This window comes from Cygnus atratus, chromosome 4 (genome assembly GCF_013377495.2).
Source record: "Cygnus atratus isolate AKBS03 ecotype Queensland, Australia chromosome 4, CAtr_DNAZoo_HiC_assembly, whole genome shotgun sequence".
Lineage (NCBI taxonomy): Eukaryota > Metazoa > Chordata > Aves > Anseriformes > Anatidae > Cygnus > Cygnus atratus.
The window spans coordinates 15,131,285-15,274,596 of NC_066365.1; the positions used below are offsets into that span (position 1 = coordinate 15,131,285).

General features: G+C 43.0%; 5 protein-coding genes across 18 annotated transcripts in view; 2 read left to right on the plus strand and 3 right to left on the minus strand.

Moving 5' to 3' along the window:
* The first annotated feature begins 19,758 nt into the window (after positions 1-19,758).
* On the plus strand, positions 19,759-62,662 carry YTHDC1 (YTH N6-methyladenosine RNA binding protein C1). Of its 10 annotated transcripts, none has more exons than XM_035546033.2 (19): positions 19,765-19,895; positions 21,472-21,606; positions 23,770-23,871; positions 24,504-24,832; positions 24,964-25,312; positions 26,679-26,768; positions 27,278-27,331; positions 27,944-28,038; positions 30,558-30,666; positions 30,766-30,883; positions 31,945-32,029; positions 33,901-34,067; positions 36,611-36,693; positions 38,180-38,216; positions 38,309-38,348; positions 38,453-38,515; positions 40,157-40,291; positions 41,012-41,219; positions 62,438-62,662. In XM_035546033.2, exons 1-19 carry the CDS (start codon positions 19,868-19,870, stop codon positions 62,455-62,457), a joined length of 2,247 nt encoding a protein of 748 aa, XP_035401926.1. In that variant the 5' UTR covers positions 19,765-19,867; the 3' UTR covers positions 62,458-62,662. The 10 variants fall into 10 exon arrangements, with proteins under 10 accessions (XP_035401986.1, XP_035401926.1, XP_035401948.1 ...); XM_035546047.2 differs by lacking the exon at positions 19,765-19,895 and adding an exon at positions 20,650-20,668; XM_035546055.2 differs by lacking the exon at positions 27,278-27,331.
* On the minus strand, positions 43,398-54,612 carry LOC118247811 (UDP-glucuronosyltransferase 2A2-like). The gene is made up of 6 exons (XM_035546118.2): positions 53,609-54,612; positions 48,370-48,518; positions 46,962-47,093; positions 46,460-46,547; positions 45,497-45,716; positions 43,398-44,831 (listed from the first exon to the last, which is right to left on the minus strand). The coding sequence occupies exons 1-6, from the start codon at positions 54,516-54,518 to the stop codon at positions 44,555-44,557; spliced, it is 1,776 nt and encodes a 591-aa protein (XP_035402011.1). The 5' UTR covers positions 54,519-54,612; the 3' UTR covers positions 43,398-44,554.
* A 1,889-nt stretch (positions 62,663-64,551) lies between the features above and the next one.
* On the minus strand, positions 64,552-66,993 carry LOC118247837 (sulfotransferase 1B1). Of its 5 annotated transcripts, none has more exons than XM_035546173.2 (8): positions 66,723-66,993; positions 65,997-66,145; positions 65,701-65,829; positions 65,485-65,582; positions 65,247-65,373; positions 65,068-65,162; positions 64,814-64,994; positions 64,552-64,740 (listed from the first exon to the last, which is right to left on the minus strand). In XM_035546173.2, exons 2-8 carry the CDS (start codon positions 66,142-66,144, stop codon positions 64,628-64,630), a joined length of 891 nt encoding a protein of 296 aa, XP_035402066.1. In that variant the 5' UTR covers position 66,145; positions 66,723-66,993; the 3' UTR covers positions 64,552-64,627. The 5 variants fall into 5 exon arrangements, with proteins under 5 accessions (XP_035402066.1, XP_035402050.1, XP_035402082.1 ...); XM_035546157.2 differs by having other exon boundaries at positions 65,701-65,871; positions 66,723-66,859; XM_035546189.2 differs by lacking the exon at positions 65,701-65,829 and having other exon boundaries at positions 66,723-66,859.
* Positions 66,994-68,016: 1,023 nt separating this feature from the next.
* Positions 68,017-69,512, minus strand: LOC118247857 (sulfotransferase 1 family member D1-like). Its single transcript, XM_035546202.1, has 7 exons — positions 69,368-69,512; positions 69,169-69,294; positions 68,974-69,071; positions 68,750-68,876; positions 68,560-68,654; positions 68,275-68,455; positions 68,017-68,145 (listed from the first exon to the last, which is right to left on the minus strand). Exons 1-7 carry the CDS (start codon positions 69,510-69,512, stop codon positions 68,033-68,035), a joined length of 885 nt encoding a protein of 294 aa, XP_035402095.1. The 3' UTR covers positions 68,017-68,032.
* Positions 69,513-141,707: 72,195 nt separating this feature from the next.
* The window catches only part of GC (GC vitamin D binding protein), a 6,103-nt gene continuing 4,498 nt past the window's right edge, over positions 141,708-143,312 (plus strand). Inside the window, exon 1 of the mRNA XM_035541376.1 lies at positions 141,708-141,768. Within this exon, the coding sequence (XP_035397269.1) occupies positions 141,708-141,768 (61 nt within the window). The remainder of the gene's footprint in view (positions 141,769-143,312) is intronic.

Here is a 143,312-nt window from a genome sequence, read left to right on the forward strand (position 1 = left end):
AAAATCAGATTTAAATCAGAAAAATCAATACAATAGTACGCAACATGGTGAAGCATAAGATCAAAGACTTGTTGATTAAACAAGAATTTATAACAAATTCTGAAAGATCATCCACTGGAAAAGGCGAAATACTTAACCATGCTCTAGGCAACCCAGAAATGGCTTAAAGCCAGAACTGAGATTCAAACAATGAAAAGGAAAATGCCAACCTAGTCAGTGTTACAGATGAGCTACTCAGAGTCTGAAGTGGTACACCACACACAGCAACAGAGACTCCATCTGGAGCACTATGTACAATCCCAGTGCCACAGATGAGCTACACCTGGATCAGACATACAGAGGTGTGCCAGGAGAATAAAAGCAAAGAAAAGCTGTTCTTACGAGAGGAAGGTAACAATGGGACAGAGATTAACAACGAAAAAGGGAAGATAGATTAAAGTCCACTTTAAGAGTACATGCAGGACAAGAGCTAGACAACATCATAATCTTTGGCTGCTTTTCTACTATGAGGCTTGGCTGAAATTAGAAGCTGCTGCAGTGTTGTAAAACTAGAAGCTACACAGTGGAATAACAGCCATGAAGTACATGGCTCATTGTGTATTTTTCCTGAAAACAACCGTACTTCAACACTGACGTTGCATCTGATGCAATCATTCTGTTTATGACACTCATTAAGTCCTCTTTTGTGTGGCATTACTCACTTTCTGAAAGATACAAGTCTTCCATGGCAGGGAAAAAACACCTCCTTTGCTGGTTTCAGGGGATTAGAGGGAGGAGGTTCTCATGGATGGGAGCTCATCCTTAAGTAGTCAGCTAGCTCCCACTTGACTAGTCCTTTTACTCAACTTTTGGGTTTGAGTGGAGGGGATAGATGAAAACACAATTATATTTGGGAGGAAACAGAAATGAATACACCATGTTTCAGGAAAACTGACTGCATTGTTTCTAATTATGCAGACTATCTTTCAGCACACAGCTGATAGCCTGAAGTCACAGGGCAGGAAGAAATCATGTCGTATAAGCTCATCTCAACTCTTCCTGCAGTTTTCATTGCTGAGCCATGAGAGCAGTGCTCTGAGCTCTGGCAGACTAACCAGGGTGCTTTCAGAAGAAGAAGGCATGCACAAAGGGTGACTTTTTGCCTTCTGTTGTTAGGGTGCCTCTCCAAAAGACTGGCTTCCCTGCAGGATGGCACCCAAGGCAGTTTGGCTGCAATAGAAGCTCAGGCCAGCACATCCCCTCACAGTCAGCCGATCAGTTGGGATATTTGGGAAGTCCTTTCTCAGTAGCTTCTCAGACACTGAACTAGAGTCTCAAGGCAAATAAAGTGCTTACCAGTTAGTGTGTGATTCATTCAGAAGTGCTCTTGAACCCATTTTAGAAAAGATGCGTTGTAAGAACAAGTATTGCCAGGCATGTCCAAGCCAAGTGCATTTCCAACTATGACTTAGTTGCTAACAATCAAGAAATCTTTCCCTCCACACTGGAGGATGCTTAGAAAAGATAGCTGATAGTTATAGCTTTAAGGTATGCAGATGCCCTTCCTCTTTGCAATTCATCCAAAGCTCATCTAAAACAGGCGTTAGCCATTGCAGAGTACAAAAATCTAGAAGTCTACATGAATTTTAATATAGCAAGACCATAACACACACACACCCCAACAGTCTTTTGCAACAACTGTGATTATCTTCTACAAGGGTTTGGCTTGGTGTGCACCAGCCCTCATCCATTATAATCAGTGTTTTAGTTCATATATTCAAGATCTTTCCCAGGACAAACCCTTGGGAAGTACTTGACAACCCTAATCTTGCACAGTTAGTGAAGAATGTGTTGGCGAAGATTTTCAGCCATACATGACATTGAGCCACACATGACATTCCCACAGGAGACAGGAAGACATGGATTTTGGGGAACGGAAAGTCTGCAAATAAAAAAGTCAGTTAAAAAAATACCACTTTTCAGAGACGTTTTAGCTCAAGTTTTCTCTGCCACCTGCAAGGCCAGTGTCAATCCTAATGCTTTTGAAAATGCAAACTGGAATTTCCAATATCTGTGGACAGAAAGGGACGCAGAAACCCTCTTACTATTAGCCATACTTCTAACATTGACACATTCACGGCAAAATTATCAGCAGTATACACAAGCATCAACCTCCCAGTCCCCTTATCCTAGCAGTTAGGTGTTGCTGGGCTGGCTCTTCTGCATCTTTCTTCAAGCTGAAGGCACCAACGGCATGCAGCTTTAGGCTTATGCTGACACCTGTGTCCTGCACAGCCTTCAATTGCTGCTAAAGGTGTAGGACTGCCAAATGCAACGTGACAGACCCACCAAGAGGACATCTTGGATAGCCCAGTATGTCTCAGACACATTAGATACCAATATGAGGACATACGTATCAAACCTGAAGGGACACTGCTCTTCCCAATGCAGGGACAGGAACCTCCATTACACTGGCAGGGTAACACGCTTCAAGTATTCTCCCTGAAACCTGAGCACAGCTGGAAGAAAATTGATTTCCAGGCATGATCAGGTAGGAAAATGCTGTTTATACCCTAAATAATCTGGGATTCTTACACAGAGAGTAGCCTGTGGGGTGCAAAGTTTTTTATTTGCAACAAAACCAAAAGCTTTCGCCTAGCACTTACAGCACTCATTTCTATTTACCTATCTGACCAACTCCACTGGTTTTTGAAAGAAACAGCCCTACACCAAGCACCTTTGAGAATCCTATCTTTGAGCACACCTGTTTGCCTTTCAAAGACTACCCATCTTCACCCTGTATGTTGACAGTTAGCTTCACAAGGGACAAGTGTTGTGAGGTGGTCTTAACAAGAATCTGAGGCTAGGGAGAGATGACAGCTAACAGTCAAGCCACCACACATCAGCAAGCCATCATTTATCCGCTAAACTGTATTAACTTGCGAACTGCCAGTTGTAGGGTAACCTGAACTTGCTTCCATCCGATTTGTAATACGTTAAGCTAATATAATTTTTGCTTTTCACTGTGATGGGACAGAAGCAGGCATGCAGTCAACATGACTCAGACGAGCTGGTACTGTGTTGAACAACAGTGAACCAAAGGTCACCCCTTTTTCTGGCATTCTCAACAATCCTTCCTGTAACACTGGGGTGTGGCACCTTTGCAGCATTACCAATATTTCAATCTCATCCCCTTTCCTTATCTTGGAAGAAAACTCACTAAGAAAAGGTCAGAAAAGAACCTAGGAAACATGTTAACCATGTACCTTTCCTTTGCTCTCCCCTCCACATCCTTTATCTCAGTGGTCATCCTTACAAATAGCCTCAGGACTAGTTTACCTAAATTGCATGCAACTTCTCCTAATTGATGTTGGAAAGAGTAAAGAGGTGGAGCTGCTGTTGTAACACCAAGAGGCAGTCTGTCACTAGCCACAAGATTCAAGATAAAAACCCAACAGGCAGAATTCTCCCACATACTGCCAAGGCCAAACAAAAACCTAAGTATAATCAGTTAGAGGAAATATACACTAATGTTACTACACTCCAATTGTAAATTTCGCCAATTGCACGGAAAACTTAGTTGTGTGAGGAGTAAAGACATTTATAGCACTTAAGCTGATAGATCTTCACCAGACATTCTTAACAGTTTAGTAAAACAGAGCAGGCTGCTTGAACCAAAACCTGGAGGACGGACCCCATGGTACAGACCGTCGACTGACCTCGACCCCCATTCTCCTGTGCTGTCTGGGGAGCCACAGAAAATGGGGGATGGAGAGAAGGTGTTTTATAGCTTGCTTTTAGTTCCTCACTGCTCTAGTCTGTTAATAATAGGCAATAAATTACATTAATAGTATCACAGAATGGTTTGGATTGGAAGGGACCTTAAGGACCATCTGCTTCCAAGAATTCATCATGGGCAGGGACACCTCCCACCAGACCAGGTTGCTCAAAGACCCATCCAGCCTGGCCTTGAGCACCTCCAGGGATGGGGCATCCGCAGCTTCTCAGAGCAGCCTGTGCCAGTGCCTCACCACCCTCATGGTAAAGAATGTCTTCCTAATGTCTAACTTAAAACTACCCTCTTTTCATTAATATCGCTTTGTCTTGAGTTAATCTCCCTGCACTGCGTCTGTTTTGCTGGTAATTGGTGAGTGATCTCCCTGTCCTTATCTCAACCCTTGAGCCCTTTTCCTCATATTTTCTCCCTGCGTTCCTTTGAGGATAGGGAGTGAAAGAGTGGTCTGGTAGAGTTTAGTTAGCCATCAGTGTGAAAACATCACAGTCTTTCAAATGGTAGATACAAGCATACTTTGGTTGGAAAGTGCTTCACGGGAACCTAGATTCAGACCACCAAAAACCTTAATCAGCTTCTTCTATATGAAAGGGAAAAACCAGAAAGAGTTTGCTGCTTGCAGTGACATGCTACTGAGGCGTGATATATATACTTAATAACAAAGGCCATCTTCTTCCTTTTCAGTTCTCCATTCTCTTTCAAGAAAGCCAAGTCAAACAAGGCAAATCTTCCCAGCTCTGCAGGAAGCAGGACAGCAAAACACAGCTAGAGGGACACCTGAGTCCCCTTCTTTACCCTGCAGTCCCAGTTCCACCACTTACATGTTCAGTGACCTACCTCTTTCCCCAGCTCGCAAAAGAACTCAGAAATGGAGAGGCCCGGCATGGAAACCCAGCCAAGATTTGCTTATTTTCTCTGGTTTCCATGTATCTTTATCTTTCCTCAGCCACTCAAGCTTGGTATTAAACCCTGAACGCACACACACACACGTACATGCCCTGCTAAGTACTGAGAGGTTACATTTGCTACTGACAGCTCAGCCTTAATGTTGATCAGCAATAGCTTATAGCAGGAAGGAGAATTTTTCTTCCTCCTTGCTCTGAGCGTCTTACACATAAGGTAGAAGATGCTTTCACAAGAGCAAAAAGCAGTTCAGACATATTGTCAAGCTCATCTGCACCTAAATGAAGATACGAACATTTTGCTTCCTGACACAATAGACATCGGGCAGTTTCCTTGCTCAAATTCTCCAGCGCCACACCAGCCACATTCTTCCTGTTTCCTTCAAGAGTCACCCCTGCCTCTGGCACACAGGTTATCACCAGAAACTCCCTCCACACCCTTATGAAGCAACCAAGGTTGTCCATGGCTAATTTTTACACTAGTTTTCCACAGCAAGGATGCTGCAAAACTGCCTGAAAGGCTAAGTCAATTTTTGATTACTCCTACTAAAGAAGGAAACAGGAAAGAAGCGACAAAAAGTGCTGGAGGCAGCCCCCTATCCCTACGAACACTTTTCCACACTTGACACTGGGACTGTACAAGACAGAGCACGTCCCCGTGAGCGTGCAGAAGTCTCTGTAGGCAGCTACTTGTACCTAAAACAAACCAGCTTAAAACACAGCACAGCGGCTCAAGAAAAGAAGCAGATACTTGCAGCTTCTCAAGTTAACAGCTTACTCCCTCCGCCTCTTGGGCAGCTCTGTGAGCCTCTACCGAGCTTAAGCTGGTCAGACATCTTCCAGGATGCAGCTCAGCCGATTTAAAGCTGCCTGCAGAACATCTGCCACACATCAGCTCCTGTGAGAGACAACAGCATGGGCCCACTGGGTCTCCCTATACCTGCTGGGAGAGGCTAGGAATAACAGCTGAAAGTCCTAAACACTTGGAAGAAACATGAAAGTTGTTTAAGGTTCCCATGCTGGAAGCCTGGAACAAGTTTATTCTCCTTGACAAAAACAGACTTCAGAAACAAGGGGGAAAGAGCACACAAAGAGCAGAAGAAGGGAGGCTGTTCGGACAACGCCCTTCAAGAAGCTGGAGACGTATCCATACGTAGATGACAAAGAACAAACTCTGGTCCATAAAAAGCAAACACAACAAAGGCTCAGGTAAAGTGCCAAAGAAAAAATATAATCAAGACAAGCTGAATAATACATCCTCTTCCAGCATGTCAGAACAGGAAGCCCATAGGACCAACTGACGATCAGACTATTGAGGTATTCACAGGAGATGCACTCTGAACAAAAAATTAAGTTATTCATGCCAGCCTGGGAAAGTTCCTACTCTGGAACATCCATTACTAATTGCTACGGTCAGAAAATTTTTGTGCAAACATTCAAACAGAACTTCAAAGGGGATCGGCAGGGAGGAGAGGACAGAAGCTTCTTCTCCTGAAGACTGAGGCTTGCGAAGGCAGCTAGGAGGGAACATTACTAGATTAAAACTTCAGCTGGTTCTCAAGATGCTACTTCTGCTCATGCAAGGCAGCTGGCCACTTAAACAGAGACCATTATCACAACGGGAGCAGGAGTGCGACCGGCATTAAGAGTTCTGCCAGCATTCTTTGCTAAACTCAAGGAGAAAGGGGATGAAAAACCAAAGGCCTGGAAACATTTCTAAGCACCTATAGTCAGAACAAGCTGAACCTTACTCTTCCCCACCTTCTCGAAAAAAAGGGAAGCACCTTCTCTCAAATTTTTCCTCTAAAATCATGTGACACACAGTTATCACACTGGAGAAGAGCTGCGGGGAAAACCATATTCATTCCACTAGGTTGGAAACTGCACTGATCTAGACAATTCTTTGGCATCTGGCCTTTCCCCAGACCACTGAAGAGGCTCAACCTATTGCAGTATGTGCAGCTACAGTCCTGCCAGGTCCGGAGCGGGGCTGGGATTCCCACCTGAATCTTAGAGGTCAGCATGAAAACAGCGTTAACCATGTACGCAGCCTGAAAGTCTCATTCCTAGCATCATTCAGAAGAGCTAGTAACAACCAAAGGATTACTTGTCTCATTTGTATTTTCAACTTGTGCCCCAAAATGAACAAAACAAACATGAATGCTCACTGTAACGCTAGCTGTGTTGAAAAATCAAAACCAGGTTACCTGTTTATTTCCTCGAATCTTTCTAGTGGGCAATTACAGAGCTGCAGTGTGAGAGAATCACTCTCTCTGGTTTAAAACGACTGAACCATTTAGACTGAGTTTACCTCAAACCTATCCCTCTTTGTATTAAGAGAAGACATGAAAAGAAATCACGTCCGGGTCCAGAAAGCAAGCAACTGAATACAGGGGGTTACAACATGAAACTAAAATACCTTTATCTGAAATACCTAACATTCCCCTTTGTATCCATGTACAAGTGAGAACTATTACTTGATCATCTGCAGACCAGGGTTAATTTCCAGCACTTGGAAAATTATTAGACTATGGAAATACTACAAGCTTTTGGTGAAATGAAAAATAATGAGTGGATTTTTCCATTTTATACAATTACTACCTTCCTGTAGGATATGAAGGTGACAAACAACTTTTTAGTATTTGCAAAAAATAACAGGGCGATTCTGAGCTGCCACTAGACCTCTTGTAACAGGAGGGAACTTGCCTCAAGCTGTGGTCACACTGCAGAAGCTCTCAGCATGTTCCAGAGGAATCAGCAAACGTATCATAAAAAGAAGGATCTCCCAGGGAATGACATAACCCCCTACACAATGGAACTGGCTGCTAAAACAAAAACTACAAACCACAAGAATTAAATATGGACCACCGTAACACAACCAGCTTGCACCCAGATGATTGCATTACAAGCTGTAGAGGAAAAGTGGAAGAACAAGCAACAAGCATGTCCTTATAGTATCTCCCACAGGGAGACTTCATCACTTCAGAAATGACCTGATCATTAGACTGTATCTACTTCTAGTATTTCCATTTTAATTTTGAACTAGGATTGAGGTAGCAGATCTGGTTTTGGCTCAGATATTGTATCATCCTATATGGGATGGTAAAAAAATATCACAGCCTGGTTTCTTTCTATGGGCAGGAGACTTAGACAATTGCAATTTCTTTGTATGTATTCTCAATAGCTTGAGCCCAGCACACAGCATTAAAAAATTAATAAAAGGGAGATGACATTTACATCTGAACCGAGAGAAAGGCTAGAGTTTGAGCTCAACTTTTGTAGGCACCAGGGAACCCTCATGAGTGAGCTGATCATTGGCACAGCCAGCACCACTAACCAAAAGCCAGCCAGATGAAGATCCACACACTCAGCTCCCTCAGTCTCACTGTGCACAGATGGTGTTTTGAGAAAGCAGCAAAGATGCTGCCCTTGTCTCTCTGTGAGCAGTGCTAGCCATCTGGACACACAGACAGCAGGAGCTAGGACAGAGAAGGCAGGTGAGCTATCCCATATCAGCTAAAGCCTCCGATCCAAGAATTAAGCAAAAAAAAGCACTAGCTTGCTAATCCACTAAGTATCCAGTACCTAGCTTCTGATTAGGACGAAAGCCAAGTCTGACTCCTCCACACATGAGCAGAAGGGAAGGCCGTCATAGAGCACCACTCCTTGCCAGCAGGTTCTCAAGAAGCCAGCCTCTATGCACCCCGGGCTAGCTGGGCAGCCAAGCATCATGCCCACGCGCTGTCTGCTGCCATCTGTAACAGGGCTCACCTAAAGAGACGGCCTCCCTAGCTGCCTCTGGCAAGACAGCTCTCATGTAATGAGCTCCCCAGAAACCAAAGAGACTTTTGAATTCAAAAAGACAGGTTTTATTAGAACTTAAATTCACTTTTTAGGCAGGAAAAAAATAATTAAACTGTCTATGCAAAACAACAGAATCTGCTTGGTAACACAGGAACTGGAATCAGTACCTTTCACAAACAATCCCATAAGCACTGCTACACAGCTGAGCGGTAAAATAAGGTCCACGTTCTCCCAGGAAAGGGGCAGCTGAGAACCAATGGGTCCCCAAAAGCCATGAACGCCCACTCCAAGGGGGAACAGCCACGATCTAACCTTCCAAGGTGAGGTGACAACACGGATCAGCAAGCAACTCTGAGGGCTCCTGGCTTCATCAGTGTCACTGCCTCCTCTGGCCTTGAGACCAGGACATAGTTATAAGCAAAACATCTTGTGGCCACATCTTAAAATTATAGACGTTACAAGCTAAACAAGTGGAACCAATACAGTTGAACTGAGCAGCTCAGACACTTGTGATGACGTTTTCTGATAATGCTCATGTCTTTAACAGCAGCTTAAAAAAAAACAAACAAAACACTACTGAATTTAAGTAAAACTATAGAAGCCTTAAAATTGAAGGGATCTAGCATTGTCAGAATGACCTCAAGGAAGAACATTTTTCTCCCAGTTTATTTTTGCAGTTCTTTGTCAAGATACATATTCAAGATTTTATCTAACACATTTGAAGCAACTTTAATATTCAAGGAGGCCATAATTAAAGTAATTAACCTATCATATACACATAATTAATATATCAACTTCAAAACTCTGCAGAAGAACCTAAAACTAACATGTTGTTACACGATGTTACACGATGCAAGTTTAAAGAACTTCAAAAGCAGCAGTTAGCGGCCTATAAAATAAAATGAGGCAATTAAAACAATTTAACTCATTGTTGGTACTACTACCATGAAGAGCATACTTGGTATGGCATTTATTTTCTTCATAGCAGCCCGTATGGTGCCATGGTTTTGATCTGTTACCAAAACAGAGTTGATAATACTTTATCAACATTTATTTTAGCTATTGCTGAACAGTATTTGAACAGCATCAAGGCCTCCTGCGTCCCACTCTCCTCTTCCACCTCTCCAAGAGCAGGTAGGCTGGGGTGGGGAAAAAGGCCATGAGGGATGCCAACCAGGAGAGCTGATCTGAATTTTGGAGTACTTCTGGAGCGCTGTGTGCAGCACCCAGCACAAGGCCATGGACCTGATGGAGTGAGTCCAGAGGAGGGCCAAGAGGATGCTCAGAGGGCTGGAGCACCTCTCCTATGAAGGCACCTCTCAGAGGGCTGGAGCACCTCTCCCTGATACCACTTTGGGGGAGCAAGACAGCAGCTGGCAGGTGATTAGTTGCTGGCCAGAGTCATCATCTCCCACAAGACAAAATTACCCCTCACAAAAAAAGGAAGTGGTGATCATGCAGGTCAATTCAGAACACAATGTTAGTACAACTTATGGCACCAAAAAGAAAAACTACAGTGAATCAAAAATTTGTTATAATAGCTAAGGATTGCAAGAGCTGACAGAGAACAAAAAGAACATGTGTTTCTTCTACTTCATCAGAATGCAGCTAGATGAAAAGTTTCTAAACTACTGGGAAAAGGATAAAGCAAATAAAGTGAGTGCAGTGACGCTACACATTTTTGCAACTGCTTTCTGAGCTTAGGAACAGAAGATCCTCATGCTTTTGTTAATTGCTTTCAGGAAAAGGAAGAAAGTATTTCTGAAGAAAGGAGACAAAACTGGAAGCACCACAAAAAAATCGTGTTCATGTGGGTCCCACGGTCCATGTCTGAGGGGTCCAAGACCCGCAAAAGCATCCTAAAAAAATGAAACATTAAGCTCCATTTGTCTGCTTGTTTCTGACAGGATCTGTGACCCAACAGTGCTGACAAATTTAAAGAAAACCCTGCAGATTACATTAGGACTATGTATTATGAGTCACCTGAATAATTGCACATCAAGCTGTGCCTGGAAAAAAAACAACTCAGCATGCAAGAATTTCTACACCTGGGTCAGGGAAGGTGAACTCGCTTTGCTGACTTGCTTTGCAGCAGAGCTTGTCAGTGCCTCACAGGGAACCAGGCGGCAAAGGAAGAGCAGAAAGGGGAGAGAGGACAAATGACAGTTCATGACGCAACTACAGTGAGCTGCAGAAGCAGCCTAGTCTAAAAACCAAGGCTGCGAGGAAAGGACAAGCAATTCATCAAATGCATTCATAGGGACCTGTATGAAGGTGTTTAATGAGTAAACGCTCCCAGAAAGCTACAGAGACAAGTTCTTAAACTTTCCTGGAGTGAATCCTCCATTGCCTCCATCTCCAACCTCTTCTGTTCTGTTTCACTATGGGCTTCCACAATACCTCCTTTCCAAGACAAGCCCAAGGAGTTACAGAGAGACATTTGCTGCTCCTATTTGCTGCTCAAATAGGAGAGACCTTTCTTGAATCCAATTCATGGACAGTTTCCCCAAGATAAACAATTTCTTAGTTTCACCTCTGTCAATGCTCTACTGAAACCTTCTACACAAGATCGAAGCTTCAAACACAGTCTTGTCAATACTCCAATCCTGATCATTAATTCAGAGTCTAATGCTTTCCTTCCACCATTCTACCACTTCATTTACTGTAGACAAATTACTCCCTGGTAATTTTTGCCTAACCATAGATGTTAAAGAAAATAGACTAAGCACTAAAATGTGAACCCCATACATTCTAAAACTTGAAGGCAATGAAATGCCCACCCTCATGGTATCTAGGCACTTAAAATAATTGTCTAACACGTTCTTTGAAGCTTTAGTTGCAGATATTCTATAACTTCTGTAAACTAACTATAAGGAATACTTGAACTGTTGCTGATCACACCTGTGGTGGGGGAGTAATCAGATGACCCATCAACATCCTCTCAGCCCTGCTTTATATACCTCTACTATTCATCTAGGCAACACCATAGCTTTGCTACTGACTCAAGATTCTGAGGATCTGATGAAGGTGACACTGATAAGTGCTTGATAAGCGAACTTGCTCAGGAAAAAATAAACAGAACAGAACAATCGAAATAGGACACATTGAGCAAATTTAAACTCCAGTCCAATGAAGCACCAGTATTTCATTGGCCCTCAAAACAGAAAAGCATTGTGGTTTAAAAATAGGGTGTGATACCAGATAACTGCAGTGATTCACCTGGAAGTCAAGGAGAGTACAAAAGCAAGAGACAAGCTAAAACCTGCACTGAAATCAGAACACACAGTGTCACGGCCTCAACAACTCTTCTGGTACTGGAATGAAAGGTTAAGAAGAGGGCAACCTGGCTTTCATGGGAACAGATCATGGGAAAAGCTATGTCCATCACAGAAGCAAAACCCACCACAAACACAAATGGCCATTACCAGTTCATCTACCGATGATGCACACTGTAGCCATTTGCAAACAAACACAGTAAGCCCGTGTAAATCAGCACGGCTTTAGTAATGTGAATTGACACTTTAATTCACACCAGTCTGACCACAGAGACTGCAAAGGCACAAGGGAACAACAGTGGGACCAAAGGAATTTCCTGCCACGGTAGGACACAGATATGACCCAACTTAGTCTGTTGTCTACATGCTTATACGCACAGAATGAGATAGTAAATGTTTATGGAACTGCTCGTGTCTGTTAGCTCTTTCAGTTGTGCCCCTTTTTCAGGAACTACACAGAACTTTGCTCATTCTGCTGGGGTTCACATTTTGGTGGTCAAGAAATGGATGCATTACAACCTCTAACTAGAACTGTTTAGTATGCTTGTATTTGGTTTTACAGTTCCCAGATGAATTGCATTTTTTTTTAAGCTGTGTCATGCCCATTTGATTCATCTCAGATACTCTCCCTACCAGTCAAGACCTCTGAGCAGCTGCTACTTTGAACCTGCTTTCTTAAGAGAAAGAGCATTGATACGGTCAGTGTCTGCCAATAAAGCCAGCAAGCTCTGAAGTTTTAAGAATTTAAATTTAAATGGGGAGGGAGAGGGGGGGAGGAGGAGGCAGAGAGGAAAAGAGGCTACCACCACCCCTACTGAGAGAGACCTTTATGCTCCCACCTTGTTAGAAACCAGAAGTTCCCTACAAAACAGAGAGAAAACTGGGTTTCACTTTGGTTAGGCTTGCCAGAGAACTACTTATTAACAGGAAAAAAAAAAAAAAGAAAAAAAAACACCAAAAAAACTACAGACTTGCTACACACAAGCTTCCTTCATTCTCTAAATATGACTTTTCAGTAACATTATCCCAATGATTATATTCAGTTCTAAATCACACTTTCAACCCCAGACAACTCACGGCCAGAAACTAATCAGGAGATGCTCAGAACCATCAGCACGCAGAAGCCCTTGCTGTACTTAGCTCCAACAGCAAGAGCTGAGCCTTCTGGAAAAGGTGACCTTTACAATCTGGCACCTAAGCAGCACACAGCGCTGCCTCTCTTGTAATTCTAGTCTGAAAGCCTGCACTGCCAGAAAGGAAAACTCTGCATTTTGTCCTCAGACAGGACACAAGGGAGGAAAAATACACTGGCATAAGACAGCAAAACTTGACATGACTTCTCTCCATTGGATGTTCTTGAAAGGTATCTGCCCATCACGTACAGTTTTAAAGCGTGCTGCTGCCAATGGGTGTGAATACTTTCTGTGCAGAGCGCAGGATACTATTTTTGTGACCAAAAATTCCACCAGGATGCTATTCATCTATTTTGGGCTAAGTTAAGGCAGGGCTATCTAGCTAATGATAGGGTCTATCGCAGTACCATGAAGAAAACTGGTCTTGTCAAGCCTGTTCTTTAACCCTGTCTAATTGGGCTAGACAGTTTGTACCACACAAAATAATTGTTCACACACTTCCAGCGAGGTGACAACTAAGAAGAGAACTGTACTTTTCAGCAACTGTAAGTCATGGCAGACAGAGGGGAGTGAGTAGAGAATACCAAATACATTCCTCACCCCTTCAGTGCAGCATAGCATATAAATTGAGCTCCTAGTACAGAGCTCACAGGCAATAAAAAGCTAACTGTAACATGATTCAGCAAGAAGGACAAGGCCATGCTTAATTTCAAGTATCTGATAAGGACCTCATGGCTTCCATAATACGTGATCAGGAGCTATAATAGCTCTGTAAATACACTGCTGAACTCAGGCCAAGCAAGGGCAAACGTCATAATCACATCTGAGAAATACATCTGAGGGATGACCTTAACTGCAGCCTTACACTCTTCTCCTGTTGCCCAGGGAAACAGACACAGCACAAGAAGCAAAACCTTACCACTAGCAAATATCACGCAGAACAAATCCTGCCATCTCCAGACATGGTCTAGGCTAGGCCAAGAAACACTTCCATGCCACATTTCCAGAGCAAGTCCCGCATTTCCTTTCCTCTAACCATAATCACTGTGGACCACATCCCTGCAACAAAAAATAATTCACGTTGGTCTGGAACCAAAACACGCACCAAACATGACACGCTGCCACCTTCTGATTCAGGAGGGGATTGACCCAGAAAACCCACAAAGCTGTACCAAGCTGCAGATGGACTGAGTGCATCTAAGCACTTGCTGCTGCAAGAAGGGAACGGTCACCAGTGTTCATCTCACATTCTGAAAAAGTCACCCAGGAAAGAGAAATAAAACTGTGTTTGTTTTTTTTTTTTGTTGTTTTGGTTTTTTTTTTAACCCCAATTAGCAATTTGAATCAGGTCAGTGAGGACTCTTGGAAAGCTGGGGGCAGCACAACTGAACACAAGGGATGGAAGAGAGAAGAGGGGGTTACCCCATGCCAAAACAGAAGAGCACTGAATGGCCTCAGCTGTATCACCTAAACCTACTTTAAGGGATGTGAAAAGGCAAATGATGGAAAAAAAGAGTCCACTCTTCACAGTGGAAGTGCTCAAACAAGGGAAAATTGCAGCGATGACTACGAAATGCAAATTCTTAGCAACACTCCACAAAGCCATAGTGAACACACTCAGCTTTTGCCTATGACTTACATATCATTAAAGGGACTATTCAACTCTCCAGCATCTCGCTGTCCCACAAGTGCCTCCCAAAGCATAAAGCGTATTTAATCAGAAAAAAGTGCACCCTCTTCGAAACCCAGTGCAAACAAGTATCACCCTTACCACTATCAGCCTGAGAATCACACTATCCATGGGGGAGGGTGGGAGAAGGAGGAAGAGGAAGCCTGAGGGGAAGAAAACAGCACTGAATGAGGAACAAACACACAAATATGAGCAACAATGGGGAAAAGCAGCCAAAGGCATATAATTCGAGAGACAGGAAAAAACTTCTTGGCTTCTAAGAACTTTAGTTTCCCTTTTTGCCCCTTCCCCCCTCCATCTTCTGTCATTATCTTACTAATTAAAAACGTTTTTGGAGTAATACTTTCAGGGAGTTTCCTGTTTACCAGCAATAGCACAGTGAGCCAATAAACTCAGTGGCCTGAAGTACTTGGCCTTGGCATACAGTCAGGCCAGCATACAGTAATTACCTCGTAAACAGGAAGCATGCCACTTACTGCCAGTGCACCCAGGCGCAGGAACAAAAGGCACACAGAAACTGTACTTCTGCACTAGCAACTCCTGCAGCCTACGTAAGGTGCAAATCAGAAGTTAAAACAAGTACAAATAACATTTCACGGTTATGTATACCGACAAGTGTTTGCCAGCACTCTCTGAAGCTTTCTTTAAAAATCACAACTTTCTTTTTATTGAAAACATCTTCCATGGGCTGACACAGCCAAAATAGTTTCAAGCATTGCCTAAAATCCTTTCTAAAGTTACTCTGCATAACCGGATTAGAGCAAGGTAGAGGAAATTTTTGTTATAACCTACATCTTACTGCTGCAGAGCTGCAGGCAGATCACAAGGGTTAGCATGCACACAATCTGAAAGGTATCAGACTTTACACTAATGACATACGTGGTAACGTTATCCAAATGTATGGGTATGTCAGAAAACATACGTACCATGATCCAGCTACACGAATGGCTCCCCGCTGACTGGTGTCATATCTGCATGAGTATGCCTTTTGAAAAGAGCAGGAGTCACAACACGTCTTGTCCTGCAATCTGGAAAACAAATTCTTAATCAATGGATTTTAACCCAGCTCAGATAAACTAACCTACTTTAAAAAATCCCACCCTCGTCTTGCTTCTCTACAGTTTCAAGTTATACAGGCTATGACAGGCCTGCGAACAAATCATTCTCAAAAAACATACTTCTTGAACAGTCGGCAACAATCCCTACTCAATCCCCTGAAAGACAGCAAAAGGCCTGCACACAAAAGCAGGCCCAGATCTCATCTCTGACCTAGGACATGGATTATTCTTAGTCACCATAGCTGCTCCTCAAACGTGGCCCATCTCTGATGAATAGTCTTCAGAGAAAGCCTACCAGCAGTCGCTTGCAAAAAGACATGGACAGACACATCAGCACTGAGAAGGGAGTTTAAAAGGAGAATTGCAGTGTCTTAACCTGGTTCTGTAGGGCTCTCTGCAGACACCAAGGGAATTCTTCTACATTCCTGTTAGAACAGGTTTGGGCAACGCAAAGCAATTATCTGTTCCTCAGAATAAAAGGATATCTACAAATCTCCATCACAGCAAGAACTCTTTTAGTCTTAGAAACCCACCACCAAGCTCAGTACCGCTTTTTTCCTCCCTTTTCTGTTGGGATTTGGTATATTCTAAGCTATATGGGAAGCCACAGCTACAAGCTGCTTCAGTGCACCACGGAGTCTTTCTTGCCATATTAATTCTCAACCAAGTGCTCATTGATAACAGAACTGCAAGGTGGCTGAGGCTGGAAGGAATCTCTGGATACAGTTTAGTTTTGTCCTCCTAATTCAAATTATTATCATGGTGAGAGATGGCCAAAGCCATTACACCCTCAAGAAATATTTCAGCAGCTATCCTCACTTGCAGACTTCTATTTTGCTTCAAAAACGCACTACAGAAAAGGTGCTAGACTTACGCCACCAGTATTTGAACTTCACGCCACACTGAAAGGATGAAACCCACCAACAGGGCTATGCCTGGATAAAAGCACAGCCTTCTCCAAGGCTAGCCAGGTACTTGTGCAAGATTCAAAGGGAAGGATGCAAACCACAGTTCCTTCTGACTAAGCACCCTTCCAGTTAACCCACTTCAATGGTACCATCTAGTGGATTACACACAGCCTGACAGTTTTTTGGTCAGTTATCTCTCACATTAGCTTTCATAGACAGAAATTAAAACAAAAACCGCTAATGCAATACCATGTGGTAATTTCTAGTAAAATGAGAGAAAGCAGGTACTGCTCAGGAATACGGCATGCTAAGCAAACCTGTCGTGTGCATTCCAGCTGCTGAAAGGCACTCCACAAGCTGCTTACCTAACTGATGAGATAGATACAAGCGCACACAAGAACTGCTCTGCATTCTTTGACTACGGAATCAGGAAGTAAGTGTCAGCAAAACTGCTAGGGTCAAGTCCTGCATATTTCACAAGATGCAATTCCAGAGAAAAGATGAAGATTCACAGATGAGTAAATGTTGAATCAGTTAGAGCACTACAGAAGTAAAAACCTCCATTCAGATCAGGAAGCCACGACAAATCTGAAGAACACATACCTTTCTATCTCCTGTAGCAGCACAGTCACCTCAGCAATTTCTTTCTTTTCACCTAATTCTAGCTTCTATCATCTCACTGAAGAAGTACTGTAGTTTTTCAGTGGATGTTTTTATCCTCTATTTGGGATTTGCATTGACAGCTTTGAAGCAAGATGGACAATCCTGACCAATGTCAGAGGACACATTTTGTACTCTAGCCTTCATCATAGAAAAGGAAACGTGTTCTTTCCTGACATTTTAGGCAGACTAACCAACGGGCAGGGGGCTGACCAGACATTTTTACTAACCTGCCCACCCTGCAAGAGCAGGCAAACGCACCAAAGATCACAAAAGAAACACCCTGGAACTACATTGCTCTGGCAGTCGAGGCATTGAGTAGACTGGCTGCACCCATCAGACTGTACTAGCAAAGACCTGCAGCCTGAAAAACAAAAACTGTCACTCAGTCTACAGCAGGCATCACCATGCAACACAACCTCCCTGAGCACATAGAATAATCTGGTTGAGCTTTTATAATACTAATGAGCTCTCTGTTAATTGTGAGTTACACACAGCTGTAATAAAATACTGTAGTGCACTCAAGTAACCAGGCTGCCTGAAAAGGTAACTAAAACAGGGGCACTTACAGTTTTCCCCTGGGTTATGGTAGGGAAGTATACACTAATCCCGCATTTCTTTAAAAAATAATTTGGCTTGATAAAGCACACTTGGTTTATGTTTAAACACAGATGTTACAAAACAAGCTGAACATTGCCAGGTGAAAAACAATATAACAACAATAATAAAAAAATGGAAACCAAAACATAAAAAAATATATATGCTTGTGAAAAAATATGGGACAGCAGCAGACACATCTGATGTAGACCCATAAACCATTCACACAGGTGAGGAAAACCATGTTGTGCAGCAATTGCTAACCAAGGGGAAAGCCACGACTGTTCTGCCCTTCTCAGGAACCACGACGAGAGCTCTAGCACCTCAGGCAGCCATCACAGCAGTATAGAAACACCATGCAACATGGGCTTTCCCTCAGCCTCCCTCACGTTGAGGGGACAGAAACTTCTTTTTTTCATAGAATCACAGAATCATTAAGATTGGAAAACACCTCCAAGGTCATCTGGTCCAACCATCACCCTACCACCAAGGTCACCCACTTAAAACATGTCCCTAAGCACCATGTCCAACCTTTCCTTAAACACGCCCAGGGACAGTGACGCCACCACCTCCCTGGGCAACCTGTTCCAATGCCTGACTGCTCTTTCTGAGAAGAAATGTCTCCTCATTTCCAACCTGAACCTCCCCTGACACAACTTGAGGCCATTCCCTCTAGTCCTATCACTAGTTACCTGTGAGAAGAGGCCGACCCCCAGCTCCCCACACCTTCCTTTCAGGTAGTTGGAGAGAGCAATGAGGTCTCCCCTGAGCCTCCTCTTCTCCAGACTAAACAACCCCAGCTCCCCCAGCCGCTCCTCACAGGACTTGTGCTCCAGGCCCTTCACCAGCTTCGTAGCCCTTCTCTGGACACGCTCCAGGGCCTCGATGACCTTCTTGTAGTGAGGGGCCCAAAGCTGAACACAGCGCTCAAGGTGCGGCCTCACCAGAGCAGAGCACAGGGGGACGATCACCTCCCTGGTCCTGCTGGCTGCACTATTCCTGATACAAGCCAGGATGCTGTTGGCCTTCTTGGCCACCTGGGCACACTGCCAGCTCATGTTCAGGTGAGTGTCAATCAACACCCCCAGATCCTTTTCCTCTGCACAGCTTTCCAGCCACTCTGCCCCAAGCCTGTAGGGCTGCATGGGGTTGTTGTGGCCAAAGTGCAGGACCCGGCACTTAGCCCTGTTGAACCTCATCCCATTGGCCTCTGCCCATTGATCCAACCTGTCCAGGTCCCTCTGCAGGCCTTCCTACCCTCCAGCAGATCGACATTTCCCCCCAACTTGGCATCCTCTGCAAACTTTCCTCCTCTATACTTTTTTTTCCTCCTTCCCTACACCTGATCCCCCAGCACAGAGGGCAGCCCCAAACCCTGCTTCAATACAACGCCAGCGAGCCCCCACTAACAGCAGGCAGTAATGGCATCACCCTCCACACACTCTTTTCTTTTCCCTTCCCTTCCTTTCCCTTTTTTCCCCCTTCCCTTCCCTTCCTTTCCCTTTTCCCCCCTTCCCTTTTCTTCCCTCCCTTTCCTTTCCCTTTTCCCCTTCCTTTCCCTTTTCTTCTCTTCCTTTCCATTTTTCCCCTTCTTTTCCCTTCCCTTTTCCCCTTCCTTTCCCCCTTTCCCCTTCCTTTCCCTGTTTTTCCCTTCCCTTTTTTCCCTTCCCTCTTTTTCCCTTCCTTTCCCTCTTTTCTTTTCCCTTCCTTTTTTTCCCTCTTTTTCCCTTCCCTTTTTTCCCCTTCCCTTTATTTTCCCTTTCCCCCCTTCCTTTTCCCTTTCCCCCCTTTTTTTCCCCTTTTCCCCTTCCTTTCCCTTCGCTCCTTCCCTCCCCCCCCAACTACGCATGCGCACACCGCGCAGCGCGGCCAGACCTTTGCGCACACCCCCCCCCAACCGCCCCTTACCACCGCGCATGCGCTGCCGGGCGCCATTTCCCCCCCCCCCCCCCTTCCTCCGCCGGTGACGCGCTGCGCGTAAACAGCGCGGTGCCCGGTGGGAGGGGAGGCGTTGGGTGCAGGAAGAGGGCGCCGCCATCTTAGGCGTTCGGCGCGTCGCGGCGGCGGGATGGCGGCGGACAGCCGGGAGGAGAAAGGTAGCCCCGGGGGACGGGCTGGGGGCGGGAGCCGGGGCCCGGGGCGAGCGGGCGGGGCGGGCGGGCGGGGAGGTTTGGTGCCCCTCGGCGGAGCCGTCTGTCCCCAGCCGGGCCTGCTCGGTCGCTGACGCCGGGCCTTCGTCCTGTGAGGCGCCCGTGAGGAAAGCGGCGGGCACCAGAGGCTCGCTCCGGGGGCGGTTTTTGCGGCTTTGGGATGTGGTGCGTGGGGGCAGGACTTTCGTGAGGGGATGGGGACCTGGTACCCTAACAGCGGGCTCGGGGCAAGGTGACTGCAGTAGCGGGAGCGAGGCAGAGGGCGGCGAGGTTCGTTGTGCTGCAGGCGGGTTGCTGCTGGTTATCTTCATGCAGAACTATCTGATTTTCGTTAGTTTTTTCCTTAATTTCCTATATTTTTTCTTAAGTTTTTCCATTAAGAGATGTAGTTACTTTGTCAAGCAGAAGCTGGCAGTGCAGTATTCGTTGAGTGCTTTCTGCTCACTCTTCCTGTCTTCCCTGCAGTCCCTTAAGCTTACCGGGCACTGTGGGTAAATAAGTTTGAAATAAAAGAATTGAACGTTTCCAGGGCAACGTATATTCTGAATGCTCAGAACAGGCTGTCACTCTGTGCGGAAGCTGAAGTGATCCACGTGTTGTCTGTGAGGTTATACGAGTCAGTCCTCGCTAAATTGACGTTAAAGATATGAAAACATACGTCAGATGTTGCGGGTTGCTGTCTGGTGGTTAGCACAGATTATAGTCATCTTATTAAAAAGGTAAAGGATGCTGGTAGTGATGTTCGTTGGTTTGCATCATTCTGGATTTCTGTGGAATGCATTTCATCTAAAACTTCTTGCTGGGTAGCTGGCTGTGAATTGTCATTCACCATTTGTGAGAACGGTGAAAGTCTGCTGTGTTTAGTATTTATTGAGAAACTGGAAAATTCCCACTAGGTTTTGTTAGAGCTGATGAGTAAAATTATCTCTGATATTTGATTCTTAGCTTTATTATTGTAATACTGGTGGGGTAGGATATGTTTGGGATGTTCTGGAATAGATTTTAGCAGCCATTCTAGGAAAACAGTAAAATTGAAATATGTACTGTTGGATTCTTAAACTTTTTCTCATATAACCATTTATCCAGATGGGCTTGATTTTTTTGTGTGTATTTAGGATGTGTGTTGGGGTTTTCTGTTTAATCATTGACAGTGGTCAGGTCATGAGTAGCAAACAAGAAATGTTTCTATGTTTTGTATTTTAATTTGCTCTTAACTTGCTGCTCTGTGAAAGGATGGATTCTGATTGGATAGCAGATGTTAATAAACGTTTGTTTGTAACTGAATTTATTTTTACTGAAAATGCAATGTTATTTCTGTACTCCATCTAAAAGAGAACTGCTGTTTCACTGCTTAGGGAAAGTGGAAATAAATCTCACTGACCCTTTCAGTTTTAAATTGCGTGGTCTTATCCCCTCTGTTTGCCAACTCAGATTCTTGTTTGGACCCTTCCTTGAATAGATCTAACTCTTTTGGCCAGCAAAGGAAAAACACCCTCCCCAGGTTACTTTCCTGCTGTTTCAGGTGAGTTAAATTTGTTCATGGAGGGATCCAACACACCCCGGAGTCAACATAAGATGAGTTGCAGGAGAGCCCAGTTGGGAGTGTCTGTAGTGAAATGGACCCATGTGGACCTTCCCCCTTCAGCAGTGATGAACTGTAAGAAATCTGTCCCTCTACTGTTTTTCTGTTTCTTTTTTTTTGTGCTTTTCCTGATGCTTATCTTGATCTCTCTGAGATAATTTAGCTGATCAGGTTGAATGCTTAACAGTGACAGCTCAGCGAGTGGAATCATTTTATGGAGGTCAGTTGAGCAGTATACCTGATGCAGGCAGCAGATGGGAACTCTGTGGTCAGATTGCCATTTTTGCATCAGCAGGCTGCTAAATAATTCTGGAAATTTCTTGGGAGTCAGATGCATCACAGAAAGGGGGGAAGACCAGTTCCTGCATCTGTCCTTTGAATACTTTTTTAGGGTTCTGACTACAAATCAGGCCCGCCTAACCCTGAAAGGGGTTGTCAGTCTATGTCAGACGTGGTTATTCCATAAAAATTTTATTTTCTCATTTATTTTTGAACCAGCTCATACCTGAGTATTTTAACACCTCTGAATGCTACTGCAGTAGCTAGGTTAAATATAGTTTACTGGAGCATGTTGTTGCCTCACTAAAACAGAGTGAAGGCTGAGGCTCAGTATTTGTGGTCTGAGGTGGGTTCTAATCCCAGGAGGCCTTTTTTAAATTGGTCTCCAGTAACAAAATTTTGTGTTGAGAACTTGCCTAGCCCTTTGTGGGGAAACATGATGCAAGCCAGGAAACTGCAACCCATGTTTAGCAGTTGCACAGCCATCAGCCTGGCTCTTACATTTCTCATCATTAAAAGCAAAAATATTTGCTGTGGGTATATATGTATCTACAAGCATCAAGGTCTGCTCCCAAATGAATTACAGTGTAGCTTTGTGATATTTGAATGTCCTCTGACTGTAAACTGCCAGGGAAAAGCTTGATCCACCTCTCTCTGCACCACTTCCTTTGCATCATTTACAGCAGCCATGCAGTTCAGTGACCACTTGTACATTCCCCTGCCACAGAAAAAGTGAAGAAGTGCCAGCAGGGAGGCTAGCACACATAGTGACTTCAGATTCAGGTGTTTATAGTAGAGATAAAAATTATAATATTAACTTTTTTTTAGTACTAAGCTGTAAAACTCATCTTGTGGCACAGCTCAAGAATTTGAGATAAACAAATTACCATACTCCGGACGGCTTTGTTTACTGCTTTACCACGATTTTGTCCAGCATAAGAATACTGACCTGCTGCTTTTTAATGTGCTGCATAGTACCTTCTGCAGATACTGTCAGTAGCTGAATCCCTGGAATTTGCTCTGCTTTCCTTTTCTGAAACAGAAAATAGAATCACGGACAGTAATATAGAGTGAAAGAACTCAGAATTCCAGAGTTTAGGAGAAGTAACATGGGATTCTAAATTAATACTTTCTCTATTATATTTCCATTTGCATACTTACACTTAGTCCAGTCTTACTTTGAAAGTGATTGGAATATTGATCTGCTGTCTTACATCTGATGAATCTTTTTACTAGAATTGCCACACATTCCCATTGGTTTCACTCAAAGTGAAGCAGAGCTGGAAGCAGTGACAAGTTTTAAAAGTTGTGTGACCAAGTGTGGTCATTTACTATCTCTAGCATGAATTTCCTTAACTTTTTGCCCTGGTGATTAAAATGAATTAGTTATTTTTTTTTCAGAGCAACTCAGAATTATGTAGCAAATAAGTATTTCTTTCCACTTCTTCAGTGGATTGACCTAGTTTATGCTCTTGTTAGCTTATCTTGCCCTTCTGTGGCTTTTTCCTTGGAGGTGAACCACAAAATTCCCCTCCTAACACAGCAGTGAGAACAAAAATAGCAGGGCAGAATTTGCAAGTTCTTCAGGATTTGAAGTAGGAAGATCCCTCCTCTTTTCTTATGGCACTTAGGCTATCGCCCACTCTCCTTTTTCTCTGTTTTTGAACAGGCTTTTTTGTTAGGCTTGCATTTTTAGGTCAGCTTTGTAAAGCTTATGTGATGTGAGGAACCAAGCTGGACCTTATTTAGAGGCCTAAATGCATTCTGTGACATCTTAATTGTTTTATTGGGTTTGCTCAATCCATCCAACTGAAGTTGTGGACAAAATCAAGACATTAATTTTTGCCACGTGACAGATCTGTAACCCTAAAGGAAATGTTCTGGTTTATAAATAACTAGTTCTACTGTAGTTGGCATCTTCAGACTCATTATGGTTGTTTTTAACTCTTCTGCTTCCAGATGGTGAACTGAATGTCCTGGATGACATTTTGACTGATGCTCCTGACCAAGATGATGAGTTATATAACCCCGATAGTGAGCAAGATAAAAGCGAAAAAAAGGGTAGGTGACTATAGTAGTGGATGTTCTATACAAAAGTAAATGACTAAAAAAAATAAGTCTGTCTTAACAGGGTTAAAGTCTTTGAATAAGCAGTTTTTATAACTAGCTTCAAAGAGTGAAAGAGTCCAAAAAAGCCTTTATTTCACAGGGATCTACTTTTTCACCAAACCTTCCAGACAAACGTTTAACTAGGTCTCCTTTAATCATAGAAGCAGTTGTGGAGTCTGCCTTGTCATGAGTGTATTTGCCATTAGGAAAAGACTGTACCATTTGCTTTAATGGAGTGAAATGGAGCAAGGCAGTCCCAAAGTCCCTTTCGGGCTCAGTTGCTAGTTTGGCTTTAGACCAATCCCGTAAGAATTTAATTTAGTGTTCCCATACATAAAATTTAGAAGACGCCTACCAAAGCCTAAAGGATTAGTTGGATATCCTAAAGGATAGTAATATGCCCTTTTTAGAGCGTTAGCTGTTCCGAACAGGCAGTATTGAGTGTTGTTGCAAAGCTTACACCTGGAAGATGGTACCTGTGACAGCAACAGGGGATTTACCGAAGTAGAGAAAGTGGGAGTCTCTGCAGAGTTTTTGGTATTACATGCAAAATAACGTTGAGCTTGGTATCTCTTTTGTTTAAGGATCAAAAAGAAAAAGTGACAGGCTGGAAAATGCTGAAAGCAAGAGACAAAAACCTTCTCTGCATTCATCAAGGCAGATGATGCCAAAGCCTCCTAGTTCATCAGTTAGCAATAACAAGAGAATAGTGAGTACGAAAGGAAAGCCAATATCAGAATACAAGAATGAGGAGTATCAGAGGTCTGACAGAAACAAGCGCCCAGATGGTGATCGAAAGACGCGCATGTCAAGCAGTTCCAGGGATCCTTATAAAGGACAGCCAGAAAAGACTTGCATGAGGAAGAGGGATCTTGACAGAAGGGCAAAGTCTTCCACACCAGATGGTTCAGAGGTATTAAATGTTCTTGCTGCCTTATAAGTAAAACAATTATAAGACCTTTTATAAGGCACATTTTCTTAGGACTGTGTGTGCATCGTGACAGTCTTATATGTCCACTGATTCACTTTTTCTTTAAACATCAGAGAATCAGACATGATGTGGATAGAAGACCAAGCAGATCCAGCCATTCTTCTAAAGAAGAGGTGAACTCTGAGGAATATTGTTCAGATCATGAGACTGGCAGTAGTGGCTCCTCTGAACAAGGCAATACAGAAAATGAGGGAATGGAAGAAGAGGAAGATGATGAAGGGGAGGAGGATGAAGAGGTGGAGGAAGATGGGGAAGAGGATGAAGAAGAGTATGAACAGGATGAGAGAGATCAGAAGGAAGGAAATGACTATGACACACGGAGTGAAGCCAGTGATTCTGATTCTGAATCTGCCTCGTTCACAGATGGATCAGTCAGATCTGCGTCTGGTTCAGATGCGTCAGGTAGGTGACATTTAGCATGCTAGTCTGAAACACCTTGCCATGGAAAATTTGGCTACTTTTAAAAATACCACTTCCTGACCATGCCAAAAGTAGATCTTAACAGCACAAGTCATTAAGATCTTAATTTTGAAACATCATAAGGAAGGAAGAATCTTACTGGAAAGTGGTCTTTCATTACAGGAAAACTTGTGGAAATCAGGATTTCTTTGATGAAGATTTGTGTTGTTCTTGATTGCTTTGGCCTTACTGCTAAGTGCTTTGAAATCTTAGAGATAATATTTTCTTAGTTCATCGTTTCTTAGTTAATATTTTCCTTGTGACTTAACTTCCCATGCAACTTATTTTAAGCTGGTGATGAGCTATTCTGTATTCATGTAGAGAAGTTACAAGGTAGACTGATGCAGGCAGAGCACTGTCTTCTCCACAGAAGGTACTATGTTAGACAGATGAGCTTAAATAGTGGCTGCCTTCAGCATAACAAGTCTAAGTTGAAATGATTAGCTATTAAGACAAACTTTGCTTAAAACTTTTCTCTTATTCTAAAACTAGAAAAAAATGCTTCACAGCTGTGTAGTGTAACCAGTGCTGACATACAGATAAGAGTTTTTAATGACATAAATACTGCATGGTTTGGAAGATTTCAAGTTCATGCAGACCTATCTTCCAAGTAAAGCTGAACATTATTCCCCTTAGTTGTCTTTATACAAGCAGACGTAAAGGGTTTGGATCGAGTAAGCCTTGGAAAAGGTGATCTCTGTATTGTAATTTCTGCACAGTGGAGAAACTGGTACTGTTCTGTGTTTTCTTGTTTTGTTTTTCAAATAAGAAAGAGGCTTACAGTCTCCTGTTGAGATTCCTCTAATATAACTTCCTGGTCTAAAGTCTCCATAGGTGGCCTTTCTCTTTAACATCTGTCTTTGATTTGGTTTTATGGAGGACTGTAAGGTGTAATGAAAAGACAAAGATGTAATAGTTTTTCAGAAAATGCCCACAATATAACATAACTCTCTTTAGAGTGGAAAAAACTGCCTGTGTGCCACAGTGCTTTGTTTTCCTATCTCTTTTCCTTTTGTTGAGCTCTGAGAAAGCAAGCCCATGTCACTATCAGAGCTTGTGCTCTGTGTTGCAAATTTGGCTGAAGGCAGGAGAGAACTAAACTTCCCTTACTAGAACACCCAGGAGATTAATTCTGTCTCAAAACTTCACATGCAATTCCTAGATTTGTGGCATTTTTCGTCTTTTTGTGAATTGAAGGCTTGGCTACTTAGCATTTGCTTGTTCTGTGCGTGCTACTTATTTGAATTTGCCTGCCGCTTGATGTTTAAAATATTGCTGTTATTTGTTATATTTTTTTCTTTTTTTTTAGATGAGAAAAAGAAGGAAAGGAAGAGAGCTAGAGGTATCTCTCCAATTGTTTTTGATAGAAGTGGAAGTTCTGCATCAGAATCCTATGCAGGTATTTTTTCCTTTTATTGCTTGTTGTCCTGACTTGCATCAAATCTTAATGTGTAATCTAAAATAAATGTAACTGGCTGTAGAGATTTATGGGGTATGTAGCTTTGTATAATTTGGTATTGACTTCTGGCATGTTGTGTGTGGATACCTTTGGGGGGGAAGTAGGCTTTCTTGTTACTTTAATGCTATTCTGTTGCTTAAGTGGAATTTTCACTTTTTTTTAAACTTGGAAGATGATGATTCAGTGACTAGTTTTCTGAGTAGGAAACTGTTCAAATACTACTTAAAAAAAACAAACCCAAACCAAACAACCCAAAACCAAACAATAAAAACAAACAAATCAAAACAAAACACTCGTGCACATTGAACAGTATTTTTTTTGTGTGTGTGGGTGCGCGCCAGAAAGCATAATTTGTCATGAATGAAAATTGTATGTGACAAGGCTGTAGAAATTGTATATTATCTCTATTAAGGCTCAATCTGAACAAAATGTACTTTGGCTAAACACAGGTTCAGAAAAGAAGCATGAGAAATTATCATCTTCCGTTCGTGCTGTCCAAAAAGGTATCATTTAAATTTGAATTTTTTAATGCATGCCCCATAGCAAGCCATTGTCTGTGTTCATTAAATTACGTGTAAGTAGTAATGTTCCGATATAAATCAATTTGAGCACATAATTATTGTGAGCATAAATAAATTTTAAGCTACTTTTGCATGTGTTGAGACCGAAATACAAAAAATTCAGCTGATTTACTCGTAGCAGAAACAGAAAAGCAAGAAATGATGTGCTTTCATTTGAAAAGAACGTTTCAGTAGTCTCTATTGAAGGATTAATGTTGATACAAATGTTTCCTACTGTTCATTCAAAGATTCTTAACAAAATACAAGTAAGTCCTATATATCGGAACATCACTGAATTGTGCTGATCTTATTTTTATTTTTTCTTTACCTGAATATCTGAGTTTTAGTTTTGGTTTGACTTTCCCTTTGCATTTTGTACTCTACAGCTTAGACTTCAAGTTTTGAGTTGGGTGGTTGACTGTCTTGATACATAGGTAGGAACGGGGTGGGATCCGGTGTATTTTGAAGGAAGCAAACAATTATCTACACTGACAGCAACACTTTTGAAAACTGTCAATATTTACAGTTCTGCTTATTTGACACTTTGTTTTTCAGACCAAACAAGTAAACTTAAATACATTCTCCAGGATGCAAGATTCTTTCTCATCAAGAGTAATAACCATGAAAACGTATCGCTTGCTAAAGCAAAGGTAAGTTAAATTTTCTTCAAACTGATCACCTTGAGTATTTTGAAACACAGCTTACTATAGAAAAATATACTGATTTATGCATTCTTTTCTCTGTTGCACAGATCTTGGTAGAGACGAGAATGAAATGTTCCTTGATTCTTTAAGGGTAGCTACTCTGCTTCCACTGTAGTCTAGAGAAGTTTCTGAACCATCAGTTATTTATCTTGATGGAGTACTCTTAAAAAGGGGCCTTAAGCCATGGGAGAGTTAAGACTGGAGTTTAATGTGCTTCTGAAAACGTTGAGGGAGCAGCAGGCAGTGGATAGCTGTTTCAAGAAACTTTCTGCTTTTTGAAAGGCATTTTCCTCCTCTGCCCAACAAATCTGAGGTGCTGTAGCCTGATGCTATGTTTGGAATGTGACTCTTCACGATACTTTTCTGAAAAACTGATCGTTTTTAAGGTCAACAGTTGCAAAATACAATGAATGTATGCAGTGTTGGTATTTTTCCAATGTGCGCAAAGTTGAATATTAAAATTCAAAAAGTAAAGTAATAATGTAAAAATAATAATAAATATTTAATATCATACTTAAAAAATAAAAATAATAGTTTTTGTAGTCAGCTGATTGCATTTTTGTTCAGAATTTATAGAAAATGATTTTGTGCCTTTTTTTAAGTTGTTTACAGCTTTTCAAAAGTTATTGTAACAATTGTGTTATCAGGTTATGAGTTAGGGACAGTGGCATTCTTTGAATAAATTCAGCACTATGGGTCTCCCGCTTCTTATGATTTGGGGGAGCTTTCCATTTCAGTGCTATGGTTTTTTTCTTTGGAATTTGCTCTGTGCATTACATCTTCCTCTGCGATCAGACAGGTTTCATGACAGGTAAGGGATAAGCAGTGATAATATGGGATGGATCATCTTTCTCTGCTTGGTGATGCTGAGCTGTTGGCCTCTGTAGCGAGCAGATTTGAGCCCTTTGTCTGGGTCACAACATTGTTTGGATGGGTGATCTGCTATCCTGGTTACTGTTCCCTTAAGGACAGAAATTCTGTGGGTAGGATCTTATATGCATGTTCCTTACTGGAGCATGAAGTTTCTTTCTCTGGGCTTCCTCCATTAGATCTTGGCGATGTAGTATTACGTACTGATCTGTCAGTACCTGTCAGCTGCAATAGAGGCCAAATTCTGTCATGTTACAGAAGCAGAATAGAAAGGATGCACAGTTACTTAATGCTCTGTGGTCCACCAGTGCTTGAGAGGCAGCAAGGATGTTGTGGCCCTGGCCATTTGCTAGGCTTTAAAGGGATGTCCTGGGTGGACAGTAGCTCTGTTGGAGGTATTTGAGCCATCTTCCCAATGCCTTCTGAAGGTTGCAACAGTTTTCTAGTTCCTAAAGTTCTTGGAGTAGATATTTTGTCTCTTCATATATTGACACCAGCACTTTGCAACTGCATTGGCTTTGCAAGTGCACTGGCTTTTGTGCAGCCAGTGTAAGAGGTTGTTCTAACTCACAGCGTGCTTTCATGAACAGCCTAAAGCATATACATCTAACTAAAAGCTAGTAACAGGTTAAAACGAAATAGTTCTCTGGTGACTGTATTCTAATGAATTTAGTTGTCACAGAGTCAGATGACCAGTAATTGAGCACAGAGTAGGACATGAAAGCATGTCTTCAATGGAAAAAAAAAAAGGACAGAAAAGAATGTTTTCTTCAGCCTCAGAATATATTCCAGTAGGTGCTGAAGTTTGAGCATATTAAACCAGCATAAGCGTCTCCTCTGTTCTGGTCCCAAGAAATGGGCTGGGGAGCGGATGTTGATGAAAAGTAGTGCAAGAAACTGGTTATTTTACAGCTTAGCTTGGTTGATAGCCTAAAGCAGGTGGGTTTTTTTTTGTTGTTTTGTATGGCTGGACGAATGGCTTATGAAAGATAAAAGTCAGGAATTAGCCAGTGGTGATGTGTGAGGCTGAACATACTGCTTTGAGTTGTATTGCCAATTTAAAATGTTTGTATGGTGTCTTTCATGTCTGGCCATTCGCTAAAAGAGTTTCAAAGTCTGCAAGCTGCCCTCTACTAATCTGTCAGGCTAACAAGGTTACTGGAATCTAGCTGCCCACCTTTTATATAGATGTTGCTGGTTTTTCCTAATACGTGTGTATTCTTAAAAATACACGAGCTTCTAAAGTGACTTGAAACACAACTTAAAAATACTAAATGCAAACATTCTTATGTTATCTGTCCATCGTAATTACAAACAACACCTTTATAAGTGGTCTAAATACATCTGCAGTGTTCATAAAAGATTGAAAAGCCATTTTTAAAAACTTTTTTCTAAAAGTTTTATCCTAGGGCAGGCTAAAAATATTTTCTGAAAGAATGATTTTAGCAGTACCATTGTCTTTCCATTATGTTTTATCTCAAAGCACTAGTTCAGTCTTGTTTTTCTCACCTGAACTACATACTTGAAATCTTTCAGCTAAATCACTTGAGATGAACTCATGTTTTGGTGTTGGGGTGGGGATTGTTTTGTTTTAGGGAGTATGGTCAACACTTCCAGTGAATGAAAAGAAGCTTAATGCTGCATTTAGATCAGCGAGGAGTGTTATTTTGATATTTTCTGTAAGAGAGAGTGGCAAATTCCAAGGTAAGGGAAAGTTAGCTTTTATCACGGTAAGTGGAAGTGAGATTTTATGTGCAGTAGCTTTCCTGTTGTCTTTGTTACAATTCATGTGAAATCCTTCAGGATTTGCAAGACTTTCTTCAGAATCCCATCATGGAGGATCACCTATACACTGGGTGCTGCCTGCAGGAATGAACGCAAAAATGTTGGGAGGTGTCTTTAAAATTGACTGGATTTGTAGGTAAATAACTGTTCATTTGTTTCTGCTTAGTAACAAGACCTAATATCATTTTTGTGTATTACTCAGTTGAGTGCTGACAGCATCCTTTTGAAAATTCATTTCAATTAGAGAACTGTCCTCCATCCCCCACATACTCATGGCCACATGTTACTGAACTTGGGATTCAGGTCTGTACCTGATGTGCACTACAGCAAATAATTTTTCTTTCTGTAGACCATTGATTAGTTTAGAGATTTTTAACATTTGAGTGTTTTCCTTCACTCATCATCTCTTGCCCTGAAACTAGAAAACGAAACTAGAAAATTATTGTGAAATTTTGGAGTAAAATCAACTGCTCACTCGTTAGACAGCTGTGGAGAAAGTGGGGAGGAATCCTGTAAGGATGGTTCTGTTTTACTGACATGGTGGCATCCGGCTGAACAAAGAAAATGCTACTGCTCTGAAATAATATATGTAATAGATTACATTATGAAGTAGTCTCTACTTGCATAATACGTAGGATGTTTGTTGATATAACTGAGTGTGTTGTAAAGAAGTCGTCTATCAGTCCAGTGAGATGCAGTGCACAAGCACTTGTGCTGACGAAGAATAAATACAGGGGAGGTGACACTTCAATTTATAGGAAAACTGAAGCTGGAAAGGACTGTAGGAAGTTATCTACTCCAACCTCCATCTCAAAGAGGGTCTAGCTTCAGAATAAGATTAGATGCTCCAGGCCTTATTTCAGTGACATTGCTATAAACAGTACATGTAGATACCACCTCACATAGAGACTGGTCAGCATATTCAGATTGTGACTGCTTATGGTACAACCTCAATATTATACAAAGACAAATTTCTTTAGTGACACAGTGTAGACTTCAATAGTTAATACTGGAATAAGACACAGTGAAATCTTCAATTCTTCAGGTATTAATATGTGCTAATACGTCCATTTAGAGACCCACCGGTACATAGGGTAACAGGATTATTCTTTTTGTAAGGTCCTATTGTATGCATTATTATTATTTTTAAGTAAAATACGAAGGCAAAGCTATAAATGATACCACTTGCATATTTAGGCGTGAATTGCCGTTCACTAAGTCTGCTCACCTGACCAATCCTTGGAACGAACATAAGCCAGTAAAGATTGGACGCGATGGACAGGTTTGTTTGTTTTCTGTTTTGTTTTTTCCTTAATAATTCATGTCTTTAGTGCTTGCTAAGTTTGTGTGTACAGAAGATTTTAAATCTCTTCAGATCAGTTACTCATTGTAGAGTACTGTGATGAGGGCAAGAAGCTTATTTTTAGTACTGTTGGGGGAGAAGGAAACAAGACAATATAATGCCAATGTTGTTGTCTTTGTGATGAAACAGTGTTCAGTGCTTCCAAACTGTGATATTTTGGGATTGAAATGTAATGTCTTGCATTGTATGGTGTGCAAACCTGTATAACATCAGTTCTTAAGAACTGGTGTTTGCAGCTGTGTTCTGCATTGCATTTTTCTTTTCTACTGTATTGCTTGGGGGTGTAGGCTCTACCATTATAAATTATATACTAGTAAATTGTAAGTGGGATGGCTCTTTGTCTTGTCAGATGTACCAGAGCGCAGGTATGTTGCTGCTGTAATCAAGTAACCCAGCCTTGATTTAAAATAATGGGTTCTGCTTTCTGAAGGCAAGATGGGAGTTGCATAATCCCTATACTGTATGGAAAATGTTAGACTCCATGCATTATTTTTCCCATAGACACATTCACTTTGTTAGGTAGCAAAAGTAAAGTGGTATTTTCTGTCATGTTCAAGTGCAGTGCGATCTCTGAAAAATGATTTCATTTAACTTTGGTTCTGTTAAATGGTCAAGGAAACAGAGTTATTTTTAATGTTTTGTCCCCTTCACTATAGAGTTGTAGATGTGGGTTTTCCATTTTTCATAAAATTACTGTACTGCTAGGTACTGGGCAAGCATGCTTGTTTTCCCAGCTTTTCCTCAGGTTATTTCATGAAGTGGTTGTTATTTATCTGTTTATATTTTGTGTAATCTCCAATGGATGTTTCTTCTGATGATGCATACACTTTCCCTCAGAACTCAAGTGAGCATCTACAATATCCTTCACTAGGGTGTTTCACAGGCCTGCTAGTCACCAGGTTGAAGAAGCCCTTTCTTGGGTTGTTTAGCACCTGTCTCCTCCTAGTTTAATTTGATGGCCCCAAGTTTCTTGCTCCAGAAAAGGGAGTCAAGTTGATTTTTGTTCGATGTTGAGTTGTTTGGAGGAGAGGGTTGCTCCCATTGTGGCTCTTGTTCTCCACACCTCACAAATTCCTCCCTTTTTTTTCCAAGGCTGAAAAATCCCCACCCATTTGGTCTTTGCATACAGGAGTTGTTCCACACATGCAGTTATCCACGTCACCTCCTTTGAAGCTTTTCCAGTTCTACTGTCCTTGTCCCTGTCCCCTCTGCCTTTTTTTCCCTTCAGAACTGCACCCAGTATTCCAGGTATGGGTGGAACATGGAATTCCAGAGTGGTATAATGATTTTCTCATTCTGTGTTCCTGTCCTAACAATCCTGAACACATGATTTGCTTGTTTTGACCACTGCCAAGTGCTAACCTAGTGTTTCATGGATCTATCATCAACTGAAGAACTCGTCTTTTTGAGTGGTAATAGTGAACTTCATCAGGCCATGGCTCTGTATGTGAAGCTAGGATGGATTTTTCTCCTACGTGTGTCACTTTTCTTTCTGTAATAGGTGATTATTTTCTTTGTGATGAAAAACAGTCCTCTGGTTTTGTAGCAAAACAGTGATGTGGCCTGTATGTCTCATGGGAAGATATGGTTGCCCCAAGTGTTGGACTAATTCATGAAAATTCTAAGTAGTCCCTAAAGAGTGGAAGGTAATGTAAGTGAATTTTGCTATGTCTCGAGTCATACTGAAATATCTTCAGTGTCTTTTTTTTAAGTGTATTTTGCTAATGTAATTGAGGAGAGTGTCTTTTCTTCGGTTTATAAACCACTACTGAACTTCTAACTAATTGTAGGAGATTGAGCCGGAATGTGGAACCCAGCTTTGTCTTCTGTTCCCTCCTGATGAAAGTATTGACTTGTATCAAGTCATTCATAAAATGAGGCACAAGAGAAGAATGCACTCACAGCCCCGATCAAGAGGACGCCCATCCCGTCGTGACCCCGTTCGGGACGTGGGAAGGTTAGAAACGTTCTTTGGACTGATAATAGGCACATGTATCAGAATAACGTGATGGAGGAATGTGATTCGTCAAAGCTTTCCCTGCGATAAAGAAGAGAGAAAATCCTCAAATCAAGCTGCATGGACAAGTTTGTGGCTTCATTGAGGATTTCACATGGTTCCCCGGTCTGTCATTTTTCAAGAGGAAAATGGGGATCTTTGCTTTTGCAGAAAAAAAAAAAAGCTCTTAAAGTGCTCTCTAGTTTAGACTAGATCATTTATTGAGATAATGCAACATGTAACACTAGCTGTAGGTAAGCTTGGATTTATTATGAGCAGGCTAGATGGAGAGAAGGAAATATTTATGTGCCAAAAATGTGTTAATATCTTGTAAAAGCCTTTTCTTTCAGGTGTGTCTCTGGATAAGCCTTATCAAATATGGGACTTTAATAAGGATCACTTAAAATTTTGCAGAAGATGCCGCCTCATTTTGAGGATAAAATATTTAAGTTATTTTGATATTCAAGAGGAGCATTATTGGGACTGTTTCAAATTGTGTCACCGTGATGTTTTAACCCCATTGCCAAATATTCTCTAACATGTAACCACTGAATTCACACATCTTGCTGAGCTTCTGAAAACAGTAGGTTCTTTCCAAAAGGGATCGAGTGGCCCTTGGAGACCCGGCAACAAACCAAACAGAATGGCTGTTGCTGTGTCTGTATATACAACCTTTCCAGATGCTGGCAGTACCTGTGGACTTAAAGTATTTTTAGAGGATCGACATGGTTATTGATCACTGCTATATGAACTTAACATCATTTTCCAGAAAAAAGGGGGTATAACTTGTTACAGAATTGGAGAAGTCTTTGCAAAGAACTGATATTAGCCCTTCTGCCAAACACCTTTTCCCTGTGTAGCCATTTTGCATACAGACTGATGTATGGTTTGGGCTGAAACCTTTGGTTGTTTCCTCTTTGTGGAAACGTCCTGTGGTAGGTACAGATACCCAACGAGAGTCCCCTTTTCCTTGAGCTTAAAAAAAGGACACTATAACGAGTAGGTAGGAGGAAACCTGGCAGCGCCCCCCTATTTTTGGCTTTAAAGGACTGAACACCAAGATGGCTTGTGAAGTTAAGCTAAGAGGTTTCCAGTGCAATAAAGTATATACAAGTGAAGGTTTTGCAATGGACTGCAAACTATACATATAACACCACCACACCTTCTCAAGCCTGCCAGGGCCTCCATTTATGTATGTGGCTTACAGCTTAAAGTCAGTAGTTGGACTACTATATGAACTGTTTCTATCATAATTTATACCGGTCGTAAATGCACTCTCAAAACTACAAGAAAGCGGTATGTTTATTCTTTACACCAGCTTCTATTTTTCTTGATCTGATTTTGCTGTAGATGCAACTGCTTTGTTTTTTGGGCTTTTTGCTCATAGTAAAGAATCTGCTTTCGTTTTAAAGAGCTTAGTAACTGGGTATGGTGGGCTTTAAAAACTGAACTTGGGAAGGGGGAGGAGAAACTACTACTCATAAAACTAAGAGAAAGCTGTGTGAGCTCATTACTCAGCAAGCAAGTTGCACAGTAATTAAGCATTATAAGAAAGTGTCAATTTCATGTCTTTGTCATAAGGAATTATATTGCTGATGGGGGATTGGATTGTAGCTGATTTGTGTTTAGAAACAGCTTTATGTTAGCATTGAAGTCTCCCATTAATGTTCATGTACCTTGATGGAGCAACATTAGCAGCCAGTTTTCAGTTCTTTCTTAAGCATAATTCTTTATTAAACATAACAGCAATGGGAATGTACGTGTTTTATAAACAGACTGCCTTCCCGAGAATGAGATTCTTAAAGAGATACCATCTCTTCCATAAGAGAACTATTCTGTATTTAAAAAAAAAGCCTTAATTATCAGGAAGTTTAAACATTCTTAAACTTTCTGTAAAAGGCACTGATACATTACTGGTAAATTGCTTAGAATAGAATTTGTTAGAAATAATATTATTGGACTATGAAGCTAGCCAAGCTGCAGTGAAAAGCAATTTCCCAATAGCATGCACAGTTTTATTTATAAATGTTATGCAAATAGACCTCTTATAGAATTCTTTACCCCATAGCTAGCAAAGTAATGTCCGTGCCTTTTGACTGTAATGGTATATTTTACCGTTTATTTTAACTGTATGCAGTAATGTAAATTCTGTTGTCCAATAGGTTGGTTCAAAATGTAATGTGAAAGTATAATGCTAAAGCCTAAGTCTGAATTTGTTTCAGACAATTCTGTTACCTTTTGTTCGTTACAAAGGTACCGTTGGTAGAGTTTCTTCCATAACTACCAAAGCACCTGTAACCAAAAGCTAACAGGAAGGTATTTAATCAGACTGTTGTATGTAATTATTTGAGGTCAAACTTAAAGCTTTAGAATAATTTGAAGCAGATGAAGTTCAGAATGGATAAATGGAGAACCTGGGCAGCTCAAGCGATTCCTTTGCGGTATTCTGCTGTGCCGAATGCTCCAAGCAACCTTGTTTAATTTCTGATATCTAATTTGTATAGGCGTCGACCAGAAGATTATGATATTCATAACAGCAGAAAGAAACCAAGGATTGACTATCCCCCTGAGTTTCACCAAAGACCAGGTTAATATCTTACCATGAAGATTTGTGTGCACCAATTCACAAGTGTTTTCTCTAGTGCATCCTCATGAATTCTAAAAGTAAACTTTTGATATGGTTGGGGTATAAAAATGGAACGTGTCCTGAGTGCTGCCTGCTGGTTTAAACCACTTCTTGCCAAAGTCTAGTGGCACTAAGCTTCACTGCTTTGAGAGAAATGAGTTAATCTAGACCGAGCCCTTCTAAGAATCTCAGAATTGTGGAAATTGTTGTGCGTGGTCCTCTCAAAAACTTTGATGTGGTTAGTTGAAATGCCTGCCAGTCACTAGGATTTGCTTGACCTACTTGCAAGTGCAGTAATAATCACATTAAAATGTTTATAAGAAATTTTCTACTGGGAAAGTTAGCTAAGATAGCCTGAGTAGTAGGCTGTATTTAGAGACAGTGGTAGACATTCAGTTGTTTTTTCAGAAATTTTTTTTACAAGTTTGATATGAGGAAGGGAGTGGGAACATTGTATTTTGCAAGAGGCTCTAATGATGGGTTTGGGAAAATAATTTTGCTGTTTTCTAGAAAGAAATGTTCACAATTGTAATGCAACAGCAATGCTCGTAATGTTGGAGATTTTTTTCGGAAAGCAAATATTACAAAATGGTTGGTTGTAATCTACAGAGACTTGCTTCACTAGTGTTAGAAATATAAATTCCGTTATTTCAGTAGTAGATTTCTAAATCTTTCTTAAGAATGTGCCTTTATCTGTCCAGCTTGATGCAAAGTTAGCATTCTTTGACACAAAAAGTATGTTTTTTGCTGCTCCCTGTCTTTCCAAGACTATTATTTAGAGTACAGAACAAAATTTTAAGAACTAATGAAGTTCAAAACCATAATTTTATTAGCAGCATAGGCATGCCTGGTGTTTTGCACCATTTTGCTGAGCTGTGAAAAGTTTACTTCCTGGAATTTACTAAAGCTGTAATAATTCTTTGTCCTGGACAGCTTTTCCAGATGGTTTTACCTTGTTTTTAAGTTTCTGTTTAGCTTTGTATTCAAAACCTAGGAAATCAGCTTTGAATCGTGGTACTCTGGGCATCTCTGTACTGAATGCATGGTTAATAAGTAGCAGCGGCCATGGGTTGACTGTCAGGGCACAGTAGCCTTCAAGCCTGTGGGCAGTTCCAATTAATTTGAAAGAAATTTCTTTGCACAGATTTCCCCTTCCATATTTGTACTGTGTGCAAGCTTCTGTGAGTGTGTATGAATATATATAAACGCACACATTTTATCTATATGTATAATTTTTTGTTACTATACTATTTTTCTTTACTGTCTACAAGAAATTTTAAGTTTGAGATTATTTTGAAACTGAATACAACAGGCATTACACTGTGTGCCAGCTACCAAATTGTAACAAGTATTACAAAATGGAAGGATAGATTCTAATAAGTATATTTTTTTAAGACTGTTATAATGAGATGGTAAATTAAATTAACACTGCTTGATGTTCGAACAGGGTATATAAAGGATCCCAGGTATCCTGAAGTAGACAGGTAAGGTGTGTTCATGCTGTTCACTTTATGTCCTGGTAACTTGTCTGTGTGGATAACTTGGATTTAGTTCTGCAAATTTTTATTCCCAACAGACGATTTTCAGGAGTTCGACGGGATGTGTTTTTAAATGGGGTAAGTTGGTGCATATTGATTTTGTGGGAACTCTTTATATTCAGCTTTCAGCACTTCCGAAGAACACTCATCACAAATATTAATATCACTGTCTTTCATTTTAGTCCTACAATGATTACGTGAGGGAATTCCACAACATGGGACCACCACCACCGTGGCAAGGAATGGTTTGTGTCTTGTTCAACTCCATTTTTCTCTAGAAAATACGGCTTTTCTGTTCCCCACTATAGGAGCCTAGTATATCTGAACTGTGCCCAACTCTTTCCTTTTCCTAAAATGTATCTTTTCTGTAATTGCGTAAAATTTTAAGGAGGAAAAATTACTTATCAAGTATCTTATATTTTTATTTTGCTCTCAGCAATAGTCCATCATTCTAGTAAGTAGTACAGCAGCAGGAATCTGTGTTGGCTTGAACCTAGAAGGAACTGAAAGCTCTGAGGAAATAGCAGATCCTTTCTGTAGCCCACGCAGGAGGGTGTGACCAAATTCTGTGTTCAGCTAAAGATTCACAATAATTGGCTTTCTTTCAGACAGCGAGTTCATCAAAGAGGTGAACTTGCTGCAGAGTCTCACAGAATGGGCTGGTGTGCTCAAGTGTTACGCAGTGGCTTGCTTTTGGCTATGGCAGTGAAGCATGAAGGAAAGTAGCAGACTGTACTGAATAGTGTAATCCAAATAAGCCACGTCATATGGCAGCCTCCACTGAAATGCACTTTTTTCCCAGTCAGATACGCATGTGTATGTGTGCACATGTATACAGTTACCTATGTTGAATTTAAGTACAAGCAAAATATCAGTTACATTCATTTGTGGTTTTGTCATCCTGTGAGGAAGAATAGTGACTGTAATTAGTTATTTTGGTTATATTTTGTTATTCTGGCTCTGAGTTGTGTCCTGATTTTGGGTAACTGTAACAAGCTTTCTGGCTCTTGTTGTGTATATTGTGAATGAGCAACAGGCTGTGCCAGATGTAGAGATGCTACTACAGCCTCTCATTTTTCTCAGCTGTAACACAGCTCTCACTTGCCATAACTGAAGGAGATCAACAGATTTTTCAGACTGGGAGGAAAATTGTTTTTTCAAACCCAGCTAAACCTGGAGAAATGATGGGAGCATCTCTTTGCTCTTCCCCATTCTGCATAATGGCCAAGTAGTCATTTTAAAATCCAGCACTTCCACCTACTTCATTTATGAGCAGCAATGCAAGCAAAAATGCTTTAGTAATATCTGAAAGAAAGACCTTACTGATTAAAGAGATGGAAGAGAAGCCAAGAGATGATTTGATTAGAAAAAAAGTAATTAAAAGAATCTGCTAGCCTTTCGTTAAATAATTTGTCTTGCAGAGTAAGCTTGTTCATTTAAAACAGGATATACCGATAAGGAATGGCACCAGAAAGAATCATTTCTGTGAGAATTTGTGGGTTTGGTCAAAAAATCATACTCCATATGCGTAGATCATTAATAAGAATTAGCAAAATGAAGTTGCAAAATTTCACCTACAGCATCACGTTGAGGCAGGTATTGAAAGGAGGTGTGTTTTGGGTCTGGGGAGGGTGTTGGCCAAACTTGTAAAAAAAAAAAAAAAAAAAAAAAAAAAAGCAATGATATGGTCTGTCATTGCTTTTTGGCAGTAAAACATAAGAAATGTTCTGCTATACGGTTAGGAGACTGTGATCAGATTTAGATGCCTGTGTTAAGTTGTTTCCACCTGAATGAAAGTAACCTCTGCTCTTAATTCCCAGCACTAAGCCTTGGGTACATACCTTTGTTTTAGAACATTCAACACATTTTATGTAACTTTCTTGTAGCCACCGTATCCAGGCATGGAGCAGCCACCACACCACCCTTACTATCAGCACCATGCACCACCACCTCAAGCTCACCCTCCATACTCAGGACATCATCCTGTACCACATGAAGCAAGATACAGAGACAAACGAGTAGTAAGTGTCCACAAAGTCAGGGGGAGACGAGCCTGCAGGCTAGAGTAGGAATAGGAGGAATTTGGAATACAGATGTAGTCTGGGACTTGTTGATTTTGAAAATACGGGTTTTAAAGTGCATTTTAGCTTTCCTTGGAAAGGTCAGTCGTAGATTGGCTAGCTATTTCCAGCATCTTTGAAAAGCGTCTCTCCCCCAGGTGACATGAAGTGCAGAATTACCAGAATGTGTTCTTGAAATGAGTTGTTTGCTTAAAATGGCATCTGGTTGTCAAGCTGTAAAACTTTTTTCCTGCTGAAGCCCAGTTTGTATAAGGATGTGGCCTTATGTCACTTCTTGCAGTCATGCACTATAAATTACTTTCTCTTCGTTAGCAGAAAAGTTTGAGTTTTATAACTTTTATGGGCATATCAAAAAACAGATCAAATTGATGAACCACTTCTGTTAGCTGACTTTGATAGCTGCTTCGCTTTCTCTTGCTGTTATCTGGCATTTGAACCCCATTTTACATATTTTCTGCTTTGTGCACAGTAGAATCATGGATCTATCATGTTGCCCTGAGGATGAGTGAAACTTTGTGGATGCTTGACATATACCTGTATATCTATAAATATATATACTTATACTGGGCTTTCTGAAGAGTTACAGCTAATCCTGTGGATAAGGGCAGAGAGGGGATTTTCATCTGGAAAAGAAAATGAACACCTGTCCTTTCATCACAGCACGACTATGACATGAGAGTGGACGACTTTCTTCGCCGCACACAAGCAGTTGTCAGCGGTCGGAGAAGCAGGCCTCGGGAGAGGGACCGAGAGCGGGAACGGGACCGTCCTAGAGATAACAGAAGAGACAGAGAACGGGACAGAGGCCGTGATCGGGAAAGGGAGAGAGAGAGGATTTGTGACCGGGACAGAGACAGAGGTGAAAGAGGTAGATACCGAAGATAATCTATCTGGAACCAGTGCTCACTTGAAACAAAAAAGCTTGTATTTTTTTGTGTGTTTACAAGTAGTATATTTTATTTCCAGCTGTCTACTTAAAGTTCGTTGTGTAGAAGGATTTATAATGACCCTCTTTATTCCAAGCATGCAGTGAACTATGAACTGGAAAAACTCAGATCAGCCAAACATAGAATACGCAAAGCTGACACAACTTGACATTTCTATTGGAGCAGAATGGGAAACAGTTAAGAATGTAGATATGGGTTAATTCTCAATAAGTGTTCATTTACTTAGTGACTTCATTCTAGGTTTTTGAATACTGATGGAAAACTGCCATATTTTTTTTGCTTTGATGTTTCCTTCCTGTAGTTTCACATGGTTCAGTGGGAGAATGCTGCTATCAAGTATGCAAATATTGAAGTATGATTTTTTGACTGTATGGCAGTGTTGTAGCAGCCTATTTTTTTCTTCTGGTTTTTAACTCTGTCTGTAAAGTCAAGTGTTTTTTCAGTCTTCAGTAATGAAAGCAATATTAAGAAGACACTATTGATACCTAATTTTTAACCTTTTTTAAAAGATCTTCCCATGTTCAGTAACATTTGGTCAATTCTTGTGTCTAGTCTCCTTCCAAAATGTATACATTGCTTGGAATGTTCACAACCTGCGTGTGTGGAACCAGAAAATATTGCTGTATTCTACATTGCTACCATTTTTTATATAAAAATAAATTGGTAACTATTGAAATGATTAAAACTCCAGATCGGGTTTCTTGGTCTTCTAAGCTTGCCAGTTTTGATGAGCTCTGGCAGTTCTAGGAAGGTATTTGTGTTCAAAAATAGTTTAAAGGTGCTTACAATGGGTGAAATTAATCCAGAAGCACGAATTTAGTAAAAGGACTGCTGCAATAAAAGGTAATTGCTTTTCTGTTTCCACAATGAAGTAGTCAACTTACATGGCTCTAGCTGATCAGAGTTATTAAGGCCTTGCATGTTTTAACTTAATAAAATGATCCTCAAGCTGATAATAGGCTGTATTCAGCCATAATCATACCTGTCTACCAAGGGTGCATTAGTCCTGTAAGGTCCAGACTCTCCTCATGTCTTCTTCATAGTGATTACTGCATCACTTGTTGTTTGTCTTAAATAGGAAATATTTGAAGCTAAATGCCAATGGTGTAAAACTGTGAAGAAAAGTAAAACTTGCAGTCTACGCTGTTCAGTTTCTGCAGCAATTTCCTAGTTCTCAAAACCTCTATGCATTAACTGTGTGGCATTTTTCGTAACCTTTCTTCAGTACTTTCTTCAGTATCTTCTATGTAACAAAGCCAAATTGCAGCACATGCTTGGAAGTCCTCCAACTCCACAGCACTAAATTCTGCAGCTCTGTTTTAATAAACTGCAATATAGGATTTACCACAGTGTGGCAGTTGTGGAAACACTGTCTTAGAACTGACAGTATTTTGGGCTTTGCAGATTTTAGTCTACACAGCTATAGTAAACATGAGCAAAAAATCTGACCTCCATCATGGAAACATATTTTCTTAATAGTACAAGAAGCTGAACATGTTTAACTCCCTCAAAACTATTTGTTTTGCAGTGAGGATTAGATCAACATGTCAAATTCAGTATGTTTTGACTCTTTAAAATTCAGATTAGATAAGCTAAATTGCTCTCACTAAGTAGTTGAAAAGAAGCACTTCTTCAAAGTACAGAGCACTGTATTTCCCATGCCCTTTGTTAGTCTTAGTGTCTGCACAAAGTTAGGAGCCTTGCTGGCCTTACTGCAAAAGACCTGACATCCTCAGGCAATCTTCTGCTGGCAAAAGCTGGGTGATGAGGACTGTTATTGATGAAGTATGGTGGAGCTGAACCTAGGGACTGTACTGAACAATTGTAGTCAGTTTTGTGATATGGGGCCTGAATGCTGTGCTGTTCTGCATTCTGTTCACTGTTAGATGTTTCTGCATATCATCACGATCATAGAAGGAGTTTACCAGAATATGCTGGATTCTAAGTTACTACGAGAAACATTAATAAAAGCTGTATTGTTCTACCCACTCTAGTTTGGGAAACAATTCACTTGCACTTTTGTGAAGGTTTTCTATGAAGAGATTTTAGCGGAGCTGAAGCTGTTAACAAAAAAAGCCAATGAAAAAGTTAATACCATGTAGGGAATTTTATTATACGAATATAACATTTTCTCAGTCTATTTTGTTTTTGAACGAATATGCAGCATCCAGAATGCAACAAATGTCAGTTAAAATTGGGGCAGATTCTTAAGTACACTGGTACAACAGTGGAGTAACCTCACCTTGAACAGGAGGCCTGAAGTATCATCAGTCTAATAGCCTTTCATCACTAAGGACTTATTTAATAATTTCAGGAGTGCAGCATGTAAGACTATTCCATCTGAGCCAAGGGCAGCATTGTTTTCACACCAGTACTTCAGGCAAAGCAAGTGTTCCTAAGTGTTCCTGCACCGTTCCTATGTGTGACTTTAATTCGAAGTTCCACGTCTGAGGGTTTTCCTGGATTTATCAGTGAGTGTGGCTTAGAGGATCTTGGGGGTTAAGATGACAGGTGGAAGTTATTTTCGTGCTCCTGTTGTGTTGCAGAATGATGGCCTGTGCAGCAGGACTCTAAGCATGTTGGATGGAAAAAAGATGGTTCTTGGAGGAAAGAAAGCCATTTCTGTGCTGTTTTTAGGACTTAAATATGTTCCTGTCTCCCCCTCAGCCACTGTCAGTGCATTTGTAAAAAGTGGTGATAAAGCCTTCACCAGTCTCCTGCAGCTCCCAATTTTTTATGACCTTAGTTAACCGTTCAGATGGGCACTTTTTCAGGATCTCATGACCTTGGCTTCACTGTCCAATCTGGAAAGAGCTTTTCTGACAGGAGAGACATTTTGATTTTGATTTATGGATGATGTTATAGGGAAGGTCAGAGATAGACTAAGAAAACTAGTTTTAAGTTCAGAGACCACAAGACAACACGCAGGAGGGCTGTATTTATGAATTGTACCAAATTGAATGTGACAAGTTAGAGCAGCGATTACCGTTTTGGGAACCCTGTGTGATAACTAACAGCATCCCAAGGGATTAAGCATTTATAATTCAATCTTATCGAGGCCAGAAGGAATTTACTGGCTAAGCAAGCAACTCTGCTCTGTAACTGATTTTTAGCATGACCCAGTTCAATGAGGTGCTTTGTGATATGTCCAGCTTAAAGCATATCCTAATAATTTTATTTACTGAGGAATATGCGTAAATGCCTTGCTGAGCCAGCAACCTACAAGGAAGAAAGAGGGCTGACGGGAACAGCACAGCTATTCTTTCTTTCTTTTTGCAATTCTACCACGTTTCCTACAGCAAAATAGGCAGCACTTGACAAGAATGAAGACAGCAATGGCTGCACAGGTGAACAAGAATGCCAGAACATCCAGGCAGTGGTACTGGTACCAGGTGAGATGGTGAGCGGCTGGTCTCAAGTGCTTTGCTCCTTTGTGACGCATGACAAATTCAATCCAGAAGACAGCTCTGTCCAGAGGCTTAGTTGGCTGGTCGTGGTGTATCTTGGATAATCTTAAAGCATTTTCCTTGTAGCTGGAAAGAAAAAAGAAGAAACCAAGGAGATTTGTCACTGTTTCCTGAAGCAACCCATTCCACAGCTAGCCCTGCTCTTGAGAAAGATAGAAAGCACTGCTTTCACTTTCATCAATGTGATTTAAAAATATTTGAAACCAGCCCAGTTTACTCCTGTCTGCACAAAAGTCGACATGTAAACTGTAATAGAAAAAGCCAATCTTTTGAATAGAAAAAGTATTCCAGTTACTCCGTTGAAAAAGCAACATGGAACTATTTGCACATCTGTTCAGATATTACATAGCTAGATTAACTAAGGATATTGGTGACTCAGGGGTAAGAGAAAGAACTGTGATGGCTCCAAACCGAGTACCTGTAACAACTGGCATTTTCACACAAAGCCTCTGAAGAACTTAACATTGAACAGCAGAGAATCATCTCAGGAGCTGCTCTGAGCTTTCCAAGAGCTATCTTTCTCAAAGGGATCTTAAAACGTAATACAAAGAAAATAGTATTACTAAACTCTCCTTCTGGGAGATGCAAATTCTCAGTAAAGAGACAGTTTTCATCTGCAACCCAAGCACCAGCTATTCGGTATTTTGGATTCCCACAAGAGACAGCAGAATTTCTCACATCAGCAGCCCAAGGTTTTAATAACCTTATCCTATAGTAAGAACAAAACTCACGAGGAATTGTTAATGACTGTATTCACTGCATCAACTAGGTCCTCTGTCTTCAGTGTGCCGAAATCCAGCTCAACTGCAGCTCCCTTTGCCCTCATGTGAGCGATGTTGTCATGCTGGTCAGCAAACATGGGAATCCCAACCAACGGGATCCCGTGGTAGATAGCTTCATAGATCCCATTGGTGCCACCATGAGTAATGAAGGCTTTCGTCAAGGGATGGCCTGGAACAGGGAAGGAGAGATGTGTGTAACAGCAGCAGACCGTGATCTCTGGGATATCAGAGCTGCCAACTACTTGGGCAGATGTGCTGCTAGAGAAGGGAACAGCCCTGCCCTCTGGATCAGCATCAACACCTGCACACTTAGCTTCCATACATTCATATTGAATGCAGTACATGAACCTTCACATTCACAACCCCAGAGTTACTTTAGCCCTTCTGCTGTCATGCAGTTCTAGGTTTTAGTTTTTACATGGCCTCAGGTTCATAGCAGCCTCCTTCTGCAGCCTTTCTTCAATCATTTTGAAGAATGAGCCCAGGAAATGAACTGCAGATGTGAAATGCAGCTCCAGAGTACAGAACTACTTTCTTACCGTCTTCCTCCTGCCTACAGGTGGTGCTTAGCCCTTCCAAACAAATGCCACTGGGCTCCCTAAGACAGACATTTGCTTAAGAGATCCGTCTGTATAGCTAAGCTCAAATTGCTGCCTTCGTGAGCTGCTGCTTCCTATTCCCTTTACAATCTGGCTGCATCTTCCATAGTTCTTGTATAGCCACTCACCTTGAAGTCAAAATCAGGCTAGGAAATTAAGGCTCAAAGAGCAAACCTCTGCTGCTCGAGGTACAAAACTAACTATAGCTGCAAGTGTTGTGTTTATTTTCCACCCAAATAAGCCATTTTAGCAGAAGAACAAAGGAAACAGTTTTTCAAAGGGTGTAATGCATCCCAGATAGAATCAGTCTCACCAAGCAGGTCATTTTGGGGTATCCAGTCATAAGTCCTGGTGTTGGAGCCCAGAGCTTCTGGTTTCTTTCCTTTGTACCTCCAAAGGACCTTGAATAAAGGAATACTAAGATAAACACAGTGCCTGTGGCATGCCCTTCTGTATTATTACATGTAATGTAGGACCTTATCTTAAACCCACTTCCCTTTCCCCCGTGATTCAAATAGCTTTGGCTCCAATTTATATCTTCGGTTAGTTATTATGGGCTTTCCACACAGAGGGATTTTTATATTTTTGCGTATGAACACACCTCCATGCCATTTAGTTTGGGGCCAGGGAGGGGAGAGAAACACCGGAACGCTATGTGAGGCAACTCAGCCATCTGCCTTTTTGCAGAGCCTAGCTTCTTGGCCATGGCATATCCAGCAGAGATGCAGATAGAAATCAAGCGTAAAAGGCTTGCTGAAGGGAATAAAAATGACAAAAAACAAGGCAGATTGCTTTATACTTGAAAGTAAATTCACCTTTTGTGGAAGCTGGCTGAGCGCTCTGGCAATCACATTACTTTTTTCATCAGTCAGGTTGTAGACCATTGATCCGAGAGAAAATACCACAATGCCATGTTCTCCTGAGCTCTGAACAAATTCTTCCATTTCCTAGGAGGCAGAAAGCATGATAATAGTGATTTCACAATGCAGATTACGCAGATTATGTGAACAGAGAGCATAATTTAGTTTATTGAGGTGATATCTGATCGTGGCATATGAGTACCTCTGTTGACAGAAGGCTGTTAGAAAGATACACCTGGCCATGTGCAAAACAGGCAACTTCTCCCGAAGAAGGATTGGGACAAGCATTGAGACAGGTAACAGAAGCTTTGTCTCTGAAAGCAAGTCAAGCAGTTTCAGGACACATTTCTTTCAGAGCATGACCAGCAGGAATGGATCCAGGTACTGGAGTTAGAAGGCCATACCCTGTGACACCCTCCCTAGCATAGTTTGTCGTGGTTCTCAATTTTTCTGGAACAGGTCCTACGCATTTCACAGCTCTGCAGCAAGAGACATTGCTGGAAACTGTTAGGTTGTTGCAACATCACGATCAGAGATTTGTCAAGACATTGCAGTCACTTTGTTAGCCAGTTCTGTATTTCCTCCAGTACAGCATGTATTGCTAACCAGATTTTACATGTCAGACCAACAGATCTTCCTGTTCATTCTTTTAGATGGTGTCGTATGAAATGGAGCATCCAAAAGGGAATGGCTATCCCTCTCCCTCAACTCAACCCTTGTAGCAGGGGTTGAGTTAAGAAGAGTTACAATTTTTTTTTTCAGTAGACAACTTAAACTGAAAAATACCCTGCCTCCTATAAGGTTCCTGCAGGGGTGATATTCTAGACCAGAGCATGTCATGTTGTCATCATCATCAGTTTGAAATTCCACTTGAATATTGCCAGTCACAGCAGAACATAGGCTGGGGAAGCAGAATATTTTACTCTCGTTACAATGTCTTAAACTAAGCACTAATAGAGAAGTGTTCAGCACTATTCTCTTTCTGCAAGTCTTGGCTCCATTTTGTCTAACAAATTAGTCCAGTCACAGTACCTTGCTGCATCAGATATTTGAGTGTTTTCATGGGCTGGAGGTCTGTATCTTAGAATTAAATCTTACACTCTGAGGTAGTACGTATTTCTCCTAAAACAAACACCCGTATTTGCTCCTGGTGACCTCAGCTATCATTTTTTCAGACAGCAAGCTGTAATCCCAGCCTTCAGTGTGTACAAGTCTGGGCAGATTGCTCAATAGCTCTGTGCTCCCCACCAGCAGCAGAGCATCTTTAAGAATGAGTTTTCTCATGACATGGCTTGCATGGCTGTTCAGGGAGGGAAACTGCTTGTGCGGATAACCAACCAGTGGCAGAATGAAGTCCGAATACCTTTGGCAACGGCTTTGCAGGCTGGCAATGAAGTCCTCCAACGAACTCAAAGTTGGGCAGGAAAGGGCGTGGAAATTCAAAATCCCAGTACGTTCTGATTAACCATATCTCTGCTTTCCCCATCGTCTCACACAGGGTTGTAGGCCTTCCTATGGACAAGGTACAAGGCATTTAGGACAATTACAGGTATAATCTTGTTTGCAGTAGATTACAAAATAGGAGCTTTACCTTTGTCTTTTGGCACTCCCAGTCAAACTGAGCATGAAATGAAAACTTGGACAAATCTAGACCTTGCCCCAACCCTGTTCAGCCTTGGCAGGTTGCTGCAACCAAGGCAATAGTATCTTTACAACCACTTTGAACCTTCAGAATAAATTCAGAGCAGTACATGAGTAAGTTGGGAAGCATTTAGTTTCTGTGCATTTCTTGTATTTATGGAAGATTTTATTACCCATGCTTACAATAAAAACCCACTTTGGGGAAGAGAACAATCACACAGAACTTAACATCCTAACAGAAGTAAATGAATCACTAAGTGATGATCACAAATCAGGGAAGAAGAGAGTTTTTAACTGAGTTCTGTTGCATTTTTCAAATGGTGACTCAGACTGTGGCTACTCAGGCTACAGTGCAAAACAGGTACAGCCTTGGGGACTGGGTAAGCTGCTGCTGAAAAATAATTGGAAAATTTTGCCAAAACTAAAGGTTCTCTGAATGCAATTCTATGCAAAATCCAATGTCCCTAGAAACCCATTTGTAGAAAAAAAAAAAAAAAAAGATCAATGGGAAAAACTCTTTTATAGCTTCCCATTTGGAAAAATACATATTCTTACACACATCTTGAAAGTTGTCTTCAGTATTTTCCCCACAAAGTGGAACTGAGGTGTAAGAGGGTTAAAAGTGTTAATAAGTGATTTTCCAAAGTAAGCTCAATGCAAACAGGATCCAAGCAAAATAAGCAGAAAGATGAAAGCGGGGCACCTTATACTACTTGATCAGCATTACAAATAAAGTTTTGTTTTGTTTGTTTTGTTTTGCTTCTACAGTGGAGGGTAATGACTCAGTTATAAAATTACTGGAGTGAAAATTAAAACTAGAGTGATACAAAGGTGTTGCTCTTTAAGTTGTATTCTGAAGTCGTTAAGTCTTACGTGGTAGAAAAGTTCAATCCAGGGAGAAGGGACTAGTTTGGAAGGCAGAGAGGTGTTCTTGCGAAACAGAGAAGAGATCAGAGGTCAGCAGAGTAATGCCTTTGTGCTTGCTGTTCAGTTGTTACCTGTATGAACACAGATACTCTGTACAAGGTTCAAAGTCCATTGAACTAAAAGGTCTCTTTAACAGACTTTGAATCAAGCATGAGCTGTACTAGGCTGGAACAAAAGTTTCAGGTATGTTGTTTGAGGAAACTATATTTCAAACTCTGGATGATGGAAGAAAGGGAAAGGTGAAAATACTTAACATTTATTCTTGGGAAGGGTGAACTCACACTTAGCATCCCATACCAAGCAGGGCTGCCAGATACTTCCAGGTGATGCATGCAATGCAACATGAATGAATGGTGCGTTGTGCTTCTCAGTTGTCCAAAGACAGTCAGCGTGCCTGTCCTCAAAATTAAGAAACAACAATTGTCCTCTAAATTCCTCTATAGGCACTAAAATGGGCACGCAGCTCATCGGAAGAGCTGACTAGGAGCATCATCATTGACAAAAATTGCGACTACATGCTATAAAGATCCTTAAGTGAAACTGTAGCAGAACCGCACATGTATCTGTTAGGCTGTATCAGCCCTAAAAGGTAAAGCACAATCTCTGTGCAACCTAAACAGAATTGTCATCTCTGCTGGACTCTGTTAAGAAATCAGGGTAACTGTACACTACTGCACATGGAAGCTGCTACAATGAATTTTTAAATTTTGCATGAAAATATTCTGCTTAACATGTAGAAAAGAATAAAAGAAATCAGAGATCTGTTCTACAGCAAATGAATGCAGTTGAGAATGAGGACTGAAGTACAGAACCAGAATGGGCTGGTGGCTGTGACAGAGCAGGGACTGGTGTCTTCTTTTGCAGTGATCCAGGGCCTCCTTCAGAGACCTTCCCCTTTCTTCTGTCAGAGCTGGAAGGAGCTCAGCATGATCCCCTCTAACATGGGACTACATCTTCAAGGAGATCATCAGCATAATTGTGAGACATCTGGAGAAAGTATTTTGATACTATAGCACTAGGCTCTCAAAGCATTCAAAAGGCACAACCTATGCAAGAGAGACTGCTCAGCAGCTGCCTTACCTAAGACATTACTGTAGTACCCATCCCATTCATCTCGCCAAAACTTGAAGAAAAATAAATCCGTGTAAAGGTAAAAGAGGAAGTTCCGCAGTCTCTCCACAAAGGACATCTGGTCCGTCATCCCCACTGTGCTAGCAGGCACATAAGAAGGTGGGGATGGGAGCCCACCACACAGCCTCTCTGCCACGTTCCCGTCAGAGAAGCGGAAGCTGTAGACAAAAGGGATTTCCAGTATTTGTGCTACAAGCTCTCCACCTACAGACAGAGGGTCAGCGATCAGAACATCAAACTTGGCCTGCTGCAGCTTTGCAATCAGCTGAGGGTTTGTCACCAAAGTGTCACAGGTCTGCTTTGACATGTCAGAAAAGGAGCCTATGAGCTCTGTCATCCTCCACATGACCTCCCAGGGGAACAGATTAGGAAGCTCATTCATCCAGAGATTGAGGAAGTCCTCCATGACAGCATTCAGGTTCTCCTGGGAAAAGGGCACTTGCAGGACCTCAAAAGTGAAAGGTGAAGAGATGTCTTCGTAGTTGATGAGCAGATTGCTTGATGGCACCAGCACAGTCACTTCATGACCCCGGAGAACGAGCTCTTCCAGCAGCACTTTGATGTTGATCCAGTGACTTGCATCGGTGGGCCAGACCACCACCTTCCCACAAAAGCCAGCACTCCAGCAGCATGTGTAGGCCCAGAGCAGCCAGAGGAACCTTTGTCCCATTATCTCAGCAGTCCGTGCACAACTCCAGTCTGACCAGGCTGGAAGCAGCTCACTGCTCAGAGTGCAAACAACTTCAGAGACAGCCAATGAAAGTAAGATCCGCTTGGCGCCAGCCTTGGCAAGAGGGCATGTCGGAACACCAAACACTCACGGGAGGGCCAGGCAAGCAAAAAATCCCATTCTGGAGTCTCCTCCAGAGCTGCAGCCAATCTCTGGAAGTGAAGGCAATTCCTGTTTCTGCTCACCACAGAGTGCAATCTGCAGCATGTGAGGACCAGAAATCCTTGCCCTGCTGCCAGATCTTCAAAGTGAAGCTATACATTTCTATGCCCAGCAGGAGTTTGGGCTAGAGAGAGCACATGAGCAGCCCAAGGGACCTTTTTGTCAGCGAAAGGATTAACCCAGTCTTTTCTCTTGATTACAGTCAGATTTGCTTCTTTGCCCTGTAGGAACCAACCTACCTGTAAGGCCAGTTACAGTTTTAATCTCCTGATTTATTAGGTGCAGACACAACATCCTGCAGTGATTCACAACTAGCCCACACAGAGTGCTCTCATCCTGTTTTCTCTATTACCAGATGTTGTGGGCACGCTGCTGGAAGGTCACAGTCCTGGCAGAGGTCATCCCAGCACCAAGATCATCCCAGGGAAGAAACAGGAGTAGGTGAAGAGGTCGGGTTTTGCTTACCACCTCCTGTCCCCTCCCTGCCCAGGGCAGTTCTACACAAGAGGCCTGACTTCCCCTCCTGAAGGTAATCCCACGGAGCAATCAGAGATGCTTGGTGCAGCAGATGCGTTCTGGGAGGAGAACAGGCAGCTGCTCTTTCCTGAGCAGAAGGAGAATGAGGCTCAGGCTGAGTCTAAGCAGGGCCTGAGCACACCTCCAGGAGCTCAGCACCACCACATGGGACCCTCACTGGTCAGAGGATGGAGCAGGAGGCTTTCATCATGTCTCAGCTTCACCCCTCGAGAAAGACTTCAGACAGGAAAAGCCTTTAGACAGAAAAGCAGCCAAAGTCATTGTAAGGACACAGAAAAAGCTTTTCCAAGGAGGTGGTGGTGCTGTACACGTGCACTGCACAAGCTGCAGATATTGCCACGTTGGAGTGCTTGGCCCTTTCTTTCACACCTCCTTCACCACGAGATACTGCCCAGACCAAAGCAGGTTGCAGTCAGAGGGGAGAACAGGTGGGTTAGCACAGGCTTTGTATATGTAACCTTAAGTGCTAAAGCACACATTTTATGACTAGTAGAAAACCCAACAAATCACACAATTACACAAGCAGCCGGAAGCTGACATAGCACTGGCTCAAAGCACACACTGCTGCCAGCACAAGGCTTTCTACCCTCTGCCAAACATGATAAGTAGCACACGTAAATATGCAGCTAAGTACTGCAGTAGTAGGACTTACTGCCAACTTAGCTTTCTCAACAAAGCCATGCGCTACTACAGATCTGAGAAATAAATAAAAATATGTAAGTCCTCACATTGGAATAATAATAGCCCTTTAATTCCTCTCCCTTCACCACACGCACATACAAATTGTCCTATTTCCTTCTAATCATAACAATAACTTCTTAAAACTTCAAAATTAATTCTGCAATTGATATTAATTAAACAAGCAAACAAGCCCAACTATCTTCTACTACTTCTTTTAGACACCTTCAGAAAAGCCAAGGACCTTTCCTCCTTTCTGCTGGGGGCCTTTCATCACTGCAAATTGAGACTCGGTGCACTTTTCCTAGCCAGCAGGGCTAGCTGCTCTCCCAGACCTTTTACAGTCCCTGGGAGGCTGCTTTCTCTCATACTGAAGACAACTAAGGATGTGAGAATGGTATTAGGGAAAAAAATGTAATGTTAGATAGCCTTCTACAGCTTTGTAATTTTCTTCAGAAGTTCATCAGTTGAATTTAGTAGGCATGCAATGTTATTTTGCTCTTCTTTGTGTCTGTTGCATTTGATGTATGATTGACTGACCTGTTTCTATTTCAAGTGGTGTTAGCACTGGTTTGCCCATCTTAAAAGTACCTATATTGTTTGAGCTGTAGCAGCATAGCTAGAAGCAGGTAAGGTTTGTACTTGCCTGGGTTATTAGCTGTGACGTGGAAGATTTTGGAGGAAGGAAAGGAATTCAGGACTGCCTTGGTCCTGGCTGGTACCTTGTACCAAGGCTCTGGGTTTGTAGCCCTATGTGTATGGCAGGTGTAATCTCTATAAGTAAGAGCAGCCTTACCTAAAACATCACTGTAGTATTGATCCCAGTTTCCCCAGAAAAGGTAGTGATACGTGAAATCCTGCAGAGCATAGGAGACGATGTTTTTTAGCCTCTCCATGAAGGACATCTTGTCTGTTAGGCGGCTTAGGATGGCTGGCACATAGGAAGGAGGTGCTGGGAGCCCTCCGCAGAGTCTCTCCACCGTATTGCCTATGGAGAACCGGATGGTGTACACAAAAGGGATACCCAACATCTCTGCAAAGAGCTCCCCGCTGGGCACCAGTGGATCTGCAACGAGAACATCGAAGGCAGATGCCCTCAGCCTTTCCATCAGCATCTTGTTCCTCAGGACTCCATCACAGATGGTTTTGGTTACAATCTCCAGCTTGCGCAGCATTTGAGCTATCTTGTAAACGCTTTCCCAGACAGGTAACTCTCTCTCCTCGTAAAACCAAAAATAGAAAGATTCGTCCATTATGGCAGCCATCTCCTTTTTGCTGATCGGCACCTCGACCACCTCAAAGTGGAAGGGCGAGTGCTGGGTGGCGTTGAGGATGAGGAAGCATGAAGGCAGCAGCACGGTCACCTCGTGGCCCCGGGCCACAAGCTCCTTGAGGATGTACTCCACATTGAGCCAGTGGCTGTTGTCAACCGGCCAGACCAGCACCTTCCCACCAGACCCTGAGCCCAGCACAGCCAGCAGCCACAGCACGGCCACCTCCTTGCCAGCCATGGTCTGCCTTGCTTCGCAGTGCGCCCGTGGCCTTCCTTCACTGGGAGCAGCAGGCCAAGCCAAGCCAAGCTGGGCTGGGCCTGCATGACACTGCCTTGCACTGCAGGCAAGGGGCCAAGGTAGCTGGTGCAAAATCCCGTCCTGGATAACACGTGTTTTCCTGGGGAAAAGGTGACTGGGACCATCTGGCACCATCTGGTGGTCAGTGGCTCGCTGAAACTGGGAGACGTTTCCTCTGGAGCAGTGCAGAGAGCTGTGAGCCTGGGGGACTCCGCCCTGTGCGGGTCACATCCTGCTAGCTGTCCTGCCCGTCGTGCCTGCCTAACTACAGTCTGCTGGTCTGGGTACAAGCGGTGACTGCCATTTCTCTGGCAGCTGAAAGTGCAGGTGATGTTCACCCCCAAAAAGGTGGAGGCACCATTTTGCTTCATAAAGTTGCTAAGCATCTGTTTACATTGCATTCAACGTGGAAATCTGGGTCTCGAAGTGGATGAAGCGACGTGGGAAAGCGAGCGACTCCAGTGTCAGAATAAACCTGTCCTGTCCTCACGTGGACTTGCCTTACCCAGAGCCAGCCCGGAGGGAGGCCAGAGCTGGGAGGTGATGGCATGGGTTGTCCTGCCTGCCACTAGGTGCCGATAATGCACCGTAAGTGGAACCGGAAACTACGCTAAATTGCTTTAGCTGTCGCCACGCTCCTGATTTGCAGGTAAGGAATAATGTGAGCCCTCTTTGCTGTGCCAGAACTGAGTCGCTGGGCTCCTGCCTAGCTCTGTTGCTCACAGTTTTCCTAATCATGCTGTTGTGCGAGGCTTTTGCTGTGGCTCCCGTGCTGTCCAGAGCGTCGTTTCCAGCATGAAAGCAAAGGTGGTGGTAGTGGTTGGGCCATGAGAAGCCAAGCTGGGGCCCCTATGCTATGGCCCATGTGCTGTGCACACGACAAGAGCTTGGTGTCCTTGCTGAGTCCCGCAGTGTGCAGGCAGTTGCAGGCGGCTGCGTCCCATGAGACTTGGAAGTGCCTCATTTCAGGGGGTACGTGTGAGCTCAGTAAACAAATCATGGTGACTGCGTGTAATTAACACGTACTTACCTAAATACATTTTTTGATGTATTTGCTCAAAACAGTCCGGAACAAAAGCCTTCTTGCTTTCACTGTTTGCTTGTGGGTGGAGCGTGTTTGCACAAAACAGTCTTTACTTAGAGAGGGTTGGTTTTAATTACCTGTGATGTAAACGAAGTTTCTATTACAAAGCCACAGTGCACCTCGGTGTTGCTACTAAGGGTCAAGGTTGCGTGTAACTCTCCAGTCATCCCCCTGTCCCCGCCTTGTGATGCTCTGCATTGGGAAAGCAGCTCTGGTGCTGTCTGCTTTCTGTGCAAGCAGTCATTGAGGGGGAGATGTACAAGCTGAGCTCTCAGCAAGGTGAGCTCAGCTTATACATCCACAGTCCATGGTGTGAAAGTTGCTTCAGCCTCTGCATTAGAACCAAGTACAGCAAATCCAGCAGCTGGGATGCCTGCTGATCCCTGTCTCCATACAGTGGCATGCCTGCACAGCACCCTGTCAGGGGTGGGTGCAATTGATGGAGTCATACCCAGGGTGGGTAGGTTGGTGACTAATGGCTTAAGACTGGAAGTGTTGCCCTGCTAGCAGGGTCCCCAGGGAAATGTGCCTCCTCCTTTGTAAATACATTTATTCTTTTGGTTTCTGCAATCCCTCTGACCTACAGTTCCAGATTGACGTATTGGCTGCCTGTAAAAGGTCCCAGTTTTGCCTGGCTTGGGCTGCCTGGCTCCTTCACTGGCAGCTTGCTCCTTTTCCCACATAAGGACGTAAAAATTTTTTTTTTTGCTGGCCATGCTGGCTGACACCCTCCAGACCTTGCCTTTGCCTCCTGTTCTGCAGCTCATAACATGGGAGGCTGTGTAATGAATGAGAAGCGAGGTAGCAAAGGCTTACCTAAGATCTTGCTGTAGTAGACGTCCCATTCTCCCCAGTAGCTCTGGAAAACATAGTCTTGCAAGTGATAAGACACAATATTTTTTATTCTCTCGCTGAAGGACATGCGGTCGGTGAGCTCAGACAGGGCTGCGGGCGTGTAGGACGGCGGGGCTGGGATCTTGCCACAGTGCCTCTCCACGGTGGAAGCCGGGGAGAAGCGCAGCGAGTACACGAAGGGGACCGCCAGCTTGAGAGCCACAAGGTCCCCACAGAGGGTCACTGGGTCTGAGAGCAGCAGGTCATAGCCAGACCCCTGCAGGTGGGCCATCAGCTCCTGGTTGGACAGCACCGCATCGCACATCTGCCTGTTGAGCTGGTGCCAGCTTTTGGACAGTTTTCCCAGCTCCTTGTAAAACTGCCAGAAGGTCAGGGTTGTTGGCCTGTTGTTCAGCCACAGTGCCACGATCTCCTCGATCAGGTTCTCGATGGTGTCTTTCTTGAAGGGCACGTTAAAGACCTCAAACTTCTCTGTGGCCTCAGCCTTGGGTTGAATGAAGAGGGAGGCGTTGGATACCAGGACGGTGACGCTGTGCCCACGACGGATGAGCTCCCGTATGACTGTCTGCACATTTAGCCAGTGGCTGCCTTCCGTTGGCCAGACCAGCACATTCCCACAGCAGACAGGCCCTACAAGAGCAACCTGGAAAACAAGCAGCTGGAGGCACTTCGTGGAGCTGCTGGCTTTTGCGGCCATGGCAGGATTAAGGGCTAGATATCCTGTGAGTTCTGCCTTCCAGCTGGGAGCACTCCACCTCTGCGCCGTGGCACTTTGCTAGCACCCTTAGCAAAGGCAACAGCCCGCTGCTGTGCGAGTGGGGCCTTTCAGGCCTATGTGTGGTCTGTGGACTGAAAAGACAGGAAAGGATTCTTGGTGATTTGCTTTTCCCTTCCTGCCTCCTACCTTGCTAGCTTCCCCCTGTGGGGACTCCTTTCCCTAGGTAGGGGTGGCAGCAGTCCCAGCTGCTGTCAGAGGTCCATGCTACCCTCAGGCCAGTCCATTTGTGAAAGAATTTCATCCTTTATTTATAATACCTTTGTAGTTCCTCCCTGAGGAGCAAAATCCTTACCATGGAAAGGAAAGCAAATAACAAGGGGTCTCCTGCAGCTGTATTGGTGCCGTATCAGTCAGTAAATGCTGGAAGATGTACTAGTTACTACTAGAGAGTAAGTGGCATCACTGCCAACATTGGAGAAATGCTGAGGTTTGCTGGAGAATGTATAGCCACTTCTCACTTGAGAAGATCTGTTTTCAGTTGCAACAGCCATGGTGTCTGTATACCGTCATGTTTCTACTTTTTATGGTAGAAATTCACCTGTACCTAAAGATAATTATTACTTTTCTTTTTTTTTTTTTTTTTTCCAGAAGAAGCATGGGGCTTTGCCAAAACAACAGGCAGCAGCGCTGCAGGAACTGCTTGCCTGAACGTTTGGCCAGACCTGTGACAGGACTGGCAGGGACAAGCAATGTTGCAGACATCATTAACCACCTCCTTAAGTAATGTCCCTCCTTAAGTAATACACGTTATGGCAGCTCAAGTGCGGGGAGGTTGTTGCTGCTGTCTGGGGCACATCAGCACCAACATGGTCATGTTGTAGGCTTGGTTCAGGTGTCTAACTATGGCTCTGTGTCCCTTCTGGCCCCTAGAAGTTCTTCTCAGTGTGATACCCACATCTTCTGGGCTGGCTCTCCCTTGGAAATGTAAGCACTATGTCCTGAAAGGAGCTCTTAACCACCAAGAATCAAAATGAGAACTAAAACCCGGGCAGAAAATGGTTTGTTCAATCCAATGCAATTCGGGGGGAGTGAATAACATGCAGCAAAAATCTCTTACCTAGCAGAGACTTCTGTGGTAGAAGAGCATCTTTCTCTGGATCACACGGTGTAATTTGGTGTGCCAGTCCGCTTCTGTGAGTTGTTGCTCACCTGCTCTGTGCCTGAGCAGCTCTGGTAAGCGTTGGCATCAGGCAGAAGGACCTTAAATAAGTTCCACCTGAACAGGGATTTTCAATAGGAGGAAGTAATACAATATGGGATGATCACAAGGGGGCATGTCTTCTGGGATTATTCATTTCTTTGTTATGCCCCAGTAATTTAATAGCCGGGACGGTCTTCCCCATGCTAGGGAATATCATGATGTTGCTACAGAGCCAGATTCTCAGAAGGATTTGCATCCTGTAGCTAAGAGATACGATGTCGGATGGCTAAAAACATCTTTTGCTTCCTTTAAGGTCCTAGCTGGCACAACAAAATTAGTTGTTAAATAATAGACTTGTTTACAAACTGCCCACAGGAACAAAGAGCATCCTGTGCTTTGTTTACAAAGCATTTCAAGAGTTGTATGTTACCCTTGCTGGTAAATGCTGTGTGTGTGGCTGTTGGTTCTGCAAATCAAGGCAAGTGTTTACTGACTTGAAACTACAGGAATCTGAAGATACAGCTCCATGTTTTTTAAATGTTGTCCGTAATATTCAACCTGACTTTCTAACCCATCAGTTTGGAACAATTATACCAGCATGTTGTTATGGTAATTGGCCTAGCCTCCGATAGTTTCACCATGATCACAAAATCATAGGATGGTTTGGGTTGGGAGGGACCATCCAGTTCCACCCCCCTGCCATGGGCAGGGACACCTCCCACAAGACCAGGTTGCTCAAAGCCCCATCCAGCCTGGCCTTGGGCACCTCCAGGGATGGGCCATCCACAGCTTCTCTGGGCAGCCTGTGCCAGTGCTTCACCACCCTCTGAGTGAAAAATTTCTTCCTTCTATAAAATTTAAACCTACCTTCTTTTAGTTTAAAACTTATTCCTTGTCCTATCACTACATGACCTAGTAAAAAGCCTCTCCTTCCTTCATGTAAGCTCTTTAAGCACTGGAAGGCCTGTTATAAGATCTCTTCTTTTCCAGACTGAACAACCCAACTCTCTCAGCCTGTCTTCATAGGAGAGGTGCTCCAGCCCTTTGACCATCCTTGTGGCCCTCCTCTGGACCTGTTCTAATACTTCTGTGTCATGCTTGTGCTGGGGACCCAGAGCTGAACTCAGGCTTCAGGTGGGGTCTCACAAGTGCAGAGCAGAGGGGCAGAATCCCCTCCGTTGCCCTGCTGGCCACACTTTTGATTCAGCCCAGGGCTAGGTTGGCTTTCTGGGCTGCAAGCACACATTTCTGGCTTGTATTCAGTTTTTTATCAACCAGTGCCCTCAAGTCCTTCTTCTCAGCATTGCTCTCAGTCCCCTTAACCCCCCCAGCCTGTACTGATGTTTGGGGTTGCAAAGTCAGTTGAAGTCAGTCGAATTGTGCTCCTGAATTTCGTAAGCTTCTGTTTCTAACCCCCAAGTAACCAATTCCTCTGTAGCAATTAAGGGCTATTGCTAGTGGAACTGGAGGGTTAAATCATACTTTTAAAGGTAGGATTTAAAAGGGCAGCTTTTAAAGCTGATGCTCACGTTACTCTTAATGCAGCAAAGACAAACATTGTGAGGATTAGAGGATGAAATCCACAAAACAAAAGTGGGCTGAAGAAAGTGGATGGTGTCATGTGTCTGCATTTCGCACATCTAGCATTACCAAACAGAACTGGTGCTGCCTCCAGATCTTTAATAGCTGTAGGTTATTCAAGGATAATGATGCAAAAGTTAGGGAATCCAGCCTAGTGCTTTCCATACGCAGGTACACAGGCATCTTCCACATTTTCCTGAATGTGGGTTTCAACTGGGCTTGGCAGCCCTGTTATTTCCAGTAAGCCCTGATGGCCACCAGCACCTCAAAACTTCAGTGCTGGAGCATAATAGAGAGGCTTTTGCCCTGACAAGCACCAAAGGACAGCAATTTTCCTTTCTCTTATTTCAAGAGAGCAGCTTTGGGACTGAAGGGGGACTTGAAAGTCTTGAGTTGTAAAAGACTAGCATTTGGGGTGGGGGCAATGTCTGGGTGGGGAAGGTTGAGTTGTCTAATTTGTAGGTTGGCCCATCCTTGAGTGCAGGCAGAAGCATGTGGGATAAGAAATTTGTGGAGGCACGTGCTCAGGCTCAGTAGAACAACTACCCCCTTGTAAGCCCCAAGTGTCACAGGGAAACACCAGCAAAAGGGAATGTGCTGGTACCCGTGCCATAACCACACTTCTCAGCCAGCTGGTGTCTTTATCTCAGCCCTCTACCCTGCTGCGAGAGGACAAAGATGTTCTCGTGCATGCAGTATTTCACTGTGTTTCTCGGTTTAGTTTAAGATTTTATTCTCTGCACCACTCTTCGGATGCTGCAGGTCCACGTTTGCACGTAAATGTGTAGGCGCCGGGGTGGCTCATGCCATGGCCGTTTCCACTCTGCAAGGGAGAAAGAAAAAAAAAAAAAGAAAGGATCCAGGCCGAGCCTTGTATGCATTTTCAATGAGCTTGCTAAGTCTCACAAGGCATGGCAGGGGAGACCCGCTGCAGCTGCCTGCAGGCACTTGTGCACCCCTGCCTTGCCTGCATCTGTCAGCCCTCCCACAGGACAGCCGAACGCAGTGGGGACCCCAAATCTGCAAACGCAGATGGTGTAGGTGTGACAGAAGCCATCCGGTGGCTCACCAGACAAGAATGGGCAGGCGTGCTCACCCTCCTGCCTTCTCACGTGCGCTCACTCCCAGTCCTTCACCAGGGCTTTCCCTGGGCAAGGTGAGCTCAAAGGTGATTTATTTTAGTGGCTGAAGTTTGGACCCATCAGGGAGTTGGCCTGGCCCACAGAGGAGCCGGGCAAAGACCAGGCTGTCATGGATCCTGCCAAATGGCTGGGCAGCAGCTCTTGCATTGAGCCAGGCAGGAATTCATTCATGTGTTGGAATACGTGCAATTATGTGAAATAAAAAAATTAATGTATGTTTGCAGCTCCACAGGGAAATGAAAATGAAATTGTGATTCCTGTTACTGCAACACCCACCTCCTTCTGCTGGATTTGTGGTGGATAGTTGCTAATCCCCCACTCATACCTAACCTTGATGCCGTACCACATCTGCCTGCTGGCTTTCTGTTCTGAAAAAGAACTTCAGAAGCAGAGGAAAGCCATCCTTGGATGGGGGGAATTAAAACAGGACTCGTGTTTTCTGCTTACGTGGGTGCAGCGTGTTTGCGGTGCTAAGCCAGCTCTGCATCCCGCTGGAGCGCTGTTTGGCTGCGGGGCACTGGCAGGCGCTGGCACGAGGTCTGCACCTGGGCCTCAGCGCACAAGCGGTACACACGCCACTTGTTCCCCAGGGGTATTTTCACGTACGATGTCTGTGCCTCGGCTTCGGCGTAAGTGGTCTTCTTCCTTGCTGGCATGGCCTGCAATGATGGCTCCTTTTGCGTTTGGTCGGGCGGGGAGGGCAGGGATTGCTGCCCACCTGCCTGTACAGCGGGCTTGGGGTCCGGGGTTTGTGTTCCCTTCTCCGCCTGCATTGAAAACATGGGTGGGATTTTGACTGGGGCTGGCATGTTCCCTGCTGATGGTGCCTCCAGGCTGGAGGAGTGATGGTCAGCCTTGGGCAGTGATGGGAGAGCACCCTCTGCTTTGGGTGCCACCAGCTCGGCGGTCTTCACCACCACTGCTGAGCGCGAGGCAGGGGTGACTGGAGGTGACACACGCACGGCCAGCAGCGAGGTTTTCACCGGCGCTTTGGCAGACTGCTTCGGCAGCTCTCGGCCAGGCTCTGGGACGCAGGCGGGCAGCCTCATGGAAAACCTCTTGCTGCTCTCCAGGGCGTACAGCGCCTGCAGCTTGGCACGGGCAAGCAGCGTGAAGAGAGGCACCGAGTTCATACGGAACGGTGCAAAGTCCCGGTTTTATGAGGGTTTTTATGAGGGTTTTTACAAGAGTGTTTATGGGAAAGGTTCGTTCCCCCCGTGTGGGCGTGTTGGCCGGTGCTCTGCAGCATATGGGGCTTTGCAGCCCACCTCTGCCTGAAACCTGCAGGTGCATTGCCTCTCCTTGGCTGCTTTCCTACTCCACTGCTGCACTTTTATACAGCAGTGTGGTGCTGCCACAGCTGCACTTTGAGGCCAGCACAAAAGATAAAAATAATAATAATAAAAAAAATCTCATTGATAGTCGTGAACAAAAACAGTTTCTGAAGCATTTTGTACCCTTTGCATTTTACAGGAGCCGCTGGCTGCGTGTGAGGAGTGTCATTAGAGGGTCATCCAGCAGACCACAGATGCATCAGGAGCAAAACCATGCCTATGGGCTGGCAGGCAAACGCACAAGCCAAAGGAAGCAAGAGGGGGGGGATGTTGGAAAGCCCAGCTTTGTATCAAAGTAGGTGTGTGAGAGGTTTGGGGAGGGAGGAAAATGCCTGGAACAAATAAAAAACAAGTCATTCATGTGCATGGAGGAGCAGTCTTTGGTGCAGTGGGGGTGCTGGGTGGAAGCAGCAGGAGCTGGAACAAACGGAAATTCCTGCAGCCGGACGTTGGGATGAGGAGGGGCTGAGAAAAGAATTGCCAGAGGCAATCTAGTGTCTGAATAGACGCCTTCAGCCCAAAAATACACAGCCGGGGGTAGATGGCATGAGGGAAGTCCGTGGAGCCACAGAAGGATGGGGGGAGATGAATGTGGACAAATGGCTGGTGATGTCTCAGTGCAAGAAACAAGGGACAGAAGGAAAACAACAAAACCTCCAACAAAACCTGCATGTTGTGGGGAAAAGCAACTCCCCAGAGGAGGTATGAGGTGCCATGGGATGCGGTGGAGGTCACCAGAGCTCAAGGGGGGATGATGCAGGTCTGGAGAGGACACAGGCATGGATTGACCAGGCACGGAGAAGCCACATCTGGCTGGGGAGCCCCTTCCCATGCGCCAGGGGATGGGGCCATGGGTGCAGGTATCTCCACGCCCCCCCCTGTGGTTACCTGGCTCACCTCGACCATCTTCACTTTCGAACCCCCTGGCTCACTGTTGAATGTCATGAAACTGCAAGGCAAGAGGGGACAGGCAAGGCAAGAGGAGTTGGACTTGATGATCCTTATGGGTCCCTTCCAACTTGGGATATTCTATGATTCTATGACAGGGAGGCTCAGGGCCTGCTGCCTCCTCATTGGACAAAACAACACAGCCCAGGGGCACCCGCAAGCAGCATTGGGTAAGGCAGAAGCTTTCAGCACCTGAGGGAGAAGGAGGAACCCTTTGCAATCATTTTACTATAGCTTATAGCAGCATTTCTTCCAAGGGGGGAGCGCAGCTCTGTAAATGCCACAACACCCACCTCCTTCTGCTGGATTTGTGGTGGATAGTTGCTAAACTCAAGGGATTTGCTGAAAAACGGAGCTAAAAGCAGTGGTATGTGGGGCTGTAACCCAATTTTTCAGCCCATGTCCCCAGCCAGCTGCCAGCCCCATCCCTGGAGCACAGTGGAGTGATTTCCCATCCAAAGGTCATTTTTTAACCTCTCAGACTATTTCACTCGTATCTCAGCAATGGCATCTTCAGAGGCACTCCCTGCCTGCAAAGAGCAAATATTTCCTCCAGGTCACCCCTGTGCTGCAGCACTGCCTCGTGCCTGTGAGCCCTGTTATTTTTCAGTGCGGGGAGCCCTGCGGTGTGGCAGGGGGATCTTGCTCCTCCCCCCCCCCCCCAACACCCCCATACCTGGTGATCGAGTAGGTGTCGGGTTGCTGGCAGCAGGAGAAGAGTTTCCAGGACTCTGACAGCAGAACAGCACAAAGTGACCTCCAGAACCCTCCCTTTGTTATCGCTGCTCCAGGGCAGGGGGGAAGGATGGGACCCCAGCCCTCTCCCAGCTGCCCAGGGCCACTTTTGCCCCCGTCCCACTCACCTCGGTTCTCCGCCATGGTGCAGCCACCGGTGGCAGGGTGGCAACAGCCCTGGCCCACTCCCTGCCGAGGTGTAACCTCAGCAGGGCCTTTTCTGACACCTGCTGATGCAACGATGAGGTCAGAGGCAGTGGGTACGGGACCACTGCGTGCAGGGAGATGGCACAGACGCGTACAGGGGCTGTGAAACAGATTTACGGCCTTGTGCTGGAGACACAGTTCTGGGTGGGACCTGACACTTAGGGACGTGGTTTAGTGGGTGACATTGGTAGCAGGGGGATGGTTGGACCAGATGATCTTGGAGGTTTCTTCCAACCTTAATGATTCTATGATTCCTCCCCAAGAAAGCCACGTGGGCACTGTCAGATGTGTGTCCCAGAGGGCAACACGCGACGCGGTGGGGCTCCTCGTGGCAATGCAGCAGATTTCACATAGACTAGCATGTGGGGAAAGGCAGAAGGAAAACTTTTATTTTCATAAAAGCAGAAATCTGGGGGAGTGTGCAGGGCTGGGGTGGGCCTCAGATGTGCGTGCGGAAGTGCAGGTCGGTGCCCGCCATCCTCTGCTCGTAGAGCTGGTCGAAGCGCGCGCTCTGGGCCACGGTGAAGTGGTTCTTCCAGTCACCAGTGATGCCTGGGGGGCGAGAGGGGGCTGAGCAGGGCCCAGAGGGCCGGCGGCGTGCCGGGGGGCCCCAGGGTCTGCTCACCTTTGCGCATGAAGGGGGAGATGCCCTGGTCCAAGAGGTTGGAGGGCACCACCCGGTAGTTGGTGCTGAGGTTGTCCCGCATGGCCTCGAAGGACGTGTGGTGGGCAACGGCCTCCAGTGCCGCCTCCGACAGCTCCCGCCCCAGGAACTGGGCCACCTTGGTGATCTCCCGGCGGGGGTCCTGGGCGCAGAGGCCGGCATTCAGCCCTGGCACCCCCAAGCCCCTAGCCCCACCATCAGCACCATCCCCTCACCTCCTTCATGTCCTCATAGAAGAGGTAGAGGATGGGGTGCTCCCTCCGGCGCTCCCAGTAGCCCCTCACGTGGTCGAACCAGGAGCCGTAGGCCACTGCACAGTGAGAGTGGCCATGGGCATCAGCGGGTGACAGCATCCTCAGGGTCCTCACATGCACCCATGGGTGTCCCACCCCACCTCTGCCTGCCATGAACTCCTCCAGGTACTGGTCCCATGTCCCCGGGTGAGGGTGCAGGTTGTTCATCAGGTCAAAGTGGTAGTAGGAGACGGCCACATCCTTGGCGTTACGCCCCACGTAGATCATCTGTGGAGAGGCCAGTGTCAGTGACGTGCTGATTTGCAAGGTTCTGGTGGGGGTAGTCATGCCCTTATCCCTTCTGGGTCCCTCCTGGCATGTTCCCTCCAGCCCTATTACCTTGCAGCCCTTCTCCCAGAAGGTTTTGGGTAAGATATCAGCCGGGATGTGGGTCTTGATAATGCGAGGGGATGGCATGCCCTCCAGCTGCTCCGTGCCTACAAAAAGTGCTTCGGCTACCAGCAGGGTGCACCCCAAAAGCCCAATCTGCCCCATCCTTGTTGGCCAGGCTGGCCCCCGAGCCCAGAGGCACCCACTGCCCACCCACCCCACTACCTGCCAGCATCTGCCCGGGGGCAGCAAACTCCAGCATGGGCACCCGGTTGACGATGAAATCCCGCTTGCATTTTTCGGGGTCGCCGCCTTGCAGGATCATGTCCACGATCTCGCTGACCCAGGTGGTGCCTGGTGAGGAGCGGCCAGGTGTCCCGCTGCTGCTGTCCCCACCTGAACCCAATCACAGGCACCGCAGTACCTTCTGGCAACCCCCCAGATTCCAGCTCGGGTAGTCATGGGATAGTGCCCCCCACTTCCCACACAGGGCCCCTCTCTCTTGTGCCAGGGCTGCTCACCGGATTTGGGGAAGGTGACCACCACGATGTCGTCAGGGCAGCTCTGGAATTTGTCCACCTGCTCCCAGTTTTGGGTGAAGGCGTAGACCATAGGGATGCCGTGCACCGTGCTCCAGGGCTGGCGCATGTAGGTGTCTGTTGTGGCCATCCTGATGGGGACAGGGGGGTACACAGAGGGCCAGCTGGTGGGGGGGGTCTTCATGGGGCCACAGCCAGCCCTGGGGAGCTCCCAGAGCAAGGGGACTGCTGCTGCTGGGATCCAGCACAGGGCTCTTGGGGTGCTTGCCCAGACACCCCTGGCATTTCAGGGCCTGCTCTGTGGGGTGCCGAGAGGGGAAAAAGCCTGTGTCCTGCCTGGTGCCAGCTTGGGCTTTTGTGGGGGCAGGAGGGAGCTTCGAGGAAAGCAGGGTGCTGCCCCTCGGGCAAAAGGCAAGTCCTTTCTCTTGGTGTTACTGGGGTGGTGGCAGGACTCACTGATACAGCCAGCAAAGCAAAGCCCTGTGCCCATCCCCAGACCCCTCGGACTTTTGTGGAGGATCCCAGCCTCATTTTTCAGAGCCAGCGGGGACCACTGCCCTGCGTCCCTGTGCCGAGCTGCCGTTGCGGGGATCGACCAGCAGCCCGCTCACCCCCATGCCCCGCAGCTGGTGAAGAAACCAGACCCCCCTGGACCCCCCCAGTATCCAGGCCTTGCCTTTCGGAGGCTGGTCGGGGGTTCCCCGTTACCTGCTGCTGGGCGCCGTGGGGAGTGGGGAGCGCTGTGCCCACAGACACAGGGGTGTTTATTTTTCCCCTCCCCGCGTGGAAGATGGAGGCGCGGGGAGGTGCCTGGGGATGGGGACGTCACCAGGGGAGGGAAAGGGTGCTCCGGGGTGGGGAGGAGGAACAGGGGGCGCAAGACGAGTGCCTGTGATGAGCGGTGCTGTGCTCAGCACCCCCTCCCAGGCAGGATTGGGGTGGGGATGTCACCTGCGTGTGGCTCGCTGGTGGGACGCACGGCTCAGGCTCGGGTCCTCCAAGGCAGGTCCAAAGTCTGCAGGGTTGCAAAAGAGCAGCGCCTGCAGCAGCCAGCATGCTGCCGGGAAAAGGGTTTAAGGGAGACGTGCTGGGGGGAGTGCAGGTCTTTTGGGGGAAGGGCCACCCTTTGGCAAAGCCAGGAGCTGGGGGTGCATGAGGATGCCCCTCTGCACTAAAATAAATGTGTTGGAAGGGTTTATTCTTTAGCTGCACCAATAGCACTGCTGCTCACAGATAAATCCAGTTTGCATCTCTTTGGGACAAACCAGCCCCAGGACACTGCCTGTGCAGAAACGTCACTAGTTTGGACACTCATAAACCAAAGCTGGAAATAGGGCATAATGGGGGGATTTGGGTCTCAGGAGCAAATCCCTGATGCCAGTGGGCCAGGTTGTCCCAGTGGTGCCTGAGCAAGAGCCTGGTGCAGCTGTGTGGGAGCAGGGACATCCCCCATGTCACCATGCCAGCAGGGCCAGTGCTAGTGCCAGGCAGGAGGTGTTTCCCTTTGCCTTTGCCCTGCAAAGCCCATGCTGGTGCAACGGTGATGGAAATTTCTGCCCTTCCACCGCTCACTCTGCAAAGCAACCTGCAGCAATTCGGAGGCGTAAACATGCCTGGGCACAGAGTCAGTGTGGGGGCAGTGAGCACCCTGAGTTGCTTTGGGGTTTTTTGACTCTTAGGACAGTCGTTGCTCCTGCTGGCACCGCTCTTTGTTTTCTAGGAGTGGGCCAGGCCAGCCCCATGTGTCTGGGGCTGAAAGTGATGCTTTGGAGTATGGGGTCCCCATGGCAAGCATCTCCGTGTGCCTGCAGGCGTCTTGAGGCACCAAGAACACGTGTCAGGTTCTGCCCTTGCCCTTCAACACAGATGAATGCTCAACCTCTGGTTATTGCAATTTATTATGGGAAGAAAAATGCCCGGCGAGCTCCGGGCTGCAGGAATCCGGTGCTGGCTCCCCATCAGGGCAGGGACCCCTGGGAAGCGCAGGCGGCAGGCAGTGCCCCGGGGGTGGGTGCCCCTCACACCTCCATCTGGAAGCAGAGTTCTGAGCCCGCCATGTGCTGCTGGTAGTGCTGGTCAAAGCACTCGTTCTGCGCCACGGTGAAGTGGTTCTTCCAGTCTCCAGAGATGCCTTTGGGGGGAGGGAGGTGAGAAAGCACATGGGGCAAAATCTGGCCCCCACAAACATCTGCAATCTGGGCTGAGGTAGGGCCTGGGACCCACCCTCCCCACTGACCCAGGACCACTGGCCGAAACCTACCTTTCCGCATGAAAGGGGAGAGGCTGTGGTCCATCAGCGAGGGGGGCATGGTCTCATAGTTAGTGGCGGGGTTCTTCTTCATCTCCTGGAAGGAGGTGTGGTGGAGGATCCTTGCCACTGTCTCCTCTGGCACCTCCTTGCCCAGGAACTGCAAGATCTTCTGCACCTCACGCTGTGGGTCCTGTGGGGTGGCAGGGGCAGGGACGCTCAGTGCTGGTGCTCCCCTAGAAATGGGGGGGGGCAGCCAGGGCAGGTGCAGGCACCCCTCGCTCCAGCCCACCTCACCTTCTTCATGTCCTCGTAGAAGAGGTAGAGGAGCCGTTTCTCCTGCCTCTTCTCCCACCAGCCTCTCACATGCTCATACCAGGACCCGTAGGCCACTGTGGGATGTGGGTTGGGTTAGCCGAAAAATGGCAAGGAGGAGGACGCCCTCCCCACCAGCATTTTTGTGGGAGCCCAAGCATTCAGCCCCCACCTTTTCCATTCATGAAGGTCTCCAGGAACTCAGCCAGCGTGCCAGGGTCGGGGTGTATCTTGGCCATCTGGTAGAAGTAGTAGTAGGAGATAACGACGTCCTTGGGGTTGCGGGCCATGTAGATTACCTGGGGACAACCGAGGCTGTGATTGAGGGAACAGGAACAGTGCCCCCTCCTATTGCCCCGCTGGAGAGAGAGGTCAGGGGCAGCCCCATAGCATTACCTTGCAGTCCTTCTCCTGGAAGGAGGCTGGGAGGAGCTGGACTGGCAGGTGGGTCTTCACCAGCCGTGGGGATGGGGTTTTCTCCAGCAGCTCGATGCCTGCAGGAGGGGAGCTCAGCGGGATGAACCCCCTGCTCTGACACCCCCACCCATGCCCCAGCTTGACCCCTTCCCCCTACAGCCCTCGGCCACTTACCGCTTGGTATCTTGGGGGCATTCATCTCTAGGAAGGGCACCCGGTTGAAGATGGCATCCCGCCGGCACTTCTCTGCATCGCCGTCATGGTAGATCATGTCCAGGATCTCGCTCAGCCATGTCGTGCCTGTGGCACAGGGCAGTGTCTCAGAGGCTGCAGGTGCCCTGGCAGCGTCCCCATCCCCCCTAGGTCCACTCACCTGACTTGGGGTAGGTGGCGATCAACAGGTCATCATGCCGGGCTTGGAAAGCCTCCACCTGCGGCCAGCCCTCTATGAAGGACTTGTAGAAGGGGATGCCGTGGAGGCTTCCCAGCTCCTCCCTGCCCACCTCGTCCATCCCCATCTCTGGCAGTGTGTTCCCACAGCACTGACGCTCTTCTGTGCCTGCGCTCAGGGGAGGGCAAAGTCCACCCTGAATCACATGCAGCCCCACTGGGCGGTGACGGCCTCCTTACCCATCCCCCAGCTCGGCTTCCTTCCTCTGTGAAAGTATGGGTGCCACAGACTGCATGCGCTGGGGACTTTTGGAGCAAGACGGGCTCGACCCGGGAGAGGAAACGCCTCGTCTGTTTGCTGGACTGCACTGCACAGCCTTGTTTTCTGGCTGTTTCTGTCCGTTGCTGGCTCAATGGTGAGACGTGGCTCGGTTGGGGAAGGGAAGGAGGAAATTGGAGGCCGGTGGGTAACTCCATGGGGAGCAGGGTGGTGGGATTTGGGAGCTGGGCCCCAGGGCTGCTGGGGCCCAGCTCCGGCTGCGGAGCTGCATTGGAGGAGACCCAGCCTCATTGCCCAGTGCCGCTTCAGCCTCAGCTCTAGCTGCTGAGGAGCCCCGGCCCCCCACACCTCTGCAGTCCCAGGGAGATGCATCCAGTGCATGTTAAAGGCAGTCATTTTAGCATAAACCATCACAGCTGCACACAGTGTGAATATTGACTAGCTGGTTTGTATTTATTGATTTATTAGTTAGTAACTATTCAGTTATACTATGTCTGGAATAGAGAGTGTAACCTCAGAAGTGTTGTTTTGCCCAGAGACTGTCTCAAACACTGAATTCAGCACGGTGCACACCACCGTCCTGCATTTTGGGGATGATTAAAGCTGCCCCAGCCCCACTCCCCCAGCCACTGTGCTCTCTGGATGTTTTGTTAGGCAACTGCTCAGGTCTCTCTGTGCTCCAGGACATCTATGTGCTCCGGAACATCTTCTGCATGTTCCAGAACATCTGCTGCACGCTCCGTAATGTCTTCTGCATCCTCCGTAATGTCTTCTGCATCCTCCGGGACATCTCCTACATGCTCTCGGACGTCTTCTGCGTGCTCCAGGACATCTTCCACGTGCTACAGGACGTCTTCCACTTGCTCCGGGACATCTTCTGCATGTTCCAGGACATCTTCTGCATACTCCAGGATGCCTTCCGCATGCTCTGGGGCATCTTCTGTGTGCTCCAGGCTGTCTTCTGTAAAATGCGGCAGTTTCAAGATGTGGCCCCTGGCCCTGCCCTCCCGGGCACCGTAGGGAAGGTGGCCACCCCACTGGGAGGGAAGTGGAAGCTCCAGTGATAGAATCATAGAATGGCCTGGATTGGAAAGGACCTCAAAGATCATCTCATGCCAACCCCTCTGCCAAAGGTTGGACAATAGATGATGGACAATCAAAATGTGGATTGCTTCATGTTTGAGGCTGAAACCTTTTGACATGATGCCATTTTGTTACATGGGAAGAAATGAACGTTCAGTAGAGAATAAAGGCCATATGAACTAAATTAAAGTATTAATTTAACATTGATGGTTGGGAAAGACACACTGTCAGTCAGCCTAGGTCAAGTCAGGGCTGTGAAGTGTGACAAAGCCCCACCTCCACCCTGCCAAAATGCAAGTTTGTCAGCAAGGCCACTGGCCTTTTCCTCTTGGTATGGGTCTTAGTGTGCTTGTTCCATTTGTATTTTATAAGCACACCCCTGACCACCTGAACTCCTTTCCTTCCCCTTACTCTCTCTCCTCCACTTTCTTTTGTGCTCTCACTTTGCTCTTCAGAACCTCATTTTATCATGTTTCTGGTCTTACCTAGAGAGACTTCTTAGAATAGTTCTTTCCTGGCAAACGTTTTCATGAGGGCCTTCTTACAAATGAAAGCTCTTCTGTCACAGCGTTTGCTTGTGTGATGGCAACATGGCATGAAAACAGGGCAACATACACGAAAGCCCCAGACCAGAAGAACCGAAGAGTTAAGGGCCAAAAAGCCCTGCAGGGCAGGGAGGATATTTTGAGTGGAATTTTTCCCAGACTGGAATGAATGTCACAATCACAACTCCTTCCTTGGCAAGGGCAAAACCTGTCAGGAGGCATAAAGGAAAGCTACTGTGTAGTAAAGAAGCAAGTTTTGCTTTCACTGGTGCTGTTTCAAAGATCAAAGACCTCAGGGTTTTCCTTTCTCCACCCTGCCTTTGCCCATCTGCCAGTTTATGGATGGTTTTTGTTTTGTTTTTTCCTGAGAGGATGTGGCAAGCAGTGCTCACGACCAGCTGAGATACTGTCTTGAGGCATGCATGACATCACTATCTGGGCAGCTCTGGCACCACTCCCTACACAGGAAATACTTCGGAAGAGTTTCTGGCGTTCTGAGTAATAGAGATGGTCCAGGGTTCTTTGAATCTCGAGGATGCTCTGCCCTCCTCCCTCTGAGCCAGCCTTGGGAGCTAGGACCTGTGTACCCCCCCAGGCTGGGAGAGCAGGGCTCAGACTGGTGTGCACCACCTAGGGATGGCTGCAGGCTGGTGGCTCCTCTTTCCTTCCTGCAGCGTCCGGTGCTGCGGATCTCTGGAGAAAGGAAGGAAAAACAAAGAAACCGCTTATCACAAAAACAGTGACAAGGGCTAGTGTTCTCTCCTCAGCATCGCAACTTTTTAACCCAGTACAAAAAAGACAGGGATCTCCTGGAAAGAGTCCAGCGGAGGGCCACAAAGATGATACGGGGTCTGGAGCATCTTCCCTATGAGGAAAGGCTGTGAGACCTGGGTCTGTTCAGCCTGGAGAAAAGAAGACCGAGAGGGGATCTTGTCAATGTTTACAAATATCTTAAGTGTGGGAGACAGAGGGATTTGGACAATCTCTTTTCAATGGTTTGTGGGGACAGGACAAGGGGCAATGGCCACAAAATGGGTCACAGGAAGTCCCGCACCAACATGCAAAAGAACTTCTTCACGGTGAGGGTGACGGAGCACTGGAACAGGCTGCCCAGGGAGGCTGTGGAGTCTCCTTCTCTGGAGATATTCAAGGCCCGTCTGGACGCCTATCTTGGCAGCCTGCTCTAGGGAACCTGTTTTGGCAGGGGGGTTGGACCCGACAATCTCTTGAGGTTTCTTCCAACCCGTACAATTCTGTGATTCTGTGAAAACTCAGTTAATTTGCACGCATTTTATTAAGAAACACATGCTTGGTAGTGCATGAAGAGACATGAGTAATCAATTCTATTTCCAAGATCATCAAAAAAAGAAAATTAAAAACCAGCGCATACCTATTTCTTGCTTGCATACCACATTTTGCTTTCACATTCTATATTGCTGTCTCAATAGCCTGCTCAGCTATGCTCAACTGTTTGTATTGCTCTTTAAGCACACATTGTCCCTGAATATTTCTGCTGCAAATTATTATTGCTGCAGAAGTAAGGTGAACTGTCTGTATTGTATCTTATTTCAGCATCGTTTTAGAACTTCACAGTTGAAGCAAACTGTCAAGATCAGAAAAAATGTTTGTCAGTCTCAAAGCACCGGGGGCAAAATCTGCAAGTTGTTTCCACACGCTCATCGTAACTTTGTCTTTGAAATATATACAAACACTTTGCACTTGAAATCAGTAGATATTTCCCCCCACCAAGTGAACACAACAGCTACACAGTACTTCTGTAGCTCCTCACTGCCCAAATCCAAGCACTGCAGTTTCTCAGAATGAAAATGCCAGCGCACCTCAGTCTGTTACACACTTCTCGTTTCTGTGCATATCTCAAAAGCACACGCTGTCAGCACACAGCAGAAGCACTTGATGGCTTTATGATGTGCACTCAGAGCCTTAAGAACAGTAGTTTTAAAATGAATACTGAAGCATTCTTCTCTTCCTTACTCTTTTAGAAGTATAAAGAGATCATATTCCAGCAAGATTGCGTTAGGAAGCTTATACAGTGTCTCTTGAACCTAATCCTTCAGTTTCCCAAAATATTGTAGGAGAAGAATATTCCAGAATATATCCCCAATACAACATGCATGTAGAGACAGAGAGGCTTACCTGGCAAACATTTTTCTCCCCCCCAGCCTGTATTTGCATCAGAAAAGCCAGTAGGCAGGTAGGATTCAGCTATTATACCCTCTATTTTAAGATTCAAAAAAGCAGTATCATATTTTTAACTACTTCAGGATTTTATTTTTTTATATTTTTATTTTTTTACCATGTTAGTAGCAAAACCTGATTTTCTAACTTGGTTAAGACATGTAAGCAGGCATGACTAAAGCAAGAGGTGCTGGAACATAAGAAAAAAAGTGGTGAGGTGCTTGTGGTGAGGCAGCAGCATCACTACAAATTGGACATTTTAAGAGATGTAGGGCACATTGTCAGCACCTTGAATTTAAATGGGTATTGCCCTTAATTAAAAGCCCCATGTTTTTCCATGTTTCTGCTGTTAAAGGTCTTATGAGTCGAACAAAGCTCAATTCTACATCAGCTTAGAACTTTACCTGGGAAGCCTTATAGCTGCAAAACCCATAGTCAACAAAAGTTGTTAAGAACCACCTGGATGGTTCTGGGCAGCATGGAGTGGAAAGGATTGCTCAGTGAACACCTGCAGATTGACGAGAAGTTGAGCTCTTTTCTTACGCAAATACATACGTACAAATACACATATGCATATTTCTCACTGCTTTTTCCAGGAAAAGAGTCACACTAGCAGAACAGTCTTTACAATGCTGTATGTACTGTATCAGGGGACTGAGTTGGGATTTAAGATTCTTCAGGGGAGATAGATGTCAAGTAATCTTCAGAGCCCCCTGCAAGTCATACTTTTTTCTCACCACTCTGCCATCTCTCCATCTCTAACAGCAACACTTTTTAAGTCATGCATGGCAGCTGAGACAAAAACATACTTGCATTTTAAATATATACACATATGTGTGTGTGTATATACATAGTCTGTGTGTGCGTGTGTGTATATGGCATAGATTTGGCACAAACCTAAGCAATCATTCTGTTTAAACTAGCATTCCAACAGTAACGAAGAACTAAAGCCATGAGTTTTGTGGCTGGTAGTTGACTGACAAAAGGCAACAAAAAGCTGTCAAGAAGACATCTTAGCCTGCTACGTTGTGTAGATTCTACTTTTCAGTCCACTGTGCCCTAACACACATGGATTTTTTATTTATTTATTTTTTTAAATTTATTTATTATTTTATTTATCTACTTACCTTCTTCCCTCCTACTTAAGGGATTCACAGCATGACAGTTTACAAAGAAACTTTTTTTTTTTTTTGATTCATCGATGGCACTATACGACATTACACACAGCTATTTTTAGTCAGATTTGTATTGTAACAGTGACATCCACTGGCCAGTACAAACAGCACCAGGTTCTTTTCTGCTGAGTAAACTTAATAACTGATAGGGGCTTCACATACCTAAACAGGTTCACTTAGAATACTGTAAATAAAACTGACTGTAAATTATCCAGAAATATATGAAATATTTGAGAGATTATGGTAGTGAACTACCATGTATTTTACATTTCATCCTAGTGTCCCCAGGCAAGGTTAAAAAATATAAATAAATCTCATATTGCAGCAATAGAAATCTAATCTGAAAAATAATCCTTGTAAAAAATAGTAATGATTAGAAGATACTTTTTATTCTGAAGACATCTACTTTTTGGTCAGTCTAATAAAAAAATGCAGAATTTCTTGGCATTTTAAAATTTAACTTAATTCTGGATATTTCAAAAAAGAGATTTATTTTTCACTAGGTCAAATTAATACCAGAGGTAAAGACAGTGTCATAATGATATAATAATACTAGCACAATAAGCAACGGCAAGAACAAATCACGCATCTGTTGTAACAGAGTGAGGACCAGAGCCACCTCTTTAGAGATCAGCTGACACTTTAGGATTATGAGTTTGCCAGACATTTACCACCCTCCCAGAATGTCAGAATAGTAAAGTATTTGAGAAATCAGGTGAAAGAAAATTTGAGAAAAAACAAAGAATATAAATTAGTTTCCTCTTTGCCCATAACTCATGAAACAATCAAATGGAAATGAATAAAAAGATGACTGTGCATAAAAGCACTATACACATGCATTCATCTTCTGAAGAAAATAATGGAAAAACAGAATAAACCTAGAAGAGTTAAGCTAAGAGTTAAGAAGAGTTAAGATAGGAGTTAAGCTAACTTCACAGGGGCAGGAAGAGCACAGCATGGATGGCAGTAACATACATCAGTTAATCGTAGTGTTGACGGATCATTCTGTAGGAAAGGGCTCACAATGGGGAAACCGTTTACACTGCAGCAAGGAGCCTGTGCTAGCAGAAGAGAGCAGCAGATGAGAATGGGAGGCAAACGAGGAATGGAGCTTGGGTAGCTGAACTTTACTCTGACTTTCATTTGTATTCTTTTTTCAGTACTGGAGAAATAAAGTGTGCCAACCCACGGTAAAGTATGAGGGGTAGAGGGAATGCTCACTGACATCTAGCCTCAATAGCTGTTTGTTTCAATACGAGGCACTTGTCATTTGGCCACCACTGCTTTTGTCCGAGATGCAGATTTTGAGACAGGTGTCAGGAACAGAAAGAACGCTGCGGTTTCCTGGTGAACCTTAGGTATATTTCAGACTTCATCAGTCTAGCGCCTAGTGAGCCGCATGCACAGAGACAGATTTTTTTCTTCTCAAAACCAGTGCAGGCATGGGTCCTGGAGTAGCCAGAGGACCCTGGGAGAAGAGGACTACACAGATGCAGCAGAGCTGGCAGGACAACACTGGCGCAAACTTTCCTATCTGTAGGGGGGCTGAAAAAAAGATATTAAAGGCCATGTTTTCAAAGGAACTCTAATATTTCCTTCCAGTGCCTTCCTTGGCTTGGGCACTGTCCCACACCTGCACGTTCAGCCCTACGTTTTCCTCTCCTTTTCCATGGTTATTAGTTTAACTGCATCTGCCAGCACTGAGCAGCCATGAGTCTCATGATTAATGTTGTCCTAGAAAGCATAAGGAATAACTCAGAACAGCTCTCCCCAAGTCTACTTCATGCCAATTAAATATTTATGTGATGATAGGAGAAGGTATTTGATAGAATGGGATTTCAGCTGGGTGAAAATTGCCGCTATGATAAATACTTAATAATTTATACAAACCAGTGCCTCTTAGAACAGTAAGAGAAAAGGAAACATCTGCTAGACAGGAGACACCTGGAATTCAGGAGGTTTACTCTCAACTACATGTTCTGCAACGTAGCGCTCTGAATCTTTTAAGATCAGTGTTGCACCCCTGCTATCACAGACATCTGTGACAGCTCCTACATTTTTCGTTCCAAGGCCCATGACCTATCCAGCTGCTTTGCTGAGGTGGGAATGCTGGTATGCTGTTGTGCAGAAGCTAAAAGCATTAAAGAGTTTCCTGAGGAGCTGGACTCTGTGCGTTACATCCAGCTGAGGGTTTGTGTAAACAGGCAGAGAGCACCAGGCTCCAACAGTAAAACAAGGAATGGGGTTGCCCACTTCCCATGCTCGGGCTGCTCTGAGTTTGTCTGATCATAGCAATGTAAGCTGGGGCAGCAGCTTCCCAGGATTCAGGCCACAGGTGGTGCTGGGGAGGCTGGCCAAGTCTCAAAAGAGGCCAGGTTCCACTCTCACTCTAGTTCTGTGCAATACCTTGGCAAAAATCTCTTATGCCTCTCAAATACAATTTTTTCCTGTTAGCTGTCACCATTTGAGATGTTCAACATGCATCAGCTTACTTGATGGGCATGAATTCTTCAGGCTTGTATGAGAATAATTTTTTAGACAAAGCAGCTCAGAGAGTGTTAGCTAATAGCTCCCCAAAGGTACCTTGTGCACAGCTTCTATGTTGCATGATATACAGTGTCTTGACTGAAAATGCAGAATTTTCTAGATTTTGTGAAGTCCCACAGGAGTCAATTTCTGCTGCTATTTTCATGTAGGTGACAAAATGGTTGCTTAGAATTTTTTTATATTTACGTATTTTATATTTATAGCTTAAGGAAGATGCTGTCTGACACTCTGTAAACATATTTTGTGTTTCTCAGTTTGTTATTTATAACATAGTATGTTTGGCATTGTGGAAAGTTTGTAAAGAAGTTGCGATAGAAAACAATTAAAGGAGAACCAGGTTTCAGAGTATCCATTGATAACAGGTAAGAGATAAGCATATTAACAGGAGAGAAGACAAAACTGAACATCAGAATAATATAGCACAGGAAGAAATAAGATACCATTTTCTGTAAAAGGATGGATATCTGCATAGGAAAGTTCCACATTAATACTGATCTCTATTGTTTGCTTTGCATTATTAGAGCAGATTGAGAATAACATTTGCCAGATCATTATCATTATACCAACATGGTTCAATTCAAAATAAGATATTATGACCTTTGACCCCTTCTGCCCAGACCCACTGATTCAGTGAGACATTCACAGGCCTGGCCTCATTATGTTGGCTACAAGATTTATATATATATATTTTGTTTTTCTCAAGCAAGACTCAGAAAATGGTGTATATTCCTTTCATTATTGTGCCTTTACACATTTCAGCTGTTTCTTAGTGGTGAAATAAATAGTGCAGAGGCATGGTGTTGGGTTGTTTCCTGCAGTTGCTAGGTTATAAATACAGTTCTTGGCATGGTCTTGCTTCCTGACAATCAGAAAACTCCCAGACAATTCCCAGTCTCAGTTTGAGGATTAGCATGAGCTAGGGACTAACAGGAACAGGTATTTTGACCACAACCTCTCTGTTTTGGAAAACAGGAGAATTTAACTATACACACATGATCCATATGTTGCCAGGTAGATCCTGGTCCATTTTTATTTACTAGTGCAGTTGAGGCAACACTGGCTGTAAGAGTCTAATCAAGTGTAGAACAGCCTTGCTTCTCATAAGCATCCAAAAGTCACAACTCAAAACTCATTGTCTTTTATGAAGATTGAAAAATAATCTTTTTTAAAATTATTATTTTTATTTATTTATTTTTACTTTTAAAACTAAAGATTCCATAAAGTAGTCTTCTGCTTTTTAACAGTCTGTGACTTTTTTTCCCCATCTTGGTTTAAGTTTCTGGCACTGCATCAATGCAACCTTATAATTATGGGCCTACATATATTAATTACACAGTAGCTACCAATTATGACATAATATGCATATGGCATACACAAAAAAAACAGTATTATACAAAAAATAAAAATAAAATTATCCACAGCAGAGTTTTGGACATCTGTTTAAGAGATACTTGTCTTTGATAAAATCCTCTCTTCTATAGAGTCTTTGCATGTGCTGTTCCACTTAAGCCCCGTTTATGCTTCCTGCCTGCAAAGAGAGGATTTTAGATGTCTGGTCAAAGAATCCTCTTTTATTACAGACTTTTGAAATGTAAGAGAGAGGATGCATGCTACAGTCCTTTACATTCACTTCACCCAATTGGTCTAGCTGTTTGCAGTTGTAGCAGGTAGGTAAAAAAACAATAGATTTGCTCTTCCTTGGCCTCTCCTATTGCTATCACATAGTTGTTGTTTAAATCCATATGATGAAAAGTCTCTACTTGTGTTTTCCTTCTGCTAGTTCTGATTCCACTGTGTTGTGACTTCCTCTCAGATAAGTGATTCTCCGGACTTAGTGGACATGACAATCAGAGTTTATTTCCCCCTCAAACAGAGGAGTTATAAGGAGTTATATTTCCTCCCCAAACAGTTATAAGAAATCAGACCATCTAGGTAAAACTCTGCTGAAAAACTGTGCCGATGAATGATTCCTAAAACATGTTTTTGCAAATATTGTAGTGAGGAAATATGACATGACTATGAAGAGCAATTATTTTGATAGAAATTCATAGTTTATACTACTGTGAGATATGTGCAATAATTGTGGATCGTATCTTCACCTATGGACAGACTTTATGTAGTGGAGGTTAGGGGACAAGGGAGAAAAAAATCCTTGATACAGCATTTTGAAATGCTTGACAGATTATGAAGTCATGCAAAGGTTTCCTATCTCTTAAATAAAACCTGAGGAAATGTGATTAATTCCTTTTGCTTCCGACAGAAGTGTGTATTCTAGAATTAATATCATCAGAGATATGTTTCCTTTCACCCTACTGCCATGAAACACTGCAAATAGCCTGGCTCTGTCTTCCTGAAGATCTCTTTACAGGTATTGGGAAGCTGGTGTTCAATCCCTCAGAAGTTGTCTTTTCTCCAGACTGAACAAGCCGTGTTCCTCTGTGTCTCCTCACAGAAACAGTGCTCCAGCCTCCTAAGCATCTTGTTGTCCCTCTGCTAAATTTGCTTTGGTTTGTTGATGTCTGTCGTGAACCGGGAGACCTAAAACTGGATATTCTAGACTATGCTTTTATTGCAAGGGGTTATTTCTTCCTAGGTGCAGGACTTTTCATTTGTCAAGTATTACAGCACAGAAAACAGCTGTCTCAGGAAATCACACAGCAGACATAGGAGTCCATTTCCCATAAGAAGGAAATAATAATAATATTATTAGATATTTTTTATGAGAGATCTCCTTCTAATTTTCCAGTTTTTGAAAAATCAAGCTATTAAGATCAGCTGTTGTCTTTCATCTCCAAGACTGTGCCCTCACCAAATTAAAATTAAAACCTAAAAACATCTAGGGAAGTGCAGGGGAAAAAAATGAATATATTATCATCATCTATTTTACTTATTTTCTGGCATCTGTACGATCTAAACATTATGTCAGCTGCTGAAGATATAGAACTATTTCCAGAGAAAAAACGGCCAAAAAATGAACTACATGCTGCTAATATGTCTATGTGCATTAGAAGATACAGCTAAATTAAGTTGCCAGTACATTATGTAAAGCAATACTATTCCTTTAATTGATACTTATTTTCATAGCGTCTTATTTCTGATTCTGATACGGTCATTACTGGACTGACTCCAAGAAAGGACCATCCTCTGATAGGAATGGAATGGGCAGTTTTCTGGGTTATATGAGCCTGGGAATAGAGGAACAGCACACCTTTGTTTTAGCAGACAAGTTATGATTGGTTGCAATACTTCAGTGGCTTCCCTAAGTCATTCGCAGTGACCCAAACCTGAACCCATGCCACAGCTGCTCTCCCCATGTGTGTTTTTTTTTTTTAGTTTTAGTTTTATTGTGTATTCAAAATTACAATACAATCAAAAACACACCCCACCTGTAAATAACAGCATCTGGTTTTCTACAATGCAGCACCAGTGGCTGTTTCTGATCTGAAAATAACTCTTCTCAGAACAGTGAAAAAAAAAAAAAGATTTAGAACAAAACAAGTATCAAATACTTCAGGAGCATAAGCTCAGATGGGGAGCTACCACCTATCAGAGCTCCCAGCTGATTCTAATACCTTCTTCTCTCTAATTACAGCCTCTGTTACCAGCCTTCCCTTTTGTTTCAGCAGTCAGTCAAGCAGGTGAGCTTCCATCGCCATGATACAGCTATTAGATGCAGCATTTTGGGTGCAGCTCATCAGCCTGCTATCTATAGAAGCAAGCTCCATCAGAATTACTTTGTTCATTGGGTATTTTTAATTGTGGTTATTTTAGAGGGGACTGGCCCAGCTTAAGGTATATTGGTGTCTTTGGACGGTTTGTTTGTTAAGCTTTAAGAAGGAATGAAGTCCTGAGTTGTTGTCTTATGCTGCTGGAGTACACTTAAGAAAATTAGACCATGACATTATGTGCTTAGAATATGGATGTGTCCAGAGGAGTGGATGTCTTCCAGCTCTATAGGTTCCTTTTTTTTTTTTTTTTTTTTGTGGCAATCTACTTGCTGAAAGGAGTGAAAACAATTGTGATAGTCTTGAAAGAAGCCCAAAAGAGAAGGTTTGTTAGCATTTATATTAATCTCTATGCATTTCAGGTTGTTCAGCAGCTACTATTTAGTTTTAATGGAATTTGGACAGGCAACCTCTGAAAAATAGGAATGGGACTTATAACTATCATAGTTGAGGCTGTAGCATACTTTGAGTGTCTTGGCGACAGAAAGATGTCAGTAACACATCACTTAATGGTGGCTGGAAAGGATTTGTGTTCCTAGAATGCAGGAGACTAGGAAGATATACACAATGATGATTTGGTAATGGAGGGAGATCCTGCCCTTTGTGTGTTTATGTTGACTTATGAGAGTTTATTGTTGTTTGCATTGTGGTATTTCTAGACTTTAAGACGTATTCAAGCTTAAGAACATAGCAAAAGGTAGTCTTTACTGCAAGACTTAATTCAATGTAGCAGAGATAGAGTGTGTTCTTCTGGAAAATGCTATGTGTTTTTTATGTTCCTGTCTCAAGTGAATGAGCTGTTTTACAATGCTGTAGCTTGTGAAGTTCCATTGTAGTTAATGCTTCATGTAAATGCTAACCTGCAATAAAAGGAAGAAAATCTATTTTGCACTGTAGTTTGACTATTTCATTCTTTCTACTGTATGGACCCTATTACAAGACCCTTGTCAGGCACGACAAATTTCTAACGTGCAATACCCTTCTGTCAGGGAAGATTACAAATATCCTACTCCTTGAAAGGTTCTTGTCTAAATACTGTTTACTTTACTGTTTACTGTCACTTCCCATGGGAAACAGATTAAAGTAAAGTTTAGAGATGGAATAACTTATTCTATTTTATAATCACTTTTTATAGTGAAGTTCATGCAGATGTTTTCCTTTTTGGGCTTAGGGTTAATGCAGGAGGATAATGCTACTGATGACACACAAATGAGTGTATTGGTACGACTGGGGTGAGGTGGGGGATTTGGATGTTCTGAGAAGTTGAGTGATTTTTCTTTTTCTCTTGGCATCATCTGCTAAGCACATCATGTGTTTTTAAGGTGGTCAAGAAAATGCACAGTATTAATGCCCAGAGATAGTGAAATCTGAATGTAGATAACTTCTCTTAAGTATGCATCTCGGTGTGCACACCATCAGGAGATGTCACTGAGGACCACAGATGGCTATTTTGACTGGAACACTTGTAATTTACAATGCTCTTTTGTGCCTCTGAACTGCTTTTAATCCAGAAAAAAGTCTTGAACTTGTACTAAAGTTACATTCTGAAGGATATATTTACATTCTGTTCTGAGGCTTTATCAAACCTGACTCTGGACAGCACTGTAGCAGCAGCAATGTAGAGTTCAAAGTACTGGTGAACTTTTTAGCTGCCTTATGCTGAGCTACCGCCGTTGCAGATTCACAGAATGGTTTGGGTTGGAAGGGACCTAAAGGATGATGTAATTCCACCCCCCCTGCCAAGGGCAGGAACACCTCCCACCAGACCAGGATCCTCAAAGCCTCTTTCAGCCTGGCCTTAAACACTTTGAGGGATGGGGCATCCACACCTCCTGGGAAACCTGTTCCAGTGCCTCAGTGCCCTCTGAGTAAAGTTCTTCCTGATGTGTAATCTAAACATACTCCCTTTTGGTTTAAAGCTATTCCCCCTTGTCCTACCACTATGATCCCTGGGGAGTTCCTCCCCACCTTTCCTGTAGGCCCCTGTTAGGTACTGAGAGGCTGCTATAAGGTCTCCCCACAGCATTCTCTTCCCCAGGCTGAACAACTCCAGCTCCCTAATCCTGTCCTTGTAGGAGAGGGGCTCCAGCCCCTTGGTCATCTTTTTGGCCCTTCTCTGGAGTCGTTTTAATAGGCCCATGTCCTTCTTGTGCTGGGGGCCCCAGAGCTGAACACAGTGCTCCAGGTGGTGTCTCAAAAGCAGTAAGACCTTGGAGTCATTTTCTCCAAGCAGTAAGCAGTTTAATTTTGCTCACAGCAGCAGTGCTGCTCACCACTGCTGAAATATGTTCTCAATCCTGTGTGCTTGTAAGAGGCATGAGTGCCTTATGCCAAATTCTAGCCTAAATTCTAAACCAAGTGCAGGTGTGAGATTGTGATGCCTGTCCTGGCTTGTGCAGGTCGAAAGGTTAGATGATTAATTCTACTTTTGTTGTGGCCTACATGGCCCCCACTCCCTCTCCCCCAACCTTTTAGGCATGTGTGTTCCCAAAAACGTCCACTGTGAGGAGCTGTTTTCTGTCAGTGGACAAGACATGGCTCACAGTAAAAGCTGTTGTTGACTTACTGGGAATGTATGCGTTTTCCTCTTTCTGCAGCAAAAGAACTTATTGAGCCTTTTATAGAGTTGAAGAGTTTCTTTCTCTATGGCTCTGCTAAACAGATCAACTATGGCTGATGCCATGAGAAAGCGTTTTGAGATTTTTCTGGCTACAAGACAGCTGTTGTCCCCTACCTCCCCTCCTGATGGGCTTCTGCAGCATACAGTGGGCTGCCTATACATTTGTCATAATGTGGACAGGTATTTTAGGTAAAAGCACCCATGTTTCTTATTTGCTTGCTGAGGAGTGCTGTGCAAACTTCAAACCTTCATATATATGAATACACATGGGACTTGTGTATTTTTCATTGCGTTAGCTGACTTGGCAACTATTCCAATTAACAAAAACATAAGGGGAAATGGAAAACGTGGCCTAACATTTTATTTCCATGTTGATGCATTATAATGATTCCCTTAAAATGTCTTGTCTTATTCTTCAGGGAAGCCTTATCTCGTCTGCATATGATGTTCAAAAAGGGCCTGCTGAAAGATCCAAGTCCAGTCTGCACTCATGAAGCGCCTGCTATGCAGGTAAGTTTTCAAAATGAATGTTTCTTTCAGCGATTCTGCAAGATACAGATCTGGAGAGAAAACTGAAAATAACAAACCCATTGCGGTGTCATAAAGTATGTTTCTCATCTTCTCTAAGGATTCATCCTTCTTCTAAGGATGAAACAACTCGGTGATAAAGTGCAAAAGTTTATAGCTTTGTATGGAAATTGTATGGACTAGGATGTCAATTCCTGCATTTATTCAAAAGGAATGTGCGTGATGTTTCCATAACGTGGTGTCTAGCTCACGTGTGCTGCAGGGTAGCAGTGACCTTCTTTCTGCTCTGGATTGCTAGTCTGGCTACAGTGAGGCTTAGAGAGAGGGTTGCAAGTGAGGGGAGCGCTGCAGTATGTAGCCCTGTGGGAGCACATGCTTGCCAACAGGATCCTCCACTCTCATGTGACGTTCTTCCTCTTCCACAGCAAGGCAGACTTCTTGTGGGGATTTGAAGGGTGGAAGCTGTGTGTAAAAAGTCAGTGCAAAATATGAGTCTTCAGCAATTAACAGGAATTTGGAATGGGCACCTCATCAAGGTGTTTTTTTTTTTTAACCTTTTAGGTAGTATAGGCCTGTACTTCTTATATAAACTGGTTCTGTTGGCCTTATTAAGGACAAAAGGGTGAAAGAGAAAGCTTAAGAAACTGAGCCAGGTGTTTCTCTCCAATTCCTTGGTGAAATTGTCTCTGCCCTGAGGTAACGGGCTCAAGTGTCAAGATTTTATTGAAATAATAAACAAGAACGCAAGAGTTAAACATCCGTGTCAGTAAATCACTGCAACTTTGCGAGGCTGGTGAAGAACAGATCAAATCAACTTCCTATCACAGTATCAGTAGCTTGCCAAATTCAAATTGTTACTGTAAAAAAAAAAACACCTCTCTACATGAAATCTGATGAAAATATTTTATTTCTGTCAGAGTTTAGTCCTTTCCTAACCTTGTATAAAGAAATGGAAGAAGCAATTGTTTTCCTTATAACCAGGACTCTTATCGATAATCCACCCAGAAATGGGACATGATTTCTGCTGGCAAAAGAAATGAACAAGTCATTATCCAGGATTGATGGTGAACTTATCCATTTAATGATGTATAAGAGGAGCTAAATGACTTTTTTTTTTTTGGTTTAACAGTTTGTACTTTCTCTTTATATTTCATTACTGTAAAAAAAAAAAAAAAAAAGCTGCTATTTGCATTTATCTCGTAATACATAATCTTTCTAAGATGAGTAATCACTGGTCATATCAGCTTCTCATTTTGTCTCACCTTCACTCTGGGGACTTGTACTAAGGAGAGGACAAACTGGGGAATTCCTTCTGGGGTATGTTGATACTTGCATTTTCCAGTGAAGCTATGCTTACCATGTTCATATAGAGCTGAATCCAAGCTGTTGTTGTTCTCGTAAAGCTTCCAACTATAACCTTTCTCCAGAATGCTTTGACAAATAGAGCTGTGGTTTCTGTACAGCTGGAATCAAACGACAGAGATGTGATGAAACTTTGGGTTCTGTGGATAGCTCCTGGCAAGCGATGGCTGATCTGATGTAAGGAGCTGATCAGATAGAAATAATCAGTGAACCAAATATTATACTTTGCAGTGTGTGTACAATTGCCTTGGTAGCTTTCAAAAGAGCGTATTTATCCTTGTAGTTGGGGATTTTAAAAAGTCCACCTTGTTCTTACGCCTCAAAAACTATCTTTATTCTTTAAGCCCAAGACACATTCATACTTTCTAGATTTAGTAAAATAAAAAAGGGCTTGATTTTTTATTTTTTTTTTGTTGTTGTGGATGTCAGGTCTTCAGCCATTGTATCTGTTGATGTCTGTACACTTGAGATATATGCTGTTGTAATTGGTCTCTAACTTCAAAATAACCAAGTTTTTAAAAAAAAAAATAAAACCATGTGAGGAGAGAATACTGATATTATCTTTCTAAGGGAAGAATTGAGCTCAGAAATAAACTTGGAACTGTTCCTCAGCATCTTTTTAAAAACTGATCAGCATGTCCATTCTCAATCATGACTGACTTCGGTGCTGGGCAAGAGAATTAGGAGCTAATTCCAGATGACGGTTATTGAAGAACCAGTCAGAAAGTAGAATTATCTCTGTGTTTATATATAAATATTTCTACCAGAATGAGTTTCTTTTGCTACAATACTATTGAAGTTTTCTCAGACCTGCTAATGTAAATTTATTGCAGTATGAAACTGTAGTTGTGTTCTAGTCCTGTTCTGTTTGGCAACTTCTGCTCCCTGCTATACCTATGTCAAAACAGGCTCACTGGTGAAATTTGCTTCTATGTTTTTTTTCTTCCTAAGATATGCTTTTATGTTTGTTTTTGTTTTTTTTTTTCTTCCTAAGGTATTCATCTGATGTATTTCTTTGTGTTAAGTTGTATTACAGATGGACATTTAACTGCTAGTGTTCTTGTGGTCAAATAAAATTTAATTAAGTTCCTGGAAAAATGGACAGGTATTTTTTTTTTTAAAAAAAGCAAAGCACATTTTAGGTCTTCAAAAATAAATTACCCTCTGTGCTGCTTGTCTGTAGCCTTTTTCAATTTCACTCTAATGGAGCACCATGTGCCTGAGTGGGGACACATTCTCTAGTACTGTGTAATTGGGTGGTATCTGACTTAATGTGGGCTGCACGCAGAAATGGGTTTAAAATCAAAGAGTTGGGGAGCAAGTGAGAAGATAACTTTTCATAACCCAGCAGGCTAGTGCTGTGAAGCTTGTAATGGAATTTCTGGACAGATTTTACAGATGCCAGAGGTTTAGATACTTTGGATACGCTTCAACCCAGCAGAGCCTCTTTGGCATGTTCTCTGCCTCTGTGGCAGTGTTAAATTTTATGACAGTGTTTTACAAGAGGAAACAAGATACTTTAGGGGTGGTGTCCTGACATCTGAAACAAGGTATTATGGCGATGGTGTCCTGCCATCTGAAACACGACACTACAGGGATGATGTCCTGATATAGACTGTGAAATCTCAACCCCTTTGTTTTAGCAGCAGCATTTCCAAGAGAGACACCTACACACACACTCCTATTTCCTATATCATCAGGTCAATTATGATACTGAAAATGGCTTTGGAGAATGTAAGAATTGAAAGTCTCTTTTGCCCTAGGCGGTAGGTGTCAGCTCAGCTGCTGGTTTTAGTCTGTGTAGTGTTATAAACAATTTAAGTTTGCGGTAGCGAACTACTGACTTGATTAGTAATCTGACTCCTCTTTTTCATTTTTTCTTTTTATTTCTCGGAGATCAGCAGTTGAACTGTGGGGGCGTTCAACTCCCAGAGCCCTGGGAAGGCATACTATTAGTGGAAGTTCAGCAATTATGCTTTATCATGAGACCTGGAGTGGTTTCTCTGTGGTGGTTATCTTAAGAAGGTGCTTGCTAGGGGACCCACATCTTGCTCGCAGACTTCTGAGGATGATATCTGCTAACAGTGCCAGAAAATCCACAGGTTCACTGTGTGTGCACAGAATTTTTGAGCAGGTGCTAATGGGATCCTGTTAGAATTACTTTTCCTTCTGTCTATAATCAGCAGAATTCCTCTGGCTCAGTATTTTGGGTGACCTGCTCTAAGCACCCACTTTACTTCCTGTCTTTGCTAGGGATTGTGTTCTTAGTGACACATCACCAAGAGAATGGCTACCACAGTAGGTACTATCAAACTTGTAATTTCTTCCTTTCTTACTTCACCCCCTTTTCCCTTGGTCCATAAAAGTTTTTCGCCATGACAGTATTTCTATTTGGTTCATGTTCTAACAAGTCTCGTGTCAGTTGTGAGGTGATAGTACTGAAGCTGTTGACCGTGCTGTTATTATATGATCCCTTGACATCTCTCAACTAACTGAGAGGTTAGAAACCATGAATTTTTCGTGCATTGTGAGGTAAACTGCAAAATTGCTTTCAGGAATTAAGGCAAAGCCTTCAATTAATTCAATTCCTTTATAGGCAGAGAGAAAAATTAAGGTGGCATTGACTGAAATCTAGTTGAGATAATTTTGCAAGACTGCTTCTAGGGAAGAAGCAAGAGTTCAGCCCCCCAAATGGATTGAAAGCAGACTGTCTGCAAGCAACTGTTGAACCTGGAGAAAAGATCTGGGTGCTTGTTAAGCTAATGAAGGCCCGATCAGACAGATGTTCTTCATGAATATAAAAATATGTAAAGCAAGAGGTCTCTTGAGAAATGGCTACTTGACTGTTCATTGGTTCTTTCTAGGGACATTTTAGTGCCAAGGATGCTTGATATGAGATGAGGTTAGGGATATAAATAGGAGGAGAGGATTAATTGCATACTGTGAATGAGGAAGGACTGTGGTGTTCTAAAATGATTTCTGCTTGGCTGTTAGTATGCAGAGGTTTTAATTTTTCTACCTTGGATGTATTTCAGGATGGTGATACCACTTAAATGTTCTCAGGTTGGAAACCGGAACTATGGCTGATCTAGTTGTTAGTCTATTGAGTCTCTTTTATCAGGTTAGTTTTAATATAAGTTCCAGGCCTTGATCTTTTATCCCTATGAGGAGCTGGTGGTTCTATTAAATCGAAATCAATCTCATAATATGGTCTTCTAATTATCTTTTTTTCTTACCATAAGATCCCTTTGGTTCTTTTAGGGAATAAACGTGGATAGTTCTTTTTTAAATAACTGAGGGCTGAGACTCTAAAACCTGTCCTTCTTCTGCTGGACTCGATTACTTTCATACTTATTTTTACATTCTTTTCATGGAGAGGCATTGATGTTGTAAAGTGTGTCCCTCTTAAGATTCTCATCAGTGAGGAATTATATTAAAGTAATGAGGCAGAAATTAGCTGGGATTAAAGAGTTATAAAAAGGGAAGTTGCCAAAAATGAGGAGGTTTTCTATGAGCACAAGTATCTAAATACAGTCTTCATAGAACAGCAATAAAATATGATCTAGTGATAATAAATCTGTAAAAGGGAATGATATTTGGATATATTTCCCATTTTCTTACTGCGATAGAGGAAATTGCAAGAAATTCATCGCTGTCATCACAAAGTCATTCCTTCTGTTTGATTGTTCTGCTTAGCATTACTAAAAATTAAATTTGGTTTACTGAAAAAAACCTCCTATGAACCAGTCAGAGCTCACTCATCTCCTAAACAACATTCTTACATATCCTGAACCTCAGGAATGAATATAGGAAGGTGAGGAGGAACAGGCAGGCCAGTAAGAGCATCTGCCGAATGTCTGCTTCACCTCCCCGTTTTCACATGGAAATAATATATGACAGTTTTTCTTGCACATTCCCTTCCCTTGCAAATGATTCCAATAACCACAGTGGTATCAACCTAGCATCAAAGCACAGGGGGATCTTCATAATGATGAGCTTTGTGGATATTTAAAACGGGGGCAAGCTCTCTCTCTTCTTTGATAGAAGCAACAAGGAGATGTTTATCCAGCCCTTCTTCACCTTGTTCAAATTGTATTGCAAGAAGAGCTTGACGAATACCTCAGAAATCAGCTGCTAACATCCCTGCCTTGCACAGTGAATAGTCATACTTCTACCTTTCTTGTGTTACTTGTAAGAGACTCTTGCCTTGTTGCATATTGCAGGCACAAATACTTATCAAAATAGATTGTCTTCATTTGTTAATATTACATTTTCTTATGTGAATTTTTTCTCGAGAATGTTTTCTAGAAATAGCCGCTCATCTTCCATTAATGAAACAAAAACATAACTACATAACCAATCTGCCCGATCACAATTGCCTTTCAAAGGAGAAAGGGTGTATTTTTAAGCTTTCAAACAAATCAAGAAATATTAAAGTTGGAGGCAACTTCGAATCTTGGCTTTATGACATGTTTCTATATATGACTTGTTTGTATACCTGTGACCTATAAACTGTATGCATACCTGGTTATAGCTCTGGTCCTCTGATATGCATATACACCACAAGATGTGACCAGGAGATTCACTGTGCCCTCTGCTGTCCATTGAAATTAAACACAGGCACTCAGGGAGCAAAGGAGGGAGCTTCAATGAAGTCTTGTAGATCCCCTGAAGGAGATGATTGAGATGATGCATGCAGGGTACCTCGTGAGTGAACATATGAATTGGACTAGAATTTCATGGGAGCCTCATTAAATTAGGGCTATAGGCCAAATAAAGAAGTTCAGTTACATGAATATACATGGCAATGGAACGGTTCGCAATCCTTGGTTTTTAAATGACTGAAGAGGACTGAAGAGTAAGAAGAGTAATGGGTTTTCTATAATGCAATTAAATTAATAGCTGTAAGTTAGGTAGTGTACTGGATAGCTGCAAATGAGTGCAGTGCATTGTCTGCCTAGTAAATCTTACACAAAATCTGCCCAGTATTTCCCCAAAGCACATAATTCAGTCACATCAAAGCCTTGTTTTCTCATAATGCTATACCTGCTTTTCAGCAGGGACTGTAATGGTGACAAATTAGAACTCTTTAATTTTTTTTTCTTTGTTAAATTGTTGTCCCAGAAAATCTCTGCTCTTTCTTAAAAAGCAAAATATTTTTATTCCATCACAATAAGGAAAAAGTGGAATATCTTGCTCAAGTTACAGAACAGGTGAGGGTAAATTATTAAATAGAAAAAAGGTATATATTTCAATAGAGACATGAAATAGAAGACTTTGGACCAAACATTAACTATCTAGTGGAAACAATCTGCCAGCCACAGTTACAGTAGCTACTGTTACCCTGTTATAGCCAATTGATGGAAGAAATATGTTCATGCTCACAGTGAGTAGGGCCAGTGCTTAAACAGAATGGCTTACGGGTATAGTAATGGACACATTTGGAACAGGGATGTTTTTCTGAATGTATTGAAATACAGAATATTTTATTTCATTCTCCCAAATTGTTAAAATATGCTATTGCAGCATGAGTAGCAGTGCGGTACATCTGTATCGGTTTTGTTGAGCAGAGTTTTGCATTAATATAACTGGGGAAAAACCTTTCTTTTGATTCCTGTGAATCCCGTCATTGCTCAAGAACGATTTCCGATGTGGTTGTGTTGAGACCAATGTAGTTGCCTGTGCACAAACTCCAAAGTTTATCTGTGAGAATGCAGCCATAGTTCTGTTTTTTTTTTTCCCCAGAGATATTCAGTCCTAATGTACCTGTATATGTATGTACACACTCACCTGCACCTGCACCCTCATAGAGAATATGCATTATATATGCACATGCATTCGCCTACACATCCTTATAAAATATATATAAATGCTTAGACATTATTTAATCTCTCTATATATGTACCCGAATATATGCAGGCTGTATATGTGAATCTACAGCGTACATGCATTTATTCCAACACATATATGACAGGATAGCTAGGACTCTCTAAAATAGACATTTGTACTGGGTTGTTAAGGAGACTGTTGCACTCATCCAAAGAACTTGTTCTCAGTTTCACTATTTGCACTGACCTGTTTCCATGTTTGATCTTTTTTTTTTTGATAACTTGACAAGTGGAAGAAATTAAGTTCCTGATGATGTCATGTGATATACCAATGCCCTACCACAGGGAATGAGTATGTAAAGAGAAATACATGGGGAAGGAAGCAGTCTTTCTGCCCTGAAGAGATGATAAAGGGGTGATAAGGAAGCCTTGAGCAGTTCCTCCCTTGGCCATGTTTAGCATCTGGAGCAAGGTGGGGCTACGTGGTGGATCCTGAGGGGAGTTGCAGGTGGGAATTAGCCTCACAAATGAGATAAGATGTTAAAGAACCTGATGTGAAGAACTAGGAATGATGTGTCTAGGGAAGATAGTGCTGAATGCAAACTTAACTGTATACTTAACCTACATTTCTTCAGTGTTAAAACATCTGATGTGAGTTATATATATTATTATTATTATTTAATCTTGCTTCCTATTAAATCTGCTTCAGGTTAGACAGGGAAATAGTACACATCCTTCAGATGAGAAATTCTTGTAGCTCCACGGTGGACCACTTTTTCAGACTCCACAATGCTAATGCTAGTATGGTTCACTTCCTCTGTGTAATGATGTCTGATTTACAGATTCGTAACACAGTGAAATAGTTGTTCATAGTGATCAGCAGTGGATAGAAAATCCATTTGGCATGCAGAAAGGTAATGGAGAGAGCACGTAAAATCAAATCAGGCTGAAACAGCTTGTAGTAATAGCGATATCTGTACCTTTAAAAATAGAAGTTGTAGTTGAAGGACGCAAGCAGAAAGTCTGTAGGTAGAAATAATATGATTTATTAAGACTTTATTTTATGTGAACAGGCGTAATCACAAAATGCATGTGCCAATATATGTAGATAGATTAATTTTAAAATGAAGTAAAATGATTTCTGAAAGCAAAAAGTGAAAAGCACCACTTTTATTATATTGATTGGCATTTAATTTTTTAAATGCCTAATGTGCATTTTGCTTTTGGATAATTAGTTGTCATTTTCCAAAAGCAATTACATTTTAAATGTTACTACAGTTTTTCAAAGGAAAACTTAGACTTTTGTTCTTGTGATTGAATTGGTATTCAGATCTAAGACTTGCATAAAATGTGTTTTCCTCAGAGGAATATGTATGGCAAACAGTGGTAATACATGGGCAGGGTTTATCTCTCTCTGAAAAAAAGAAAAGATAAATAAGAATTTCTGATCAAGCTATCACATGCTTCTGTGCCAGGTACAAAGTGGTTCTTCTGACTAACCTCATACTACCTAAACACATTGTTTCTCCTATACCTGCGGAACTTCCCTCTCTGCTATATGGATGCAAATGGGGTTGCTTCAGTTCTTGTACAGCAGTTTCCCCCATGTGGCTTGAACTTGTGTCCCTCTGCCAATTATGTATTTACTTAAGTTATTCTACTTTCATCCTGTTTTGTTCCTAGGGAAGATTACTCTTCAGTGCAGGTAACAGTTCAGCTAGAAGTTCTGAGCATAAATGAGGGAAGTTAAAACTATCATAGCAAAATTTAGATAATGATACGTATTTTTGCTGTGTAGAACACCTTGTAGGGATAGCTACTGTACGGTATGCGGGCCCAGTCAAAACACAAGTGAGCTGTTGACCCATTTAGAATTGCAGGGAAATTTCTGAAAATTTGCTCATAATAGCCTCAGAAAGGAACAAAGATGAAGTAGCACCACAAGCTTTGTGTTCCAATGCTTTCCCTTTCTGCAGAAGTAACTAAACCATGACTGCCCACTGAAGAGCACTTGGTGTACTGGTAGCAAGGGAGTGCAGAGTGCTCAAATGCACCCAGCTCCCAGGAATGGGAAAATGCAATGTCAGGGCTGCTACACATGTAAATGCAGCATTCAGTCTATTGTCTCACAAAGTCACGTATGGGAACCATTTTCCACTTGTGGCATCTTTCCTGAAGTCTCATAAGTTGTTCTGTGCCAAAGTGGGATGAAATTAAGACTTCTCTAAGCTGTGTGTGAAATGAGGAGAGAATACCTTCCAGTAAAGACGTTCACTTGCAATGTCAGAAACCCAAGTCAAAGCCACATTCAAGCTGGACTTGAATTTGGCTTTTTTTTTTCTGCTTTTATCTATCCGCTTGGAGTTTTTCCATTTGCTGCAAATTGATATTCACTGGGCCAGAAAGCGCAAGTGCGATTGATAAGAGCACTTAGAGAATACGTGTAGTATGTTCAGTTCCTGCATTCTTAAGGCTCAGAAGATTTCAAGACGGTCCTAATAATCATATGTATTTTAGAGTACTTCAAAAAAGCAGCAGTTAAATAAGAAGGGGCTCTGTCTATTGTATTCTTTTTGCTTATCACAGAAATGGAGCTGAGGGCAGTAGCTTTTACACGTCCTGCTGTGCTGCAGAACGGAACGTGGAAGTTTGCCAGTTAAGATTGTTTTGGTTTTGATGAATAAACTACACAACAAGCATTCAGCCAGGCTGCTGCTGGCTGGACAAAATGCAGTGACATTCTTCATGTCCAGATTTGTTAAGACTTTGTGTTTCTTTCTCATTGGAAAGGTGACAGCATTAGCACAGTACGCAATTGGCAAAGTGCTGAAGGATGAATGGCTGTTTTGTTACCCCTAGATCTTTCTTGGAAGTATGTTCCCTAAGGACCTGGTCATACAGTTGAATCTTTCTTGGGCAGAGTGCAGGGCTTCCTTCTGAAGTGTATGCCTCAAATCTAAAATGAAGCTTCATGCTTAGATTTTGTAGCAAGACTGTTGTTCTCTCCTTCTTTCTTATGACATCTATAAGGGAAGATTACAGGAAAGCAGGCAGACATCTAAACTGTTCTTAATTGCTATTTATACTGCCTTGGCAATGATGATTCTAGCTACATTCCCACTTTATAAATGACATATGTAATTGGGTTAAACAGAATCACACGCAACATTTGTTGGTCGATTACCTCTTAAATTATGTATGTTTTCTAGTTTGGAAATGCAATTTTTCTTCCACACATAAAGCTCTTTTCTAAATATGTACTTAGTATATCTGAATTGATTACTTGTATTTGTACACAGAAGCTAAATTGAATAGAGTTTTTCTATTATGTGTATACGTTTCTATAATCAGGAAGACACCTTTATTTCTGTATGTATGGGGTGTTCTCTGAACAATGGACAAAGAAATCAATGTGTGTGCAATTCTTAGACAAGGAAAATCTGAAAACCAAATGCGTTCAGTCAATACGTTCATATTTATTAAAGTTAATATTATCCTAAGGCTCAATTATTTGAATTTACTAGAATTCCAGTAAGAATGTTTGTCTAGGTAAATGCGTTCTTGCGTGATACCTTTAAACACATGTAATGTGAAATCTCATTTTACAAAAATAACTGATCTCCACCATGAAAACAGAAACTAAAGATGTTAATAGTTTTACATTTGCTCTCTCAACAAAACAAGGTCAAAACTAATCTTACAAAAACATGCATGATATGTATGGTCACTATCTGTTTCACAAACCTTCACTTTGGAAATATCCTTGAAGAAGTTTGTGTAAATGTCTGGTTTCTTTGCTTCTTTAAATTGATGTTCCTCCACTAACACTACTGTGTCTATGCTGATTTGTACAAAATAATTTAGTATTGGATTCTTACTGTAAACAGTACCGTTCACCCTACAGAGAACAGCATTTAAACATGCTCAACGTATTTAATTTTCCCAAATTCAGATTTAGGCATGAGCCATAATAAACAGTAGTATGAACTAAGAAACATTTTTACTTAAACGCTATTTTTTCCATAATATCAATTTATGATATGAGATTACTTGAGTTAGAAATTTCAATGTCTGAGCTTTTGAAGAAATATTATTTTTGTATGTCAGTGCAACCTATCAGTTTACCAGACTCGATGACGTGTCTGCATTACTATATGGGACAGAGGATCCCCAAGAACAGGGAAGCTTGTAAATTGTGTTGTACAAGCAGGATTCTGAAAATAAATAAAATGTAATTTGTTATTACAGGTTGACTCTTTGCTAAGAACAGAAGTGGTACATAGTGCCATAAAAATATAGTTATCAGCATTGTAATTTTCTACTACATAAAATGCTGGAAAAGCTACAGGATGGAGCTGATAACAGATCATGCAAGCATTATGCTAGCTTAGTTTTTTGAGATGCACGGGGAGTTTCTGACATACAGTTTATATTCACATCTATCAATGTGCTGTCTAATGAATGCTTTTGTTTAGGGTCACTCAAAACTGTGCTCCCCTTGGTCTCTTAATGGCTTGCAATAGCAAGTGCATGTCATCTGGAGAAAAATTCCTTCGTGTGTAGTTTGCTCAGAAATTTCTGCACTGTATTTCCGTGTTTTTTTCATTGTTTTCCTCATACCCCTTTTTCCTCAGCAGCTTTGATGAACATAGCAGCGTTCATCCATTTTAGAGGTTGTGAAGAGGAGAATACTGTCTTACGTGTTTGATTGCCAGCTGTTTTAAAACAGTCTTATTGAGTTGTTATGCAGTTTCATTATCTCATTATCTTTCCTCTATAGTGTATTAAGTTTTTATGGAGGCAAAAAGAGAAAGCACAATTAATTAGTTTTAGCAGTCAAACTCTTTATATTTAAGTGCAAATTAAAATTTATTTAATTGTAGTGCTGTAGGTAGGTCTTGTGTCTTCAAGTCGCAATGTCTTGACAGTTATTTCAGTGAAACCAATATCTGAGTGGTCTAACTTTGATTATTTTTACACAGGGGAAACATGCTTAAGTTGCAAGGAACTACCAACACATTCTTTCTTAATGTAAACCTGAAAAGCCACTATATAAATGTAAAGTATTTGGATTAATTTTCTTTTTATCTTCTCTTGCCTTTGCTGCTGGCTTCCTTTCTGTACCATGTATTTTGCTTCCAGCATGGGTGATATGGTCATTCTACCACAGCTACCAATTTCTCTTGTAGACAGAAGATTGTTGTGCTAAATCTGCCCTGAGTTTACTTCTACCCTGCTGATTGCTATACCTTTTAATTAGATTTCTATTTTCCTCTTTTTAAAAGCAATCTGTTCTCAGGGACTCCCATACCACTCTTTGCTGGAAGGCTGTGTCATCATCTGACTATATCAAAAATTAAAACTTCTAATTTCTTGTTGCATTTTATTCACAATTGTTCCGTACCTGTCTACATTTGTACCGATAGAAATAAATTTAGGCAAGTAATGATGTTAACTGTCAGCCTTCTCTTTTTTTTTTTTTAATTGACTAATCAAGTCAGTCATTTTAGGTTCTGCTTCAAAACAAACTTTCAGTTCTCTCCCCATCTAAGCAGGACTTTATACTTGTTCAGTTCAGTTTATCTATTTGTAAAGCTATATTCTAGGTGAAATTTCGTAAGTGCTTCCAGTCGTACTAATGTTTCCAGTGCTACTGTAAGGTATCTTCTTTACTGTAGATTGCTACCAGTGCTGTAAAAGTAACGAAGGAATGTGCAATTCTAAAGGGATACTACCTTTTCATGTTTTTACAGCCACCTCTGTGTTTCTTGGTAACTTTTGATTTTCTAAGTCATTCTCATCCTTAGTCATTTCAGATTGAGTTCCCAACTTGTAAAAAGTTTGGGCATTTTGCCCAGAAGTTGATCTTGCACAGTGTATATTTGAACTTCATTCCTTTTCTATTTCAGAGTTTTACAGCATGATATATTAATTCTCTCGAAGATTGGCAATACCTCTTACCTGCTCATTGTCTGCAAATCCTGTTAGAACAGTCCTACTTTTTGTTTCAGGACCATGAATGAAAATTTACAGTCTTACAAATCCAATACTTAAGGTTTTCAATTGTAGCCTGATGTTCCCTTTTGAGCTCTCCTCAGTGCATTTCATCTTGTTTATTTTCTGTTTGATTTCTAATCCGTATCATGTCCAACTTTGTGTGGCACTTGTGAAATAGTGGTCTGGACAACTATGGTGTCATTTGTCTGACCTCAACGAAATGCAAGAATTTAAAGCAGATCTTGAAGGAAGAGATAATGAGAGCAGTTAGAGGGTTGTTACAATTGCTGTGGTCTAAGGGATATGTAATTAAAGAAACAAGAGAAAAAAAAGGGTACAAAATGAACCAAAGATAAATTGTCTGAATAATCAAATGGCTGTAAGTATGCCAACTGATTTTTGAAGAAATGCAGCAGATTTAATCTATCTGAACTTCAAAAGTTTTGATGACTCCTCTTTCTAGAAAATCAAGTTGTCATTTTGAAGTCTGTGGCTGTGAAACACACAAAGCAAAGAGCTGCTTCTGTCTTCTACCTGGGACTCAGGACTCATAGAAGAAGAAGAAAATGACTCTAGTTTCTGGCCTGCTTTTTCTGGGGAGGAAGGGCATGTTACTTACCATTGCCACTGTTGACGCATATAGGGCCCAGAATCGATGGCAGTGGTTTCTGCGTATGATTGTGCTTTCACTATTCCAGAGTGGTTACTGTAAATGCTTTGGGGGTAATAAATATAACAAATAATATTAATAACTAACTTAGTAGATAATGTATTTGTTCAAGGCATTTATTCATTTTCGTGACAGAGAGGATCTTCTTTGTAATGAAAGTAGGAACTCCCGTTTCTCCACATTCGTGCTGTTGTCCTATTCTCTTCTTCTTTCTGTGTTAGCCCTCTTCTTCTGCTCAAGGAAGCAACGCTTTGCATACCTTATGTTCCAAGAACAAATGAGTGACCTCATTTGAAATGTTCCTATTATTGAGTCATAAGCAAAGAAAAAGTAACTGAGAAAGGACTACAGGAAGCTAACTACTCCCTATTTAGCTGTAGATAAACTATTCCTGGCTGTTTATCTAGTCTGTTTTTCTCAGCTTGCAGTAGAAGACTTCATTTTAGTACATAAGCCAAGTGTCTGCTTCAATTTACACCCATTGGTTGGTGTTGGTGTTTTTTTTTGTTTGTTTGTTTGTTTCATTGTCAAATTAAATAATGGAGAATATTTTATTACCTTCCTCTTTGTGTCAGCATTTTAATAGCTGGTGCCAGTCCCGTCAGTTGTCTACAGTCTACGACTTTATTGTATTTCCTCTTTTCCCTTGAGTACATTTTCTAGAATTTTGATTATACTTGGTGCTCGTGGATGAATTTTCTTAAATGGGTTCCCATGTCTTTTCAAGTGGGATGTCCCAGTGTTGACCCAGGACTTCAGGTTAGGTTTATCAGTGTTGTGTAGAGCAGAAGAGCTACTGGGGCTGTTTCATAATGCTACTTTTATGCCTTGTCAGAAGAATTACACGTTTCTCAGGGACAATACTGGCTGAAAATAAGTAAATAAAAGATAGCTTGCTTACTAGTGTGACTGTCCCAAGTTTTTACAAAGATTTACAAATACCATGCCAGCAAAAATGACTAACATTAATTGCATAGCTCAGATCCTTCAGATTTAGCCAAGACCCTAAACCCTGTTGATACATACTATTTACACAGCCCTAGCAATTTGTTACTGATAACGAAACCATAGAGACACACAATATTGTGTCAGAACTCAGTAGGCTGAAGTAAGATTAGTTGGCTCAACATTTCCCTACCTGCCAAATCCTTGCTCAACATTGCTATCACTAATTCCATTTACTGGCATTAAAATGCAAAATGTGAACTATCATGATGATATAGCATTAACTTCCCACTAGCAAATACAATGTAAATACAAGTAAATTTTATTACACGAAAATAAAAAAGCTAATACAGATGTGATGGGAAAGTGAAATACATTGTTTACGCAGAAGGTCTTAACTAAATATTTCTTCTGCTTTCACTCTGTTCACCATCTCATCTCCCTGTTGTGATGGCTGAAGATGTAGTAATATGTAGAAATTTTCTTGATGGATGGTTTATTAGCAGAAACAAAGGGAAAAAAATCCATTTAAGAAAAGTTAGTACTTTTTAGATGGTGTATCAAAGCTTACGAACATCTTATACTTACTACCAGAAGTTAAAAACTATACTGTGAGCAGTTGTAGATTTTCCTCGTACTGTCAGGTACCATTCTTGCATAAAAGGAGAATTTCTCCAAATTCAAGTTTTAACAAATTCTGTATTTGTACTAACCACATGTTGTGGTTTAGCCCGGCTGGCAGCCAAACACCACACAGCCATTCGCTCACCCTCCCCCCTCCCTCTCCGGGATGGGGGAGAGAAACGGGAAAGTGAAGTCTGTGAGTTGAGATAAAGACAGTTTATTAAGACAGGGAAAAGAATAACAATAATAATAATAATAGTATTAATAGTAATAATGTGTACGAAATAAGTGATGCACAATGCAATTGCTCACCACCCGCTGACCGATGCCCAGCCTATCCCCGAGCAGCCGCCCCCCCACCCCGGCTAGCCACCCCTATATATTGTTCAGCATGACGTCAGATGGTATGGAATACCCCTTTGGCCAGTTTGGGTCAGCTGTCCTGGGTCTGTCCCCTCCCAGCTCCTGCGGCATCCCTAGCCTGCTCGCTAGCAGGACAGAGCGAGAAGCTGAAAAGTCCTTGGCTTGGTGTAAGCACTACTCTACAACAATGAAAACATCAGCATGTTATCAGCGCTCTTCTCATTCTAATCCAAAACATAGCACCCTGCCAGCTACTAGGAGGAAAATTAACTCTGTCCTACCTGAAACCAGGACAGATATCCACCCCTTATTCCATACCATTTATGTCATGCTCAGGTTACACTCTTTCCAATACCTTCTAATTAATCACCATTTTCATCTATAATATATAGCAACCATGGTAGTGATGACATACAGTGTTATATGATAATTAACATACTACAATTCAACTCATGGGCTATTCTCACCCAATATTAGGTCCCCTTGAGGTACACACTGGACCTCCCCATTCTTTTGCATTACTCACCAAGTGCATCCAGGTCCCTGGGCAAAAGCAATCCCACGAATGGGCTTGCCTTTTCCTGAGGCAGGAGTAGCCCAGACTGTCTTACCCAGCATGTTTCTTACGTGCACTACAGGAACTTTATCCCCTTCTACAGTGCGTAACAGGTTTGATTGGGCAGGTCCAGCTCAGTTGGCAGATCCTCTAGTATTGACTAACCAGGTGGCCTTTGCCAAATGTGTTTCCCAATTTTTGAATGTCCCAGCACCCATTGCTTTCAGTGTAGTCTTTAACAGTCCATTGTATCGTTCAACATTCCCAGAGGCTGGTGCATGATAGGGGATGTGATACACCCACTCAATACCATGTTCTTTGGCCCAAGTGTCTATAAGGTTGTTTCGGAAATGAGTCCCATTGTCTGACTCAATTCTTTCTGGGGTGCCATGTCGCCATAGGACTTGCTTTTCAAGGCCCAGGATAGTGTTCCGGGCGGTGGCATGGGGCACAGGATATGTTTCCAGCCATCCGGTGGTTGCTTCCACCATTGTAAGTACGTGGCGCTTGCCATTGCGGGTTTGGGGGAGTGTGATGTAATCAATCTGCCAGGCCTCTCCATATTTGTATTTCAGCCATCGTCCTCCATACCAAAGAGGCTTTGACCGTTTGGCTTGTTTAATTGCAGCACATGTTTCACAATCATGAATAACCTGTGCTATAGTGTCCATGGTCAGGTCCACCCCTCGATCACGAGCCCATCTGTATGTTGCATCTCTACCTTGATGGCCTGAGGTGTCATGGGCCCATCGGGCTATAAATAATTCACCTTTATGTTGCCAGTCCAGGTCCACCTGAGCCACTTCAATCTTAGCAGCCTGATCCACCTGCTGGTTGTTTTGATGTTCTTCAGTAGCCCGATTCTTGGGCACATGAGCATCTACATGGCGTACCTTTACTATCAGGTTCTCTACCCGGGCAGCAATATCTTGCCACAATGCAGCAGCCCAGATGGGTTTGCCCCGGCGTTCCCAGTTGTTCTGCTTCCATTGCTGTAGCCACCCCCACAGGGCATTTGCTACCGTCCATGAATCAGTATAGAGATAGAGAACTGGCCACTTTTCTCGTTCAGCAATATCTAAGGCCAGCTGAATGGCTTTCACTTCTGCAAACTGACTCGATTTACCTTCTCCCTCAGCAGCTTCTGCAACTCGTCGTGTAGGACTCCATACAGCAGCTTTCCATCTCCGATGCTTTCCCACAATACGACAGGACCCATCAGTGAACAGGGCATATTTCTTCTCATTTTCTGGTAGCTTGTTGTACAGTGGGGCTTCTTCAGCACGGACCACCTCCTCCTCTGCTGATATCCCAAAGTACTTGCCTTCTGGCCAGTCCATAATCACTTCCAGGATTCCTGGGCGACTGGGGTTTCCTATTCGAGCCCGCTGAGTAATCAGTGCAACCCACTTGCTCCATGTAGCATCAGTTGCATGATGTGTAGAGGGGACCCTTCCTTTGAACATCCAACCCAGTACCGGCAGTCGGGGTGCCAGGAGGAGCTGCGCTTCAGTACCGACCACTTCCGAAGCAGATCGAACTCCCTCATATGCTGCCAATATCTCCTTTTCGGTTGGAGTATAGCGGGCCTCAGATCCTCTGTATCCCCGACTCCAAAACCCCAGGGGTCGACCTCGAGTTTTCCCAGGTTCTTTCTGCCAGAGGCTCCAGGTGGGACCATTCTCCCCGGCTGCGGTGTAGAGCACATTCTTTACATCTGGTCCTGTTCGGACTGGCCCAAGGGCTACTGCATGAACTATTTCCTGTTTAATTTGTTCAAAGGCTTGTCGTTGCTCAGGGCCCCATTCGAAAGCATTCTTCTTACGAGTTACTTGTAGAGCGGGTTTACAATCAGACTGTAGTTTGGAATATGCATTCTCCAAAACCCCACGACACCTAGGAAAGTTTGTGTTTCCTTTTTGCTAGTTGGTGGAGACATAGCTGTTATTTTGTTGATTACATCCATTGGGATTTGACGACGTCCATCTTGCCATTTTATTCCTAAAAACTGGATCTCTCGTGCAGGTCCTTTAACTTTATTTTGTTTTAAGGCAAAACCGGCCTTCAGAAGGATTTGGACTATTTTCTTCCCTTTCTCGAAAACTTCCTCTGCAGTGTCACCCCACACAATGATGTCATCAATGTACTGCAGGTGTTCAGGAGCTTCCCCCTGCTCCAGCGCAGACTGGATCAGTCCATGGCAAATGGTAGTAGCATCAATTGCAGCTCGACAGGCACAAGCCAGACCCCAGCACGCCACAGTGATTTGTGTCACTTTGGAACTGCCAGAGTCATGACACCTTTTTTTCAAGCATTCTACCAGTTTTTTAGGATTTTGCAGTTGTTCAGGGGTGAATGTCCAAAACACTGGAGGTGCCCACTGCTCTAGAAACCTGCCCATATCCTCCCACACTCCCTGCCACTCGCAAATATCCCGCCTCAAGACAGATCTCCAGATGAGATTCCTAAGTAGTTGTTTAACCTTAAACAAAACCTGAAGCGCATTCAGGAGACATAACAACAAGAACATGCTGGTCTGAGTATCCCAAGGATATTCAACATCTTGGAGAGCTACCGTAACTAGCTCGGGGGATAAGAGGGTGGTGAAGGAGGAAGGGACAGTGAACAGGTAGGAAAAAATATCTTCCCCTGTCCCCTCCAGAGATTGACTCCCTGATGAAAAAAGGCAATAGGTGTAATTGCTAATAGTTTCTGAGATATGGTTTCGGAAGTATAGAGTCGACGACAGTGCAGAGTACAAATACGAGGTTAGAGTCATGACCAGAAATCTCATCATTTCATAAGCCATCGTTACACCACACAGTACCATAACAATCTTAAACCAGGGCCCGGAAAGGATAAACAGCATGACAGGGAGCACATACAGAAAGTAACTTGCTATAAAACTCAATTTGGGAAACAGGCACAGCAGACTTGAGATTAAGGCAATCAACATTGTGACTAGCAACTATTAAGCAGGTCGAATACTTATACCAATTTTAGTTTAACACACTCTGGTCAAATCTGTCGATATCTCAACCCTTCAAGCCCCACGTTGGGCGCCAAATGGACTGTTGTGGTTTAGCCCGGCTGGCAGCCAAACACCACACAGCCGTTCGCTCACCCTCCCCCCCTCCCTCTCCGGGATGGGGGAGAGAAACGGGAAAGTGAAGTCTGTGAGTTGAGATAAAGACAGTTTATTAAGACAGGGAAAAGAATAACAATAATATTAATAATAATAATAATAATAGTATTAATAGTAATAATGTGTACGAAATAAGTGATGCACAATGCAATTGCTCACCACCCGTTGACCGATGCCCAGCCTATCCCCGAGCAGCCGGCCCCCCCTCCACCCCGGCTAGCCACCCCTATATATTGTTCAGCATGACGTCAGATGGTATGGAATACCCCTTTGGCCAGTTTGGGTCAGCTGTCCTGGGTCTGTCCCCTCCCAGCTCCTGCGGCATCCCTAGCCTGCTCGCTAGCAGGACAGAGCGAGAAGCTGAAAAGTCCTTGGCTTGGTGTAAGCACTGCTCTACAACAATGAAAACATCAGCATGTTATCAGCGCTCTTCTCATTCTAATCCAAAACATAGCACCCTGCCAGCTACTAGGAGGAAAATTAACTCTGTCCTACCTGAAACCAGGACACCACACAACTCTTGCAAGTTAGAATTTCTTCCTTCCTGTTTTATCCTTTCACAAATTCTCCACTTTGGAGAATAAAGGTTCACCAGACTGTCAGGTGCATTACAACTTGTATCACTCTATATCTCTTCTGTAAACAATGCCCATCTGTGCTTAGAGGCATTATTACCTTTCCAACAGAAGCAAGGTAAGTGGTAAAGTCAAGGACTGTTCAAGTGAAATGTGACAGACAGATGAATTTCTGCTCAGGAGTTTGTCCCTTTTTTTCCAGTCAGTTTGAGTTTTTGTTTTGGTTTGTTTTCTTTTTTTTAAGAGAGAGAGAGAGAAAGAGAGGAAAAAAATGTCTGGAGGATTTGGACCTGCAGGAAGCCAGCATATCCCTCTAGAGCTTCTTTGTTAAGCTCTTGGGCCTTATTAAATTTATCCTCCTTACAGAAACAATGGTGTTATTGTGGGGGAACTTCTCAGAATTTCTGAGAAATTACATCCACACATTTCACCAAAATGTCTCTGATTGACCCCATGACCTTTCCAAAAAGTCCCCCATCTGCAGGTTTCCCACTTCAGCAGTAATAACCCTAGATAGAGAGGACTTGCAGGATCATTTATCTTTGGTGGCTCTCCCCCATCACTTCCTGGAACCTCAGGTGGCACTGGGGACAGAAGTGCTTTACAGGGGAAAAGATAACAGTAGGTTTTACCTCCTTCTCTTAACTTAACCACAGTGCACCAAATATCCTACTTCCATGGGCTTGGTCCACTTCATATGGTGAGAGAGTATCAGCCTTTCTTGTACTACTGGAATAATATGACTAATTTTTAAGTAGTCTAGAACACCAAATCACACCTACGTAATTGAAAATAGAACAAAACTTTAAAACATTGTTTTGTGCGACTAGGTCTTGCATAAATGTAACTTAGCCATATATTAATTAAACAAACACAGCTGTGTCGTAGAAGCAGACAATAGTCGGTTCGCAAATGCATGCGTTTAGCTGTGAGCTCCTTGTTCATTGTTATTGATATTCTCGGTAAATTGCTACGCTTTTGTTACGTTAAGAGCCTCGATTTAGTGGGTGTCCCCTGCCAGTCATGCACTTCTGAGATATGTCAATGTATTTCATGTGGTGTTGTAAAAGATGTCAGAGAGGGGGTTGTGAAATCAGAATCTGGTATTATCCTCGGGAGCACTGTGCAAGGAAGCAGTTACCAGTCTGTTTTCTTTGTTGTTGTTTGTTTGTTTTTGTGTGTGTGTGTGTTTAATAAAAAAAAAAAGGAAAGAAAAAAAGATTGCAGGAGCTCACGGGGGATGTGCTTACACTAACGATGTAGCCATGTAGCCTCTCGGTTATGCAGCAAAGCTAAATCCTCGGACAGTGCTTGCATCAGGCAGTTACTGCATGACTGGATCTCATTTTGCAGCTAGGTTTTTAATCATATTCAAACAAGACAAAAATTAATCTAGTAGTGTGTCTAACTAAAGGCTGTTATATAATAAGGTTGTGCCAAAAAAACTGCAGGTGCAGTCTTAGAAGGTGCTGAGCCCTTTCCAAGAATAGTTTATATTTTTCAATTCCCCCTGCAATCTAAACTGAATATATTGATGTATTCATCAGCATTGCACAGAAGAAATGGTCTCCACTGAAATGTAGTTTCAGCCTCTACAACTGTATGTGAATAATTCCATTTATTATCCTGATTCTTAATAAACATTGCATCTTCATTCATAGAATCTTTCATAAGATTACATCTTGATGTGATTCTTCAGCCTTGTTCCTTAGCAGGTTTTATTGTAGCTGCTTCATTGTATATGGACTGAGAATAAAACAGACTTGATGAGCAAGTTTCAGATAATCTTTTGTTGTTCAATCTAATATTTTGGACAGTAGCTTGAGATATATAAGATTTTATTAGAATTTTTCATTGGCTTCTCATAGCTAAGCTCAGGAAAAGCCTTAACGTGTAAGTAAAATGCAAAAAATAATAATAATAAATAAAATTATTACCAGACAGGCAGAACAATATAACTTCAGAAATTAGACTGAGTTCTCTGTCTAGCATTTACAGGAAATCCTTGTATGGAAAAAACATTCAATCAGTGTCATCTTAATAACTTGCAAGACCCTCTGTAGGGGGTTCATATATTCATTTCATATTGGAATTCACAAAATCTTTCTGTATAGTAATATGCCTCTATTCTCCCTACTTCCCCTCCAACTAGGTTAAGTAAATAAAATCTAAGACTTTTCTTATATTTCTTGAGCAAAGTAGTAACGCTAGCAAGCCTTGCTTGCTTTGTCTGTGTTAATGCAAAGTGCCCTCACAGTGTGACGCTGATGAATAAATCGCTAAATGTGTAACAGCAACTATTTACTATGGATTGCAAAATTTTAGCCCAGATAGGAAAAGACTGTTCTATTTTTTCCGTACTTTCTGAAAAGAAATTAATTGTATTGTGTGTTGCCATTACAGAAACACGTAAAATTACACCTTACAATAAAGCAGCAGAGCATTTTCCAGCTCCAAGTGTGAAGATGTTTAGCTTCTAGTTTGCAAATAAATTGCTTTTCTCACTTTTGTTGCAGGGTACCAGGACTGTAACAATTCAGCCAAAACAAGGCCCTTAATTAATGCACCTTTGCAATGATAGGTTATTAGTGTCCACAAAATTCTTGACAGATTACATGAGAAATTCAATAGAATAAAAAGCTGAATCCATTTCATTCACATTTTAGTAATGATTACAAATCTGATGGACCTGTCATAGGAAAAAAGTTATTAGCTTGATTTTTATAGCTTTTGCTTGTCCTTATGTTCTTACTGTACCAGTGACAAACGTATCTGGTGCACCAACTACTATTGTGGAGGAATGGAAAGGGGAGAAGGAAAGTCTGTTTTACACTGGTTTGAAGTCTAATTTTGCTAATGCAAGTGAAGTCAGTGAGTTCAGAGGAGCTCACTGTCTTGCAACTCTGCGGAAGTTTCTGTTGAGTATATGTGTTTAAATTGCTTATAATGAAGCACCATCAACTTTTATATTTGGCTTCTGTTTAGCTCTTATTTTAAAATTAATAGCAACTTTAATGAACTTTGCTTATTTCTCCTTCCTTATGAATTGCTCAGAAACAGATTGAATTTCTTTGTTTCAAAATAAAGCTATTTGAATTACTCTTGATCAGTTTAAAAATGGTCTAGGAATATTTGAGACTCCTTTTTTTGGCTGTATATGGCATAATCTTATCAGAGTTGAATGAGCATTGCACTCTGATTTAAACTACGTTTACAAATTTTAATTTCCTGTAAATATAGACATCAGTTCTGTAATGCTCTAAAATAACAAAGAAATTTGTGTTTTGTTTTTTTTTTTTAAGCAACTAGAAATACTGTTACTGCTTTTATAAAGACTACTCTTTGTGTCTTTTTAGAAACACTTACTTTTGCACCTGTAAGAAAGCATGAGATACATTTTTCCCTTCTCTATCGCTTATCATTTAGGTTTTGTGTATAGTAAAAGGATGAAAAGTGAGAACAATTGCAATTTCTAGGAAGTATATTGTCCACAATGAAATTTTGGTTTGTGATGAGTAAACAGTTTTGTTCTTACAACTTATCTGCTCTTTTGCCTGTTATCAGTTCTGGTTTAAAAAAAAAAAAAAAAGTCACCCAGAAGTTTATTATATAAAACAGTCCCTTCAAGGGAAACAGTAGGAAAGCAATGACAGAACAACTGCCCATTACACTTTTAATGTATTACTGTGCAAATGTAAAGCACATAATGCTGATATATCTATTTTTATCAACATCTGAACTAATTGTTTACATTTCTAGGCAGAGGAAAGAAAAAGCTACTTGTGCATGGTTCATTTCTTCTTGGAGTGAATATGTAAATAAAGGCAGGTGAGTTGTGCTCCAGACATGCTCATTTCTCTCTACTGACTCTCAAGTGGGTTGACTGGACTAGTGAAAATACAGCTCGCCACAGGGGGGACATCTAAGGAAGATAAAATGAATCTGTTCCTCAAGGTCCTCCACAGTTCCAACACTATTAATGTGGTTGATCTAAAGTTAAAAAATAGCAATGGAAAGCTACAGTTAAAGCAATGGGTTTCAGAGAAAGCCTTCAGTGAAAACAGATGTTCTAGAGAGCTTTTCCTGACAGTTTTCAGGCTTTTACCATATTACAACTCAGCAACATGCAGGCTAAAATGCTGGGTCTGAAATTGTGCGTGCTGCTTCTGTTAATTTCCGGATTAGATAGTTGTTGCATCCAGTGTTGTGGGGGCTCCCAAGGCATGTGAATGCTGTGGGGCTCAAAAACCCAGGAGGGCTGGTTGCCATAGAAGCCTCCCATGGCACATTTGCTCCTTCGGTTGGTTTTGTGCATCATCTCAATGTTCTGCTGTTTCAAAGCATTTTCTTCTGTTCTTGACTGAACCTGTCATATCTCCCTAATCAATTTTTAAATATCAGTTCTCTCGTGCAATGTATTAGGGCAGTCTAAATGTTTGAATTTAATTGGCAGGGTGCTTCTTTTGCCTTTTCCTTTCAAATAATCACAGAAGGTGAGAACAAGAACTCAGTGAAAACCAGTCTGGGAGGAGCAGTAGTCAGCAGATTAAGAGGTCTATTCTGATTCTTCATTTGCCACTCTCATTATACTGGCTGATCTTTGGCAGAGCCAGGCAGGCGTGTGGGCTGTATTTCCGACTCAAATTCTTTTGACAGCCATGCAACAGACTCTAAGACAGCAATTGATCATACCACTGTACAACTTAAATGTATCTGTGAAGCAAAATAACTGTGTGACTATTCCCCTGGCTTTTCTAAAACAGATCTCAAAGTCTCCTACATACCTTTTATGTTTTCCTATAGAGCTGAATCTGACAAAATGTTCTTTGCAATGACAACTCCTATAGTGCTCATCTTTGCAGTGAGGACGAAAGCACAGAGGTTCTCCTCTCCCTCCAAAAGCAATGCAGAAAGGTGCTTGCATTTCACAGTATATTGCTTTGCTGCACAATTTAGTCCCATCAAGATATATAAATGAAATGATCGTTCCCACTACTGGGACAGGGAAAAGCCAACAACATAATCCTTTCAAATGGGTGTTCCTTGTACATTTCACTTTGATGTACAAAATGTTATATTTTATTGCTTCCCCCAAAGTACTGTGAATCATCCTTATTGATAGCAGAAGGCGGGAAATACACTTTCGAAGCAAGTTCTGCTGGCTGGTTTGTGGCAATGTAGATCAAAAGATACTAGTAAGGAAAAGAGCAGTGTGGTTTCCTCTGCTGGCATGATTTGGCTCCACAGTTTTAAGTGGACTCAATATTTTGCAAGGAGAAATAAAATTGTTATGTACTTGGCTAAAAAAGGGCTAGACCAAGAAAATAACAAGGTAGAATTGGGAAGCACGGTGCCGTAAGGTTGTTGGCTGCAAATGTTTAATCAGTCAAGATAAGCCCAGGCAGTACTTGGTTCTGATTTTTCTCTCAGTAATTTCACATCTATTTGATAACTGAATGCAGTAGTAAGGCTCCTTTTTTTAAATGAATGTGAGGTGAGATTCAGGTCTTATTTTCAATTCTGACTTTACAGCTCAGGCCCATCACTACTAAAAGATTGAAGAAATGTGCGAGAATGGTTCATTCCTAAGAATAAAAGCCCACAATGAAAGCCAAAGCCACAAGTCTGTAGGACGCTTGAGACCTGCCCAGTGTACTAGGTTACCTTTGAATTCAGCAAAAATTACCTTTTTTCCAGGTGACATCCAGGACACAGAGTTTCTCAAGGTCAGAGAACTGCTAAAGCTCATCTAACCATTCTTTTTTGGGAGATGTGAGGGAGCAAAGGGAAGCTGTTGCCTTTGTGACATTCTCCATTTGTTAAACTAGATTCACAGTTGTATCTGGCCCCATTTTAGGTGAATTTATTCTTCCCAGGCTTCCAATTTAAACCAGTGACTGAAGGCAGCAAAATGCCAGTTTTGCTGTAACAATGGCAAGAAAGCTGATTTCAGCTAGCTTTTCATTTAAAATTATCCTGTGCCTTCAAACTGGATTTACATTAAGGCTGAATCCAGTCTGAGTAAAATTCTTGACCTTTCTAAGGTTATCATGGCAAAAGATGGACAGGTTTTCTCTAATTCATTATGTTATACATTTTTAAAAGAATACAGTACAGATGCTTTGTTGCAGTTACTGCTCCTGTGAATGTACTTTAAACTACTCCTAATTTGATTTAATATTCACATGGACAACATATTTCTTTTGCCTAAAAAAAACAGTTGTACCCAAGCAACTAATTTGACTTCTAAATATATTGCAATACCAAGCAGAATTTTTCCTCCTTCATCTCACTAAATGAATTTAGTATGTATGTAATTGTTGATATTTTCTAAATGGTGGCAACATGCCTGTAAAGATGGGGTTATGACACTAGCTCAGTTGGATTTAATGTAATTCTTTACAGTCCTTGGCTTTGAAATCAGGAATGTAGTGAAAATAAAGAAGATTAAAGCAATTGGACTTCTTTTTTTCCCAGTTGGCATTGTAAAGTCTGATTTGCACACTGCAAGCACTGACATAGAGCTCTGCAAAACCTGACCCCTCGAGCTCACTTCTGTGTATACAGAGGACTTTCTGATGCAAAAAAATGGTGCACATTTGCTCCAGTGTGCAGAGCAGAGAGCACTACTCCCTGGAACCCTACAGAAAGATCTGCTTTTTTGCGTACCAATAACAGAACAGAATTGACGTGTCCTCTAGTATATGAGATGCCAAGTTTTCTCACATAATAATTAGTGAAAACAAAGCAAGAAAAATATAAAAGCAAAGGTTGCTGGTTCATAACTCAGCGTTTCAAAGTGTATCGGTTAATCCTACATTCAGCGCTAAACCAAGAATATATATGTTATGATTATGTAGACCAAGAATAAAATGAACGTTAGTTGACTTGTAACATCTAACAAAACCTGGTTATTTATGAGTCAGAGAAGCAAAACTCATTAGCACATCTGTTTTGCAAGTGCAATTATGTATTATTTGACTAACGTTCACTTAGAGCAACCTTTCCTGAATAAGCAAGTGGAATATTTATACATTCAAATGCCTGATCTAATTGTGTTTGTGCATGCAGTTACATGTTGCAATTACTGTTCATTGGTATGCATGCATTTTAAAAAAGAAACTTCATAAATTCATATCCCTAATTCAAATGTCTGACGCAGATTATTTGAAGCTGGTGTGGAAAGAGAGAGACAAAATGACACCTAACTAAAGGTGGCACAGTCAGACTCACCAGGTATATACTGTTTTTTCTTCAAGAAAACGTCAGCAGGGCAATGAATAAAGCAAGAAAGAAGTCAGTTTAAGGACTTACTGTGGTACAAGGAAGTGACATGAAGAATGAAGAGGAGAGATTAAACTTAAATGTTTGGGGTGGGTTTTAAAAGTATCTGGGATTTTTCCTCTTCTAATGGCAGTTCATTAAGCTCTGAGTTTCAGATGACCCTGAGTCACAGCACACAAACATATATGATCAGACCTTTCATGAAAAAAAAAGACATTTTCCCTTTGAATTTTACATATTTTTTTTGACTTACCTAATGAGCTTTTGTATGTAGGTAGTACGTAACTAATCTGTGTACCAAAAATTTAGCAAGCAAACAGACTTGGATCTGGATTTAAAAGCAGATCGTTTTAGAATTACAGTTCAATGACCGTACAGAATGATATTTGGAGTACAAAATACAAACTAAAAACTAAAATGTTACCTAGTTAGATATAGCAAGGCAAAGAACTCTTTAAAAATGTCTTTAGTCAACATAAGTCAAACTGTTGAAAATACACTTTATTCCAACATTTTAAAAAGTAATCAAATCTGTAAATTGAAATTGAAAGAAGAGATAATTGATTTGAAATCTGAAAGACTGCAAAGTTACCAGCAACCAGAACAGGACATGGAGTTCTTAACCAAACCTAAGCCATCAACATTTGGAAAGCTCAGACTCAGGACAGGCCAAAAAAAAATAAATGAAAAGTCTTTATGCCAAGTTGTAGTGGATGAAAATGATGTCACCAAAAATCCTCAAACTTCTTTTTTACTTTATTTTCTCTTCTTAACGTGTGCATGACTACAGTAATACATATGCGTGCAAGGAATTTATTGATATTACTGTTGTGAACGTTTTTGAATGTTATCAATAATTGACACAGATTCATGTGAATAAAAATCCGAGTTTGTGTTCACATGTTGTTTAGGGTTAGAGAAGAAAAATTTTAAGGGGAAAAAAAAAAGTTAATTCCTTGTCACCTATTGACTTCCTGTTTTGTAAATGAATATCTTTAATTCTGGTTTTGACATCTTTATTCACTTGTATTATGCTCTTGGAAAGACCTGATTCTTTCTTTTTTTTTTTTCTGAGCACAAGCATGCCAGTAGGGCTGTTTGGATCACCATGTGAAAATTCCTTGATGTCTTTGCAGACTCAGCTTGCAGAGAGTAGTCAAAAAGATAAGTAGAACTAGTTAGGGGAAGAGTTGCTGTGGTATAGTACTTCACAGGGCATAGTACTTCACAGGGCATTGGGTGAAACCAGACAGCATTATAAATTACTGAACAACCATCAGCGAGTAACCTATTTGATCCCTTTTCATGAGGATGTGTGCAATCTAGATAACTACAACCACCTGCATTCATTTTCCTAAAGCATCTGTTACCAAAATACTAGGGTGTTATAGTATTTCCCAAACTTATTGTGATATATGAAATCAATTTCATAAATACATCTCACTACACAGAAGTCCAAATCACGTTATATAATAACTTTGGACTAGTCGAGCAATACAGAGAAAGTGTCTGTCGGAATATGGGGAACCAATTTGTCAGCAATCAACAATGACAAACACATGTGCAGTATTGCATATGGGAGTAATATAACCCAGCTGGGTATGATGCACTTTTCATCCAAGCATGGCTTAGCCTGAAACCTTACTTGTCTTGTATTTTAATGCGGTGTCACCAGGATAATTACAAAGCAGATAGTTCCTGCTTGGCTTGAGGTGAGCGAACATTAACTGTTTTTATTAATCAAACCCAGGAGGTGAATGTTGACAGAAGGGAAGCTGAATGGACTCAATCAACACGCATGGAGAAGACGGGTGCGGTGGTGAGAGACATGCAGCCTGTTGCTGGAGGACTGGATGAAATCAGCATCGTTCAGGGGTTGTTACTCTGCAAAAGCTTCATAGACTCTGTACAATATAAGGAGGTTGTGCAGATGGAAGTTGTTTTATATGTACCTCATAATAATTTTCTTAGTAAAACAAGAAGCCTCTTGTTGTTCCTTCATGAAATAAAAATGGGCTGGTGCCCATTTTCCATTTTTGACCTTGACTCATTGTTTATCTTTACTTTCTTTGGAGGGAATTAGGGGGAAGATTGATGCAAGTCTCCCTTCTTTCTCATTACATGCTACACTCAAAAGATCTTGCCTGAAAGATTCATTCAGCTAGAATGTGAAAGGTGAAGCTGGAAAATACAATCTTAAAGTGGTTTCATCACAGTCCAACACCTTTAAAATGAAACCAGAGCACAGAAGATCTGAAATGACTCGATGGGTATTGCAGGAAAACACTGGAGGCCACTGCACTGCTGAGGAGGCCCCAGGTGACCACAGAAGGTGGATTCATCAGAGAATATAAACAACCACAGAGGAGATAGTGGAGAAATCCAAGTAACCCAAACGCTCAGGGGGGGCACCTGAAATTTTGGATATGGGTCATCTGACGTCACCAATTAGCCAGTGGGGTCATCTGAAGTCACTCAGTAAACTCATGGGGTTACTAGGGGTCAAGTAGAGCCCGAAATTTCATCCAGGGGTCATTTGAGGTCACCAATTAGCCTGCGGGGTCATCCGAGGTCACCGCTGCTAAGTTCTTTGGTTTCTGGGGTCATCTGAGGTCACCAATCAACCTGTGGGGTCATCTGAGGTCACCGCTCCTCAATTCTTTGGGCCCTGGGGTCATTCGAGGTCACTGCTCCTCAATTCTTTGGGTTCTGGGGTCATCTGAGGTCACCAATTAGCCTGCGGGGTCATCTGAGGTCACCGCTGCTAAGTTCTTCGGGGTTTGGGGTCATATGAGGTCACCAATTACCTTCTGGGGGGTCATCTGCGGTCATCACTGCTAAATTCTTTGGGTTCTGGGGTGATTTGAGGTCACCAATTAGCCTGCGGGGTCATCCGAGGTCACCGCTGCTAAATTCTTTGCTTTCTGGGGTCATCTGAGGTCACCAATCAACCTGTGGGGGTCATCTGAGGTCACCGCTGCTAAGTTCTTGGGTTCTGGGATCATCTGAGGTCAACAATTAGCCTGTAGGGGTCATCTGAGGTCACCGCTGCTAAATTCTTTGCTTTCTGGGGTCATCTGAGGTCACCAATCAACCTGTGGGGTCATCTGAGGTCACCGCTGCTAAGTTCTTGGGTTCTGGGATCATCTGAGGTCAACAATTAGCCTGTAGGGGTCATCTGAGGTCACCACTGCTAAGTTCGTTGGGTCCTGGGGTCATCTGAGGTCACCAATTAGCCTGTGGGGTCATCTGAGGTCACCACTGCTAAGTTCTTTGGGTTCTGGGGTCATCTGAGGTCACCAATTAGCCTGTGGGGTCATCTGAGGTCACCACTGCTAAGTTCTTGGGGGTTCTGGGGTCATCTGAGGTCACCAATTAGCCTCTGGGGTCATCCGAGGTCACCCAGTCTAAGTTCTTGGGGTTCGGGGGGGGGGGGGGTCACTTGAGGTCACCAATTAGCCTGCGGGGTCATCCGAGTTCACTGCTGCTAAGTTCCTTGCTTCCTAGAGTCACCTGAGCTCGCCAATCAACCTGTGGGGTCATTTGAGGTCACCGCTCCTCAATTCTTTGGGTTCTGGGGTCATCTGAGGTCACCAATTAGCCTGTGGGGGGTCATTTGAGGTCATCAATTCTAAGTCCCTTGGGTTCTGGGGTCATTCGAGGTCATCAATTAGCTCCTGGGGTCATCTGAGGTCACCACTCATTTCTGATCTGTTTTTCTGGGATCACTTGAGGTCACCCAATTAACTCATGGGGTTACTAGAGGTCAAGCGAGTCCTAAGGTTTTGAGTAACATTTATGGGACTTTTAACACCAGCTACTTGTCAGGGTGGGGTGGTGCCAGCTGAGCTCCGTGTTGTGCCCTCTCTCTGCAACCCTCGCACTCCCTGTTTCCGTCTCCCTCAGTGTGCGTTACACACAGCTCCAGTTTGGTGCTCTGCGCTCTCCTGAGGGCCCTCTCTCCCAGTGCTGGGCAGGTTAGACAGAGGCCAACTCTCAGCTGATATTTTGGGGATGCCATCCGTGGTGGGGCTCATCATCCCCAGGCTCCCTCTCTGCCCTTAGCTGCTGTGAGCATGGCAGAGGTCGGGGTACCACCCGGGGTGCTCCCACCTGTCTCTGCTCAGGCCCCCCCCCCCCCACTTTGTTTTTCCCCTTGGTATGTCTTCACTGCATTCCCTTTCCTCGACTGGTCTTCAGCTTCTCAGCTGGAAAACAGCACCGCAGCTGGGTCCAGGCATGTCCTCACAGCCCAGAGGAGGTGGCCTCATGGGCTTTGTGCTCTGCTGTGCTCCCACAGCTCAGGATTTGTTTGCACACACACATCTTCTTCCAGCTCCTTCCCTCGGCCTCCAATTGAATTGTGGGGACAGGGGTTTCACTGCAGCAGATGGTTTCTAAGCTCCCCCGCTGTGCTGCTCCCCTTTCTGCCTCCAGCACCTTGTTAACCAGCCCCAGCCCTGCACACTGCTCCTTGCACGCCCTTATGCAGCAGCAGTACCCCAGTGTTTCCTCTCCTGTGTGCGCCTCCCCTTCTCCCACATTACACAAGTTCTTTGCGCCTTTCTTTCTTTTCTTTTTCCCAGTTCATCTCATCGTCTTGATTTTGTTTTCTGGCTCGAATTCCCAGCCATTATTTGGCTGACTACTTAAAACACAAAGATATTGCTGCTACACCCGGGGAAACAGAACAAAACCAACCCAGCTCAGTCACAGCAGACAGCTGCTGGCCTTTAGAGAAGCCTTAGTTTTCATTAGTTTGCCTTCTCTGTGCAAAACAGCTCCTCTGAGAAACTGAGCTCAATAGCATAAGGACAGCCAAGACCCCTTCCCAGCTGCAGTGATCTCTGCTGGTGGTCAATAAAAAAACATTATTGGTATTTCTTCTTGCAATTCTGTGTCAGCTTCAGAAGCGTACGGCCTGAAACCTTAGTTTATAACAACGAGAGTCTCTCTTGACTGTTACACAATGACATAAAGCAGGCTTGATGCTGGGGATATTGTCAAACACAAGATTATAAAAATACAAAATTTATTTTATTCCACTGTTATTTATTAAAAAAAAAAAAAGGCTCAGACCTATTCCCTGTCTCTGCAGCTGCTCCCATGGATCACGTTTTTTAGGCCTTATATTCCATTCATCCAACTCTGTTTTATTGCTGTGGTGTTTTCACCTGCATTGTGGGATGATAGCAAATGCCTATCATTTTCTTAAGATACTGAGAGTAGGGGCAAGAAAAGCAGCTAAGAATTAGAACTGATAATTTTAGGACAGATGATGTTTCCCAACTATTCTGGACTGCATAGTCTTCTGTGTAAGCAAGCACGCAAATACTCATGCAGGTGTCACGGTTTTATTCTAGACAGGAGAAACCATGGCAGTTAGTTGCAATATATGTAACACTGCATATACACGTCCTGAAAAATCCAACTTAAAATTCAGTTTCATCAGTGGCGGAACCCACACAGAGCCCATAGGGCACCATGAGTGTTCCAGACTGTTCCTCATTTCCCCTGTACAAACTTACCCATCTGCAACCAAGGTCGTATGAGACTGCAGCAGTAGCCACCATCGCTGCTCAGAGACACACTTTAGTGCTAGATCTCCTCTGTAGCACAGAAGTGAAACCACATTTTTCTACCATAAAGAGAAAACCAAACCCTGCTCCATGGAGGCCTGCTTATCTTTAGGCAAGATTTAATTGATACTTTGGAGGTGACAGAGATTCCAGTAAAACACTGTGTTAGTGCAGGGGTTGCAGAGCAAACACAAGTCCTCTTCCCCCTCAAGGTGGCTATGGTTGCAGCAATGAGAAAAAAGGCATGGAAAAAAGATTTTATTTTGTCAGCTCAGAAACCTTTTTTCAGGAGCCTAAAACTTGGAACGCAGGACACAAAAATATTTTTTTTGTTTTGTTTTAGTCAGCCAAAATTTGCTGAGCCCGACTTGTTTTTTTTTTTTAAAGAAATGACTAAGTTGTCAACACTGAGTCAGCTGAGTACTGCAACCATAACACCTCCCACTTCAATTAGCCAAAGCATGTTCATTACTGTCAGCTAAGACACAGCTGGGCCTTCAGCCTACAAACTGTAAGTCCCGTAAGGAAGTGCTGCTTAAGGTAGTTTAGTGCTGAACTAATTCATTGTAGGTAGTAAATAACTAATGAAGTTATGCAATTATTTATATCACATTTAAAGCCACAGTAATCCTAACATATGTGGTCATATCATAGTATACAGAGGAGTTGCACACACTAATTAATTGATTCTGGATTTGGTTCTCTATTGGCATCCACAATCATTGGGATACCTTAACTATTTAGATCATTATACTTTATTTGCCCACCCACACCGCTTTATGTGAAACCCCAGTGCACAAATGCAACATGTGACGTCCCAATTAGAATCCATCAGCTCCAAGAAACGTGGTCTTATAGCGCATCCAATAAGTTAATCCTACTTTCCCTATGCATTGTTTCATCCACAGCTTTCCTTAATACCCACCTTCTTCCTGTGAAGAACACAGTGCAACAATGGCAACAGAGATGATTCCATTTGGTTTGTCCCGTGCAAGAAAGTTGACAGAGTTTTAATCTGACCCATACTGGGAAGCTCTCGATTTTTCTGAAATATGCCCATCTTTCAGATTCTTGGTTTAATCAATAGGAAAAACTCTGAAGAATGGCAGAAGAGCTAACTTCAATAATTTACAGCCCGGAAACAACAGCTTGGTTTCCCACAGTGAACACAAGAATATTTTATGTAATACAAAGCAATATTTTCATAATTCTGTTCATTAGTTTTTGTTAAAAAGCAAGAGAAGATCAGTTTTCACTTAGAGTTACACAAAGCACAGAATTCATGCTTCCATGGAGTCTGGAAATAGCAGCAAACAGGATACTGTCATCTGGTTTTTATTAGTCCTTTGTAAACAGAATGTATCTACTACAGCCTTAAGTCCACAGTGACTGGCTTTGGTGACAACTACCTTAAGATACTTTTTCCTGACCACTTATAAAATCAGGTGATTTTTTTTTTTTTTGAGGAACACTGTATTCTGGATCACTAGCATCACCTCTGTATAAATATAAAAATAAATTTACAGAAAATTACACTTTTTAATCTGGACCATTTTGCCATTTCTGCTTATATCACAGCCTCTAAAACATTTACTCATGTACAACCGAAGGGCAGTGAACTGTGGCAAAGGGCAGGAGCAGGCAAGAACCTAGTAGACCAGGCCAGATGCCAGAAAGGTTACAATTTCAAACTGTAAGCTCAGTAAATGGGGAAGCGCAGCATCCAGGCACAAGGTTCACACTCCATACATTGTGGTAGGAGAACAGCTGGGAAAACAATGCCTGAACCAACTCCCAGAAAATGCTGGAAAATAATTGTTCTGGTCCTGGTCCCTCCTACAGCCCCAAAGTAGGCACTTAGGGGAGGCTGAGCTTGCTAGCTTGGAGCTCCTCCTGGCACACACTGCTCTGCATTATCTACCTTGTTTAAAGACAATTGCCTTTACCCTTTCTCTGGAAAACTGCTGGCAGTGGCAGTGTTCATTATGTACATACTTATGGGTTAGAGTACTCCCTACACAGTGACCTCTCTGATCTACTCAGAGAGCAGCAAATAAAGCAGGTGTGCCCTTGCTCTCTCCCTGTTCGTGCTGGCCCACTGATCAGAAAACCATACAAAATTTTTGAGATCAGGGATAGTACACAAGAGAGGTCACAGAAAAGTAGCCCAGTGGGATCATCACTGCATGGAAAAGGGGAGACAGACTGTTCTTCTACCTTAGAGCCACCGGACAAAATACATGATGATGCGATTAGGGAATAGAAACTGTGACATTTCCCTCCCACTTCTCTTATGGAAATGCCTTCATATGGGGTTTCTACTTGTATACTTGCTGGTGAAACTTGTCTTTTGCAGAGCTGGTAAGCAGAGTCAAGAATACTAATACATTTTCATAAACATTCACATGAATTAATTATTAAAATGTTAGCCTAGTTTCATACTAAAAATGCCTGAAAGGCTTGCCAACAGAATGTCTGTAAATTGTGCTAGGATATTGCATAGCTGTGATCAACATTTTTAAGAAAACAAGCACAGATTGTTCTGTTTCCACCCTGCAGACCACATAAGACATTTTTTTGGTATGCTACTTTTTCTGCCCTCAGGTCTGATTCACTTTGCAGCAATCTGAATATGAGCTTCCAAGGGCAGAAAATGACCCTGTTTTTATGTAGCAACAAACATTTCCATTACCATTCAACCTTGTCCATCGTACTTTGCATTTGCAAATTGTACAAGGAGATCCCACCATGGTCCATATGGTGCCACTAAGTCTTGTAATTCCATAGCCATCTAGACAGGTTTTCCTGATGTCATAAGTGATGTTGTCAGCCAGGGAGGGGTCACTGACGCAGCGGGGACAGCACTCTCCCTCTGAAATGGCTGCGTACTCGCGGTTTAGATTGGGGCACAGAAGAGGCCAACAGTCCACTTCTCCTTCCTGTAAAAGTTGAAACAAAGCTCTCTGAATACATTTCCATTTATTAGCTAATTTTGCTTCCCGTCAAATGGAAAACATTTATTTTGCCAGAATTGAAATAGATTTTAAGGATCAGCTTCTCAGCCTGGTTGATCACGTAACTGCATATTTGAATACTGAAACGAAGTTTCCTAAATGTAGCAGAGTATCATTTGCTTGTTTCTTGACTAAAAACAACACTATCGTTATAGGAAGAGAACTTGAGTTCTCTGGGGTTTTTAGAGACAGCATTAAATACTGGTTTACAATAACTTTCCACAAACTACGATTTTTGCAGTGATGGCCTTGCAGACTTATGCCCTTATGGGGCATGGTCACATAGAAATCTCTGTGCAATCACAGCAACGGCTTAAATAGGAAACTAACAATGCAAATAGATCTAAGTTAACATGTTTGAGAAGCACCGAATATGGATCTAACTAGCAACAGTCGAAAAGTATTTTACTGTCAACTGCTAAAAGAGTTGTTAGAACAATACCTGCAATACGTGTTATCTTCCACTTAGTGGAACTTAAAAAAAAAAAAAAAAAGTCATTTTTGTAGAGTCATTGCTACAGGATCTGAGCATAAATTAAACTAAACTTGCATTAGGCAACTTTGTAAGCACTTCAGATGTTGATAACATCTACATGGCACCTAACATTAGATATAGCACTGATTTACTGAATCAGTGTCTTTTAGTTCTGTGTCTGTTAACCTAATCATAAAATTAGGCAAAGAAGTGCTGACCACAAACTCAGCGTCCTTTGTAAAACACATCATATTTAATATTTGCCATTGCTGCTGTCTGCAAATGTTTCTTGCTGTTCTTTTGCCAACATTAAAACCATCTTAGGAGAATACAAAACTCAATACTTACTGCTCTATGTTACAGATAATTATCTCTTAACAGTAGCTTAGCTTTGAATGTAATTTGTTTCCTGATGCTCAGACACCTCTTGATTAATATCACATGTAAAAACAATGTTATACAGACAGCTATAAATGAAAACTGATAATTTTAATGAAGTTCACTGCTGCACTAATTAGTATATCTGTGCAAAAATTAAAGCTGTAGGGAGATAATCTACAGTATTTAATGAGAAAATAAATGTTCTTAATTTTGTATGTTTGTCTAGTAATTTTGGTTTTCTTTATTCCTTTTCTTTTTCTTTTCTAATTCACCACATGGCACTGGCACTCCATTTTTCCAACTTTTGCTGAATTAAAAAAGAAAATTGCCCTATCCATTTTGGTAAGACAGGAATACTAGCTGTTGTAATTAAAAACTGAAACTCTTCCATCAAAATCCATCACATGTGAAAGAATCTTTAAAAATCATTTAAAGATCAGATGACCTTATAAAAGTTGTCAGAAGTAGACAAACACTTAAAAAAAAAAAGTTAGTATAGTGTCAAGGTTTCCAAGCTTTTGTCAAGCTTTTCTTTTCAGTCATTAGACCTACTTATTCAGCAGTAGGAAGAAAACTGATGGTGTGTCATTTGGTGCATGCTTTAGTATCATTCTTAGTCTGAAAAGCAGGTGAAGAGAGAGCGAACGACCTGCTTCCAAGTACATTTTGCTAAAAACAACAATCATTATTCTTGCTCCCCTCCAAAACACTTTACTCATACCAGGCAACAGCACTGCTGACAGCTGTAGGTCCAGTTGTCCCCACTGTGGTAGAGCTTGTGCCCCATTTGGTCGAGGCACTGGCTGGTGACATGAGTGCCACACTCTGGGCAGCAGAAGAGATCAGCACTGGGGTTCTTGCAGTCACAGGCTGTTCTCCGGCAGAAAATTCTCCCATCCTGCAAAGGCACATTGCCCTGCTGTCAACCACAAACCACCAGACAGCAACCCAGATCAGCGTCCCCAAAAAAGCCCCACACTATAAATATATATATCAAAGAGCATGTCTTTAGCATATCAGAAAATATGAAGTTCTTAATGTATTGGATGTTACCGACTTAAGGACTCGATCATGCAAGTTGTAATACCTCAAATGCCAGTATTGTCCCAGTTTCTGTCAGTGCATTGATTCAATGCTGTCTGAATGTGAGTGGTGTTTTTCTGTCTGCAACTAATTGAATTTAAAATAAATCAGTACCTCAGATGAAATGTGAAACAATTTCGTATCTCATGAGTACATCAACTAACTCTCCAACCAGTAGCCTCTTTAGTACATGCAATATTTGTTTAGCTTTATTTTGACTAACTGTGGAATTGTGAAGAAAATAATTTGAATAAATATATGGAAGGTATGAGGGTGGTCCCTTTAACTTCATAGGAGCACCATGCAGCAAAATCACAGTGATACTAATCGTTCTTTACTCTGAATTCACAACTGGTTCTGTTCCATATCTGGACCTACTGTACACCAGCATAAAGCTAAATGGAGTACAAACTATCAACACCCATTATAATTCTGTTCATGTACTAAAGAGGGCTCATATTGTACAGGCTCTCCAAAATATGATTTTGCTAAATATTTACTTACTGTATTGGATGGCACATTTTGTTAAAGGCTGTTAAACAGAACTGTGTGAGATAAACAGAAGATTTGCTTCAGCATGTAAAGAGAAAAGGATATATTCTCTTTGCATCAGAGAAAGCCAAATTGATTTTAATTCTAGTTATGAAAAACCAGGGGAGCTATTGTGTTTGAAATTATACCATTTACTATAGGTGAGCCAACATACTGATATGCCACATGTAGACTTGGAACTGAAATCAAAGTTAACAATGAGGACATTATTGAAGAGTTTTGACATAAAATTCTTTTGCATTTTAATGCAGATTATCGGATTACTCCTTATTCAAACAAAGCATCATCTGTAGCCAATTTGAAGGTAGTGTTGAGAGAGGAATGAACCACAGCTGTACCATGTGCAAAACAACTGCTCTCACTTCAAAGGAGTTGTTTCATATTGTCATCAGAACCTTGTTCTGAATCTACAAACCTGTATCTGATGTAAGCAGAAGATTTTTCATTGCCACCAAAAAAAGGGATACCTGTCAAAGCAAGGAAATTTATTTCCTCTTGAGGCTTTTAAAATGTGATTACTAAAAAGAAGCACAGCAGTCCAGGATGTCTTTTCCACAGGCAGACAGAAAAGCCATAACCTCAACATATAGCATAGGAGGAGGCTGTTCTGTTTGTATTTTGAGGAATGTATTTTGACTCATAATGCCTATGTCAGTCAGCAGCACTGATGCATTTCATAGTATTTTTGGATTGATTAACATATTGCTTTCTGTTATAAGAATAATTAAAATGGCTTGTTATGCCTAACAAGGAAAGCTAAAGAGAACACAGGATCACAGTAATACAGAAAACATGCTAGCTCAACATGGTTCTCAAGTGCTTTTCCTAGCCACAGGGCATAAGAGTAGACTGCCTTACAGTTTTTAGCCAGCTTTACATCAAATTAAGATGACTAAGGATTCCGTACTTGTGGCTGATTCCTCACTGAAGCCATAGTAATAAATAAAGCTTTGCTTCCCTACTCAGCAGTTTGAGTAAATCACAAAGTAAGGAAGATAGCCTGTGGCCCAGTTCCTTACCCACACCTGCTGGACAGGTCCAGATACAGCACGGGGAATAAAATCTACAAAAAACAAAACCACCTTCCCTACTGCCAAGTTATGACCAAATCTCTCTTCTCACAGGTGCAAAAGCACAAGTATCTTCCACCCCTTCCTGAGGGAGGACATCAAGCAGCAGCCCAGCACAAATGCTCTGCCAGGATGACCAGCTCCAGTTGAGTTGTGCCAGGTGTCTCAGCAGCCTGATGCTGCCAACAATGGCAGTCTCTCTCCTCTCCATAACGGAGTGCTGATTAGTAATGGTTAGCAATAACCTGTCTGCCTGAGCCCAATTTACTTTCCAAGCTTTCAAGATTATTTTTCAAATTCCCCTTTCAGCTGGCGATGGTGTTGGTACTTCGCTACTCTGAGCTACTGTGCTGTTACCTCTGGGGAGCAGCTAGCCTCTTATGTTGCCTTTGCGCTCTGTATTTCAGCACACTGACAAGCTTGATGATTTTGCCAGAGACCTTTTGGTACTCATAATACACTGCTAATAATACACTGCTAATCTCTATTATTTAAGCATCTGTGTTTAATCCACAACCTCATTAGTTCCATGCCTTTCAAAAAACATATTTATCCCTACACTGCAGTGACACAAAGCCTCTTAAACTACATCTTAATTGTGTCTTTGCAGTTCTATATTAGCATTGTGGTTTGGGCTTTTTTTTGGTTGTTTTCTTTTCTGATAGCAAAAACTGAGAAATATACAGAAAATAATTCATTTCATTTTGATGGGATAATTACATATAGCATCTTGTTAGTACTTCTCTCTCAGCCTTCCTCACTGAAGCAGTTCTACATGTTTCAAAAGCATCAGTGATATGAACACAAAATTATTCTTACCAAAGGCAAAACTGATATGCAAGAGAATCAATGTAAAGGGTGACTCAAGTTTCCACAGAACCCCAAAGCCCATCAGACAGAAGTCAGACCCTGCAGAAACCAAACCAAAGCACCTCGCTGTTCTCACCATCAGGAACATCCTTCACCTTTGCACATCCCATCATTCCCAGTGCTGTGCTTACCTCCCAGACTTTTTTCTCATTGGAAATGGAGGGTTACCTGAATTAGGGGACAGACTCAAAAGCCCACATATAGCCAGACTGTACAGCCAGGCTTTTCCACCCCCACCCCCTCTTGGGAGAAGGGAACAACTACCCACTCCCCTTCAAATTTCTATCAGTCTTGTGCATTAACTCCACAAGAGTTCAGGAAGATACTTGTAGAGGATGCATCAAATACACTTAAGGTATTACATTAATTATACAGTCAGCTAATTAAGTTTCAAGAGTTTGTGTTTATGTAAACTTCGTCCCCATTCAGGTGAATGAGGACAGTTTGAAGAGACTGGGTCTGATGGAACACTGGAATAATCCCTTGTGCTTCCATAATGACACTCTGCTTCAGTATACTACTGAAGTAATAGTGTTATCAACATTCTTCTCATCCTAAATCCAAAACATAGCACCCTATCAGCTACTAGGAGGAAAATTAACTCTATCCTAGCTGAAACCAGGACACCCACACACAACAGGACTTTGCGCTCTCTCTTTCCAAACAACCCTGAACCTAACCCTAACCTAACACTAAGCCTAACCCTAATCAGGACCTAAAAAAAAAAAAAAAAAAACCACACATAACGGCACCAGTTTCTCCCATCAAGAAGTGCTCCCAACGGAAGCCTTTGGGTACACCTGAACTCCCTTGGGGAGCCTTTACGGAACCCCACACACAACATGACTCTGTGCCTTCTCTCTTTCCAAACAACCCTAAACATAACACTTGAGGGTACTTACCTGTACAGAACGATGACACCTGATGTCCTGTATTTGTGTTTCAAGTTTCAACAGCATGAGCAGCATTAAGCATACCCTCCCTCTAAATATACTTGTATTATTCAGCCTTTTTAAGGCTGAAGAAAAGCAGCACAAGTTAGTTTTACTTTCTACTTTCAAGCTGTCAAAACCATAAAAATTAAGCTCAAAAGTGTTAGCCTCAAGACAAAAGAATTGGTTTTCATTGACTTCCTAAGGTCACATAGAATGCTTTAGCTCTTTGCTGAGAGAAGCAATGTAAACAAAATTTCTACCCTAATTACTCTCAGTTTTGCCTTAGGCATTAACTTAAAGCAGTTCATCTTCACCAGGAGGGGCAATGACAGCTGTCTTAAGGAGACTACAGATGTCAAGGATGGCCGGGCTGAGTACACAGCAAGCACAGCCAGTGCAGCTCACCACCTGCTTACCAGCCAGGTCATCACTAATTTTGAGAGGACTTTAAGATTGTCTCACTGACTCCTGTATTTTGGATGTACCAAAATACATTTCCACAGTAAGCACAGCTCAGTCTACTTAAACACAGAACATGCTGCCTACGCAAGAAAACAACACATTCAGTGGTGAAGAGCTCACAGCATACCTGTGCACTCTCCCAGAGGTCTTTCCCCATATTGACTAGCAACTTGACCCATCTTTTTCCAAGCAGTTCTGCTTGGCACTGAGAAATGGTTCAAAAATTTACTAGCAAATACAGATATTTGAGCAAAAATGTCCCTTCATAACCTGTTGGTATCTTGCCCTCTGTTTTTTCATAACACCATGCAGCCTGGGGCCCCAGCTGAAACACTCAGCTTAGTTATGTAGCTTCAGGACATTCACTTCCCCACTCTATTTGTTATTGGAAGCTTGTTCACAGAAACAACATTTTAGCAATATATTGACAAGAAAAAACCTTTGACAACATCTTTCAGCAAGTAATTCACAGTTCGTTCTACTCAAGTCCTGGTAACTCATTTCACTGGAATATCACAAGTCTGGCAATCCAGTGTGCAGGTTTTCCCTGCTACTTTATTATTCTGTAGGTGTTATTTCAAGGATGTTGAGCAGTATAGGATGTAGTTGAATATGCTTTCTAGCAGATTTCCATCAGCACAAACACTGAGACCCATGAAGCCATTTTTTTTTCTAAATAAATATTTTTGTAGTCAAAGCATTTAATAGCTGCTGAGCAGTCTACAGCCAAAAATAAAACAACCACAACTATTAGGTGCTCAGGCTGCCCATACTATTTAAGACATTCATCCTCTAAGCTCAGCTTCTAAGGAACAATTTGTTCGTGCTCCAAGAATGAACATGTAGAATAGAACACTGCACTTCCAAATCCACCCTTCCAAGTCTATTAGTAAGCAGTGTCTATTAGTAAGTCTATTAGTAAGCAGTGCCAAAGAGCAAAACAAGATTTTCAGCAAGTACCATATTTTTCTTTATGCTGCATTTTTGCAAGAAATCAAAAATCCCTTCCAAGGACATCTACTAACACCTGGTTTCCAGTGGATTCAGCTTTGATTTTCTAGAGCTTTTGTAAGTACTGCAGTTACAAGTGTCTATTCATAGTATCTTTCATGTGCTAAATCATAGTTGAAGGGACACTGCTACTGCCAGGGTCTTACAAGTGTGTTAAGAAGCAGACCTCAACCCTGTGAGGTTACCCCAACAGATGACCATAGTCATTTTCCCCTCTGTATTGTGGGAAAAGATCTTGCAAAACATTAATTAATTAACATTAATTAATCTTAACATTAACTAACATTAACATTAATTAATCTTTTCCGTATTGGGCTCCCACGCTACACATACACCACGATCATAGCGTGGCTTGGATTCAAAGAGACCTTAAAGATCATCTGCCATCACTAACTTTGTAGGGCTAAAACTCGAGTCTTACTACACTACACTACACATCCACGATGTGGATTACCAGTTATGGAAATATTATGGCCTTGTGGAGCTGGCTGCAATTGCCAACCAAATTTTGCTAATAGAATTATAACAGAAACAGTCCAATAGTACTTGGTTTCTGCAACAACTGAAGTAAAAACAAATTACAAAAAGCTACCAGTCAGTGTGAATATTTCTGAAAAAACACCATTTCTGGAACAACCCACGTCAAATGTTTACTCAAAGCATCCAAGTGTCAGTGGAACCACTTTTATGTGACATGGGAGCAATTAACTGAAGTATTAACATAGCTGGTCAGGTTTAAAGTTGGGCAATATAGTACTGAGATAATTAAGCAGCATCCACCATACAAGTCCAGTATTGTATCAATTACTTTGAATAAGGAAAATTTCCCACATGGAAAGAAGGCACTATGTCAACTGCAAAGACTCAAAAAAATTAATGAATGACAAAAACACAATGACCACATGCATAGTGCAGGACTGTGTCCAAGATCTAGTGAGAATCTTGGCTTTCTGTTGTGAAAGCAGCAAGCACTTTTAGTATGAAGAAAAAAGAACACCCACAAACAAAAACACAACTTACCTTTTAATTAAATTGTCTTGACTTTGTAGATTGTAATAAGCAGACAGGTTTTGAAGCCAAAACTGTTTTCTAAGAACACTGGACTTCTATCTGTAAGAAGAAAAATGTTTCAGATATCCAGTTCCATGGAAAAACTTGGGAGTAGCTAGTAGTTGAAGACATGAAAAAGAATAAATCTCAATAATCTGCTAATGTAATTGAATAGGTAACTGATACCGATACCTGCTTAAGGTATATTTTTCAGCTTGACTCCCAGCAGTGACCTAGTATAGATGCAATTTGATATATGTATGATTTACTTCCTTCAAGATCAAAAAGAAAGCTATGTATAAGACATTGATTTCTCCAATGTCACTTACTAAGACATAGCACCGAAGTTCAACAGAGCTGCCTTCAGTATCTCCTGCCTGAGTACCACACAGACAGAAGTTTATTGATGTAAAACCACAGGGCAGCATACACTGCCTTGATCCCACCTGAAGCCCTCAAGTTATATCAGAGGTACACAAAGCCTTCAAAGGAATCTATGCTCCTTGGAACATACTAGGCATCATCAAGATTCATCAGTGTTCATCATCAGGAAGGAAGCATTAAGGATACAGATGTCTGAAAAATGACACCAAAGGTTCCATAAAGACTATAGCCACCTGGCCATATGCATCAATTGAAAATCAAGTTGGACTTCACATTTTTATTAATTCAGCCCAAAAAAATTACTCAGTCAATATTAAATTCCATAGGGTGCTGCTTGATCTTAGACTTGCTTGAGTTTAGAGACTCAATTAACACCTCTGCTCTGAGCAGTTTTAAGGCTAGTCATTAAAAAAGCCATGGTTCACTCTAGTTTTCTTCAGCAAACACCACAAAGTAGTGTGCTTTTCCATCACCACAGTATTTTCACTGCGTACAAAAATAGCTCTCATTAGGTGGCTTTCCAAGAAAAGGCAGTTTCACTTTTCACTTTGAAATGAAGCTACCACACCTGCTGTCAGAATCCCATCAGTCATTTTCAGTGGACAGCCACATTGCAGTACTAATGCCATTTTATTCATGAGATTCTGAGACAATTATGAGAACAGCTCTGTTGAATCAAAGCCAAAAATAAATTACAAATCCAGAATGCTTGCCACTCCTAAACATTTCTTTAGACCTTTGATTTCTACAAGTGAGAAGAGTTTTATTAACTAAGAAAAGGTTTGACGTTCACCTGCTACTCTCTACGCTGAGAAACATAGGTCTTTCCAGGTACAACTCCAAGGTCTCCATCACAATCAGGTTCTCAGGAACACACTTCAGACACCTGAAACGCAAGAGGATAAGGATAAAAAGATAAAAATATTTGATGGATGACCTATAGCCTGCAAACTCTTGAATCGTGCAGATTGAACTGTATCAATCCTTTGTGCTGCCTACAGTACATTCTTACTTCTGTTCCTAAAATAAATTAGGCAGAAAAACAACTGTCAAGCTGCACTTGTGACAAAAACCTTTTCTACTCACTGAAAAGGATAGGGCTACGTGACATTTTAAACATTCCAATTCTACACTAAACATCAAGCTCCTACAGATTATCCAAACAGAAAATTGAGTAAGCTGTGAACAGCTCCCATTCAAAGGCTTATGTTTACAACATAAAACAGGTAGATGAACAGCTTTGCACCAGCAACTTTCACAGAATACTTTTGACTAGAAAGAAAGCTTACAGACAATAGCTGCTTCTTCAGGGTTGTCTTTGTGCCAGTCACCACAGAGAGAGTCACTGGGATTTCTCTGGGACACTGCTGACTCTGAGGGGTCTCAGTTAAGGCCACGGAGCCCACATCATGCTGCCTGCAGTGCAGGGCACCATCTTTCCCTCTAATCCAGAGAGAATTCTGAGGACACTAATTGCTGTCCAGAAGCGTCTTTCTTTCTACCCCTCTGCTGTTGTGCTTACCTTCAACTACACCTGTTCATTCTAAGGTCATTGACTTTAACTGGGAAATAAGTTATTCCAAGCTGTCAAACCCTTTGGCAAAAAAGGCATGATATACCATCTTCCCCCTTTACTGTCCACCAGAGGACATATAAGGCATCTCGCTCTTCAGTTGCCTTCATCACATCAAAGTTCACATATAAAAACACTAAGATGGTACATACTACATAGCTTTTATTGGATCTCTTTTAAACTCCTAAAATTGTTTGCTCCCAGGTTTTCATTACTTTGACCATCCATGACTTGTTGATAGACCTAGGGTCTCCAGTGTCATCCTGTGATCCTTTTGTTACCAGTCCTCAACCGCACACTACATTACATGCCTTATCTATCAATACTTCTGCTGTCACACTAGACTAGTCTCCCACTACAGCATGAAGTACCATGAATCTCATTACACAGTAACAAATAACTATTCCACAGCCTAAATACAAATTACTGTTATACTTCAGTTCTAAAATAATACAGATATTAATCAGCTTAGGCAACAGCACGAGATTGGCTGCTACAAGATTGTCATCTGCCTACTACCCATCCCATTTCATATTCCCTTTGAAGTCAAAATTAGTTTCACCTTGATCCTTACAATTCTGTGCAGCTCCATATTTCAGCAAGTGCATGGTAAACACAGGACCGGGGTCTATAACAAGAGCTGGTGAAGTAGATGGAGCAGCGAGGCTCACACCAGTGCTGAAACATCTTAGGGCTGTCTTCTATTGGCTGTGCAAGAAGTGCCTGAGCAGGCCTGCTTCCTTTTCACTAAAAGTAAATAGAAAGCACCAGTTTGAGGTAAGAAGAAATCTATCACAGCAAGCCTTTGCTTCAGTCCAACTGCTTCCTTATCACAATGAAACACCAAATGCAAGCATCTTCAACACACCCCTCCCTTCTGCCCTGGACCACTGGGAACTACGGAGACATGTTGTCACCTATGGATTAAATAGCCATAACATCATAAGGCCAATGTCACATTTTTATTGTGAACCTAAGGATCTTTTCTCCTCCCACTTTGCACAGTGAGACCTACTCACTTTAGCACCTGGAGGTCATATGAACCTAGCCCTGGACTGTGTAACAAGAAAATGACAAGAAAGGCCTGAAAATCATCCCTGCCTTAAGGGCACCCAAGGCCTGGGAGAAAGCCCTTCCCAACCTGTTTGCATTTTCCTTCCCTTCCCTGCCACTTAACTCTCCTCCTATTTCCAGAGATGTTATTCCCTGAGGCTACATTACATTATTAAGTTCAGGGCAGACATCTGGCGGTCAAAATGACAATGGCAACTGAACATCAGTGATGCAGTCTGACCAGCGACCAGTAGACACATGTCCGTTGACTACTTAAGAAGAGTTTGTGAGCTTGTTTCTGCAGGGATGCAGAATCCATTATTTTGTGGCCTTACCAAACAGTAGAGAAAGAGGCTTATGCAGTAAGGATGTTGCCTAATCTTTCTTCTTATACCACACAACTCATTTCTTACTCAGGCTTCAGGGACCTGCTACTGCTGGGTCATTAGAGGAAAAAGTTAAGTGGTTAATATACCTGGAGTTACTCTTGTAAATGCATATCCACCCAGAGCGGGAAACAGGCTTGGATTTCATCTACATATCAAACAACACGTTCCCAAGAAATATTAGCTTTTTAAATGCTCTATATTGCAATAACTGCCTCAGTCAATCCTATATCATGGGGAAACTAAGTTGTTTTTTTTCCTCCTCTGAGTATAGGGGAAAAAAAGCTATGAGCAAGCAGTGTTCTGAGCTGACAGCCCTCATGGGCAGTCACATTTCTACTAAAGATAATGCCTTGCCCTATTATTGTAGGCTAGTGCAAGCCCTGTGGTACTAGGATTTAACAGCTAAGTTCAGGGCAGCAAACTGTAGCTATCACAACTCACTCAATTAGATAAAGAGACACTGAAGTGTTTCTAAGTGCATAAAAACCTTAAAGGAAAAGGTGACAAGCACAATGGAGAAGAAGACAAATCAAGCACAGCATCTCTAAACTACTGGGAAACTGTCTTGAATTCACCTTTTGTCCTCCAACTCCCCCAACATTTTCTGCACTTCTGGAGTAGCTACAATTTCTGGCTACATCAGGAATAATGTGACTATTTGTCCTTACCTGGAACACACTTTGTGACCAACAAAACTTGAAAGATGTGCAGCAATCACTTACTCTGGAACTCATGTCAGTTAAATCATTTCACGAGACACACAGCTGATAACTATATGCATGTGGACGAGCATGAAAAGCTGCTAGACAGTCATCATGTTGGCATAAGCCTACTACTAGAACAAGTGAGAGAACACAGCAGGAAAAGAGATACCATAATACCATTTATCTTCCTAAGTAGTTTTTAAGTAGAGCATTAACAGTATTTCATTGTTGCCCTGAGCACTTCAAAGAAAAGGAAAAACCTATTAAGCTACCAACCAAAACGTTGAGTTTATTACACTCCCATCAGAAACGCTCCCAAGCAAGTTTTCTGCAGTAACCTCAACAGTTGCAACTGAAACAAAAATATATTTATCTGAGCAGTCTGAAAAGCTACACATTACTGTAAAGCAGTCACTGGCATTGGAAGCTGACACCACACGTATTCATCTGGGTGTCTGCCGTCTGCAGTTTCAACTCATTTGAAACCATTCTTGTAAAGCAGAATGAGGTCATGTGGTGACATAACAGCACTACATCAGGAGCACCAAGATTCTCCTGAATATATTCTCTATAGACCATCCATTCCCCTCTCTACCATCGTGAGCAACCTCTCACTTTTAGCTATCCTGCCCGTCATGATTACAAGTTTTTATATTAGAAATAACACCATTCCTTTGACTGCTCTTACCAGAAGCAAACTGCCACATGGAAGGCTACTGCCTGCTAACAGAGTTGTAACAAGGACATGCTTAACAGAAATACTTCAATAGCACTGTGATGATCAGACACATTATCAGTGTTTCATTTTTTAATCTTAATTCCTGAAGGGATTCCAAAAACCCATATATATATCCTAAATGTCCTCTATAACACACAAAGACCACTAAATCCATTCAAGGAAACAGAGCTGCTTAATTACATTTCCAAGCACTCTCAATCACACAAGATCCACATTCCTAGTATAGGATGGGCTTGAGCACTTTCTTAAAGAGACGGTATCAATTTGCTTTAGTTTTGCGATAAATAGAAGATGACATTTAGCCAGCCCTAGAAAATTAATCTCTCCTTACCCCTGGAAGCATGACACTATATACCTCACCTATACTGAGTCAAGATGCTCCCCATACCACAGGGATCATCAGCTTTCCCCCTTATTGCACAGCATTCATGGCACAGTAACTCAGAAACAAAGTACAAAGTAAACTCAAGAGCAAAAATTCATACAGGGGCTCAGAAACAAAAGCAAAGTGTCACTGACAGCAAAACACAAGACAAGTCCTACCTGACAAAAAAGCTGAAGTAGCTCCTCGCCTTTTTGGCCTATTTTCCAGCTACTCTGCTTGGCAAGCCAAAGATGTACTCATGCTCTGAGCTTCAACCTGGCTGAAAAGCAGTACATTGCAAATAAAGTTAATTTTAACCTAAAAAAGAATCATCCCATAAGATAACGTTAACCCAGAAGTTTCAGTGGATCAGCTCTGTACATGACCTCAAAAATTTCAGTTTATTATTGTATGAGGATAACCGCATTGTGTCTAAGAACTGTTTCTAACTAGTGCTACCTACATTATCCACTTATTTCACAAGTATTCATTCTAAATAGATGGTTAGAAGCAAGTGACCTGAAGCACATCTGGTCAAGGGTAAGAAACTTTATTATCAGCTGTGTAGAGGCCATTGCCGAAACCAGTATTTGTGTTCTGACATGCTTTTGCATCAGCATCTGTTCCCACACTGCTCTAGGCAAAGGGGAAGCTTCACCATCAGTCTCAGGAACAAGCTCTGCATAACTTGTGATGTATAAAGTCAAATTTAGGACTTCTTACCTGCACACAAAGGTAATAGAAAGCCAGCTGCATATATTACACATGCTATCTTAGTTTTAAGTTGTCAATATAGTGAATCTGTTTTTAAGTGTATCTGATAAAGAAACTAAATTAGATGACTGAATAACCATACTTGCATCTCCCAGGGCTCTGCCAGCGAAGATACTCCCAAACCAAAGTGCTTAGGTAATTCATACAGACTGCCTCCTGTGGTGGTTTCAGCCTGCTGGACAGGTAAACTCCACACCACTCACTCACCCTCCTCAGAAGGACAGGGGAAGAAAATACAACAAAAAAGGGCTCGAGGGTTAAAATAAGGACAGGGAGATCAGTCACCAATTACCATCGCAGGCCAAACAGACTCAACAGAGACACAGTCCTTCCTGAAGTGGGCTTCCCACAGGCTGCAGCTCTTAAGAGCTGCTCTAATATAGGTCCCTACCACAGGGTCCACCTATCAGGAGGAAACTGCTCCCCCCATATCACCTGCCCTTGCATGGGCTCCTCTCCACAGCCCGCAGCTCGGGCCTGGGTCCTGCTCCTGCAGTGACTCTCCACAAGCCACAGCCTCCTTCAGGCCACATCCACCTGCTCCACCTTGGGCCTCTCCATGAGCTGCATGGGAACTTCTCCTCCAAGCAACTGGAACACCTCTTCCCCTCCTTTATCTGCAGTGTTGTTTCTCTCTACATTTTCTTACTCCTCTCTGCCACCTGCTGTTCTGCAGTATTTCTTTCTGTTCTTAAATCTGCTCTCACAGAAGCGCAACCAGCATTGCTCATTTCTGCAACCTTGGCCAGCAGCAGGACTCTTCTGGTGCCAGCTGAAACTGGTTCTTATCCAACATGGGGCAGCTTCTGGGCTTTTCTCAGAGAAAAAACTGCCTGCTTTTCATCTAGAAAATGGTCAGAAAAAGAACCAGGCACATGCACACCCATGACAGAGCTCAGGCAATCTCCAGGGAGCCATTTAAGCCCAAGATTAAATGGTGCTCCTGACCAACAGGCAGAACTAGTGAGTAAAGGCACCAGGTGAGGCTTGTCAGGCCACTTAAGGCCTCTTAATGCCATCACAGCTCCTACAAACTCAACTCCCAAGCTTTCCTGCCTCTTGTGAGGCTATCTAGTGTGTTAACCACATAGGTCTGCTATACCCAGTCACTGAAAGAGCTATCAAGTGTCCAATTAAAGGAATCCTTTAAGGAAATGTTTTCACTATTTTGAGTGAAAATAAATTAAAATCCTCATACAGCACCTCATCACACCTCACAGTACATGCTGATAAAGAACGTCCACACACCTGTGTGATAAAACAACCAAGCAGACACTCAAAGCACATAGTATTATGAATGTTTACATGCATTTACGTTTTAAGCATATTTTTCCTTTAGAATTAAAGGCAGAATTACCTCAGCATCCAAAAGTTCTTCTGACAAGAAGTTTTAGTTGCACATGACTGAAGTGCAGTAGGACAGCAACAGAGAGACACAGGTCAGGAAAATACTGGGTTGCAGCTTCTAGAAAAGGCAGTACCACTTGCAAAGGCCAAAATCCAGAAGATATACTGCACTTCCCAGGATACACCTGCATGGCATAACGCAGCCTTTTCCAGATAAGCCTTGTCAGCACAAAACAAACTAAACAAGTCATGCTAACAGTACTGCTGAATGAGTAACTCTAGCCAGGGTTAAAGGACCCCAGTAAGGAAGTTAACCAGGGAATCCTACTAACAAAAACTTTCCTCAAAAAAAGGCACTATACACCTCACTTCAAGTCAGCATTAAACCATACAAATACTTCAGTCCGTAGCAGACACTTTAACATGCCCTCTCTAATTAACAGAAGATGCTGGGGACAATTCCTGTTAAAACCAGCTTTAGAATTACTGACAAATGCCATTCCTTCCTATGCTATAAAGTAGCAAGAATAACTTGGGCTTTAACAACCCTGTGAAATGGAAGTAATAAATTCAAAAGTTTTCACAGTTATACCACATATGACAAAATTTAAGTCATTAATGTAGTAAGAGAAAAGTAATTCTCTCTGCCACTACCCAACCCACCACATCACTGAAAATACAGTTTCTGCTCTTACTAAATATGAGCTCAGAACTTGGCTTGCATACAACTATCTTGCATCTTTTCAGGAAAGCTATTTGCCCCCAAATAAAGTAAGATCAACACTGTCTTCCTAAAGTGAGGCCTATAAATCACATACACACCACAGCTTTACCATGCCTACCCAGAACAAGAACATGAAATGCCTGAATTAAACTGGAAGCTCAAGAACACTTGGAGAAAAGCCTTCTCAAAGTGTACTAGATAATGAAGTTGATTTTGCATTGGCTGCCTGAGTCCCCCAAAGGAGAGCAGGCCTTTGTGCAGGAGGCCCTGGTGCTCCCAAGGGTTGAAAGAAATGCCTCGTTGTTTCCTTTTTCTTAATCTGTTTTTTTCTTTAACGTGTTTAAGTGGCTGTTTGCAGGTCCCCTGCTTGTTACTGACTGCCTACAGCTCAGATGTGAAGTTGGAGCTGAGGTTAAAGTTGGAGGCTTTGATCCCGAGTTGCACGCAGACTCTCAGCGCCTTTCTCTCCCTGCAGGAGATGCAGGGTGCTGCTGTTCCCCATCCCTCCCTGCACCCTCCCATCCGTGTGTGTGACCCTGCTGCCCCTCAGCTGCCAGGTGCTCACCTGGTGCCCACGATGCATTGCCCAGCTGCAGGCTGGCACCAGCACGTCCCCAGGGCACAGCTGTGGTGCGGGGCCAGAGCAGCCACCCCTTGGGGTGCACTGGGCTCCGGGTCCCCCACGGCCCCAGAGGTGTCCCCACCGCCCCAGAGGTGTCCCCAACACAGCCTCTGCAGCGCAGGGCTGGGCTTTTCTCACCACTCTCTTCACACACAGGTTTCAGCACAGATCCTTTCAACTCCTGCAGGTGGATCATGAGGCACAGCTCACACGGTGGTGGCTGGTAGCTCCTGGTTTAAGGTTAGTATCAGTGTTTGGCCATGGGTGTCAGGGCACATCCTTTGGGGCTGCTGGAGCTGGATGAGGGACCTGCACCCACCTGGGGTGGGTTTCTCCTGCAGCTGGGGCTGTTTGTGTATGCAGCTCACCATTGCTTTATGCTGTTGCTTTACTGAGCAGGTGAGACACTGCAGGGAGCACAGGTATCCAGGGAGCCCTGGATACTTCCAGCTCCATAAAGCTACAGCCTGTACTTGTTCAAACAGTTTGGACTTTAGACAAGGTTATAAGTCAATCACTGTCATAACTTGAATATTAATATTCAGTGCCATAGTTGTACATTGTATAGGCACTGACTGATTCAGTTTGTATTTATTGATTTATTAGCCCAGAACATCCTTAACATATTGTGCTTCCAGCTCACAGACATCTCCACCTCTAGATAGCTGACATCTCCAGCCCTGCTGGAGATCTTTGGTTCACTTCCCACTCACTGCTGCTTTGGCTCATTTGCATCTCCGTCTTGCCTTGGAACCCCAGCACACAGCATGGGGTCCCTGTTTTCAAGCCTCAATAGCAGCACACTGGGCCTCTTCCCAAGCCCCCAAAACACAGGGCTCAGGCTCCATTTCCAAGGCTCAGGAACACCCAGCTCAGTCCTGTGCCCGAGCCCCAAACCCAGCCAAATGAGCCCAGAGCCCAGAGCCCTGCTGAGCCCAAGCAGCAGCACCCCGAGCCCAGCCAGGAGCCCCAAGAGGCGAGAGCCCATCTCAGCCTTGGTGCACTGCACACGGCTCTGACAAAGTGCAGCTGGGTTCAGGGCTGGTGCCATTGCTCATCAAGCACTGCCTGTAAAATTAATAAACGTGCTGTTGTTTATGTAGCTAATTAATCTGCCTTTTTCTGTATTTAAAGGCTACATGCAGGGTGCCCCGAGGGTCCCCCCTACCATCCACCAGCACCACTCAGTCCAGCTGTGGGTCTTTGCTCATCAGGTCCCCACTCAGCTGCGAAGTGCCCACAGCTGTGGTATGAAAAAAGAAACTAAAAAAAAAAAAAAGAAGAAGAAAAAAAAGAAAAAAAGGTAAAAAGAGAAAAGGAGAAGAGAAGAGAAGAGAAGAGAAGAGAAGAGAAGAGAAGAGAAGAGAAGAGAAGAGAAGAGAAGAGGTATAAAAAAAAGACGGGAGGAATGAAGTAGAGGTTAAAAAAATAAAAAAGACAATAAATGATCAAAATAAAAGCCCACCCATGACAACTGGTAAGGGGGAGAAGCCAATGAAACAGTAAAAACAAGCCCAGAAAGCCCTGTGCACTAAAAAATAAAAATAAAGAAGACACACACACAGGAAAAAAAAAAAAAGACAGAAAAATACCCTGAAGTTCTGAAAAGCAGAAAGAGAAAAAAAAAAAAAAAAAAGCATCACAGAGCATCACCTCCAAGCCCTCAAAACCATGGGCTGGTTTTATGACTGGCTTTGCTACCCCATCCCCCTGAATCCCCCTGATTCATTTCTTTGATTTTTTGTTTGTTTTGTCTCCCCAGGCAAACAGACAAGCAGAGGCTGGAGGAGAATTGCTGGGACAGGGTCTCCCCTGGGGCATGGGTGCTGGGGGAAAGGCAATTTAATCCAAAAATTAGATTTATTTATTTTTTGCCCTTCTGGCCCCCCATCCGCAATGGAGACATGGCATAGAGCGCTCTGAGCCCAGTTTGGCTAGGAAACCTTGCGTCTGGCTGTGGTTTGCAGCATGTCCCCTCAATCGCATCCCCTATCCCCCATCCCACATCCCATCACACCCTGGCTGCATCCTGGGGGGGTTTATTGGGAGCTTTTCCATGCCCGTGCTGTCGCCGAGGCCGGGCGCGGGCCTGCGGGTGATGCTGCTCTTGGTGTTGCGGCTGGTCCTGTTCCTGGGCTGCTCTGGGGCTTGGTTTTGCTTGCCCCGGCAGAGCACGGCGATGGAGAGGCAGATGGGGGCACGTTCATCTCTTTTTCCAGTAGTAGTAGGTGGCACAGACACGCACGTACCCTGCCAAGGCAACACAGCGGGGAGCATTAAGCGCGTGGCTGATTACAATTACGCAGGCTGCTACCGGTCTTTTAACGGTCGTTTCAGCCTCACCTTTCTTCTTGCTCAGCGGCTTGTTGGAAAACCTCCGATATTTCCTGTTCCTGCGGCTGGGGGGTACCCTGTCCCGGCCGCCGCCACTCCCCCCGTGCCGCCTGCCATGGCCCTGGCGGTGCCGCGCCATCCCCGCGCCTACTCGGCCCCCCGGCACCGACCCACTGGTGGTGAGGAGGGGGTGCTGGGGAAGGAGGCCCGTTGTGAGCGGTGGTGATAACCCCCCCCATTGCCAGGGGTGACGGGCGGGGGGCTGGCCCCACTGTCTGCTCACAAAGGGGCGCTGGCAGCATCTCCCTCAGCATCCCACGGTACCCAAGGGATGAGCCGCTCACGGCAGGTTGAGGCTCCGGCCCCAATCTTCAGTTTTCTGTTTGTTTCATTATTATTTGTCCTCCCTCTCCTGGCCTTTGCCAAGTCCTCAGGGATAAGCATTTATTTTTAAAGAGGTTCCTTTAAAATAAAAATGCAACAACTTAAACGCTGCTGAGACCATCAGGGTCTGTGCCAGACTTGGGAATGCAGCCCAGCTGCTCTGCAGCAATGTTGTTTGGGGCCAGAAAGGACAGAAACAGCCGCCCCAACCCCTCCTGCTCCCCTCATCACTGCTCAGACCACAGTCGTGCCTTCCTTTGTTCCAGTACGACAGAGAAGCACCTTTGGGACAAGCCAGCACCACATGCCCATGCACAGGGATGGGCGCAGACCTCTGGACTGCTTCCTCCTGGCTCAGCACCACCTTCCTCTGTGCCTTGCTTCCCGTCAAGTTTCAGGGGCTCAGCGCACCCCAGGACCCTCTCCCCAGTGGCTCTCACCCCCCAACTCCATCGATCCCCTTTGCCCCTCTCCCAGCCACCACACAGCCCCTTTCCAGCAGCACGGCGCTAGCAGCCAGACAAGAGACAGGAATACTTTCAGGACTTTATTGGCAGGCTTGCACCACACAGGCAGCAGCAGGCTGTTTGGGGAGGGGATGCAGGGATATCACATTCTGCCGGTGGTGGCCAACGAGCAGGGAAGCTGCCAGTGCAGGAGCCTGCGGGGAGCCGAGTTACTGGGCTGTCCTTTTCCTCCTGGACTACTGCAGTGGAGATCTGGGAGCTGTGGGGCAGAGAGAGTATCGTGAGTTCCCTGCATCACCACTGTGCCCCACCACCGCTGCTTCTCCATTGATAAACCACCACGTTTATCAGCGCTTCTTTCCATCACCCACACTTTTACTTCGCTTCATGCTGGTGTTCAGCTGCTGCTGGCTTTTGCTCTGCTCCCTGGGGAAGCTGAAAGACAATCTCATCCTGCTGCAGCTGCGCTGGGGCTGCCGGCCACGCTGGTACCCTGACGTGCCCGATGTCGCCTCCATGCTTTCTGGGGTCCCCCCTCCAGCTGCCCCACAGATATGAACGTGGCCAGTTGTGAAGTCATAGCGCCCGGTGACGATGCAATAGGGCAGCAGTTGGTAGGCACTACCCAAGTGGCCCCAAGGGAAAGAAAACAAAGGGGGTTGCCCCAATGTGCCACCGAATAACTCATCCCAGTGCTTCATCCGGTGTTTCAAATGCTATTTCCAATCAATTCCCTTTCTTCAAAAGCACATTTCTAAGGAAATAAATGGACAAAATTGCTGTTAAATGGGTTCTCTCTGGCTAGGGGTTAGCTGGGAAAGGGTCTGGGTGATCTCCTGAGTGGCAACATCTGGTGCCTCAGCCATTTCTCTCCAGACACAGCTCAAATTAAGACTCGATGCTGATTTTATGACGTGCCACTGTGCTTATTATTGTTTGCTGTTCTCATTTCTGGCTTCTCATGAGCATGTTAGTGACCGTCCTACAAGAAACAGGGCCAATTTGGGGCTGTCAGCACCCGTGACCCAGCCAGCAGGACCCGTGCAGAGCTGCCATGTTTGCCCTGCTCTGCACCAACAGATGAATTGTGAAGCATCCCATGGTCTGGAGGAGTTCAAGAGCTATTATCCTGAAGCTGTTTATAGCAGATTCACACAGGATTTTGTTAAAAAAGAATCAGATAGGTGGTAATTCAGCAGTGAACCAAGTGACAGCTTGAATCATGTGGGATAGTCAAAGGAGAACCAGAATATGTGTTTATACAAAAATAGCATATTATCCCTTTTTCTTCCACAAATATATGGCAACCAAACACTGCTCTGCTCTCTAGAGGTCATGAACGAATCCTTCCAAGCGTTTTAAGTTTGTTGTTACTCTGCACACCTAAAAAAAAATTGTCACTGTGCTGCACATTTCAGCTGGCATATTTGCTTCAGTGGGGTGTCTCGCAGGGGAAAGCACCCTGGCTTTTGCTGCATTTCCCAGCCACTATGCCTGCTGCCTGCCTTCCCCAAGGCTGACACCTGTCCATCACCTGTCTCCACCCAAAAGAGCCATCTCCATCCTCACAAGTACCCGCAAGGACCTTTTATCAGGCTCAGAGCACACTGCTTTGCACTCATAGGATGCAAAGGACGCTTTGCCCCGTACATCTGCTTTTGCACGGGTCATGGGTAGAAACTCTCTGTCTGGAGTCCCATAGCAATGTGCTGCTGTTTTCTCTGGGTTAATTATTAAAATCAGCCCCATTTTGGAGGTGCTGGCACGCTGTGCCAAGGATGCTTGCCCCGTGTCCTGTTACCAGGATTAATCATTGATCCAACAACGCTCAGGAGCCCCATATAAATTCTGGTTTGGGTTTCCCACTGCTGCTTTTTGCACAGGAAGGGAGAGCAGTGGCGGTGACTGCTGTCCCTGCCGTGGCCACGCTGCACCATGAAGGCGGCTGTCACCCTCCTGCTGCTGCTTTTTGCCACAACCCATGCTGAACACCGAGGTAAGAGCGCTTACCCCTGAAATCCTTGTACTGCCGTGGCTGCAATGGAGTTGTCACCCTGTACTAGACAGGGTCCATGATACCCTGTGTATTAATGTCAGTAAACTCAAAAATGGGGTTTTCCACCCCTGGCTCTTTTTTCCGTATGGAGCTAAGTGAATTGAATGTCTAGGACTGTGCTCTCTGCTCGCAATGAGCAACATTTTGCTTCCTCTGCTGCTCAGCGGGGAAGCATAGACCTGCTAAAAAAACCTAAACAAACAGCCAAACATACGTCTTCAATACTGGATTCTGAAAAAAAAAAAGGAATTCAAGACTTCAAGACACATCTACAGCTAGACACCCTGATGCTCATCCTGGTAGGACGGTCTGCAGGTTTCCCTTCCTTCCAGGGACCATCTCCCTGGTAATGACAGCGACAAATCCTCAAACAATCACAGCAAAGTGCTGTCTGCCCTCTTCATTCCCTCTGCTTCAGAGATGTATTTTTCTCTGCAGAAATGCTAGGATTTGTACCTACTGCTTGTAGCCACAGAGCTCCCTCTTGCTTTTCTATTCCCAGAGCTTTGCTTGGTTACCAGCAGACAAATCCCCCCCAAATGGCCTCTAATTTCATGCTGAAAGCCCCAGAATTACCTTTTTACAAAAACTTCTTCCCCCCACAAGTACAACCTTGCAAAATTATCCTTACCTTTTTTTTTTTTTTCTCCTTACTGAAGCAATTTGACCTTTGGCTGATATAACGGTGTATAACCCTGTGGTTTGGGTAAAATGACCCCATGTCGCATTGGTGGAGGACGGGGCTGACACCCTGCCGAAAAAGCAAAGGGGAAGTGGGCTAAAGCAGAGATTTGGCAGGAGCGTGAGAGATGCAGACAGGAGAACGTAGCTGTGGCTGGGATCCCAAGGGGGGAGTGAGGGGGTTCTTTTCTGGTCCAAAATCCCCAGGGAAGATCATGTCAATATTGCAGCAGAGAGGCCAGCACAGTATCAATGTTTACCCTGACAGTAGCAAAGTCTAAGTGATACCTTTTTTTGCAACAAAAAATCAATACTACGTCTAAGGGATAAAAGAGAGGCTGGGGATGTGTTTGCTGCTGCCTGCTCCTGACCTCCGCAGCCCCAGATAAAAACCAACGCTGTCTGTTTCAGCCATATAGGAATGTCCGTGTGGGTAAGGGCTGAGTGTGCTTGACATTTTCCCGCAACTCTCTCAACTACAGGGAGGGTTCCTCCTTCTCCCCCTTGTTTTGGATGCAAACTGCAGCAGCACAACCCAGGTAACAGAGCCACTTCCCCCAAACGGGCTGGGCAGCGGCAGCATTTTCCCAAGCATTACGGACTACAGCCAGGTCTGACATGAGAGGAGAAGCTATTGCATGCTAAAAAACAGCCCTAAAGTGAATAAGGCAAGATTTCTGTTTTCAGATGAGACCTGTGTGATTTAGGACTGCCAAGAAGGGAAATGAGAATGAGAGTAAAACACAGACATGGTATGAACATCTCTACATAAATATATGGAAAGAAGAGAAACATCATCTCAG

Bases quoted from the DNA above. Each gene is read 5' to 3' on its own strand.
- YTHDC1 (XM_035546033.2), top strand. From the start codon at position 19,868: ATGGCGGCGGACAGCCGGGAGGAGAAAG. The intron at 25,313-26,678 runs GTAGGTGACATT...CTTTTTTTTTAG, and splicing joins GTCTGGTTCAGATGCGTCAG to ATGAGAAAAAGAAGGAAAGG. The intron at 41,220-62,437 runs GTAGATACCGAA...TGCATTTTACAG, and splicing joins CAGAGACAGAGGTGAAAGAG to GAGCCGCTGGCTGCGTGTGA.
- LOC118247811 (XM_035546118.2), bottom strand. From the start codon at position 54,518: ATGGTGCCAGATGGTCCCAGTCACCTTTTCCCCAGGAAAACACGTGTT. The intron at 45,717-46,459 runs GTGAGACTGATT...TCCCTGTTCCAG, and splicing joins ACCCCAAAATGACCTGCTTG to GCCATCCCTTGACGAAAGCC. The intron at 44,832-45,496 runs GTGAGTTTTGTT...TTTTCTTTCCAG, and splicing joins ACAGTCATTAACAATTCCTC to CTACAAGGAAAATGCTTTAA.
- LOC118247837 (XM_050710686.1), bottom strand. From the start codon at position 66,144: ATGGCCACAACAGACACCTACATGCGCCAGCCCTGGAGCACGGTGCAC. The intron at 65,374-65,484 runs GTAATAGGGCTG...GCCTCTCCACAG, and splicing joins TCTGGGAGAAGGGCTGCAAG to ATGATCTACGTGGGGCGTAA. The intron at 64,741-64,813 runs GTGAGCAGACCC...CTCGCCCCCCAG, and splicing joins CTCCCCCTTCATGCGCAAAG to GCATCACTGGTGACTGGAAG.
- LOC118247857 (XM_035546202.1), bottom strand. From the start codon at position 69,512: ATGGGGATGGACGAGGTGGGCAGGGAGGAGCTGGGAAGCCTCCACGGC. The intron at 69,072-69,168 runs GTAAGTGGCCGA...CCCCTCCTGCAG, and splicing joins TGCCCCCAAGATACCAAGCG to GCATCGAGCTGCTGGAGAAA. The intron at 68,456-68,559 runs GTGAGGTGGGCT...GCCACCCCACAG, and splicing joins TCTACGAGGACATGAAGAAG to GACCCACAGCGTGAGGTGCA.